We start from the raw sequence: 110,461 nt of genomic DNA on the forward strand, positions 1-110,461 counted from the left end.
TAGTCCATGGCTAGCAGCCATGCTAGCTAGTGCGACCTAGTCCTCAATTGGCTTGGCCAATCCGAGGCTAGGTCCGATGACTTGTCATTTAACTTATTTTCTCGTCTCGTCGATTCCTTGAAACGACTCGACACTCGGCGCTCGGCTTCGATGCTCTAAGCTCGAAATCCGACGTCTTAGTTCGTAATAACACTATTGACTCATTTAATCCTTCAAATTATTTCGTTGTTTCGGTTCGGTTACTCGATTGGGTGTGACCCGAAGGATTCGGTCAAGATTAAATTGTAATATTAATTATACATTGAAGCGGTCTCCAGCTAAGCATTCCGATCACTTGACCTTATTAAATAATTAGCTTTCTTATAATTTCGAACCCTCTATCGGAATAATACACTTGTTCGAAGGACACCATTCCTTTCAATCTCCCACTTGTCCTTTCGGACAAGTGTTCTATTAACGTATAGCCTATTTCCTATGTCACTTAATATCTCTTCATGAACTATAAGGTAAGATTCTTCGTCATCCTTATTACGTCTAAAAGTGTTTCTTGATTTCCGAGTTTGACTGTAACAGATGATTTCTAAAATCCATCTGAGCATGCCCATGCATTTTCACAGTCTCGCTCTTCAAGAGGCCTTGCAAACAACAAAGACATGTTCCCTATTGTTAATCGGGGGACATTCCCAGTCTTTTACTATTAGCTTCCCTAACTAAGAGGACCTAGCTGCCCGAGTGTTGCCGTTATAATCCCCTTGTACGGCAGACGTTTGACAAACATCAAAAACGGACTAGTACTCAAACAAGAGAACTTACAATACTTATGGTCGAGGAAAGAGGTTTCGATAGCTATAATGAGAAATATACTTATGATGATTGTTAAATCTCTTAAAGTATTCTCATAGGTTGATTCGGGTATAGTTCTAAACTAATGCCTGTGCAAATGATTTATGACAATCATGTCCTTATAGCAAAAGAAACGGTGCTATAATCATACTACACACTAATCTCAAGTGGTCATTATTCGTCCACCTTTCAAATGACCTTGATTAGGGATACTTTCGATATGATATTCAACATTCACTTAATAGGTGTTTCTTTATCCAAGACTTGTACGTCTTGATACCCTATTTATATCGTCAAATTGAATGGACTTATAATTTAATTCTAAACCACAATTAAATAGTTTTGTGGAACATTTAGAAAAATTTAATTCCACTATGAAACTTTTCAACGTTTCATCTTATGATAAATGGTTTTCCTAAAATATTTTAAGAGTAATACTCTTCAAAAAACATTAATAGAAATCACACCCATATTTAATATGCTTAATTTTTTTCATGCAATTGTGAATGTTGTCGTTCACTTATTGCATAGGCTTAGTTATGATTACTTTGCAAATCTTAGCATCTTCATTATCGAGCACTTTCATAATAAGATGATAAAATTTGAGTGTTATGGATTATATGTGATTTAGGATTTATTGTCCAAGTGATGGCTCCCACTCTTTTTCATGATTTGAGGTCTTCAACTTTACAACCTACAATCATCAACGTTCAACAACAAACTTTCTATTGAACAACTTTATTATTGCCTTTAAGGCAACAATATTCTCAACATATATTTCAGTAGACTTCCTGATGATGCTTTGCTTGGATTTCACTCCAAACAGCTCACAATGATTTGGGATACCCTAATCATTTGTGATCATGGAAATTTACATTAAATTTTGGCACATTTCATATGGAAGCTCGTCCATGTTACCATTCTCAAGCCACGACGCTTCTTAGCTCGTGCTTATAAATGGCTTCCTTGTTTAAGGATCTAATCCTTGCTAAGGTTGTGCTCGTAACATCAATTCTCAAAATTATATATTTGTTTCCATGCATAAAGGACTCATACTCTTTAGTTATCCAAGTACTTTGGTTGTTCTTGATTATAGTCTAATGATCCATTACTTAGATTTGAGTTGATTGGTACTTTATACTTCACATGCTCTAAGCATGTAATTTGTGTGATGATTCCATATCGTAGCATACATGATGGTATCAATTGCAGAATTATTCCCAATTTTATTCCATTCATGTGACCTTTTAGCTCATCTAGTTTCACCGATTCTTGCTAAACTGTTTGGTATGTGATACGGTTGAAAGTCTCTACTAGAGTCTTTCTTGTTTGACTTAGTATTTGCCTAGCTTATACTTAGTTCAAACATTTACTTAGTTTTATACATATGGGTCGAAAGCCTTTCCAAGTCCTTCATGTTTAACATGGTAAATTCCTTTACTCGTTTAAATATTTTATTAAGTCTATACAATAGATCTTAATTCCCAATATGTACTAAGTATCACCTTTTGCTTGGTCCATTGTCGAAATTACTTTCAAATCTAAGCATTTAGCATTTGATAGTCATTTCACAATAGAGTTCGTAAACTTCTTGTTGGACCTTACAAGATTGACTCTTGCTCCCACTAAACTTCTTATCCATAAGAATTTCTATGTTTCTCCATAAGCCAAACCTTTTATCAACTTTAATGAGAAAACACGTTCCAATTCCTACATGCAATGCTTCCCTTAATCCCAAAATGGATTTCTTGAGCTTGCTTTCAAATCTAGCATTGTTTAGATTTCCAAAACCCTTAAACTGTTTCCATAGTCTCTTCCAAAATCCTATTTTAGGAAGGCGGTTTTGGTATCTATTTTGCCATAATTTATATGCGTAATTTTTCTAGAATGATCACAAAAAGACTTAAGCATTCCGATTGGTGAATAGGTTTTTATTAAAATCAACGCCATGAATTAATTATATCATTTTCAACCAATCTAGCTATGTATGCATATACATTTCTATATTTGTTAGTTTTCTCCTTGAAAACTTATTTGCGATTGATGGGTCTTTACCCTTCATGCAAATTAATCAAGTTCCAAACATGATTATCAATCATCGAGTCTATTTCGGATTTTATGGTCCTTAACCATTATTCGGAATTTGGATTTGTTGCAGTTATCTTACAAGATATTATTCCCTTACCATCTAATAGTAAATAGTATGCTTGTAAGTCTTAGGTTTATTTCTAACTTAATAGAAATTTATAGGATTCAATCTAAGCTTTTGGTGAATTCTATACCTATACGGGGTAAATGCATCAAACACTAAGTTTCAAGGCGCTTTTAAAGCCCTTTGATTATGTTGATCTTACTCCAACACTTCTGTAGTTTTGTGAGTAATAAATTCTCTTTTAAGGCACATGTAAAGTCCTTTGAGTATTTTTTATCAATCATTCTCACTAATCCCTTTTAAAGTCTTCTTCTGAGATTCTCAATTCGAGTTTGTTGCTAATATCAATGGTCATCGAGTTCATTTTTCTCCCACTCGTCGTTTTGGAAATGTGATACTTTCTAGAAAGACACTACTTAGAGCAACAAATACTATGTTCTCAATTGGGTTGTGGAAGTAATGCCCATAGTCTCACTTGAATGCTTACAAAGAGACATGTATATTATCTTTGGATAAAATTTCATTGTGAAACAAACAGTTAGCTCCCACTTGAGCTATCTTAGCATTTATTGATCCACTGAGCTCCCACAGAGTCACTTAGCTCCCACTGAGTCGATGAACTCCCACTGAGGCTAAGAGCCTTAAACATATACTTGAAAAGACGTCAGAAACTATTTCCATCCATAAATGAATATGGCGTCCTTCCTCAGCTTCGACATTTTATTTAGTATAACATTAGTTATTTGTGCAAATCGTTAAGAACTTCATAGGAAGGGAAGTGATCCATCATCATTCTAGTCATTTCCAAATGGCATCGAGATCTCCGTGAAGACATACGATGTTCTTTGTGGAGCTATTTATGAAATTCCAATTTCATAACTTTGAGATGATCAAACTTGGATCAAGCAAACATCGCTCGATCTAATCTAGACGTTTTGATATCTTGCCAAGTCAATTCTATACTTCACTGAACTTTTGAGCTGTTCAAGGTCCAGTTTGTTCACATTTGATGAATATAGCCACATTCTTTTAAATTCTTGTGAGACGTCGAAGTAATGGAATCCTCTTTAGCTTTCGGAGTCAATTGTGTATACCAAGCACAATAACTCCTTTCTTTGTCGATTTCAACCAGTAAGACTTGTTTTTTTAGAACGGTTCCAAATCGATCAACTATCAAGAGTCTATCTAATAGAGCCTTGAGTACGTTCTTGTTGATGTGACATTGTAAAGATGTTCGAACACAAATCATGTCCATGACTTGAACTTTGTGAGTTTTCATGTTAGGGCAACGTTTGTTTATAATCAAGCATTCTTGACTCAGGGCTTAGACAACCATGCCATTCAAATAAAACCCGCAACTATTGTTCTTTTACTTTGAATGTGAGTCTTTCCGTGCGTAAACGAATTGTTGGCTGATTATGGAACATAATAACCATTATTCGTTCCAGCCTTAGCTTAAAAGGTCTTTAAACAAAACAAATGACCTTACAACTGATGTAGCACTACTTGCTTCATTCTAGCTTGTAAGTCAATAACTTAGCTTAACTTCAATGGTTGTGGTCACTTTTAAAGTGGAACACTATAACACCCTAGAAATTCCTTTCCTTTAAAATACCTGTTTTGCTCTTTTTAAAAACTCAAATGGGAAAATCTAAGATATTACCGCCACCGTGAAAACGGCTAAGACAACTATCAAAGACACATTGCGGAAGGCTATCTTTAAAAACATTTAAAACAATTCAACTTAAAAAGTCAACCAAACGAAAGTAAAGTCAAACCAAAGTAAAACGAAGTCAACCTACAACTTGGAACCATTGTAGGCCCTTTACAAAACCAAACCAACTTAATAACCTTTGCGTTAGTCTCACAAGCATAACATAATGAGATAATTAAAGCAATAAACACATCATAAACTTATGGAAAACTAGCATGATTCGCTCTTCACTCATGCCCATCATGGATATTCTTCATCACCTGAAAAACTTCTCTATACTTGTTTCCACTACTCTCCATTAAAAATGGGTCATCATAGGGGCAAGGTAAAGACAAGGCCAACAAACACACAAACACACAATCAGCAAAGCTGAGTACATAAGCGTAATTAAACACACTAACATGCTTTCACCTATCAACACATAACTTACCTCATTGCAACCTGTTTACAAGCACACAACATACAACAAGACTTCTCAACTAAGTAACTAAATGATTCATTTAGTGTTGAATACGCATCGAACGGGTTCCCCCCCAACCTACCCCAATAAAGGGGTATTAACACGGGAGCTAACCGTGCCAGTATAAAAGAACCACTTGTAAGTGGCGGAATTCCTACGCATAATAATAAAAGGAAAATACAGCGTCTTGTACTCCCAGTAGAAGTTATGGTTAAATATAAAACCCCATAACTCCCCCCATATGTTCATACTCAAGGTATATACATTCCAAGAGTTTTCGTGCGTAATCTCTTTCACTTTACGCTATTTACATTTTATTAAACTTGGTGATGACTCTCAAACCTTGACACGATCAAACATTATAATTATTCAAATAATTAAACATTCCAATTAGATTCTTGAATAATTAGTGACCACATAATATTTAATGTTAAACCCTTTTTAAATCTACCTCGGTGTTAAAGACACCTTAAACGCATAATGCGCCAAAATTCCTATCTCTTGGTGTTGGAAATACCTTAAGTGCACTAAGGCACCAAAATATAATTTATTTCTCGTGTACATAGACACTTAAATAGCCATTTTCTCATGCTTATAGCATCAATAAAAATTATATGAACTATAATAAAATTCCTTTTTAATATTCCAAACCAAATTAAACATTTAGTTTAATTAAACATGTTCTCTATCATGCCAATAATAAAAGTGTGGTTCATATACAACATGCCAAAATAATTATTCCCATTCAATAATTCATCACAAATAATTTATGCTTCATATTGCAATCACCAACATCAACCAAATAATAAATTCCAATCAAAATCTATCATGATACTATTTGGAATCAATTATTCAAAGTCTGGCATGTTCCTACATCCCCAAATAAATACCAAGTACGCGAACGTACCTTGAATACTATCTTAAAATCGACACGACTAAAAGAAATCACTCACTTGGAAGTCTCCTACAATCCAAAATTACAACATGGCATTAAAATCTTCTCCACACAAATTTCCAGCAATATATACTCTTATTAAATCACTCATAATTTAATTAAAATAAGCTAAAAATTAATTTAAAACCCCTTACTTTAATCCCAATTAATGGGTAGTCAAAATTTCCTTCAAAAACTTAATTTTTAGCTTACTAACAAAATTTCCAGCAATATTAATTCATTAAAACTTGCTGTAAATATTCTTTAAAATTCTCAAATTAAAGATTTAAACCACCCTAAATCATATTCCTTCAATAATCAATTATTTACAAATCTAGGGTTTCAAATTTGGGGCTTTTTAATTAAAATCAAAATCTGAAAATTAAGTTGCATCATACTTGTAATCAAACATCATAAAATCATCACAAAACCTGTAAATCATAATTAGATTGAAGAATCAAAGCAAAAGAATAAAAAATATAATATTTTTTTTGGGTTTGGTGCGCCAGACAGCAGCAATAACACCACAGCCAGTTGCTGCCGCCGGCGACTGCTGGTGGTGCGGCGGCCCGCCGGTGGTGTGGTGATGGCCGGCGGTGGTCCGTGAAAAAAAGGGAAGGGGAAAAGAAAGAAAAAGAAAAAGAAAATAAAGAAGAAGGGAGAGAAAATTTACCTTGGGTATTCTCCACTCTGGGCAAAGTTTAATTTATCCATGTGTTGAATATTTATACCCCTTTTCTCTAGAAACTCTCCTACTCTTAATTTCCCTTTCTATCCTTACTAATCCCTTTCCTAATAAAATTTAACTTTTATAAAATTTTCCTTTTATAAAACTTTCCTAAAATATTTCCAACTTACTAAAATAAATAATTACATGAAACTTTCCTTTTATAAAATATTTCCAAACTTATTTAAAATAAATAATTAAAATGCCATAAATAATTCATTTTGAATTATTTAAATACTTCATAAAATACTTATTTAAAATAAAATACGTATAAAAATATGGGGTATTACAAACACTCAAGCAGTGTCCGATACTTTGTGAAGATAATGAGTTGCAAAGTTTAACTACGCTAACATGAACTCTTTGGTAGAATTGGAATCTCATTCCTTTTCTTTGTTCTCTATTTCCTATATTTCTTATTATACATCATCTCATAACCTTTAAGAACCATTTCTGTAAGTGTTTTGACTTTTATACTTTGTTGGCATAATTAAGCATCTAATGTGCTGTAAAACAAAGTTCCATCTTTTCCTTTAATTCGTACTTGAATTACTACATCAATGAGTTGTACTCATTAGTGTATGAAGCGAAAAGATTTGTTGATTGTCAACTATTAACAATTTGAGTCTTCAACTCAATATTTCATTTTTATCAAAACTACCTAGTATTTTGAATACATGATGTCCAAGCGTCCTTTCGGACTTAGTCATAAAAGTCATTTATGCAAAGTTGTATTTTAGAAATTATTTTCCTTTCTTTGAGAATCATTCTAAAAAATATTTCCTTTTACCAATCATTGAAAACAATACAATTTAATTTAGAATTCTACAAATACAAGTGCAAAGTATAACTATTTATCAAGATAATAACATAATAAGTTTGAAATTTAAAAGCATACATGCAAACTTTTAATCCTATTAAGCGTCTTATCCACACATTAAAATTGTCCCTTTAGTCGAGAATACAACGATTCCAAGATCCCAAAAATCAGAAATTGATTAAGCATGCTTTGGCTTGTCTTAACACTTAATATTTTAAGGTAAGCAATCTAATTGCTAATAGCTCTAAGCTATTCTTGGTTCGATAAAGTGTCGCATCTAATGCTTTCATGACGTTTATCTCCATTGCCACGACATCTAAGGACTCCTTACTGATATTGTTGAGTTTAACCAAAATCAACTTGTATATCAATTACGTTCCTAGGGAGATAGTATGCCTAGTTTTGGCATAGCCCATCACTATTCACATTAATTCGATAAGTGTTATTTTGGAATGACAAATTTAACTCAATTTTATAGGGACTTAGGGTTTCTATGTTGGTTGATTTAAGTGAACATAATTAATCATCACAAGTGTATTAATGTGATAGAGGGTTCGGAATTATTAGAAAGCTAATTATTCAGTAAGGTCAAGTGATCAAAATGCCTAGCTGGAGGCCGCTTCCGATCAGTAATATTAATGCATAATTAATAATACAGCTTAATCTTGACTGAACCCTTCGGGTTACACCCAATCGAGTAACCGAACCGAAACGACAAATTAATCAGAAGGATTAAATGAGTTAATAGAGTTGACATGCTAAAGTCGTATCACCTAATCAAAAGTAATTCCTAAAACCACTAACTAAAATCAATAGATAAGGAAGTAGGGTCAAAACCACAGGAAAACAATGTTCCTTTATTCCTAAATAATTATTATAATCTAAATTATCAAGAAACAATTAAGAATTGTGGGAAATGTACTACGACAATAAATAAACTTAGGGAATAATCAATAATAAAAGGCCTAGGGTCATAGGTTCACCAATAATTAATATTCTGGGATAAAACATAACAATCAATTATCAATGCATAAATTAACCAGATTATAAAGGGCTTTCGCTACGTATTATTAACCTATCGGTATTAAATCATATCTCTTGAATCTTGACTTAACCATTTATATATATTAATTCCACTTATTGAAACTAGGCCTTAATATTAATTCTCATCTCTCAAATCTCGAATCAATATTGCGTAACTCATATAATTAAACCTACGCAAATCTAATTGCATAGCATTATAACAATCAATAGGAAATTAACCCAAAACATTAACAATCAACAATAATAAATCATCCCTTCATATTAATCATGGATCCTTTAGAACCCTAGAATAAACTACTTGCACATAATTAAAATTAAACTAATCAAAGTAATTAAATTAAACATAATAAAAACAATATAAAACTGCAATAACAATAATGAAACTAGAATGAAAACAATAACAAAGAAAAGCTAAGAATAACGAATAAAATAAAAGACTGCAAAATAAAAGCAAGGCAAAATATATAAACTTAACTAAAAATCTCACAAAAGCTGCAAAAGTAGTCTAAGAAAATAAAAGTAAGAACCTCTGTAAAAACTATAACAATGCTCAAACTAACTAATAATGAGGAAAGTAAATAAAACTAAAACTAAAGAAACACTGATCAAAATTCAAAAGTTCCCTAAAGAAATAAAGTCAACTAATAAATCATGAAATCCCACTAAAACAAATGAAAAGCTCTCCCTCAACCTGCGTGAATTTTGGGTATTTATAAACCCAACAATCCCTTTTCACAAAACCAACTTTAGCAAAATAACAAGAGTAAGGCCCAAGGAATTTAAGCCCATTCGTTTCTGCATTACGCATATTCTTAGGTGCACACTCATGCACCTAGAAATAGGTGTAACAACAGCATAATATGAACATTAGCTTTTCAGAAAGTGAACATTAGCTTTCTTCCCCTCTATTTTTCTCCTTTGTTTTTTATTTTCTCTCTCCTTTGTTTTTTTATTTTCTCCCTTTTTTACACTTTTTTGATTGAATTTGTTTCTTACAACATGAAAGTAGTTATTAAGTATGAATTTTTGTGTGAATTTCGATTTTGTGCTTTAATTTCGATTGATTAAGGTTTATATGAATCTTTGAATTCACAAATTATACTTTGTTTTTTCTCCTTCCTTCTTTAATTCCTTTTTCCTCTGTTTTTTTTTATTTTTCTCGTTTATTCGATTTAACGATTGAATCTGTTTCTTACAATATGGAATTGGTTGTTAATCTATTTTTTTGAATTCATATGAATTGATTTTTTTAGCTTCGATCAATTTCATCTGTTTATGAATTTCATCTGATTTTCTGCATTTTTTTTTATCAATGAACATAATCATGCAAACTATGAACATATGCATAGGTTCCCTTAAATGTGAACATTAGCTTTTCTGAAAGTGAACATAGGCATAAAACGTATGAACATATGCATTTCAGAAAGTAAACATAATAATTCAAAATATGAACGTAAGCATTGGTTTCCTTAAAGTGAATATAACCATTTAAAAGGTGAACATATGCGTAAAAAATATGAACATATGCATTTAAGAAAAAGAACATATGCATAAACAGACTTAATGAGAATATTTATGAACAACAAATATTTATTATGAATATTTACATTATGAACATATAAAATATTATTATGAATATAAGGCATTTAATTATGAACATTAAAAATTGAAGAAATAAAAAATAATATGATTATGAAACATATGCATCATAAGTAATAAAAATATGAACATATGCATTCAAAATATGAACTATGCATTGGTTCATTTTTGAATGCGTATGAACATAATTAAGCATTTCAGAAGGTGAACATATACATAAAAAATATGAACATATGGATTTAGAAAGTGAATATAAGCATTTCAGAAAGTTTACAAAAGGATTCAAAATATGAACATAAGAATTCAAAATATGAACATATGCATTTCGGAATGTGAACATAAGGTATCCGTTTGATTTCACTAATTTTTTTGACAATTCCAATAAAAAATTTCGAACAATATTCAAACAAAATTAAGTGATAATCATATAAATTCAAACAAAATTAAGTGAAATTTACATAAAATTGCCTTTTTTTAGGGAGGATCCTTTTGATTTTGCATTTCTTCTCTAATGTCCATTGATGTTTTTGCAGTTTTTTAGTGAGAGAAAATGAAATAGAGGAGAGAGAAAATGAAAAAGAGGAGAGAGAAAATCATATAGAAGAAGAAGATTTTTGAGTTTGGAAGTGGCATTACATTTATTGGGTGTGGGTGGGTGTATTGGGTGTGGGTGGTTGTATTGCAGTTTCCGTGTTTTTTAGTTTTAGGGCTTTTTTAATTGGGTTGTGTGTAATTGGGCTTCTGGGCTGCGTTGTTACACCTATCTAAGGGTGCACCTTAGACTAATTGTCTTCATTAATCGAGCCGGTCCACAAATCACGCTCAGCTCGTTGACTCAAATAGCGGAGCATTTCCTCCTCTTTGCTTGAAACTGCAAGTCGGGCCCCTTTCAACCTTTGGCCCAATTTTATCCTTGGTTGGTCCGTAATATTTATTCGGACTTCTCATTAATCGAGCCCATAATCACCAAACTAAATTCCTTTAACCCGGACTTGGGCTTCAAATATACGGTCATAAAATACGATTCGACTCCAATGTTTCATAGTGGCTCAATAAGCTCGGAAATTACCATAATTTTCCATATTCCTACAAAATAATATCAACTCTACAAAAACGCGAAAACGTATATTAGTAATAAGAATAGCTCCGCAGAGCTCAAATATGCACAAATATGACCGTGGGACGGAGAATATTATATATATAAAATAGACTCATCAAGAGTTATTATGAACTAGACGTTGGATTTGTAAAATGACAAGTCATCAGACCTAGCCTCGGATTAGCCGAGCAAATTGAGGACTAGGCCACACTAGCTAGCATGGCTACTAGCCATGGACTAGCCTCGGCAGCAGGCCCAGTAGCCACGCATGTGTGCTAGTCGGAGATGTTGGCTGAGCTAGCTAGCTAACAGTGAGTCCATGCGAGCTAACATCGCTAGCATCAGCTCGCAAGCATGGGAGAAGGCCAATGCTAGCAGCGCTAGCACCAGCCTGCAAGCACGCAAGCAGGCCTAGCAGCAGCCCGCTAGCTCGCGTGGGCTTGCGGCATGCTAGCAAGCCCAGCCGAAGGGCCAAGGATGCAACATGGCATGCCTTGAGGCCCAAGGCTTAGGGTAAGCCATGCACATGGGGTTTGTGGGTGTATGCTTGCTCTCCAAGGATGGGTTTGTGGTCCTTACCTACTCCCTCCCTCATGTTGACACTTGTCATTTGACTATTGCATAGCTAATATAATTTAATTTGGAATTAAATTAATTGCTTACTTTTCTCACTCTATCATTTCTCCCACATGGAAAGATGATTGAAGTGATTGGGAGCCTTTGCCTATAGATACCAACTTTAGGAGTTGGGATTATTCACTTTTTTTTTGGTAAGTAAGTGAGCTTTATTAATCAAAATCACTTATACACCCAAGTCCCTTTAGGGAGCAAACAAAAGGCAGAACAAATGCCTATCAGCCCAAAAGAGAAGCCAACTATACAAGCTTCTCTAAAAAAATCCCTATCAAAATCTTTAATATGCTTTGAACTAAGACCTAACAGCCTAGTTTTAATATCAAACTTTACAGTTTTTACAATAGTATGTATACAAGGGACTTTTAGATCCCAAAGTGCTGTATTTCTTGCCTTCCAAATCCAGTATATCACCGTTAACATGCTCATTCTAATGATTCCTTTTTGGAATTTAGTCTAAGATAGATGCTCTATCTCTCTACTTGCTACTTTCAAATTCTGTCAATTAGCCTTGAAGTTCAGATCAGAAGCCACTTCCTCCATAACTCTTTTACTGTAACTGCATTGAAAGAACAAATGAGCATGACTCTCTGCCTGATTACCACAGAGGAGGCAGTCAGGACTAGTGCTTGCCCCAAATTTGATCAATCTGTCTCTGGTTATTAATCTGCCATACACTGCAAGCCATGAAATGAACTGATGCTTGGGAATAGCCCACCTCTCCCAAACAAATCTGCTCCATCCATCTCTAGGCATAACAGGTCTCATAAGAGCATAGGTTTTACTTATCTTGTATTTCCCATGCCTAAAAGATCCATTATCATACACATTCATCAATGTCTGCTTCACCTCACAAATTTTCTTCCAGTACCAGCTAGTGTCAATTGTAGGCTGGTACTCCAACCAATTCCTGCCTTTTATATACACTGCATTAACCCACCTCACCTAGAGATTCTCTTTATTCTGTGCTGCTTCCCATACATGTTTTCCAAGAGCAGCCTTGTTCCATGTTTCAACATCTTTGACACCCAAACCCCCCTTCAACTTTCAGTTTATAGATATCCTTCCAAGCCATATAACCCGATTTATTCTGTAAACTACCATGCCAGAGAAAGTTTCTGCAAATTGCATTAATTTTTGTAAAAATAGCCTAAGGCAGAATCATGATCTGAGACCAATAAGTTTGGTTACTCATAAGAACGGAATTAACTAGAATGAGTCTAGCTGCAAAAGACAAATGTCTAAAACTCCACACCTTGATTCTGTCACTCATTTTCTCAATCAAATGATCACAATCAACATCAGAAAGTCTTTTAGAGCAAATTGGTACACCTAGGTATCTGAAAGGAAGCCTGGCTTTTTTAAAACCTGTCATATCTAGAATTTGCTCACTCACATCATTGCCAATTCCAGCACAATAAACAAATGTTTTCTTTGCATTAGCTTTTAAACCAGTAGCATTTGAGAAAGCTTTAAAACCCTTCATCATCAGTTTCACAGATTTAATGTCTCCTTTACAGCAGAGAATTAAATAATCTACAAAAAATAAATGAGTGAGGCCCACAGCTTTACATCTAGGATGAAATTGGAACCCAGTGTTAGTGCTGATAACCTTCAAAATTCTTGAAAGATATTCAACACACAGCATGGGATTATTCACTTGAGTTGAACTCAATAAGGCATCTCTCAATAGGTGAGAAAACCTTTAAGTTCTTAATACTCTAGTTTTTTCTTGGTCTAGCCCCGACTAAGCTTCGGGGTAGGGGCCGTTCGGGTCGGGTCTCGAGGGTGTGAGACGTTGGAGGCTTGTGCATTGGCGGGGCTCTAGCTTTCAAATTTGAGCTCTAAGAAAGAGCGAAGCACGCGTCAAGGGTATGATCGGTTTTTCCTCTTTTACTCTATGATCATCTTTTCCTCTTTTACTCTCTTGGTTAATTAATTATGTAGTTATTGTTAATTAATATGCATGTTAGTTACTTTAATTTGCGTGCGGATTTTGGAGGGTTTTGTTCCGCGTGATGTCGGACATCAAGAAATCCAACAGTGGTATCAGAGCCCGGTTCATTTAAGTATTGTTACTAATAATTAATTAAGGTGATTTAAATGGATTTAAATTTCTGATTTTGCTTTCTAATTAGATTATTAGAAGCTCATTTTAATTAGTTTTAATCTCTTATTTAAGCTAATTTTGGCTCAAGAACCCAGATTTTGACCCAAAACTAGTGAATTTTGGGTGAAATCGATGTTCTAAATCATTCTTTAGCCACATAGTAATTAAAAATGGCCTTCTAGAAGCCAAAATCCACCCAGAAAGTGGTTTTTCGAGGGGTTTTTCGTTTTTGACGAAAAATTTTAAATCTTTAAACCTTGATTAATTATGGCATATTAATGTTAGATTATGTGTATGGTTATATCGTTAATCTACTGCAATTATAAGCTCTTTTAAGCATAATTATAAAGTTATAATAGGTGCTTAATTTGGTTGGCTCATTTTTCACATAAACTTGCAATTTCACATTTTTGCAAAATAATTGCTCTGAGTGTGAATGTTTATGGTGAATTTGTTATTCTGAAGCTCCTAAAGTGTTAAAGATCTAATCTTTAATTATTTATTTTGTTGGATCTTTACTTTCTAGATTCCATGTTGAACTAATTTTTGATTTAATCATTTTCAAGTTGATTAAAGTCATAAAGCTAAGGTTCAAACTTGTGATTGAAAATTGATTAATCATCATATTGGAAGATGTAATTTTTCAAGTGTACACAAGTTAGTGTTGGAATTTTTTCATTGGATAATTGTGTTTATTTTTCCAACCCCTTTTAATTTTGTCAAATCTCATTATTAATTTACATTTGGTTAAATTGATTGTGAGAATATCCCTTCAATTTTGTAGCATCAAGTTGAACCAAAAAATAATTTAAATAATGGTTCTTGAATTAATTTGGTTTGTGCACTAAAATTGAATTTAATGAAGTTGGACTTGTTTTATTTTCATTTTGCTCAAATGTTGGTTCTAAAATAAATTTAGAATTAAATATATATGTCACACAAAAAAATCGGGACCAAAACCCGAAAGTACAAGCACGCAACGAGGCACAAAAGCCCCGAGCATGCCTTCGGCCAGCTTGGCTGCTTGCGCAGCCCGCATGTGGCTGCCGAAGGATGCTGGGCTGATGGTGTGTCGGGGTGATGCTGCTGGTGCGGATGTGTGTGTGAGCAAGGTGCGTGCTTGGTGCACAAGTGTGGTGTTGTTGCCAGGGCTGCGGCTTGCGGCTGCTAGGCAGCTCGAGCCTCGCACAACAGTAAGAGGTTGAGCGGGCAGTAGCCACACAAAGCGCCGAGGCCCAGTGCCTAGCAAAGCAAGCAAAGCCTCTTTGCTTGGTGCTAAGTACTCGAGCATGGTAGGGCTTTGTGTTTTACGATTTTGCCAAATTTAATTATTTATTTATTTGTTTAATTATTTTAATTAAAATGAGGCTGGGCCTCGATTTTTCCCGGCACTTGCAAAATTTATTTGGCAAAATTTGGGTTTACCGACTTAATTAATTGAATTAATTAAGTTGGATGCGGAATTTAGTAGGAGTTTCATTATTTACTTGAGCTATTTTATTGCGTTTAATCACATAATCGGTTAACTACTTTGACTAGTTTTAATTAGGCGCGTTTATTGGATTAACCACCTAAGTTAGTTATTACTTTGCGTGTTTTTTCATTATTACTTGTTTTACGTTGTAAAATGCATGGGCCATTCACATATAGTGAATGGAAGAATGGAATGAATATTCTATCACAGGTTTTATGGAAATGGCGACTAGTGGGGCCCAATTAGGAGAGTAAATATGGAGTGTGATTCGTTATGTATTTTTGTAAATCTAAATACGGTTTGCAAACCGTTGCATATTTTTGTAGCTTAATATTTAGATTAGTCCTAGTCTTAATTTCTAGTAGTTGCATAATTGATGGTGAGTCCTGAGACGGCGTTTCTAAGAAAACGAAGCCATGAAGTTGCAATGGAGACCCTTGAAGACTTGAAGACTCAAGGGGTCATGCTAGTTGTCAAATGCATCTTTTACTTATGTTTTCTATATATATAATTGTGCTTATATATGAATGAAGAATGATATGTTAGATGCATGTTTAGGATTTTGAATGTTATGATGATTAGTTAAGTTCACTTAAATCAACCAACATAGAAACCCTAGGTCCCTATAATATTGAGTCAAATTTGTCATTCCAAGATAACACTTACCGAACTAATGTGAATAGTGATGGGCTATGCCAAAGCAAGGCATACTAGGTATACATGTTGATTTTGGTTAAACTCAACGATATCAGTAAGAAGTCCTTAGATGTCGTGGCAATGCAGATAAGCGTCATGAAAGCATTAGATACGACGTCTAATCGAACCAAGAATAGCTTAGAACTATTAGCAATTAGATTGCTTACCTTAAAATATTAAGTGTTAAGACAAGCCATTATTATAAGCCATATGAAGCCATCAATTAACTTCCCTTTCTTACTTTGTTTCATAAACCTTGATATAGGTATGGCAACATTGCCGCTCCCATGCATATGAGTCGACTACGTCAAATTTTTCGATGAATTAGACGTAAAATATGCAACAATGTTGTCTAGATCCATCTGGAATGATTATGCAGTTCACAATCATGAGGAGGATGGCATTGATCCTTTAATCATGAGTCCTACCTTCATTAGTGCAAATAGTCTTCAGTTCGATCAGACTTAGTTTATGCTTTTTTTAGGTATATCAAGTACCTGACTAAGAGCCTCTAAGTTTAAATTTTGTTGCCAGGGTTAACTAGTTGGTCCTAAATGGAGAAACTAGTCAAATACTAAACATCTTCTAAGGGCACAAGTTCAAAGGTCAAATCGGTGCCTTTAACATCAGTTAATGACACCAATATGACCTTTAAACCGGTAGCACTTCCAGAGTCCTACTCACTTAGTCTCACATTAAAATTCTACACTTTGCAATCACTCAAATGAATTCTCAAATAATAATATTGAATATTGATTTTATTTGAATTCTCACACCCTAAAAACTAATTACCACACAATGAATGACTCTAATACAAGTATGGAAAATAATACACGAAACCCGAAACTAATATGACAAAACTTTACATACTCTTAAGTGCTCTTTGCTAGGTAGGTTTTCATGCATATATTCATACTTTCTTTGAACACTTAATCTCTTACTGATAGAATAGCTAATTAAGTCCAAAGTAGGCTTTTAAAAAAAAAAAGGATAAAGATCAAAACAAGCTATAGAATTAACTTTTAATCGTCTTTATCATTTTGATCAACACCAAGAAATCAAATTTCTTTTAGGAATTCTTCTAGTAAAAAACCGTGTTCAAAGATAAGAAAAAGAAAAGACAGTTATTCGTTTAAACAGACTTTAACTCTTAAAATAATAACTTTATCTTTTCAAAACCAATTAAAACTTTATCTTATTAAATCCACTGAAATACTCCTAGTTTAATTAATATCATGTTTCAAATAAGTTTCATACATTTACTAAGTTCTAACTCATTACATTCATCCTAAAGTTACAACTAACTCTAGAATTCATGTTAAGTCTCTGAAATGTCTTCAAGCTAACTTTTGTACCTGCACATTGTTGACTGGAACTTAGGGCACTATTCCACTCCTAGAGCCACAAATTAAACCAGATTCTATTGGAAATCTGTTATTAATAACTTGTCAACTACTTGTTAACATTGTTCCTCTCTAAAGCTTGCAGACTAAGCTTCTTCACTTGTTGTCATACTCCTGTTAGAGAGCTAGCAAAATCTCGTTGGAGATATTATTCTTCTAGGAACTCTTCTTCCATTTAACTTGCTTGAACTTATTCCTTTAGCTTGCCATGTTCTAAGCTCTTCCATAACACTTTGAGAGTTTACTAACCTACAGACATTATAACACTCAAAGTACGATTAGATGATATGAAGTTTCTTGTTATTACTAACTTATATTATCATAAAAAACACATAGGACATCATCTAGGCATGTAGTTTTAGAAGAGTACTACTTATGGTATCGTAGAGAATATTTCAAACATCAACTTTGAGCCCCACTGTGATCATGCTTTAAGCATGGTGGCGTCCAAAAGGAAAGAAGCTAGAGCAAAAGAGTCGCCAACAAGTTTTAGGAACTTGTAAACCGTCCACGGGTGTGAAGGTTACACCCCTTTCACGATCACAGAGATCGCTAACTCCATAGTGGCCTGAAACCATGACCAGATATTCGGGAATGATGGTACAAATCCAACCTAAAAGAGATTGGACTGGTCCTAAATGGGCCTCTACTTTATTCTTATCATATTCATGTGCGCTTTTCAATCAACATACAATCAATAAATTAATCCTAAGCATATCTAATTTACGTTGGTTGATTATTAATGCACAAATAAACCTATTATTGGTGATCATTTGAATTAAAATGCATTAAGCCTAAATCAAATTATTAATTATCTTATTAAGCATGATTTTAAGTACAAATTCCCTTTAAAACTGGAAGAAGAAGACGTGATCAAGCAATAACAATAATAATATGAATAATCAAGCAACGCACAATTAATGACGCAACAACAATCATCATCATCATCATCATAATAAATCCTCAAAGCATAATTTTAGCAAGATCATAGGCATGATACTAACATGATTAATAACAAATCCTAACATGTCACTAAACAATAAAGATAAAAGCTTTATCCCTAACATGATACTAGAAAGCAATTATAATCTAAGCATGATTTCTATGTCAAAAGAATAATTAAGAAGTAATCAAATTACTCACTTTGATGCCTCGTACCTCTTTGTATCAAAACAATACACACGTTAGTAACTTCAAGAAAGATTAAATCAAATGAATAAATCAAATAAGAATTGAAATATAGATTTGGGACCAAACCCTCAGAACTATCAACCTTTCACGCTGAGGTCTAAGGCAACTTCGAGCGTGGTTAGAAGTATTCGAGTCTCGTGAATGAGGAATGATGATGATCAAATCAAGAAAAATCAAAGAGATGTATGTTTGTTTAGGCTAAGCTTAGAAAATTAAGAGAGAGAAAGAAGGAATAAGCTTTAGCTTAGAGAGGGGGAAGAGATGATGATTGTTGGTTAATGAAAACGAAGGAAATCGTCCCCTATTTATAGAGAAAAACGACCGAAAAGATCAGAAAAGAGTCAAAATCCGACTCGAAATAAAACAGGTTTCATTGCGTTGCAATATAAATATTGCTACGGGCGATATTTTCATCGCTGTGCAATGATTTCATCGTTGCGCGATGCTTTTCTGAAGATAAGATTCGTACGGAATCCGACTTCCAATCAAATTGGGTTAGTTGAATAATGTCCGTACTTTTCTTTATTAAATAAGAATTAAATTCATTAAAAACGCTTGTCTTATTAGATATAAAATTCTTAATCATTATCTTTTCAAAAAATAGGATAATTAGAATCTTCTAGAAGATAATAATCAATCCTAATGCCTTTAGAACATAAAACAACCTTCTAGATATTTTTAAAAACTTAAGATAAATCCTAATGGTTTTAGTAATATAACTAGTTGTTGACCCGGGCGTTGCCCCGGGTCATTACATACATGTTTTATGTAATTAAAAAATAAATTAAGGGATATATATATATATATATATATATATATATATATATATATATATATATATATATATATATATATATATATATATATATATATATATATATATATATTAAGGAATCTAATAATTTTCTTTTAAAAAAAATAAATTATTGTTCATCCCTGATTCTCCCCAAATAAATACTTTTTTTCAAGATAAAACAAATAAATAATTTTGTAAATAATACACTAAACTCATCACTTCATTTTCCCCTTAAGTCTAAATACAGTTTAATATTTTTTATGGACACATAAATACAATTCAATATTTCAATGTACACAATGTAACTAATACTCACTTATTATGTAAATGCTCAATTCTTCTTCGGCACAAAAATTTAGTAGCCCCTCCCTTCATTGAGTTCATTCTAAAAATGTTAATAACTTCATCCTACTACAATTATAAAAAAATTATACTTGCTCATCATCATATACATGTTGAACAGTTGAAGTCACATTGTTTTGTCTTGTTTTTCCTTTTTTTTTTTTTTTTTTTTTTTTCAATAGTAAGCCACATTGTATCAGATTTGTGTTGAACCTATACAAGATAAAAACAACGAATTAATAAAAAAAAAAAAAAAAACAACTTAGGATTTAGATATCAATATGGATGATAATTATTTACCTTTTCATTCTTGTATTAGTTGTTTAGACCTTCCTTGGCTTTTTATTGATATCTATGTAGTCTTCCTCTCCTAACAACACCTACACAAAATACTGGAGTATGAAGTATATCAATTGCTCTAGATGATTCTCTCTAATAACGAAAGCTGATATTCGATCTATTCTAATTTTGAATATAGAGAGGCGTTAACGATAAATTTGACAGAAAATGGATGATTTATATAAAAAGGGTTATAATATTCTAAATTTCTAAGCATTTATTTGAGGGTAAAATCAAATAGTTGATTGAGGTTGATATTAGTGATGCCATTAATTAAGTTAAAACTACAAAACACCAAGAGTAAATAATTTGAAGGTGAAAAGTTTTTTTGAACATCAATTTGAGATTTTATTTTAGTCCCAACCGTTACAATCTTACAAACTTAATTATTATTATTATGTAAAATAATTAGCTACCCCACTTTGTTATCATGGAATATGGACAATGTCAGTTACTAAGGCAATTTACTAAGACCAATATGGAGTGTTCTTGTTCACAACTCCTACGTATCTTTAGCAATATGATTAATGATCTAGTAATGGCTTGATGGTTTATTGCTCATGAGGTTATTGCATTGCTATTGTCATCATATATTCATATAATGACATCTAATTGCTTATGTGAGGCCATTTCATATTGAAGAAAAGACGTGTGGCGCATAGTCATATTTAGAGAAAGGTGACACATGGCGATACCATGTCATCACTTTGAATTTTAATAATATTATAGATTAAGATTAATGGACCCTCCGCATATAAAGCTCGGTTTGGGCCCGGTTTAGTATTTTGGCCATAACTTCCTCGTCATAATTCGGATTTAGGCTTATAATATATCGTTGGAAAGCTCTTTTCAAGCCCCATCCAACCACATAATTATTGGATCCAGATTATGGACCAAACTAAATTGGATTGGATGTTTTTCATAAATAGGACATGAAATGAATTATTTCGGAAATACAAAATGAATTATTTTGAATTAAAACATTTTAGAAAAAGGATTAGAAAAAGAGAAATTCACGAGACTTTTCAAAATTTCACCTTACTCGATAATTAAAGACGTGAAAGGTGTTTATCACTGAATTCGGTTTTGGGGAGACAGAATCAAGTGTTTACAGGTATTTTGTTGATTACTTCTTCCATCCATCACCTCCTCAAAGTGTCTAACCCGTTAACAAAATTAATTATAGAAGGGTGTTGTTAAGGCCGGTCATCGGTCCAAGACCGAACTTAACCAAGCCGGATAAAAACTAAAAATTTCAAACTTATGACTCGGAGACTTGACTTGTTAACCGAGGATCGAAATTGAAATCGGAATGAAAAAGTTGATCCAAAACCCAGACCTTACCAATTTAGATTAATCAAGACCTGGACTAGTTTCTAGTAGATTAGAAGTACTTTTTACATGTTTTTAAAAATATTTTAATAATATGGAAAAAAAATTATAAATAATTGTTTAATTGTTAAATACGGGTCTGGGTCACACCCGTAACCAAGAGAGATAGTTCAATTCACAAGGCCAAAGGAAGTTCCATCCTAAAACCATATGGCCTTGTGAAGTGCGTGGACACTCTGTCTTGGTTGAGGGTGCGGCGTAGACCCGTATTTAACATGGGATAAGAGTCAGACTCACAATTTGGGACTTTTAATGGCTTGAGTAATGAGTAAACTGGGCCAAATTAAGTGGATCCATGTGAGGGGGAGTGAAAAAATGCACTCGAGCCCCATTAAACGTTACATGAGACAAAATTTAAGAGACATTATATGTGAGGGAGAGTGTTGAGAAGTATAAACTTCCCAAACAACACATGTAAGTGTCCCACATTGAGAAAAGAAGAGAGAGTTAAACACTTTATAAGGCTAAGGGGCTACTCCTCCTATTGTCGTATGGTTTTGAGGTGGAACCTCCTTAGTTGTATAAAGAGGACACTTGTGACTAGTGTGACTCAAGTCCGTTTATCATGGTATCAGAGCTCACGTTAGATTAAGTTGTAATCTAGGCCGATATTATGGACAACTCATACGTGAGGGGGAGTGTTGAGCCCATGAGCAAACCCACATATGAGTGAAAGTGTTGTCCCACATAAAAGTGAAAAGGAGTAATGGGATGTGTATCCCATATTAAAGAAAAGAGAAAATTGTATCCACTTTACAAGGCTAATACTCCCTTCATTGCCATATGGTTATGAGGTGGAGCCTCTTTGGTCATTTAAAGTGAATACTTGTGACGGGTGTAGCACAGACCCATTTATCATACTATCAGAGCCTGAGTTGGGTTGAGTTGTGATCTGGGCCAATATTATGGACAACTCACACGTGAGGGAAAGTGTTGAGCCCATGAGAAAACTCGTATGTGAGTGAAAGTTTTGTCCCACATTAAAAAAGTATAAAAGTGTTGGGAAGTGTATCTCACATTGAAGAAACAAGAAAGTTGTGTTCACTTTATAAGGCTAAGGGGCTACTCGCGTACTCCCCTCTAGGGGTATTTGCGGTGCGCTTTGGATCCTAAACCGCACCAAACCGCGCACCGCAAAATGCAGTTTGGTGCGGTGCGGTTTAACCATATTTTATTAAAATTATAATTATTCTTCTTAAAACAAAACTTTTATTTTATAATTATTAATATATAATTTAAATATTAAACTCTTTTTTTTAACCTTTAATTAACTAATAGTTAAATATTAGCTCATATATTTTAGTTCTTTTATGTATTTTTGATAAAAATATAGTATAAAAACCGCAATCCATATTTAAGTGCGGTTTGCGGTGTGGTTTGGTCTAAATATTTTTGGAAACCGCACCAAACCGCAAACCGCGATTTAGTCATTTTAAAAAACCGCACCATAATTTTCAAACCGTAAACCGCACCAAATTGCAAAATTGCGATTTGGTTTGCGGTTTGGTGCGGTCTATACCGTACTCTGTACAACCCTACTCCCCTCATTGCCATATGGTTTTGAGAGGAAACCTCCGTGGTCGTATAAAGTGGACATTCGTGGCGGGTGTGGCTAAGGCCCGTTTATCTTGGTGTAAGAGCCCAGCTGGGTTCTGTTGTGATCTGGAAAAGTATTATGGAGAACTCACATGTGAGGGGGAGTGTTGAGCCCATGAGCAAATCCACATGTGAGTAAAAGTATTGTCCTACATTAAAAGAGTATAAAAGTGTTAGGAAGTATATCCCACATTGAAGAAACAAGAAAGTTGTGTCCACTTGATAAGGCTAAGGGGCTATTGCCATACGATTTTGAGGTAGAACCTCTTTGGTCGTATAAAGTGGACATTCGTGACGGGTGTGGCCCAGACCCTTTCATCTTTAATATTTCTTTTTAAGTCTAATATGAAAAAGCTCTAAAGAAATATTAATTTATTAAGGAAAAAAGCAATGATTCTAGCTGAAAGGCTTAGCTTTATGTATATTTTAAGCAAAAAATCGACTGCTCCCTAGCTTAAGGGATCCAAGGTGGGAATTGGGGAGCAATGTCACTGCTCTAGTGGTGATCATTGGGCAGGTCAGGCCGGGCCGAAGCAAAAAAACCAGCCTAATTCTCGGACCGGACCGGGTCGGGCCAAGCTTTGTGCTGGATTTTTTGTGCCCAAACCCGCCCAAAATGATCGGTCCGTGCGGGCTTTTCGGGCCGGTCTAAAATACAACTAAAAATGCATAAAAACGCATTCCCAAACTCGCCCAAAAATATAAATTTGCTGGTAAAAAAATTCTGCCCAAAACCCGCCCAAAATCGAGCCGGGTCGAGCCGGACTAACTTTGATAACCTTTAGCTACACTGCTCTACAAGCTCAATCAAAACCCCACTAATCACGTAACATAAGAAAAAACTCGTTAATTAATATCAATGGCTAACTCACTACAAATCTATTGAATCATAAATCTTTAGAATTCTGGCCAAATTTGTATGTAAATATGTTAGAGATATGAGATAAAATCAATATCGAAAAATATATGTGAATATATGTTAAGATATTATTTAGTGAATCTATGTGTAGGGTTTTTGGTTATCATAGCTAGTATATTTTTAGTAGAAAGATTGTTTCGTATCTTATGATCGTAGGTTATTTTTTCTTTTTTTGAAGGAACTTATGATGGTAAGTTTGTATAAATACTCTACCTATTCTATGATCGTAGGTTTTTTTTGTATAAATACTTGGTATTTTTCAATCATTTTCTCACTTAGTTGTTCCTTTTTATGACTTAAAAAAAAACCAAGTAAGGCCCTATTCACTTCACCTTATTTTTGCTGAACTGAAATTTTTTTATTGAAATGAAATTATTTTTGCTAAACTTAAATTATTTTTACTGAACTGAAATTATTTTTACTAATTTCTATTATATTTATTCTTTAAGTTAACTGATTTTTACTGAACTTAAATTATTTTTTACTGAAATTAAATTATTTTTTCTAAACTGAACTTATTTTTACTGAACTGAAATTATTTTTACTGAACTGAAATTATTTTTACTGAATATTATTTTTTTAAGGTGAGGTGAATAGGGCCTAAATCTCTTAAATAACTATGGATCATTAATTCTCATAACTTGCTTATTACAAGTGAAGAGATCATTAACAAGCAATCATTTAAGAGAGAAAAAAATAGTGAATTATCGTATAACTAACTACATGAAAATGTAAGACAAAAATAATTTGAGTACTCGTAATTTAATTTGTGTATAGAAGCAGGACAAGACGTATCACATATCACAAAACCTAGATTCATAGAGCCAAAGATCTCATAAATATTGCTTCTGTCTTAATTGAGTACCGACATATATAGTGTAATAATTACTTGAAAAAAACATCAACCTCACACGTTAAAGTCGTTCAATTCATAACTCTTTGGTTTCTTGTATTTGATCTTTCGTTTGAGGACTCATTGCGATAATTTTCCAAAGTAAAGTTATAATCATTCGTTCCTTTTTGTTTGTTCCATTTAAATCCTTAAATAGAAAACAAAAACTTAACTATTCATAATTTTTTATAAATATGTTAAACTCATTTAGATGTATAATATAGTTTCAAAATTTAAAATATATTTCGTGTATAATTTTTACTAGTTCCTGGTTGAAGATATCATGCTCAAAATCTACATTGAAAGGTATAAAAAAAAATGTAAATGGAACAAAAAAAAAAAAAAAAAAAAAAAAAAAAGGAACGAAACCTAAGGACTAATTAGCTATGTCAAAAACTTAAGTTGAAAGTTAAAGCATAAAAACGGTATATATACTCTATTATCAACTCAAGTAGTTAGGGAATGTAAAGACATATATTGGGCCATATAATATAAATGTAGGACACATATATATGTGCAATGCCTTGATTTAGAGGGCGAAATAATAAGCATGCAATAGTTATATATTATGGTGACAAAACCTTAATATTTGTCTTTTGGTATTGTCATCATATGATTGTCTCTTGATGCTACTTGTTGACGAAATTATTGGTTTTAGGATTGCCATCTTGGATTTTACCACCATAAGAAATCAGTGAATCATTGATGAAATATATGAAAATTATCACTTCCTTTCGCCAGAGATTATTATTTATTATTATTATTCTTTCAGAATTTTGTTTTACATTGATTTAGTACGGATTACTGTTTTGAGTAAGTATAATTGATACATAACAAAGAAAAAAAATAATGATGAAATAACTTTTGTTCAAACGAAATTAGACTAGAAGAAATTTAAAGAAATGAATCAAATGATACATAGTGATATTAAACCAAAAAGAAAATTGAAATTTAAGAAGCAAAACCGAAAAAAACATTATTCAATTGTTTCCTTCTACTTTGCTAGATGCGCAAGATCATAGGTGCAATCCTATCCATGCATCTTTTGCTTACAAAAAAATCTCCTTCTCCTGTTTATATTTGTTTGAACAATTTATTATCTAGGTTTACATCTTAATGAGTTTGCGTGTAATGACCTAGTTATGCAACATAATTTGCTCCTTTTGTAAATGTCGTGACTTAACATAGGCAAACTCTTGAACCAGATTCTGAACGAGTGAATAGTCATTGATTATAATCACCTAATACGTATGAGATTCTAGGTGTCCCTCATAAGTAAATATGCCGATAACGACACTAGGCACAGGCCTCCAAAATATTAATAAGAAATAATTGACCTATATTAATGCGAAGATAACACAACCTAATTGATAAGCTATTTGGGCTTGACCAAGCATTCAAAACAAGCTTTAACGTGTCCAATTATCTACCCATCTAGTCTAGTACCCTCCAATCCTGCACCCTTGTGGCCGGACCCATGGTTCAAACCTCGACCATCGATCGAGTTAGACTAACCACTCTTATCCTCAGTCATTTTCTAAATATGTGAGAAAAAGATCGTTACATTGCTACTCAATTTGTGTCAGTATAATGAGAAGTGTACTACTTATAAATTGAATGAAATACATTCATGGGAGTCAAATAATTACATGGACGATAACAGTCGATCAGGGACCAGGCCAGGTCAAACGAGGAACCTTATTTTATACACAAAAGGCAAATGAAACCAAACAAAAATCAAATGACTTCATATTATAACAAGACATTATTTGTTGTACAATTCTCTGTACATAAAATGTGTTATGCAGGTTTGTATTTAAGTTGCTTAACTTTTAGCTGTATCTTTCTATCACAAAAGCTAAACATCTCCACTACCCATGTTTCTCTCCTCTATAAAAATTTTAAAAAAAAATTTAATTAAAAGTTAATAGCTTTTTTTTTATGATCAACCAAAAAACCATTTATGGAGAGACAAATTTTGGATAGGATTGTATGACACCACTAAGAAGAACCACCCTACTTAACAAAAAGAGTTTCCTTTTCCCAATATTTATAATTGTCCTTTTGATAAGAATAAATATATATTATTTTAAAAGGAATTATTGGTTTGTTTGTGAGCAATTTTGATCCAAAAAGGTTACTTATTTTATCAACATAGGAGTGTTTGTGTAACTTGTTCTCCATGAGGACCATGACTAGCAAAAACTATGTCGATTCTTTTGTTTATTGATTAAGGCACTAATATCATTACAATTAGATTCAATTGAAATATACTTAATCTGTTTTTTTTAAGTTGACATATTAAAAATGTCAAATTTGTCAATGTATAAATTTAACTATCAATATCTCTACTTTTGAATAAGTAAAACTTATTATTAAGAATAGAAAGTGTGTGAAAAACTGAACAATGTAAAATTAAAAATAGTTTAATTGAGAAAGAATGCGAGAAAGGATGTAATTATTGGTGGTGTTAAAAGAACAAGTCAGTATGTATCATAGTGTCTAATCGACAGGTATCTATTGTAAAGTTAGCTTGTGTATACTTTTCTGCTTGGTTATTAACTGCATAACATTTTAATAGTACAATATTCTAATACTCAACTTCAATAACATTTCGTGAAATATAATTAAATAAAAACATAGTCATATGAGCTCTTATTAAATTCAGTTCAATATCCATTTTCTTAAAATCTAACAAATTATTATAAATACATAATCAAAGATGTAAACGGCTAAATTTATACATTGACACATGTAAAAGCATTGTATGTGATGAAAAAAATGAAGTATCATTCAGGGATCTAGAGTAAAGGTAGCTAGGGTATATAATGTGCAACATATATATATGTTGGTGATGAGAGTTGTAGTATATATTTGTATTTATTTATATATTGTTTTCTAGGGAAAAGAGGGTTGGTCTCTCTCAATAATAATAATAATAGTAGAAGTAAGATTACGTTGATTTGATCCTTCAAATGGGTCATGCCATAAGGTAGAGGGGGCAATAAATCGTGAAAGTTTCGGAAATTAGGTATTTTGGAAAGCTACCCTTTATTTTGCTGCATGACAGCGATGCTAAAGTATGGCCTTACTACGAGCACAACCTCCTTTTCTTTTGGGCATTCTCTGCTTTCATTTGGATATTTTTCATCTGGCAAATTGCTACTGTTTGTTATCCCAAAGTGATCGAGGTCGTCCGATATTATGTTTATATATGTTGAACCATGCTAAGGGAGTGACGGACTCTACCTTGTAAATTCATTAAATAGAAACCGCTTGTGGATAATCAATAAGTATATCGTCTTCAATAATTTTATTCAACATTATGTTTGGATAAAGAGAAATGGAGGAAAGGAAGAGAAGATAAAAGAAAGGATGAATCATCCTTTGTTAGGATATTTAATGTAAGGAGTTCCCCTATAAATAAACCAAATCCCTCTTTTGTTGGAGAAATTCGGAAGAAAAATTAAAGGCCACCTTCTCTCATCCCTCACCTCCCTTTCCTTTCACTATTGTATTGTTATCCAAACATAGTGTAAAAGTGTAAAATTGTTTGTTAGATCAGATAGATAAGGTTCTCTTTAGGTCAGTTTGATACCACTCATTTTCAATTAATGAATAAATTAATCGGTTTGGGGTTTAGGTTGTCATTATTAGCCCGATTTAGAAAAGGCTTACAACATAGGCTCTGATGGCACATCAAATTTTTAGAGAAGATGAAATGCACTTGGGCAACCCAAATAAGGAAGACTAAAGTTCCGTCAATTTACAAGTACAAATGAGATTTTATAATAAAATCAATTGGTGATAATGAAAGTAATTTTTATACCTTTGAAAGATGGTGGTTTTTTCTCTTCTTTCTCTAGTGTGAGACAACTTACATGTGGAAACATGGAAAATAAATTATCTTCAACAAATTACTCTGATAGCGAAATTAATTAGCATTATTAATTTAGTTAGGGACCGAGAGGAGTTATCGTTAAACAAAATATCCTCAATGTTGTTTTTTAAAGAAACACCCACCCTACTCAATAAAGGCAATTTAGTTAAGGATCAAGAGAGTAATACATAGTTTATGAACTTGATAAAAGATGAATTTATATATGTACTAAGGCCATCAATATAGCAAGCTAAGCTAAGCTTAATCAAGGCCAAAAAGGAGCATTAAAAAAAACAGGACCATAGCAAATTACACTTCATGACTCACGAGTATAGCTTATTTCCAAGCTAAGCTTGACTTAGTAGAAAAAGGAGCAGCTTCCAACGGTTAGGGTTTCAACTATTCATTAGGGGCATTTTATTTGAAAAGGAGATTCCCTTATTCTATCTCAACTCCCAAAGTGTTTAGTCTAGCTACCCCACATTATATTGATCTATTAAGAATTCAATTTCAGTAATACCCAAATAAAGTAGATCCTCCATTTTTTAATACATGCAACACTTTTTTAGAATGAAAATGTCACAATATTTGCAACACATTATAATTGAAAAGTTATTTTAGGGAAAAGTTGTACTATTTTCCTTATTTAAAGCACATGTTCCACTAAATTATAATCCTAACAATCTCTCACCCAATTTTAAAGTGTATTAAATTATGTGAATCCCACTTTTCTTAAATACTGTGAAAAGGTGTACTATATTGCAACTATTAAAAAACGGAGGAAATATGATTGATGACGAGTACAAGATAACCATATACTCATGCATGTATGATATAATACAAGTGAGAAAATAATAATACATGGGTATGTGACAAAGACAAAGAATCAAAGATTATTAGATATTACTAGAACAATTTGTCTTAAGCTAGTGATTGAAATGAAAGCCAATGAATGTCGTCTTTGTCATTTACTATTGACCATTTCTGGTGTGAGATATTCCGTGCCAACAGTTGTAGTTGTGATTTGACAGGACTCGAAGTTTCAAGACCAATCTGCTTCATCCAACCCCTGATTAGTTTGTCACTGACATTTTCACTAATTTACTACGTATAACTTTTCCATCTCCGCCATGCAATACATGGAGTACACAATGTCCTCCCTCTTATTTTTTTACCCTTTTATCCCATGCAATTTGAGAATGTGTGTATTCTATTGTGGTAAAAGGAGACAAATCCATAATAAAACGGGTGAATAAATTTATCTTACTGAAGAGTATATAATCTTGATTGTTATCTAGTTTACCTTGCGTATTTACAATGGATATCAACAACCTAAAATAAATTACTACCAATACTAATATTATATTGCGAGTAAAGCTAAAAATCTTTATGTAAATAAAATAACTTGACAAAAAATAGATCGATTCACTCTTGAAAATCGTTATATACATTCAGATACAAGTTACATCAAAGGCTATTTTTCGTTCGTGTAGTATTTTTGCTGATTAAAATCTTAAAATGAGTGGAAAAAAAAAATCAAACAAGCAAATATTACCGTTGGTTACACCTTTCTACTTCCATGTGCACTCGTGACTCGAGTATATGTAAAAGATTCTACTCCACTTCCTTGTTCTCTCTCCTTCTTTCTTTCCCTCTTATGCTACTCATCCAAACAAAGTGTAAAAGATTATTGGATCTTGAAAAGGGTTGTTATCCAAACAAAGTGTAAAAGATTATTGGATCGTAAAAAGGGTTAAAGAGAAAATATATAATGGGACAATTTAAAAATGGTAGGGGTAGGGACAATTTAAAAATGGTAGGGGTAGTGGGTGATAATGAGTCACTAGTTGATGACTTGATGAAGTATGTGAAAGAACTAATTAATCCTTTCTTAGATTCTTACACAAACTTTGGCTAACTATCACTCTAGGCTAATAAACTACAACCACCATTAGCTAGCTTAGGCACCCTAATCACCAAAGATACTGTTGCCCGGCTAGTCGGCTAGCTTAGCTACCAGGCCTACCCATACGTACCGTCATCCTTAGCTTGACATGGCACAACTAACACTATTGTACTAACACCAACAAATCGGCCAGTCTTCACCGCCATCATCCTCGCGACCTCAGCCAGCGCACCATCACCATCACCCCCAGCTACTTCATGTATACCAACACCAATCTCACAGCCCAGGCAACAGCAACTAATATAAACAGAACGTCCGTACGAAAATATATACATTAAAGGATGTATGAAATAATTAAAGTTAAAAGAATTTACTACGAGTACGTATATAAACTCTTTAATTTTCATAACCAAAACAAATGTAATACGTAGTAGTTAACTTACTTTCACATTTTGACTTTTGTTCTGCTCTATATAAAATGCAGATCTTAAGAACCATTGCTTATTAGGTACCTTTCTCATACTTTAATCATGTCATGTGTGCCAATTCTTCAAAATCAGCGTTATTTTGGATTATTTTTCTGGTTTCATAAATATTAAGTGAATATCTTAGGTTTACAGGGTACCTATTTCTTCCATGGGTTGTAATGTCTCAGGTGAAAATGTATTAATTGTGATGTCTCAAGTGAGAAATTATTAATTGACGCATCCAAACTTGTTGGCCGATCGCAGGCTCAGGATCAAAGCTTATTCTTAGCTATGTGATTTAAATTTTTAAGGAAAGTGTGAAAGTACAGTTCTGTGATTTAGGTATTGTGTTTGATCGAGGTGTGTGGAATATAAACAACAAAATATAGATCATATATATATGCGATGAATAAGAGGGTAAAGAAGAGGAATAATGCATATATGTAGTCTAGTCAACATGTACTACTTAATGAGACAGAAAATATTATTTTAGAGGATAGAGATGTATAATAGGCTCGATCTTTTATAAGTTGAGTCACATCTTACTATCTTAGATTGAATGAACTTTTATTGGCGACTTTGTAACACTTCATTGTTTACATTGTGATTCTTTTAGGATAACCCTAAATTATTCAATTTACAAGTGGTAACACAAAAATTGTCACAAGCAACGATATATAGGCATGTCACACAAACACGAAACCGAAACATGATAAGTTAATTTAGGGGAATAATCTGATCTACCCAACAACTCAAGGGTTCATATGAATTTCCTTTAGTAAATTTTACTCAAAACATTTTGTGGATAGTCTCGATTGAATGAGAAGGTCTTTAATAATAATAGACCTCGTTATGTCCATCGCATGGCACTTCATTTGTAAATCCAAAATGCTAGTGGTTTTGTTATGAGAAATGACGAGCTAATCAATGGAGTCTATGTTACTTAGTGCAATGACCTTGAAAATGTTGCGTGCAATATACAATCAAGACAAGATTGTAATCATACTTGATGATTACCTTGAGAATGCTACCCACCTTTTTTTTTTGGTTGACGTGGTACGTACGTGGCAACCTTGTTCTTGTTAGAGCTGAGAATGCCTTGAAATCTAAATAAGTGATGCAACACGAGGACCTTGCCTACTTCAAATTTTTAAGAGAGTAATGTATAAATAAACTTATAAAACTTCTTAATTCAAACCTAACCTAATTTTGTAATCTATATTCCCGGATTGAGATCAATTAAACCATATTCTTGTTTGCTTGGGACGTAACTAACATATTATTCATGAACCACGTTTCTTTTTGTCCTAATTTTTAGAATTTTTTATAATCCTTTTTACATCTGTTACACCATTTTATTATGTTATTATCTCATGCTATGTCCGGTGGGCACTACACTAGGTCATCCCATTGTCAAGCCTAGGAGTAGGAGATAGTATTGACATTCAAAATTAAAAGTTAATCCTCATCAATAATCCTTTTAATCCTCATGTTTTTGTTACCGTACTAGGGGGAAGGGGTGGAGGTAATAAAGATGAGGAGTGAAAATGACAATTTTATAATCCATTGATTTTAGAACCAAAAGTAAAAGAAGTTAGTAAGGGATATTCACAACTTTATTATTTTTTTCACAATTTATTCATATTGTGTACCATACTACCATGCAATAATGAAATTATAATCATCCCAATCCTCTTCCATCTTCCCATTGTCTAATCCTCAAATTGTCATTACTACAAAAAATTCCTCATAATTTATATGGGAATTTCTTTATTACAATATCACCTTCTATACAATTATGGTGTAAATGAATTTAATATTCTCCAAGTTTAAAGACTTATCAAGGCTCGCAAAAGGAGCATATATGGAATATGGCTTGTATGTTATGAAATTTTTATCACTTCTTCTCCCAAAAGGCTATATATACTGAATATTTAGTTATTTTATTCTTTTTCTATTTATTTTTATAACATTTCATCTGGTGTAGATGATTATTTGAAAACCATCTCAAATATGATTACATGTTTTTATTTACCATCTTGTTTTAACCCTCCTTAAAAATAGATGACATGAAAAAAAAAAAGAACGAAAAGATAAATAGATATAATACAAATATATGATCAATAAATAACTTTTTGTAAAATAAGACTTGCTTTTTCACACAATTTGTCATTGATATGTCATGATTTAATTATTTTTTTTTTATCAAAAAATCACTTTTTAATTCACTTCTTTGTCAACTTTAAGGATTATTCATTCCTTTATTGAATAAATTCTCTAAATACTTTGAACTACATACACAATTGTGGCATTGTTAAGAAATAAATAACATATGCAATTAAGACATGATCTTGTGCATGGGGTAGGAATTTCTAATGGAGAATCTTCAAAATATTGGGTCAACATGCGTTGCCAAACTATTGTCGTTGATCTTCTCTTGAGACTTTTTAAGGCTAAACAAGCATTTCTTGTAAAAGTTTGCGTTCGTAATCTTAACCCGTCTCGTAAAAGCTTGGAGGACTGCAAGAACAAGAAAAGATCATTTATTTAATGTTTCGTCATCTTTTCCCTCAGCCTATATTGAATTAATTACGAAGTATTACAATATTAGTTCAAATTGCATTGTCAGAATCACTATTAGTTCTGGACGGTGACAATGTTTACTTAAATTGTTGCTAGCTAAGTTTGATCAAAATACTTCATGTCATGTTGAAGTAAAGATTTTACTAAATTTGAAGAAAGTTAAAACATTTCACTAAACAAATGTGAAAATTTGGAGAATGAAATCCATAATTACTACATTTATTAAAAATATTTTTTGATTAATGAAACAAACCCATAATTCCTAGAGGTTAGAAAGAAACACAGCACACAAGCATAATTATTTTTCCAATCAATAATAAAGTCTTAAAACATTTATTATCTATCCACTTTTTACATATTTGTAAATCTAAAGTCAGTTTATATTACCTTTAACATCCCATCCATACATATACATGCATACATAAAATATGTAAAAATTTGGCATCACCAAATTCAAATTCCAAATCATTATTGAACATAATTGCACCAACCAGTAACAAAATTAAAAAAAAAAAAAAAAAAAAAAAAAAAAGAAATTTTCTACTGGTAGCTGGCTTAAATTTTCTAAACCCCATCACCACATATTATATGAAATAATAGAAATATATGTAAATGAATTAAATCATGGTACACATATATTATTATGCCACATTAATGAAAAAAAAAACTACTAATACTAATAATAATTAATAATTAATAATACTAATTAGGACGGAACCTTTGCCTGCAGGTGTGGCAAGTGATCTCGCCCATGCAAGTAGTAGCCGTACCCCTAAGTCTTTCCGCCTTACAAACTTCTTCTCTAGCCTTATCCCACATGGCTCGAGCTCGAGCGAACTCGGAGTGAGCTAACTCAATCTCTCTCCGAGTTAACTCTCTAACTCGCTCAGCGTATGCCTTCTCAATGGCGGCCAGCCGTATTTGCTCGGCCGCCTGCCACTTGAGCGCCTCGATGCAGTCGAAATCGGCTGCCTCAGCTGGCTCTAGGCTTATTGAGAGTTTCAAGTCTAGGGAGGGCCCACTCTGGGCACTCCCATGACCATGATCATGATGGTGATGATCAATATCGTCATCACCACCGTTGTCGATAGAGTAAGGCGGCCGGTACAAAGGCGGCCGCGATCGATTACGGCGGTGATGGAACCAAGGGAGAGCACGTGAGGAGGATGAGGGAGCGGGATGAGGAGGTGGGGGTGGCAGAAGTTGGAGCTCTTTTTGATGATCCAACTCTTTTTCCATGTGGGGAGGGAAGAAGATTTTTATTTCTTCTTTTTACTTTTTTAAAAAGGACCAAGAAAAAGGAGGGAAGAAGGTTTTTATTTATTTTTGGTCTAGTTAATATTCCTAGTTAAGGGGGTGTTAGAAATGACCTCTATATATAAAAACTTTGGCAAAGCATGGTATATTAAATTACGTAAATACCCTTTTATTTGGTTGCCTCCTAACTACAATGATAGCTTAAGGTACTTGACCAACTCATCAAATAATGTAAGTGTAGGCAGGAATCTAGGAAAGTTCTCTTCCTCTAGTAGTACTATACGTACTCCTATGGATGAAACTTGTGGGTTAGGTTATTTTGGGTGTTTTGAATCATTTCTAATACATACTCATTAAGATGATAGATTCAATTTGAGGAAGTTTGGAATAGATCAAAAGAGTTATACGATTCCAAAATGAGTTATTGTTATATTACAATTACATTCAAATTTGATTGCTCGATTGAGTCATTAAAAAAAAATCTAGTGTTTAGCACTATACCTACAATTGAACATTATAATTTCTCAAAAATTCAAATTATTATGATAAGGAAAGAAAACTAGGGTGCTTAATTAGAACAACAACATTTATGTGCGTTTGACCACACCAACCGTCGAATAAGTCTTGACCGACCGAGTAATCCCTGACCAACTTAGTAATTCATGATCGAGTGAGTAACTTCTGACTGACTTAGTAATCCCTGACCGAGTGAGTAACCTCTACAGTACACTGCTAACAAAGTAACCCCCATAATGGTTGGACACATGGTGTGGCCAACCACATATAAAAGGAGCTAGTCTTGGTTAATATCCTATATTAATAACTTATGTTAATATCAACAATCCAAAAAAAAAAAAAAAAAAAAAATTGAAAAAGTTATTTTTTTCATCTTCTTCCTCCGAGCGCAAACAAAGTAGCACACCACCATCACCACACTTGCTTCTTTTTCACTCCATGAACGCCACCTACAACCCCCTTATTCCATGAATACCGGCCGGACGGCGGCTTCGCTGCCAAACTTAAAGAAAACCCTATGAAATAATACATAAATTAGGGGAATGCTAAACCCAAAATGGTAGGTATTTTTCGAGCGACGGTATTTGGGTTTTGACAATGGAGCAACTTTGGGGTTCGATTTGACGAAAATCGAGCTAGAAGAAAGAATTGTGGGTTTAATTGTTGATGAAATTGCTCCAACCTTGGGTTGAAGAAGGTAAAATTGTATCCTTTTAATTGGTTCGGCGGGAACTCATGATAAATGGTGGACTGGTGGTGGGTATATATGGTGGTGGTGGTTGTGGCGATGAACACTCATTCACCCTCTAAGGCAGAAGGTTGATCTGATGTTGGTGAATTTACAACAATATCCCTGAATAATTCATGAAAATGACATTTATAGCCTGAAATAAACAAGTTTTGTTAATATTGGATATTGACTTGTATTTTTTCCATATAAAAGTTTGTGTAATTAAATGAATTTATATTAGTGGGACAGTTATTGGATTACCTCTATCTGTATAGATCCACAAAAACAATATATTGAACAAAATTAAATGCAATAATCTGTATCTTGCAAATTTTAAGAATTTATTTACAAATGAACTAGTTATTGGTCCGGGCAATGCCCTGGTATGTTAGAAATTTATAAGTATGATCAAAATTAATTAACAAAGGTTAATGTTGAACAATATTTATAATTGAATGAAAAATATAATAATCTATATTAATTTTCATTAATATATATATATATATATATATATATATATATATATATATATATATATATATATATATATATATATATATATATATATATATATATATATGAGTTTTTCAAGTAAATTAAACATTATTATAGAGAATTCAAGTCATGTCAATGAAGAGTACTACAGTTCAATATGGTGAAAGAAGAAAGAAGGGTGATGACACATGGCGCGCATGTGGTACCAAATCATAAGGAAGGGTGACACATGACATTAGCATCTTGTTCCTTTAGTAAAAACCTAATAAAACCAAATCATAAGATTTATTTATGCCTTGTTGAAATTAATTTAAGCATATTTGTAGTATGAACGAACTTTATTAGTCTATGATTTATGTATTATACTTTTTTTTTTTTAACAACAGCAAAATCCTATATTAATTATAAACTAAAGTACTCATTAGAACATTAGGGGTAGAACCATATAACAACTTTCTATTCGGAAGCCATACAATTTCGATGGGATAAGACGTTTTTCTTTTAAATCCACTCATCCTGCAAAACAAAGAGTTAGTGAAAACAGAGGAAGTTAAACTTCTTAGAGAATGAGTTTTCCTTTTAGCCCTGGAATGACAAGAGGAAACCAATAACATCAAATTCTGAGAAGAGGAATTGTTGGGGCTTGCAGCAGACTTCAACAAGGAGCAGACTGGAGCAACTGGAAGCGGCATCGACGTACTTTCACATGATGACACTTGATCAATCATACCTATGGCCGAATCTTCTTGTGCCAAATTTGGAGTTGTTTCACACCTATCATGCCCTTTCACAGGGGGTGACTAATCTCTATTGGTGTAAAAACTTATTGAGCTTCAACACAATCCATCTTCTTTGGAGGATCAAGTACTCGGACGCTAATAAAATCCTTCTTAAAAGAGCAATAGTAGTGTAGTGTTCGTCCCTTAGAAATCACTCCATACATTGTTGGAGTGAGATGCAAATAAGAATCAATACGTTTTCGGTTACAAAACTGATAAATTGACCTTGTAAGATTTGGGTTTGTTGTTTCTGAAGTTGACTTCAGATCAGAATTGTTATCAATAATGTTGGGCCTTTGATCTTGATCGATAGGGTTAACTTTACCCTTCTTCGAATTCAAAGATTTTTCAGCAACATCCTTTTCCTTTTTGGTGGCATCTTTTACACCAATACACCTACGAACACAATAATCTCCACCGTACCACCATCTCTTTCCTTTCTTTTCCCTTTTTTCCCTAACTTCCTCTTTTCTTCTTCCTTCCCAATTTTAGCATAATCTCTAAACATTTCATCATCTCTTGTAACTGCAAGTGCCTCATTAACAAAATTCGGAGTCCAACCCAATAAAGAGGTTACCTCCTTGAGTTTTTGTTGAAACTCTCTGTTAGTGGGATCAATCCTAATTGCTTGTGAAAGATCTATATATGAAAGCTAAATCAGGTTTATTGAGCTCTAAAGCTGCCACCGCCCTTCTAAAGTAAGCTTTCACATTAGAAGTATCATAACACAAAACTGCAGAATACAACTGACCCACCTTGTCAAAGTTTTTCTCTTTGACATAACAAGCACCCAAGTTTAGATTAAGAGACATAGATAGGCTCGAAAAAACTGATTTATCTTCATCATTACAGACAGTAACAAAAGATAACATCTTGAGTTCAAGAGAGTATTTTGCAAGCGCTAATCCCATATTACTAATTTTGTAGAAAGAGTTACCCTCATCTTTCAAACCCCTAACAAAATCCAGAATACCCAAAAGATTCTCCAACTTCCCTAATAAAAGCTCTAGTTTATGAGAAGAGATATCATCCTCTTCAACATGAGCAATACACAAAACCCCCCTAAGTTCTTCAAAGTTATCCATAAAACTTTAAACAAAGACAAACTTAAAAACCAAATTAAACAACTAGGTACTAAGGACTGATAAACAAAGAGCACACATGCTTCTCCATAACTAAAACAACACATATATACTAGAAGATTCATCACGAAAATAGGCTAGCAGAAGAACGAAGGAAGACATAGACCTCACTGCATCTTCACCTACACCACTGAGAAACAGTAGTATTATAGCCGAAACGCTAATCCTTCAAGCTGGAAGGTTTACGAGTAAGACCAAAAAATTCCCCCAAATCAAAAACCAAACCCTAACCCTAACTTTTCTTCATATAAATTGGGATGTTTGGGATTGCTAGGAGAAACTGCGACCGTCAATTAGTCACGAGGCCGTCAAGAGATGCTTGTCGACGACCTTATTTGAGCACCTATACTACTCTGGCCGCCGCCGGCAGGGGAAGCTTGAAGTGGGATCTATTTTTAGAGAGAGGGGAAAACGTTTTCTTTAACTCGTATATGGTGTATGTAGCCTTTTTATTTATTATACAAGTTTGTCTATGAACTATTACGGTGTATAAGTCCAAAATTAAGCAGGAAAGGTAAGCCTTCTTTTTTAAACTACCGTTCATAATTATCATTTCAATGATGTTATATCTTGGTTGATATGAGTCAAGTAAAAATATTAATTATGAACAAGTTAGTAGACAAGAAAGAGGTTAATTGTGCAACAAGTTAGGTAAGGTAGTCGTTAGGAAATAAGGGTGTAATTGTGTTTAATTAATGCGGATGGAACAAGTCAATGAAATAATAAGAACAAAAGAAACAATAATAAAGATGAACAAAGAATACAACAATTTATGTGGTTTGGTCATATTAGACCTACATTCACGGGTGGGGGAATCTAGAGCTTTTTCACGATAATGGAGAAAGAACGAGAGAGTAATACACGGAGTATAAAATCTTAATGGATTTCAAATAAGGTGTGATATAATTGATCAACTAAATGGTCCTTTTATAACACAAGGAAAACCTAATAAAACCCTAATTATTTTCCAAGTATACCCAAATAGCTGTAAAGTAGAGATAACCGATTTTAGGAAATTTTCATATAAAATTAGATGCCTTCGGTCGAAGTCAAATCATTAAATGCACAAACCCTTATGCGCGCGGTCTGATCTGGTGAACTCGGGCATGCCAACAAGTAGTTCAAAATCTTCATACTACAAAGCTTCCTATGTTCGCCTTAGCTACCAGGGCAAACTCCGCCCCGTAGGGTGACCACAAACAAAAAAAATTCATAGTTAATGCCATATTCAAGGCACATTTAACAGTAGTAATTGTGCATGCAAGTAAAGCTTCCATGGGAATGATCCACGGGTAAGGATTAGGATTATATTCCCCGAAAAGGACATGGAGATGTCCACAAAGATGAATAATTAATGAGAAAGATTAAGGTTCCACCCCATAGTCATCAACAATGAGAGAGAAATATTCAATGTTGCCGATATATATTCAATACCGTTATTGATGTGAATATGATGAGTAAACAAGAATCTTCACTAGGGATCAATTGTGTCCATAAGAAGTTTTTAGTAAGGAGGGCTCTTCGAACTATGTGAGATAGTGAGACCATAAAGGATGAAGTTGTGGAGGATGGAGCAAATATAATTGCCTAAGAGATATTAATTTGAGGGACGCTAATAAGTATCCTTTTGTTAACCGAAGAGGTTGAGCTCAACAATTAAACTATGGGATATATCAAAACTTAAAAGGCCTAGGGTATAAAATCATGCACCAATAATTAATACTCTGAGATATAATATAACAAAAAAAAAATAGTCAATATTGAAATATCGATCAGATTAACAGGCTCTCGCAGTTGATTAATCATATAATATAGAACTAACATGCTCTCACAATTTATTAGATCCAGTTCTATCTATTATATTGAAAATAGCCTTAATATCAAAACTACATCTTCTCGATTCATAAAATCAATATTGTTATAATATTACAATAAAACTTGGCCTAATCTAATAATTGCGTAGAATTAAAACTATTAATAGTAAATTAATATGCAATATCAACAATAAAAAATAAAAAAAAAATCATCCCTTCATATAAATTTGGATCCCTAAAATCCTAGAATTACAGTACACTACTCACACATAATTAAATTTAAACTAACAAAAGCAATTGAATTAAACATATTTTTAAAGAAATAATAGGGTGAGAAATAATTCCAAACAAAATGAAATCTGAACTTGTAATCAAAAAATATTAAATTAAACAATAAGAGTAAAAAATGCTCTAAACTAAGAATCTCTCTAAAACAAAATTCAGGAAATTAATTAATGAAATCTTCAATAAAAGTACTAAAAGCCAAGTCTTCGAAAATAAAAAAAATCGTCAAAAATAATCCTTCAGAAAAGAACGCAACTGATCAAGCAAATGACCACCTGATCAAGCCCGCTTACAACATGTCCATTATCTCGCGCTTGCGCCCAATTGGGCAGATGGCCACCCGATCTGGCTAGCCTCTACTGAAATCTTTTACTCTTTCTTGTATCCGCCCGAGCAAAATTGCACCTAGCTGAGCTTGTGTATTACCCTGTATTTTTTAGAAGTATTTCCTAATTAATTATTTTTTATAAAAGGGTAATTTGGTAATTTAATTATTTATTTGAATTTTGGAGCCAAAATGATTTGAATTTTGGTTCCAAAACTATTTTCAAACACAATTAACATTTTGGATTAGAGATTAATTATCTACTTAATTATTTAATATAAATCAAAATACGTAAATTTTTGGATATTTTAATTAACCCTATTTCCTATTTAATTTAATGTGTTTGAAATTTCCCAAAACTAATTAGCTAGTATTTTCGGATTTTCTATAGAAAATCGAATTTTAAGTGGTTGATTAGGTTAGATTAAATAAGACATTTCTAATTATTTATTTTCTACAAAAACATAATTATTTACATAATTATTTCGGATTCCCTAAACTAACAAAAATTGATTTTGTTTAGCTTATAAAGTTTGAAAATATTAACAATATTATGCTCAATAATTTCATTCAATAAGGGTTAATTAAATATATTTTTTGTTGGATTTTTGTTAAATAAATATCATGCCTTAATTTCTATATTTTTCTAATTTTTTTCTACTTAAATCTAAATTATATTTGATACTAAATCTCCTATACTTATTTTCCGAGCAAACTTTTATTTCCTTAAATTATTTTCTTGATCATCTTACTTTTTAACACTTTTCATAATATATTTTCTACTTATTCTCCAAACAAGAGCTTGCCTTAATTTTATTTACCATCCATTTAATTATCTTAAATCTACACTTTTCATATTTCTTCCTTCATGAGTTTACCATAACTCTTGTAATCCTACAACTATAAATACCCCCTCCATACTCTCATATTCTTCACACCAAAACTCAGTTATCTTCTTCTCTCTTATTTTTCTTTTCCCTAAACTTTTTCCTACTTTTCTTCTCCTCTTTTCATACAAATATTATCTCGTGTATCTTTGAATCCAATTTTCAACTTTGGCGATGTTTCATGGGTGATTGCTCCTTTCAAAAAATTCTTGAGGTACGCTCACCCAATTTGTTACCCTCTATTTGCAGCTCTCCTAAACATAAATGCCGCAAAAAAAAAAAAAAAAAGTAAGTGAATGCAATCAATTGTTTTTTAGGCTCTCCTATAATGCTTGAGCTCCAACCAATTTAATACAAGAGATTTTAGGTGGACAACTCTCTCTCTCGTCCTTCACTTATATAATAAAGATTACAAAAAAGTTGTATACAAAATCTGCAATAATAATAATAGTTTCCTAACAAGGCAACTTAAACCTTAAACTGTAGAACGCGCCTACGCACAAGGAACAAAACCCCAAAACCAACATCTCTCTAAGCCCCTAGTTTTAAATACAAGTTTTTTTTGTCTCTATGTCTTCTAGGGGTCGCCAACAATCTGAGTAGGCGGCTTTCCTGCTCGATCTCCAGCGAACCTATCTCTGCCTATCTCCGGCCAGTTCGCGAAAGTTCTCAAGGCTACTTGTAGACATCTAAAAATGTCTCTCCTAAACCAAACCCAATGATGAACAACCTTTCACCGCCATTATTGGCCGGGTCGCAGTATTTAATCTTGGGAGTGCTTAGAACCCATATTTAGTTAAACATAGCCTGCAATCAGTCAACAAATTAGTCCACATATTTATCTAACACTACTAGAAAACATATTTATAAGCACAGTCCAACCCGTACTTCAACAAAGCCATTTTAAGTTCATTTCATTTTACTTATTAATTAAGCTCGATTAATAAATAATAAAGCCCTAAGCCTAAACAGGTCCAAAATTTTGAAAAGGCGCCTAAATATCACATACTTAGTAATTAAGAAATAGGTTTAGAATGAATTTGGATGCAAATCTGGAAAATAGATTATAGATTTGCCATTTCACAGCAGAGTTGCCGCGTCACGGCAAATTCCAGCGTGGTGTAGCAAATTTTTCGTGACGCGGCAATCTTCTACGTTCCCTTCGTGGCGCTTTTCACTTCTAGGGTTCCATGCTTTACCTTATTCATTTTCTCTTTTAATACGAGGCTGATTTCTTCAGTTTTGGGGCACCAACAATCATTAATTATCTTCTCTCTCTCTTGCTTTAGCCTAAACACTTGTCTCTCTATTCTATCACAATATTTCCCCTAAGCACTCCAAGCACACCATACTTGACCCGAAATTCTATACTTAAACCAAGGTGTAAAAGGTAGAATTGACTGAGGGTTTGAACCAAATCAACTCTAGTTTTTATTTAATTTAAACTCAATTTGATTTATATTTTTATTGAAGTTAATAACAATTTATTCATGATGTAGCAATTCAAAGAAACGCGGATTGTGAGTAATTAATTCACTTAATTACTCTTTTTATTATTCTTGTTGCTAGTATCATGATTAGGTTTATTATGATGTGATTTGACTAACGATATCATGGTTAAATTTCTTCTAATATTGATGTTTATTCTATTGTTTATTGTTGATCACCATATTGCATGTTAAAGGGAATATGTAATTGAATATAACGCTTAATAAGATAATTTGGACGACATGTTTAGGTTCCTTTTTAATCTTATTGTTTAATCAAGTGATAACAATATTATAGAATTATGTGTTGCAATAATATTCAACCAATTTAGCCTAATATTAATTTGGAGCAAATTGAATCTATTTTTGTTTGCCTTTGAGATCGTAGGAAATACTTTTCTCTATAAGAATCGAGTAGAGGCCAATACGGGCGAATGTGACTCCATGACTCACTTCGTACCATCATCCTCGATCTTCCTTTCGTGGTTCCGAACCATATAGAGTTAGTAATCTCATGGATTATGAATGGGGTATAACCTTCACGGGTCAATCGTTGTTGCCTATTGTTGTCCCTTATCGTGGTTGCCTTAAATAATCCGTGAACGGTTTACAAATTCCTTAAAAACTTGTTGGTGGCTCCCTACTTTCCTTGTCTCTAATCATCGTCCTTAATTGTATGTCAATTCCCACTTCTTATGAGTGCCAAGAATATTCACCACATGCTTAAGTAGGCACTTTTCAAACGACGCCTACTGTAGACACCTGATTGTGTCTCCCCAAAAACCAAACCCAGTGATGAATATCTTTCACGTCATGAAAATTGAACAAAGAGAAATGTGAAAGGGTCTCGTGAATTCTTCCGTTTTCTAAAATGTTTTAATAAAAATAATTCATTTCTGTTTTCAAAAATCATTCATTTCGTATCCTATTAGTATATTCCATAATCAGGGTCCAATAATTGTGTAGTTGGATATGGCTTGAAAAGATCTTTCCAATATATTATAAGCTCAATTTTGATGGATGATGAGGAAGTTATGGCCAAAATACTAAAATGGGCCCATACCGGATTTACCTACGACCCAATGATCATGTGGAGGGTCCAAAGGTTTACTCCCATTCCTAAACTAATTAGGATTAATTAGAAGCTTCTATAAGTTTCTAAGAGATCTTAATTATCCTTTTTGAATAGATAAGATTAAAGAATTTGAAATTGAATAAAACTTCTCTTTTTGAGAGTCCTTATTCTGTGCGAAATGAAATATGTTCAGATATTATTTTTGCACCTCATAATTTTTATCCAAATCATATATGGTTTGATATATCTTGAAATTATCTTTCCAATGATATATTATAATATTAATTCCGAGCTATAACAGAAAAGATATGAAAGAAATACGAAACTCTATCCAAAACTGACACCATTCCATTATTTAGGCCATATCTTTTATTCTACAAAATATTTTAATCTGATTCCAACGACATATTATATGCCTTATTTGGAGTTATTGATCAAAAGTTATAATAAAACAAAATCCGCAAAAAAACTATTTTTATCGCGCCGCGATACTTTTTATCTTGCCGCGTCAAAATGAATTTTAATCCGATTTGAATTCTAACTCTTTTCTAATCGTTTACGGTCGTTTTTCTCTATAAATAGGGTCTATTTCCTTCGTTTTAATCACCAACAATCATCAACAATTATCTTTCTATTCTATTCTCTCTCAAAGCTAGAAGCTTATTCTTTTTCCCTCTTTCTAAGCCTTCCTTTTTCAAAACAACATTCGTCCATCACGAGACTTAGACACACATAGCCAAGCTCGAAGTTGTCTTCGCCCTAGACGTGAAAGGTTGATAATTTTTTAGGGTTTGGTCCCAAATCCCTATTTCAATTATTTAAATTAATTGTTTGATTTAATATTTTCATTGAAGTTAATAACTTGTGTATTCTTTTGATAGAAAGAGATACGAGGCAACAAAGTGAGTAATTTCAATTGCTCTATTTCTTTAGAAAGCATGTTTAGATTATTTTAATTCCTAGTATTATGTTAGGATGTTATTTATTGCTTTCTAGTATCAGGTTTAGGTTGCTTCTTATTTTCTTCTATCATGTTAGTATCATGTTAAGGTTAAAGATTTGATTTTTAATGTTTAGTGACATGCTAGGATTTGTTATTAATAATGTTAGTATCATGCCTAGGATCTTGCTAATATTATTATCCTTTGATGAGAATATTATGATGATGATGATTTGTTGTGTTAATAATTTATATGTTGCTTGATATTATTATTTTTTTTTGCTTGATCACGCCCTCTCTTGCAGGCTTAAAGGGAATTTGTACTTGAAATCACGCTTAATAAGATAATTAATAATTTTATTTAGGCTAATATGATTTTAATTCAAGTGATCACCAATAATAGATTTGTTTGTGCATTAATTAATATTCAACCAACATAGATTAAACAAGTTTAGGATTAATATATTGATTGTATGTTAGTCAGAAAGCGCACATGAATATGAGAAAAATAAAGTAGATGCCTATTTTTAGGGCAGGTTCAATCTCTTTTAGATTGAATTTGTACCTTTATCCCCCAAATATCCAGTTATGGTTCCGGACCACTATGGAGTTAGCGATCTCATGGATCATGAAGGGGTGTAACCTTCACCCTGTGAATGGTTTACAAGTTCCTAAAACTTATTGGCGACTCTTTTGCTCTAACTTCCTTCCCTTTGGACGCCACCATGCTTAAGTGTATGATCACAGTGGGGCTCAAGTGTGGGATGTTTGAAATTATTCCCTACACCTGCAGTACTAGACGTAGCAACCTTGCATTCCTTGGCCGAGGTAGCATGACCCTAGTGACGGTTTTGATCGACGACTGATCCACTGTATCTTTCCCCCTCCCGCCGTTTGTGACCTACCGGCTCTTTGTGTGTGACACCAGTGACGCTTGGTCGAGCCTTGGTTGCTAAATCCCATCTCTACGCTCTTTCTTGCCCTTTAGAGTTTCCGTTAGTTTCCCAATTTTTAGTGGCGGACTCCGATCACCGCTCGACAGAAAGTTCATCCTCTTTAGCTTTTGTGGAGACAAGCTGTTTTAGTGTGGCTTTGCGATATTGTTTGGGTTTTTTCTCAACAAGTTTGAGTAAGATTTAGTAATCTTGTCATTTTTCCCAAGGGTTTTGGCCTCTCTATGACGATTTTTGTGGTTTTTTTTAAATCAAGATTTTGATTTCATACCGGTTTGGTCGTGAGATTTCTTTTGGTGAAGTATTTAGTCTAACCCCTTTTTTCATTTTAGAAGTTGTTAATTTCCAAAAGTTGAATAACGCCGTTACGCTCACTCATTTAAACGATGATTATGATGATAACATTGCCGACTTTTCTACTAATAATTGCCCTCGAAATATCCTAAATCAAGCTAAGACCTTGAAGGAGGAGGGCAATATCTTTTTCAAGAGAAGTTGTTCTTGCTGGGGCTAGTTACGACAGAAGGTTGAAATTATTGTGTTCTTTTATGGAACCTTGCCATATCCCTGGAGTTAAACCTTGAAACTCACGCCCTAAAAGTTTGTGATTATGAACAAACTAAGGAGATATGCTCGATTGTCATTCTGCTTGATGGAGATAATACTAAAGCTTTTTACAGAAGAGCTTTAGCCGAGATCAAGCTTAATAAACTTGAAGAGGCCCATGAAGACCTTGGCAAAGCAGCCAAGGCTGAGCCTAAATGTAATACCCTGTATTTTTAAGACGTATTTTCAAATTAATTAATTTATCAGTATTTTCTAAAAAGAGTATTTTAGTATTTTATTTTACTATTTGAATTTTGGAGCCAAAATAATATTTGAATTTTGGCGCCAACAACATTTTCAAAACTTAATTATTATTTGGATTTTGGATAAGATTAATTATCCATTTAAATATTTAATGAAAACAAAAAAAATATATTTATTTTAGGATATTTTAATAAATGTTAAAGTATATTTCTTACTTAATTATTTTGGACCGATTTTATAAAAGAATTTCCTAAAATAATTTAACTAATTATTTTTGGATTTTCTAGTGAAGGAAAATCAGATTCTGATTAAGTTAATTAAGAATTTCCTAATTATTTATTTTAATAAAAACCGAAAATATTACATAGGTAATTTCGGATTTTTCTAGCTAAATAAATCAGGTTTTGTTATTGTGTTTGGTCCAAAAATTCTAAGCAATAATTAGTTTGGAATTTTTAGCTAATCAATATAATTAATCAGATTTTGTTTAGATTTTATAAAATAATTATTTTACTTTAATTCCTATATTTTCCCATTCCAATATAGTTATATTTGATCATATATATTTTGATCTCAAATCTCTTATACTTATTTTCCAAGCAAGCTTTTATTTCCTTAAACTATTTTCATGATCATCATACTATTTAACACTTTTCATAATCTATTTTCTTAATTATTCTCCAAGCAAGCTCACTTGCCTTCTTTTATTTCATGACTAAACACTTACCTTATTTCTTTATTTCTTAATCACCCTAAACTAAACCTTCCTTAATTCTTAAACTCTCTTTTTCAAGTAATTCCTTAAACTACATTTATCATAATTCTTCCTACAAAATCTTACCTTAATTCTTACATGCTCAAGCCTATATATACCGCCCTTCATACCTCTCATATTCTTCACACCAAAACTCAATTCTCTTCTTCTCTCTTACTCTTCTTTTCCCTCAACCTTTTCCTACTTTTCTTCTCCTCTTTTCCAAAAGAAAATCAGCCCGTATACCTTTGAAGCCAATTTTCGGGCACTTCTGGTTAATTTTAAAGTTTTGATGTTTCACTATAAATTGTTCGGAGTTATATTGAAGGAGTTATGGCCTCTGCAAGTTCTGTCTATTCTTTACAACGCAAATTCAATTCTCTCTAATCCTATTCCTTTATTTTATTCATGGTTAGTTTTCTAAAATATAAATACTTATTTCAAAGCTAGAATTTTATATTAAAGTATTATTTTTTTAAAATAAGTTTTTAGTCCATGCACATTAGATTTGGGATATGTCTAAAGGTGTTGTGATAACCTTATAGTTATGTATGTTAATTGCAAGGTGTATTCGTGATTGAACTTTGAAAGTGCAAAGTGTTGATTGATATTCGAAATCAAGGCACGTTTAGGTGGCTAGATACCTTAGAAATTGATTGGATTGAATGAGCATGTTTTATATGATTTTTATGATGATTGAATTAAATTAAATTTAATTATGATTTATGAAATAAAAGCATGTCTAAATAATTGGTTTTAATAAATAAATTGAAGGATTGATTTTTATATCATGTTTTGAATAATTCAAATTATTTTAAAGAATTAATTTTTGAAAGCATGTTGAATTAAATAAAAGGGATTTTTGAATTGGTTGTTATAAAGATTGGAATTATTGAATTAAAAAGGATTTATTGAATTATTATTATTATTATTATTGTTATTATTATTGAATTATTGTTATTATTGTTATTATTATTGAATTATTGTTATTATTGTTATTATTAAAAAGGATTTATTGAATTATTATTATTATTATTATTGTTATTGTTATTGTTGTTGTTGTTGTTGTTGTTGTTATTATTATTATTATTATTATTATTATTATTATTATTATTATTATTATTATTATTATTATTATTGTTATTATCGTTGTTGTTATTATTATTATTATTATTATTATTATTATTATTATTATTATTATTATTATTATACAAAGCTTTACAAGCATGTTGATAGTAATCCCACTATGCGGATTTGGTTGATAAGACTTTGAAATTTGTATGACCGAGTCTTTCCTCGAGAATAGCCTTGTAGTATAAGGAGACTAGATTCGGGGGTGTGCACGCTTGGGTGAGGAATAAGATTTAAAAAGAGGAATTGGTTTTATTAATCATTTTATTGAATTATGGAATTATTGGAATTGGTTTTGAATAATGAGTTTGGTAATATTGGATTAATTATTGGAATTGGTTTTAAAAGCATGTTTGCAAATAATTGAGTTTACATTATCTTGTACTTATCGTACTTAGCATATTTTGCTAATCCGTATTTCCTATTTGTTTTTGTTTTGGTTCGCCCTGTTTACCTTAATGGTAAGCAGTGTTGACTATTTTCAGGTAGAGTCATGAATGAGCATATGGGAGTCTCGGGATTTGCTTCATCTAGTTTAGGAATGTTGGTTTTGTCCTTAATTTGAGTACTCATAACAATGTTACTATTTTTATAAGTATTAATAAAAGAAAATTGAGTTTCCACTGCAAGTTTTGTTATTGAGTTAAGTATTTTGAGTAGCCTTGCGTAATCACGCGACGGTAATTCGCCTAAATCTATCTCTATGGAATAATTATACGTATTATACTAGTAATTCCGTAGAGGGAGATTTGGGGGTGTTACCCTAACAACCAAGACATCCTTCGTGAGATGGAAATGGTGGAAGATCTAAGAAGCAAAGCTAGTGAGCTCAAGGGCAAGTGGGGAACTGAGGATTCCGACCCATTCCACGTCTTTTCCAACAAAAAGGGAAAGATCAACTAGCCTTTTGTCAATCTAGAACCTAACATGTTGCCTAGTAGTGATGCTCAGAGTGATGTTACGAACTTAACTACTATGGATGCTGCTAGTGAGATGAGGGTAGAGAGCCTTAAGGGGGAAAAGGATGCCACTAGCCCCCTTTAACATCCAAGATTCTAGACAGGCTAAGGACAAGCGATTTGGGAGAACCCATATCTTATTCAACAGAGTGAGAGTTAATCGGTCCCTTAAGATTTTTGATTTGTCATACTCGGATCTCAGTCAAGGGAATTCCTTGAGTTTCTTGAAAGGTTCTGCTATTTCATGGATGACTATATGAGTGAAAGAAAAGACCACCCATGATGGGTATCTTAAAGCTCACAAGGCTATGGACTCCAAAGTTCCTGTAACCTTGTTCATGCCCACTAAGATGGTAGGTCAGGAAAAGAGAAATTGCGTTAGGAAGAGCCAAAAGAAAAAGGTCAAGCGATGTCTGGATACCGCCATGATTAACCATGTTGTTGGGCAGCACCACTGCCATAGAGAAGTTAGATGATCATTTATCTACTTGTCTAACCTCTAGCAGCAATGAGGGTTCAAGTAACGAGGAGGAAGCTAAGTAAGGAACCTACGAGAGTTTTAACTACCATTTACAGTTGAAGTGGAATCTGTAGGTTTTAATGATGGAGACCCCATGAATTTTGAGCCCGACCAAGTGCAGTCCCATCCTCCATTCCTCCACTATCTACTTTCAAGTTTTCTACTTCGTCAAGGAAGTATGGAAGGCCTATCAGCTCAAGGGTAAAGAGCAAGAAAGGTAAAAGGTTTTACAAATTCTGTTTTTACAGGATCAAGAAATGAAAGGGATCAAGTGTGGAACAACTTATGGCTAGTACTGGGGATGATCTCCTTAACCCCCTTCTTTGTATTATCAAACAATCCACAATGTTTGTGCCCCAAATCCCCTTTTAGCACTTGTACTAGTATGGTTAAGAGAGTCAAGTTGGCTCAATATAGTGTCGAGTCAGTTGTGAACTAGCCTTCTTTTTGGACCGTTGTCAAAAAAAAAATAAAAAATAAAAATAAAAAATTCAATAATTATAAGATTCTATTAGATTGTATAAATGATTTTGGAATCAATTACAAAAATCTTATTAGCAATCATATGTTAATGTTAATCTGTATTTACTAGATCAAGTATGCAATCAAGTGAAGAATCAATGAATATATAATATACAGCTAAGTTTTATCCTAATAATCTACTTGATACAATGCAATAATGATATGAAATTGTTACACTTCATCAATTTATATGCATTGGAGGAAGAAATAATGCAAGGTATAAATGGCATATATAGATGAATTATTTTTACAACATTTTGAAGTAGTAGTTTTTGAAAGTAGAAATTTATTTTAAATAACTATATTATGAAGCTACTTTTGTATTGGGTCAAATAAAATTATTTAAAACTCCATCAAAAAATAAATTATTTTAAACTACTAATAGTTATTTAACTATTTGCTTTTCATGCAATAATAATTAATTGAGAGTTTTGATAATTGAAAGGCGAGTAATTAAGAAGTGGTTACGCAATGCATATAACTATATAAGTGTTACGTATTTGACCATCTAATAGAGTATTCATTAAGTAAATCATCGGTTTAACTAAGGCCCCGTTTGGTTTATTGTAAAACATTTTCAATAGAAAATTAGTTTTTATGGAAAACATATTTTCAAGGAAAAGCACAATTGCGAATTAGTTTTCCTTTGTTTGGTTGCATACAAGAAAAGTTCAAGAAAAATAAAAAAATAGAGTGGAAATGTAAGAATGAATAAGAGGGAAGTAAAAAAGAGGTAAGGAGGAGAAAGGAAAATGTGGCTTTCCTTGTTTTGTGAAGGAAAATGTTTTCCATCATTAAGGGTGAAATTTTCCACCCCAGGCCATAACAAACCAAACAAAGGAAAATGGGAAGAAAAAATCATTTTCCATGAAAACATTTTACATTAAACCAAACAAGGCCTAAATACAATGTAACAAATCAGTATCAAAGTAACAAATACATAGAAATGGTGAATTTTTAGACATAAATAGAAGAGTATTAAAAAATTATGATAGAGGAGCTGATTGGATAAAAAGTATCTACAAATTTATTTCATGAAAAACAAATATAACAAAATCAGTATATGATAACATAGACAGAAATGGAAGTATATATATCTTTGGACATTAATAGAAGAATATAAAAAAATTATATTAGAGGAGCTGATTGGATAATAAGTATCATGATTTACTTGTTACAAATTCATGCATTTTCATGCATGAAAAATAATAGGGTTGATGACTTTTGATACGTTTCCAATTCTAATTATTTCACTTAATCTCCATTGTTCTTTAAATACTTGACATAATACATTGTAAAAGTTACAGTTAATACCTTTCTCTTGAGTCTTGCTTAAGCTTGTCTCAATAATATTAATTCAAACCTCTTCCTTCAAGTATGAAGTTTCTATTTCTATTAATTGCATCGTATATTAGCTTTCAGAATTTTTGTTTCTTGTTAACTGGAGCTACAGAATGCCAAGATACATCAATAGCTTATACTATCACCGTTTCACAATCAGGTGGCGCAAATTTCACGACCCTTACAGATGCCTTTAACTCTATTCCTTCTGGCAATAATAAATGGATCAAAATATTGCTTAATCCCGGAACTTATAAGTAAGTCATGAAATGTATATACAGACATACAGTGTATATGCATATACTTGTTATAATACACTTTGTATATCTATTTTCTACGTACGCCCATTTTTAATTAGATACTTAACATGTAGATAGATGGATTGATTATTGATGTTATTTGTGTACATGTAGGGAGCAGATTATAGTTCAACAACATAAAGGAGGGTGTATAATTCTTGAAGGTAGCGATCGTACTTCAACAATAATAACCTATGATAATCATTCTTCAACACTAGATAGCATTACTCTTGCTTTGTACTTCGACAATTTTGTAGCTAGGAATGTCACCTTTAAGGTAATTCCTCTTTTTATTTTCATTTTATGATTATTATGCCGTATATACATAATTATTCAAGTATTATTTCCCAATAGTAAATTTTTTAGGCATAGTTAGACTTTCAACAAAATGATACAAATTTCCGTATTTTGTATTTTGTTACTATATTTATTTATTTAGTATTTGTAATTTCTTATAGGGATGGTAAGTCCCTCAACAATTTATTAGTCTCCCGTATCTTATATTTTGAGGCCTTACTTTTTATTTATTTATTATTCGTATTTCTTGCGGCTTATTTTATTACTACTAGATATGCACCAATGTGTGTTTCAATATTTCTAAAATATGTACACTAAGCATAAATATTTTATGTGGACACCTTATCTTGGCTTACACGTCATATCATAGATACTTCCTCTGTTTCTTAATATTTGTGACACTTTTCTAAAATGAAAATGTCACAATACTTGCAACATATTATAATTGAAAATTAAAGTTATTTTGAGGAAAAGTTGTACTATTTCCCTTATTTAAAGTACATGACCCACTAAATTATATTTTTAATAACCTCTCACCCTATTTTAAAATATACAAGTATTAAATCATGTGAACCCCACTTATCTAAAATATAGTTAAAAAAAAAAAAAAAAAAGAGGTGTGTGTTACACCTATTAAAAAACAACGGAGGAAGTATTTTATTGTATCTTTGTAAAAGAATATAATTACAGATTTATCCATTTGTAATTTTGTACTTCTTACTAATTAAAATCTAATTGATATGAACTTATTATGTTTTGTACATGGATAGATGAACTAATTCTCAAATGTACGGTAACTTTGTTCTAATAGAACTCTTTTAGTATTGGAGCACTATTAGATGATACGCAGCGAGCCTCAGCCGTTGCCCTCAGATCTTATGGTGACAAGCATGCATTTTATTCTTGTGGATTTGTGGATATCAAGATACACTGTGGGATGATCATGGTCGACATTATTTCAAGTCATGTTATATTGAAGGAGTTGTTGATTTTATATTTGGAAATGGTCAATCTGTATATGAGGTAAATTATAAATATACACAGTACTATTTACTTCATCCATTTATGTTTAAGTGCAACAATTCAACTTTTGCATTTTTATATATTAACTTTAACTTGATTTTTCACTACTAATATACAAAAATCACATGCTAGTGTGCAACATGTTATTGGATTAGTCAACATCTAAATTTTATGAACTTTTCTTAAACATTACAAGTATAGAATTATAGAATTATGGATATTGATTTTCAAAGTTATGATGCAGCAAATCTGTCGATCAAATTGTTGCATAAAAAAAAATTAGAGGATCGGAGGTAATATGTATAGTAGATATGTTTATAGGTGAGGATCAAGGAGTGGAAGGATGGTTAGTCCTTTCATCTCCACCAACCCCCCGAGTGACGGGGGTTCGATCCTCATCCCCCCTCTTGTGATAGGAGGACGTTTTCCTATATTTTACCGTTAAAAAAATATATATATAGGTTGTATATATACTTAACCAAACATGTTTGATAGAGATGGGGGAAATCACCTTGTGACATTGTGGTCGTAAGTTTGAACCTCACCATTTGCATATGCTTGGTCGTAACTCTGTACGTATGTTGCAGCAATGCACCATAAATGTCACGGGAGGAGGTTTCATTACTGCACAAAGTCGACTGTCGGCAAATGATACTAGTGGTTATGTGTTTAGAAATTGTGATATTTCGGGAACAGGGCATGCTGAGTTAGGACGAGCATATGATGCCTTTGCAAGAGTTATTTTCATCGACTCAAAATTCAGTAAAGTTGTTGATCCCGAGGGATGGTTCATTTGGCATCAAAGTGGACATGAGTAAGTTTTTATAATCAAATTCTTTAAATACATAACTCTTTTAGTTAAATGAACTAATGCGTATGCTTAAATTAAATAATGAGGCATGATCAGGTCTATATTATTGTTGTTGTTGCCGCTGTTGTTGTTTGGTCTTTTGAGCTAAAACAATTACAGAGTACTTATATTGAGTTCATGACCTAAAAACTGATCAATAAGCGTTGTGTTAAATGCAGAAACGATGTGACATTTGTAGAAGTTAATTGCACTGGTCCAGGAGCTGATACATCAAAACGTGTTCCATGGAAAAAGAAGTTAGATTCTTCTGCGATTAAGCAATATGATACGCAGACTTTTATCAACCAAGATGGGTGGATTGCTAAACAACCTTTATAATAATTGATCAATAATGATAAATATTATGATAAAAGATATGCATAGATTTGAGAATTATGATTTAACTAGTTTAAGTCCCGTGTAATGCACATGGTTGTTATTAAATTTTATAAACAGTTATTGTATTGAATTTTATTAAAAATATTATATTCATAATACTAATTCAAAAATAAATATAACTTTAGTTTTATACCTAGTTATAACAATGTAAAGATTAGGGACACTTAGACTTGATTTAAAAGAGAAAAAGGGAATATAAGGTTTTATTTAAAAAAAAAAAAAATAAATAAATAAAAAAAAAAAAAAAAAAAAAAAAAACTAGGAAAAATTGCTCACGATAATTCCACATTTGCCTCATCTGCCCAAAATAATCTTAGATATCAATCCGCTAAAAATGGTCCCAACCAGTTAGGTAACTTGTTATAACAAGTTTTGTGACACGTGTTGGCCAATAATTGGTCAAAAAAAAAATTTTAAAATAATTTTTTTTTTTAAAAAAAAAAGTTAAATATTTTTAAGAAAAAAAAATATTTAAAATCCACTAGCCCAAACCACCCTCACCTAACTCCCCTACCTACGACTCCGGCAACTAGACCCACTCTCTAGCCTCCCTTTTCAGAGAAACCACCCACAATAGCGACGATGTTGCGTGGCTGGGGTTCAAATCGGCGGTGTCTGGGGCTTAGGCGATGTCTAGGGCTTGTAATTGGTGGTGGCTGGGGCTGCAATTCGTCGGTGGTGGCTGGGGCTTCAATCCAGCGGTGGTGGCTAGGGCTTCAAATCAACAGGGGCTGGGGGAGGGGGTGGTTGGGGGTTGTTGGTCTTTTTTTGTTTTTCTAAATTCAATTTTTTTTTAAACATAAAATTTTAGACAAATCATGTGGAGACATGTATACTTTAAACCCAAAAATAAATTACCAATTTAACAAGTTACAGGTCACTTGGGACCATTTTCAGCGTATTGACATTAGAGGTCATATTATTAAAAAATAATCGAAAGATGGGATTATTTTGAGCGGATGAGGCGGTAAAGATCGGATTATTGTGGGCAATTTTCCCAAAAATCTAAGGATAGTACCTCGCGCGTGCTGCGTTATTATTGATACAACTTTTAAGAGTAGAAAATATAGTGTTTATATACCAATATATGTGTGTGTAAACAAAATGATTTTAATTTTTTTAAATCAAACATTATTGCAAAAGTAACAAAATTGGAAGAAAAAAAAATAATAGTATTATCAAAAACTAAAATAATTAATATAGAGCAGTATTGTATATAATATTTACCTAATATACGTTCATTTTTTTTACAAAAAAAAAAATACATGATATAAAATACTACATATATGGGATATTATTATTGTTAAGAATATTAATTGGAAGAAAGATATTTTGGGTTATTATAAAATAATTTCCTTAAAGAATCTGTGCAAAAAAAAAAAAAAAAAAAAAAAGGAAAGTAACATGGGCGGGAAATTTTTAACTAGGAGATGACATGTGTCATTCCTAGTATCGCATATAGTATATTGATGATAGAATCTTATAATTAATAATATTATGTATACAATAAAATCAATTACACTTAAAAATAAGCAACACGCTAAACACTAATCAAAATATTGCGTTAATCCTTTCTCAAAAAAATTAAAAAAAATTGCGTCATTCATAAGATTAATATCTTTAGTTAATCCGCATTTTATGTAATAAAATCTTATGATTGATAATATTATGTAATTACAGAATCACACATATATAAAATACACTAAAATATTAATTATTATATTAATTAAAGTAAAATTTATTTATTTTCTATACTTATATTTATATAAATAATAGTTAAATAAAGAAATAATAAAGTGGCGGAAAAATTTTTAATGACATTGTGACAAGTGTCATTTTAGGTTTGTTTTTAGTAAAAGTTAGTTGATTGCTTGATTGGCTAATGAAGTATCGGTCTACATTTAAAGTAATTCAAACAATTGAAAACTAATTAGGGGCGTTTGGTTCATCAAAGGGAAAGGAAAAGAATAGAATGTAATTCCCTTTAATTTAGAATATTGTTTGTTTTAAACAACAAAAGAAATCACAACCACCACAAAACCACCATACAACCACCACAAAACTACCAATTCATTTCTCCTTTCCCTCTTTCTCCGACCACCATGAAGATCTCAACCACCCAACCACCACACCGCAACCCAGCGCCGCCCCTTTCCCCACACTCGAGACCATAGCCGTCGAGAGAGCCCAACAATGGCTACACAATTAACTGAAGATACACATTTGACAAGGAAAACGCCACCATACCACCATACAATTAATTACTACCATCAACCGACTAAAGATGTGCGTAGAGGAGGAAGTCATGTCCAATGGCAAAGGGTATTTTGATGAACTGTCGGCCGGTCTTAGCCGTTGAAGATGGTGAAGGAGAGGAATTTCTAGGGTTTTTTGGGGAAAAGGGGAGGGGCGGAGAGGGATTACGGTGGGGTGGTTGGGTGGTTCAGTGTTAAGGAATCTAGCGCCTAGGGTTTAGGGAGTGGTGAAAGGGTCGATCGACCGTTTTACGGGGAGGGAGGAGGGTTTTTATGGTTTTTGTGTGGATGAGGGTAGGATTTCGGGGGAGAGGAGAGGCGACGAGAGGTGGTGGAGGGGCAACGAAGGGTGAGGGAAGGACGAAGGGTGCGGTGGTTGGTGGAGTAGGTAGGAGGATCGTGGTATGGTGGTGTGGTGGTGGCTAAGGAATAGGAATGGAAATACCTAGGGAGGGGTGGGGAATCAACTTGGAAGGATTTTGGGGAATGAAGAGGGTAAAGGGAATGGGAAAAAAAGCCTAACAAACAACAACAAAGTGAATAAAGGCAGTTGATTTCCATTCCCTTTGATGAATACCTCCAACCAAACGGTCCCTTAATGATGTCCAAGTTCCTTTATGTTTTGGCCTATGTTGCTATATAAGGGGCTTATATGTATTCTCATAGCCCGGGTTAGGGCATTTCTAATTTGTTTTCTCTTAAAATATTATAGTGCACTCGGATGCACCAATATGCGCATGGTGCACCTGAAAAGAATATTAGTCATATTATAAAGAACATGGACGAAAAAAAGAGCATACTAGTGTTTGAAAGTAACATACTAGTGTTTGAAAAAGAACATACTAGTGTTTGAACGAGAACATACCTGTGTTTGACAAAAGAACATGTTTGTGTTTGACAAAGAACACGACATTCATTACAATAAACCTTATCATACTTAGCTCGACCTGCTGGCCCGAACAAACCCAACTTGATTTTGTGCGGTCTTTGGGCAGATTTTTTCGGCCTGAAATCGGGTTGGGCCCGACCGGCCCAAAATTTTATTTTTTTTTTGGGCGTTTCGGGAATGTATTTTTATGCATTTTTAGTTGTTTTTTTTTTTTGCCCAGTCCGAAAATGGCCCGTAAAGCCTACACAGCCTGGCCATTTTGGGCATAAAAATTCAGCGTGAATTTTTTGTTGACCCTGTCCCAGCCCGAGAAGTGGGCTAATTTATAGGCCTTGCCCTGGCCTAAACCCGGAGCGGGCTGCCTAATGATCACCTCTAAATTACAAAGAATATAAAATCCTTACAAAAAGAACATGATAATACATTAAAGAACATGTTCTTTTTCATGGTTACTCAGGTGGTTGAATTTAACATTTTTTTATGTACATACATAAAAGAACATATTGTATAATGTAAAGAACATATAGTTCAAATTCAAAGAACATAATAATCAAATCAAAGAACATATTATGCTCGCGTTTTTGAAATATGTCTATAATATTCTTTTTTTTTACCCATGTTCTTTAAAATATGTCTAATGTTGTTCTTTTCGAGTGCACCAACCACGCATTGGTTTTATCTTCTATAAAGTATTCCTTCGTCTGGTTCTAGAACAATTTTTTCCAACAATAATGTAGTGAATTACGTATATAATTATTTTGCCAAGGTGAGCTTAACCTACTGAAATAGAGAACATTTCAACATCAAAGTTGAGGGTTGAATCTCCACTTCTTAAGCAAACTTTCAAGATTTCAAGAATGGTATTTCCTTACCAAGCCCTTTATCTTATCAAAAAAATTGGTAAAAATAATCGCAATTTTTGTCCGTTCACTCAAAATAATCCCAACTTTGGATTATTTTTAAATAATTTGAACTTTTGGGGTCATTCAATCAAAATGGTTCCAAATGGTCCCAAGTGACCGATAACCTAAAAAAGAGGTAATTCTTTTGGTTTTAAGTGACGTGTCACCATTAGGGATGGCAGGTGGGTATTAAAATGCGAGTACCGCACCGCACTCGCCCCACTTAGAGCGGGTATGGGTCCTACTTTGGCGGGTAAGTAGGCGAGTATGGGTACAAAAGTCATACCCACCCTGGGTAGCCCGTAGGTGGTGGATTTGATGCCATATCTGCCTATTACCTGTCTACCCGCCCAGTTACCCACCTACCCGCCTAGTTACCTGCATACCCGCCCAATTACTCGCCTACCCACCCAGTTACCAGCCAACTTATTACTACTTTTATTTTTTTAATCACAAATCGATTGCTACCTTGTATAATATTCTATTAAATTATGTATTACATCAATTTAGATATGGCAAAACGATATATTTATAGAAAATTTATAAAACATTGTTGTTAGGCTGGCGGGTAAAAAGTGGGTAAAAGCGGGTGGTGGATATCCACATGGGTGGTGGATTTAGGTTTTTACCCGCTTAGGCGGGTGTGGGTATTTTACCGGCCACGGGTAGCGGGGAGGTGGTGGGTATAAAAAAATATGGCGGGTGCGGGTATGGGGGAGGGGGTACCCGCACCCGCACCACCCGATTGCCATCCCTAGTCACCACATGATAGGTTGAAATATTTTAAAAAAAAATCAGCCCCACCACACACAACCCTAGCCATAACCTACAATTCTGGCAGTTCTCCTAGCACAGTCAAGTCCTCTCACCCCCACCCAACTCCGTACCCAGATCTCCCTCCCCACGCCGTCGGTGATGCTCCTTTACCCCTACCCTTGATCATCCCTAAATCTCCACCGCAAAACCCCCTTCCCCACCCCGATATCTCATTAAAGACCTATGCTAGGGGTTTATACAGTGGGGGAAGGTCGAGAAGCGGTTTTTTTTTTAGATTTCAGGATGTTTGGCGGTGGTGGTTTTTTTGATGGTTTAGGAGAGAAGGGCATCGCCGGCGTTGGGAGGGAGATTTGGGTGCAGCGAGGGTGGCGGGATGGATGAAGAGAGGGTGGTGGGATGGATGAAGAGAGGGTGGTCGATGGTCAGGATAGAGCTATTTTTTTTATTTTTAATTTTTTTTTTTATATTATTGTCGTAAGTTTTTTTTAAGTGTTTTTTTAACCAATCACGTGGTGACATGTATCACCTAAACCTATTATAACAGGTTAAGTGACTGGTTGGGAAAATTTTGAGCGAATGACCCTAAAAGTTCGAATTATATAAAATAAGGAAAAATTGTCAAAAATAATACAAACTTTGAGCGGTCTGCCAAAAACAAGTCAATCTTTTATTTATTTCTAAATAATATAAATTTTGGGGAGTATCCGCCATAAATAGGTTTTTTTTTCACCGGGAACCTAAATTACCGGTTAACATTTGTTATATTTTTGATAAATTATTTAACTAATTCCTAATTAAAGTTTTAATTATAGTTTAACTCAAAAACATAAATCATAATTAATTAACAATTAAATTCTTAAAATATTTTAATAAAAAAACACCCGTCCCTCCCTCATCAGTCACCGCCGGCCACCTCATGTTCCCCACCAACAGCTCCCCTCCCCAAACTCTCGGTAGCGCCACCTCGTCGGTCCGCCGACCATTCTTACCTCCGTCGACGTCACCCTCCACCATCACCGAAACCCCATTACCCCCCTCAAACCACTAACGAAATCTAAACTTTGGAGTAATGGTGATTGAAGCTTCCTCGGAGTTAGGGTTTTCACTCGCTGGAGTATCGACGATTGGTTACGTGATTTCATAGGAGGAAATCATCATCGTCGCCGAAGAAATCATCATCATCGTGGCGTTTCTGATTTGAGTTCGGGCAGCATGACGCGGTGACTCGCACGGCTGATTATTACGTGGTGGGTAGGAGTCGGGGAAGGGAGATGGAGCGGTAAGGAGGTCGGGGTTGGTGTCGCCGGCGTAGGGGAAGGGGCAGGGTTGCCGTCAGGGGGTCGCCGGATGTTGGCAGGGAGGAGAAGGGGTGGTTGGTAAAGGAGGGTTTTTTAAAAAAAAAATAAAAATATTAATATCATAATAAAAATAAATATTACAGACATTAAATAAAATTAAAAAAAAATTAAAGTGTCAAACCAATAGAATAACGACATGTGTCCCATAAACCTAATAATCAAGTCACCCATCGATTATAACCTGTTTATAGCGGATATTCCCCAAAGTTTGTGTTATTTTAAAATAAATAAAAGATTGACTTGTTTTTGGCATACCGTTCAAAGTTAATACTACCTCCGATTCGTATTATATGCAACTTTGGAATTTTTTGTGTCTCACAAATAATACATCAAAGTTGCATATAATACGAACTGGAGGTAGTATTATTTTTGACAATTTTTGCTAAAAATAATCCAAAATTCTGATTATTTTGAGAGAACGGACGAAAGTCGAGATTATTTTTTACCAATTTTTCTTATTTTATATTATCGGTTTTTATATATTTGGAGCTCTCCCTTGTCCATACATGAACGCTATGTGAGAAAAAAGCTCTCAAAGTGATAGAAATGGAGAAAAAATTTTTGTTTTAGCATTGAGTTAGAAAATCGATCACTTCCAATAAATTATAGTTTCCCTTTTCCTTAATATAAATGATATAAAGAGAGAAAAGAAAGTTTGGTATTTTCTTGGGCAACTAACACATGATTGGATGAAAATAGGAACAAAAACCATCTTAACAAAATAGTGTCTTCATCTCTCATCCATAAAGATTGTCAGACGACTAATGTGATAAAAAAAAGACAATATCAAAAATAAAGAAACATCTTGATTTTGATAATCATGATTTCCAAACTCTCAAGGTATTTTATGATCAGTCATACCCAAAAAGAAATTTAGATAAAATTAAAGTTCTAAAAAAGTTTTTTTCGTCTTTGCTGTACATTACACTTTGGAGGTGGACATCATCCAAAAAGAACTATTCCATTCATCTGCCAAACAATTGGTACAACTATTAATATCCCTTTCATTAATTAATGCAAATTAGAGATTATCCAAGTACATAATTGCCAATAGAAAATAATTCCTCTATCGCTAAATAAAAAGTTTTTATATTTTGACTATTTTTGTGAGACGATCACCGTTCAAACAGAATGAAATTTAGGAGCTGAAAGAATTATTTTACCCTCTGTTTCTAATTAATTAAGTTCATCACTGTGACTTCATGTGCTATATATGTATTAACTTTAACTTATTCTTTTATGAACTTATTCTTTTACGAATATATAAAGTTAAATGTTATTTAATAATATGTTGTTTAATCTATCATAATATATAATTTCATAATATCAATTTTGTTTTTTAATAATTTTGATTTAATTTGTCAACAATCAAAGTTGTTGTGTAGGTGAACAAGGCCGGTTAAAATGATGGAACTTACGATGTCTCTGTTTGGTACATCTAATCTTGTATGAAAGTTTTTATTTTAATTTATTAAATCTAGCTAATACTATTTTATTTAAATTATCTAAAATTGTTTTGATTTTGTTTGAACTTATTTTATTAGAAATATTTATCTGAACTTATTATTATATCTGAGCAGAAGCGCAGGAGTAATTAAAAAATCAACGACCAAAAATGAAAAATTTCCGTGGTGGGACCCATTGATCAACGGCTGATATGATTTGATGAAAACACAATGTTTGGTATGGTAGTAATCTGAGTCTATGAATGTACATCCCACATGCAAAGGTGACCCAGGAAAATAAGAAAATGGCTTTTTGTATTGAGAGGGCCGACAAACTTAAGGCCCACCATAAAGCGAATCCATCCTTTAAAAGGCCCAAACATTCCTAACTCACGTGCGAATGTAATTATTACACCACTCCTCCTTTTTTTTTTTTTTTTTTTTTTTTTTTTTGACGGACCACTCCTCCTTAAACCTTAGCTAATCAACAACATCAATTTTACATTATGGTTTTGGTCGTCGACCATTCAAATGAGCCCCTTTAAGGTGAGTAACGATATTACGTACCTATGTTTAGATTTAGAAATTATTATTATTTTAAAAGTGTAATCTCTATATCATATGCACCGTTTGAACTTTTGATGTTGAAATAGCTTGGGGTGTACATAAATGGATCAAACCAAAATTTACTAAGGTAAATTTGAATCGAGGGTTGGGTTTGAGATGAGGCAATAAGATAAAGTTTATTTGGACTCGTTGGTGAGATAGGTCTTAACTCAAGAGGGGCGAAGAGGGTTAGGGCAAATGTGGGATGAAATTAGATAACTGATTAAGGAGTGTTATGGATCAGCTAAATTTAAATGATCTAACGATAATTTAAATAGCTAGTTATGAATTATAATCAGTCTACTATACCATTAAATAATTAACCCGTAAGGCTCTGAGTGATTAAAATGTTCAACGTAGCATAAACTTTGATTATTAGTGCGTGGCTCAGCTAAAGCCTTGATAAGGAATACTCTATAGGATAGCTGCCCTATTGATCACAAATAGAATGCAGTGTTATGTACTCATGACTATTTCATTTTCATTTTCTTATTCCAACTCTTCATAATTCTGCGATGAAAATGACTTGGTGAATCAATCGAGAAAATTATTACATGATCGAATTTGCTAGATATCATTTTATGGATATTGGATTAGATATGACTCCAAAGAAAGAAAAGAGCAGACAAGAAATTTAGGACCAAACAAAAAATGGAAGTATTGGAACTAATATGGGAGGGAGTGAAAGACCAATATGGAATGTTCCTAAGTACTTATTGTGGAACGGAGAAAGTAGTTTGATTAATGGACAAAAAATTCAATAATTTAGGTGTACTATTTGCAAATTAGAACCATAAAGAAGTGGTCTTCGTTCCCATGATATGATCTTTCTTATTCACTCTTTTATTTATTTTTTGTATAGTTAATTCAACTTGAGCTATATGTTACAATGACATTCGGATCTTCAATTATAAACTATAATGGTTACTAATCCTCACTGGGAACACTAGATGAATACGGTAAACAAGAACTGGTCTAATTGTTATCTTTAAATTCATCATTTGCATATGACTAGAATGACCAGGTGACCTCCTGAAGTATTATTACTTTTCATCTCTTTGCATCTTTCACTTCATCACATTAGTATTGTATGACATGTATCTTAATGTGATTTTATGCCAACAAGTACATAAAATTTGTTAAACTCTTAATGAATAGATATAAACTAAGATATGAGATCAAACTCTACCTACATCTTTATAGCTTTTATATATACGCACTCGCACGCAGATGTAAAATAAACCTATTCTTTGAATTGCCAATCTAACTATAACGATTGAACAAAATAGAGATATAATAAAAGAAATGAAGGACTTATAATAGCCCCTAGAAATAGGAAAGGGACCCTGGAATAAGTTGTTAGGATGCATTTATCTGTAAGATACTCCCTATAATGCACATCTTCTATTACAAAAAAAAGAAACTTTTTGGGAAAGAAAAGAGTTGTTAGTGGCTACAAATGAGCTGTTCAAGGATATACAAACCCCTTTAAGGGGCACGTGATGAGCTTCTTTCTATTCCCATAATATGACCCATTTGATCAAGTTTTAAACTTTTAATTAATTGAAGGTCAATATCCAAAAAGTTGATTTTATTATTTTATATATATATATATATATATATATATATATATATATATATATATATATATATATATATATATATATATATATAACATTAATTGTTAATATTTATTAATTTATTTAATGGGGTCCTCAATCCCTATAAAAATTTGTTTATCAACCCTTTGTTTTTAGTTTTTGGGGAAGAGATAATAAAGATTGATTCTGTTGTATCACTTTGTCATCATCATACTAACTCAACTAATAAACATTAAGAAGTGTGATGAGTTTAAATGAGTATGAATAACAAGACTCATGCATGGAGACTACTGTAGATATGTCAGAACTTTGTAAAAGAGGCATTAGCTAGTTAGCCTTGTTAAGTAATAAGGCCAATTCTTTTGTATAAAAAAAAGTGTTTAGGACGGTCACTATCTAGTAAGCTAAGTCGTGTTATGCCAATAATGCGTAGAAGAGTATGGAGAGGAATAGTAGTGGTAACTCCTCTCATTTTTCCAACTCAGGGAAACAAAGATAGTCTGACCTATAAATCTCAGGTAATCAACAAAAGGATTTGCTTTAGATTTCATCATCTTGAGATTAGGACAATACCAACGGGTATTATTAGATTTCTAAAATTATGCAAACAAATTGCCTTAAAAGTTCTCCAAATGAATAAAAAGTTAGTTTTTTAGAGACTTATTTTGAATTGTTGTCTCTACTCTACACTGTTTCACCAAGAGATCGATATCGATCATGAAACAATCTAACAAATGTTTTTTTGCGTAATATCATTATCACACTAGGGGCAATCTAATATCCAAGGTGGGGTAGTGGGATGGTTGGGTAGAAAAAAACTATATATTTCTTATCTAATCAAACGCTTAATTATCTAAAAGAATAAATAATTATATTCTATTATACAAAAAATAAATAAATAAATAAATAAAATAAAAAAATAAAAAAGGAATGTACAAAGTTTGTGCGAATAGATCTAATTTTCAAATAAACTAACTTCGAATTGGTCTAATTTTCAAATTGGAAATATAACTTTTTTTGTGCGAATTATCATATATAATGTATGGACTATATATATACATATACGTCTAGCTAGATATCAACTAATTTAATTTATATATTTAAGAACTAATTATTCAATCTAATTAAGAATCAACATAACATCCTTTATCATGGCTTCCTAAATAACAATTCGAAATATATACACATATAAAGTGTGTTTGGGAAAATAATTAGACATCAATGAACAAGCTAGTTTTATAGTTATAGGTGAGATTATTAAAGTACAATTAGAAAGGTTTAATATATCATTTACTACGTATAAAGTACTACTCCCTCCGTCCCCAAATGATAGTCCCTTATGGGCAAAAATCACGGGAATTAAGAAACTTAAATAAAGTAGTAAAATTACATTGAATAGATAAATTTACATTGGCATGTAAAATAGTAGATAGAGAAAGTAATAAAAGTACATTGAAAAACAAAATTTATATGGAAAAGTTAAATTTGCACAAATATTGTTGCAATTGGAGGGAATTTTGATAAAAAAATTGATATTAAAGATACTTGAAAAAAGCAAATGGGACTATCAATTAGGGACTAAAAATAGGCCATAAGGGACTATCATTTAGAGACGGAGGGAATACTATATGAATATGATACACGTATGTCAGATAACAAGAACAAGCTTAATAAGCATAATAATGGTTTTCAAGTTAATTAATTATTCAGTACTATAAAGGTTACGTTCACCATTATATGTTCTTAAGTACAAACAAAATGAAATTATAATTACAAAGAAATCGATTACATGCACGTGAGAATCATCATTTTATACGAATGCCAAGATCTCTACGTGATTTTTTTGGATCACTATTTAGTGGTTGTTACTCTTTTTACTATTCATCATACTACACTATATTACTATAACAGCAATAATAGTGATCAAGTTCAGCTGACATCAATTCCAAATTAATTATATATAATTACATAAGTAAAGTTTTTGAGATTCGAGTACATGATGAAGTTATTATGTCGCATGCATGCCGAAGTAAACTTTGGAAGCATGAATTGTTTTTATACTTTAATAAAATGTTATGTTACTAAGTTATTATTCGGTGAAATGTAGATCGTTATTCTTCATATATGGCTTTCATTTAGGATTTATTTGTTTTGATGGAAAATCTTTTTTTAATGAAAGTATTTTTTTAAATGAGAAACAATATCGTGAAAGGTTTTTCCTTAGCTTGGTTTGATTATAAGAAAATTTATACAGAAAATAGAGAAATAAAATGGAGGGGAAGGGTTGAAGAGAAAAAAACAGAGAAGTAATAAAGGAGTAATGAAGAAAATGTGTCATGCAGTACCTTTTCAATAAAAGAAAATGATAGAATACGAAAGAATGTTTTTACTTTTCGACAAAACAAACAAAGGAATCGAAGAAATTCATTTTAAAAAATTATTTTCTACCCAATTAAAACCAATAAAATTGAGCCTTAAAATTTATGGTTTTCATTCTTAGAAAGCACATTGGTTAGTTCATATGTTATTTCTCTCCTCCCTCAAACCTTTACCCTATTCTCTCTATTAATCTATCTCGTATCTCAATTTTTTTGGGTATTTATCAAAACAAAGCTAGGTGTAGGGGTCGAGTTCCAACACTAGATGCAATGCGTGACACATGTGACACATTGTGTGCAGTGGTGATTAGGGTAGTAATTAATTGTAATCAAATAAGACTAATTTAAGGGATTAAGTAGGGAGTCTTTTTAACAAGCTTTAGAAAGTTGTAATTAAAGTAAAAGATTCACCGCTTTAAAGATCCATTAGACTGATCAATCACATTTGTTTTTAAAATTTCAGGATAGGGATTGATATACGAACTTTTGAACCATAAGTTAGTGTTTGCTTGAATTATCCCCTATTTGATTCTAGTATTGACGTGTAGAAATTAAGATTTTTTAATAGCATGCATATAGAAATTGTTATATAGATATGACTCGTAATCAAGCAACATCATGCTCGCATCATATGCATGATGACAAAATGGAACGCAGAAATCGGAGCAGTAGCGAAACAAAAGTCAATACTACCCAGGCCACGCAGCAATAGGAGCTGCGTGCACGATCGTACAGCACCAGGGTCTTGCACACACAAAGGGGTTAGCTTGCACATGCATGCAAGTTAAGTTCTTCGCACGTGATTTATTATTTGCGGGGATTGCGACTTTACAGTGTGTTTAAGGCTATCCAACGGCAAGGGAATTTAAAGGGAGTATTTTTATGTATAAAAAGTTGTATAATGAGGGGTAAGGGCGTAATTATACGTAATGTATATTCTAACTCTAGATTACTACTCTCTCCATTTTTAAATACTTGATTCACTTTTTATCTTAAGCCGTTTTTAAATACTTGCTATATTTCCTTATTTGGAAAGCTTTTACAATACTTAATTTATTTTTCTCACCTAGTGGACCTTGAAGGATTTATGTCTTTGTCAAGTGCAATTACTAGACATATAATGGATCAAATTATGGAGATGAATAAGTTCGTTCTTTTGGGGTGTTATTATCGGTTGCCAGACGTGATAAATAATCTTTGGACTAGTCAAATAGTTCAAAACCCAATAGAATGGATCCTATAAGGTCACACAAAAGGGTGATGGATTGAACAAAAGAAAGAAGCTCATTATTGGGCCTCATGGAGTGGCCGGCCATCTGGGATTAAAGGGAGAGTATTGTGAGCTTGGTTTGGACTCTAATTATACATATGATGTATAAATAGAGGCCTTGCCTAGGGTTTGATTGAACACATTTGAGCAGTCAATTGAGAATAGACTTGCTAACAACCAAACCCTAGCCACACACAATCTCTCTCATTACTCTCTTCCTCTCGTCCGTACAACCGTACGGCCCCCCTAGTGCAAGGTGGCGCACGGTGGTGGTGTGGTGGTGTTTGTGGTCGGTTTCCTCCTCCTTCTCCGTAAAAGGTGGTTCGAAGTATTCGTGCCCAACTACCTAGCAGTAGTGGAGGTTCAATCCTATCCCGTGGACTAAGTAGAGGAGCAACGCTTGGGGCTCTATTATCTCCCCAATTGACAGTCAATCGCTTGTACAAATCACGCGTCAAAGAGGGAGAATAATCTAATTATGGTCCAATCTTTATTTTAAATGGAGATTTAAAGGTTTGGGATTGTTTAAATGTGATTTAAATTGCTCAATTATTCATAGCAAAATCCGAATTACACTCTAAGCCCTAATTATTTTTCGAAAATTTTGTAGTGTTGTGAACCCTAATTTTTCTAATTTTAATGTATTATTTTAATATAATTTAATCATCTGATTTAATTATTCATGCATAAAATGTTGTGTGTGATTAATTAATTCATGTAAAAGGGTTTTATGTGAATTAAGGATTAAATTGTATAAAAGCCCCAAATTAATTGAAATAGAGATTTTGGATTAATTTTAATTAGACATAAAAGTGTTTATGTTTAATTAATTGAACACCAAATTAATTTTTTGCAAAGGTTGTGAAATTAATTTAATTAAAAAAAAAACAAGAATTAAGTGGGAGCAGCCACGGCTGGGTGGCAAAGCCACCTGCTGGTGGGCTACGGTGGTTGCTCCGATGGTCAGGTGGGGAGAAGGGCAATAGGGATGGCGAAGCTAGGGGAGGGGCAGTACAAAGCTGTTGTTCGGGCTAGTTGCGTGTCTGGCTGGGCAGAGTGCTCAGTCACAGACTAACAGCTTAGGTGTTTTTGGGGCACGATGGTGGCTAGACGATGCAAGTGTTGCATGTCCTAGCTGCTGCCCTACTAGCTGCATGGTTGGGCTAGTGGCCTGGCTGAGCGGCTGGGCTTGTGGCCTTGTTGCACAAGCTGCTACTGTTGAGGCTAGGTTTAGGCTTGGCCGTGGTGGTTGGGCTATGAGCCTGGCCGCGGCAACGGTAGTGACCTGGTTGGGCAGCAAGCTCAGTCATGGTTTGCCCCTATTTTTCCAAAAAAAAATATTTAATTTATTTATTTTAATTTTAGATAAAATATGATTTTAACAAAGATTATTTTAAAAGATTATTTCAAACTATATGATATTTTCAAATCTTAAACTTCGTTTTAATCTTTGAAAATATTTAAGGATAATTGAGCAAATTCCAAAAGATAAAGATTGACTTGGTAATGTGATTATCCATAATTAGTTAGGTAATTGATTTAAATTTTGTGATTGGCTAGTAATCAGGATGAAATCTCCTAATTTTGTTAGGATAATCTTTGAGGATAAATATGATTTATCTTTTAAGATTAAAATAAGATTTATTCTATCTCATGCCTGATTTAAAATATATGATATTTTATTTGGTCATGAATAATACTCCCTCCGTCCCCTTTTGATAGTCACTTATGCCATTTTTGGTGACCCAAAATGTTAGTCACATTTGCTTTTTTCAAGTACCATTAATATTATTTTTTTACCAAAATTCTCTCCCATTTGCAAAAATATTTGTGCAAATTTAACTTTACCATGTACTTTAATTACTTTCTCTCTCTAATTTTTTGCATACCCAATGTAAATTTACTTTTTCAATGTACTTTTGCTACTTCTTATTTATGTTTATTAATTTCCGTTATTTTCTACCAAAAGTGACTATCAAAAGGGGACGGAGGGAGTATATGATATTATCTAATTGCAATAATTAAAAATATGAGATATTAAGGTTTTGTGTTTCTTTAATTATGAACATTTGATGTTGTAATTTAGAAAAGCATGATGAGTGATTTATTTTCTGGCAATTTTTTTATAATATATGATATTATGTTGCTATATAATGACTAGTATGGCCCAGTAGATTACTAAATACGATCTGCGCATCATGATGTATTTTTGTAATCTAAAGTACGGTCTACGTACCGATAAAGTATTTTTGTAAATTTATTTTATTTTATTTAAGTAGTAAATATAATAGAGTAGAATTACAGGTTGCAGTTAATCCAAGAAGCCCATGAAGTGAAGACCCTAAGGAGTGAGGTGGATGAGATCCATGAAAGTTCAAGTGGGAGCATTTAGTTTATTAGTTTTCTTAGGATTAGGGGCCATGCTATGTCTTATTTATGCATTCAGTATATTATGCATGTTAGATTTTATTGATGTTTTGTGCTGATGCCGCTAGAGTTCACGAAATAATCACAACATAATGAATCTAGGTCCCGATAATATTGAGGTTACTTTTCCAATTATAACCCAACAAGCCTTTGATATTTAATGATAGGTCATGTCAAAGCTGGGTGTCATTTCATATCTTAGGTGACTTGGGTAAATTAAGTTTTACAATTTTAATTAGTTATACTCAACAAGGATACCTAAAGAGTTTAGAACCTTGAAGCAAAGGGTAATAATTAAACATGTGATGGTTAATTATTCAACCAAGAGTTATAAGATTTGTAATCAGTAAATAGTTTACCCACCTTGAAAATGTAATGGTTGATGGTGGCCAAAGTCCGGTCAATTATTGCACAAATAAAGGATCTTGGAATCACTTAATTCAAATAGTGATCATTTAAATTGAATAAAGTGTTTTAAAGTAACCTATTTAATTCGTTTATGGTACTATAAATTTTATAAAACATAATTGAATTTTGCATAAGTGATATTTCGTTCTAATTTTATTATTATATATAATCTCTTCGATTGAAAATAAAGTTGAGAAACGTTCTCAAAAGTTTAAAAAAAATCCATAAACCTATATTCCAATTTTGCTAATATGGTTATAAAAGGAAAGTTTTAGAAACCCATGTCATATGTCTAAAGTTGGTTTACTTTAATTCAAAACGTTTGAGTAAAATGTCAACACCATCTTCATTTTGAAAAGTGTTTCAAAGGTTATAATGAGAGGGGAGGTACAGACCCTCTAAAAAGTCAAGCATAGAAGTCCAATAAAATCTCTTATCTTCAATATGATTATGATTGAATATAAGAAAGTGATTGGAAATCTCTATGATCAAAAGTTGATCAAATGACATTATTCTTCATCCATTTCATATGGAGTTAATTAGTTTATTAAACTCTAATATGAATAATAATTGAATAGACTTGGAAAAATCATGAAATGTGCTTAAAGTAGTTAAGCAAAGTATCATTTTGAACCGAAGAGAAATGTTCTAAGGGGCTTAAATGGGAAGGGTTTAAGAATATATGAGGATTGCATTAAGAAGTTATAGGCCAAGAAATGCAAACAAGTTGTTACTTCTCAAAACTAGAACTACTTGCATGCTAAAAGTTGTTATGAATAACAAATGTTTCCAATTAAATGGACCAATTCCAATTGATTAGAAACAACCTCATAATAGTTAGAAGGTAAAAGAATGGAAATGTTCCAATTTAAAAAGTATATTATAGAAATTGATTTAGCATATTACTACTTCTTGGACATATGATGTCATGTTTAGTTCTCTCTCATTGAGAATGTGATTAAACTAAAGGAAGAAGTATGGCTAAGGGAGAAAATCTACAAGTTTAGATGCAAATTTGCTACTTCACAAATAGATTCTACAAGTTTAATTTAGAAGAAAAAGTTGCAACTTTACAAGTAGAAGCGTGTTTTTCACCTTACTTAGTAATGGCTAGAATTAAATAAATGTTATTTATTCTTGCCATTATCAAAACATACAAAATTCAATATTTTAATGACTAACCATTGAAGATTCAAAAACATGGAGTAAATGTTATTCTATGCTTTATTGAGTCACGATGTGTTTTGAATAGCTAAATAGGTTTAAAAACTCTATATGTTCGATATAGATAAACCACTTCTATATATATAAATTGTCTTTAAAATGTCAAATAATTCGAATGAAGAATGAATATTGCATGTGGAAGATCCAAAGGGATGGACTTTCAATATCGTTAGATTATGAATCCATTGATAGATGCAAATATTATTCTAATTTGAAAATTTTGATAACGTCACCATTTAGAGAAATGATGATGCGAACTCGAGGTCGAATACATATCGATGTAAGAAAACCTAAGGTTCAGAAATTGGAGACGGACAATGAAACTTCATTTGTGATATGATCACATGTGCTTAAATTAGCTAAAGTGTGAAAATTTTGAAAAGTTCAAAATTCAGTATGAAGTTCAGAACCAACTTGATAAGATACTAAATGCATTACAATATGATTGTGATGGTGAAAGTTTGAGTCAAGACATTTACTTAGCAATATATATTCAATTTATTGCGATACGATCGTGACAATGAGAATTTAAGCCAAAACCTTGATAGACATCCAAGAGTTGTAAAATCGTTTTACAACAAACTCTGATAGAAAACCTTATGAAATGTTTAAAAGGGAGCTATCAATCTATATGAGATACATTTTGATAATGGATGAAAATACCCTATATTCCAACCATTATTCAGGGGAATACTTTAAAATGAGCTACAAAACTAAACAAAATATACATACGTTAAATCAAAATGTAGCAAAGGCTTCATATGTGATATGGATAAGAAAAGTTCTTATATAGTCTTTCTACAAAGCAAGGAATGAAAGTCGTATTAAATCGTTTAATGCACGATCAATTCCTATACAGAGCATAGAGTACTACTACACAAGTCTTACTTAGCACAAGTCATACTTGCTCAAGTAGATGCCCTTCTAGAAAAGATGTCATTTCCAAAAGGTCAAGTGGGAGTAGTATAAATCTCGAAAGAGTTTGAGAAAAGTAACAAACAAATATGGTTTAAATCATGGTTGGTTCACCCTATGATAGGTGTGCCTCTTCAAGAAGGCAAGTGGGAGTATAACAATCTCGAAAAGTTTGAGAGCCTTGAAAGAGTTCAAGAAAAGTTAATTTGAAAATCTTATAGAAATTCGAGAAGTAATGGAATAAAAGCAACAATATGAGCATGATTCCCCTCGTATTATAAATGGCAACGCATGGTCTCATTAAGTGTAATGGGAATAATAACCATGTGATGGAGGTAGTACATTCCAAGTGCACATCCTCTATTGTCGTTTCTCATTGAAAACTAAACAAAGTTGTTGTATAAGTTTCAATTGTTGCACCAAAAACCAACTATGATGACTAGCATGTGTAAAACTTAGCCAAAGAAATATGATTTCATATTGACTAAGAGTTCTATAATATTTATTTTGGAACATTATGATTATGCAAGTGAGAAAGATGATTTGACAGGTTATAACTCCAAGTGGTTAAAAACCATGGAAATCTTAAATAGATTCTAAGTCTGTAAGAAAGTGTATGACACTTGATTAATTTGCCAAATTGGGTGAGACTCATTATAAGCAAAACATACAAGAAAGAAAAATGTTTTCTAACCAAAGCAAAGACTTTTTAAAGGATTAAACTAATTCATAGTATGACTACGACTATAATGAAACTTTCACATTAGTCATGTTGCCAAGATCTATTAAAGATATTTTAGTGAATTCTACCTTATGAGATTTGGTAGACGGATTTCAAAACGCTTTCTTGAAATGTTTCATGAAAGAAGATTTGTATATGATACAATCAGAAAATCCAATAATCCTAAGAATGTATAAAAGATCCTTTAATGGATTGAAGTTAGCATCATGGAGTTAATGTTCTTAATTTTTGTGAGTTAATCAAAATTGTTTGATGTTCTCATAAAATGAAGATGTTATGTATACAAGATGTTTAGTGGGAGCTATAAAGTCTTCTTGGTCTAGTACAAAGATAAATTATTCATTGCTTGAAGGGTCAAGTGATGGCTAATGCATTTTTTATGAAAAACATTGAAGAGGAAGATGAGTATAGTTGGGATTCAAGATCTATAAAGATAGGTTTGGAAGGATGTTTGAGTTTGGTTAAGAACGAAGCTTATATTGATAAGATTCTTATGAGATTCAGCATTATATTGAAAAGAGTTTCAATCCCATATAACATGGCACATTTCTTAAAGGTTCAATGCTTTGAGAAAGGTTGATGAAATTAAGGTTTTGAGTGATACTCATTATGCAGTTTGCAAAGGATGCATCATACATGTCACGGACTATACTCGTCTATTTGATTCACGTGTTTTAAAGAACAAGTGATGATTGATTTCAATCAAAATCCAATGTAACATTGGAATACAATTAGAAATTTCTAATTCCTAGTAAAAGGATGAAGGAAAGTTCTTAGTGTATGGAGATAAATATTATTATTAAAATTTAGAGTTTGAAAAATTTATATTTATGAGAATGTCTCATGAATTATACTTACTAAACCCCTTCCATAACCAAGGTATGAGAGTCATACTAAGGTTCTTGGATTAAAACAAGTTATGTAATTTAAGTTGTGTATGTTTTGAGAAAAACATATTACCACATAAGTAATACATCAACTTGCAGAATTATGTTTATCAATAGAAACAAAGTTTCAAACTTATTTAATTATGGTTTTCGATATTAAATAAAATGTCCAAAATAATTATGAATTGATGGGCTCATCAGGTTGATGACATGATGAATGAAACCCCACAGGTAAACTAAATTCATACATTATTTAAGTTCTTAGTTCGAAATCATTAAATTAGACATTAATGATTTCAATAAATGGACTGGCATGTAAGATTTATTGGATAGCGCAGTTTCATGGGCTATAGGGGCATAGTGATGCTCGGTCAATCACGTGGATATGCATAAATGATGCATGATCGAACTATTAACCTACTTTGATGTTCAAGTATAGAACTTCCGGATATATTAGTGGATTCCTTTGACATGAGTGGAACACTGATTTTATTCAATGATTGATTTAACTTTGGTACATTCAAACTTCTTCCCGAAGCTGGAGATTATAAAGGATGTTTCCTTGTTACTTCAAGAATTGAGTGGGAGCTTTGGTTGCCACAAGATTGGATTAAGTGTACCTATTTAATTAAGAATGTGCCATGGCGCCTTGAAGAGGGAGAATTCAGAGAATGCGTGGTGGATTAGGTGTAGGAGTAAGATGAGGAAAATCTTATAGGGATGCACTACTACAAAATTGACAAAGAGATCCGTTGTAATATGCTTATGAGACCGTCTTCAGTCTTCAAACGGGTCTCTATCTCAGGGGTCTCTTTGATAAAGAGACCCGTTAATTAGGGGGGTTTGTTAAGTAAAACAAAAAGACCCATTGTTAGTGATAGAGGGTCTGTTATGTACGTTTTGAAATTAATTTTTTAAATATCAATAACAGGTCTCTTTGCTCTCTATTTTTGTAAAAAAACTATTTTTTTTTTTTTTTTTTTTGCTTGATGTGCTTTGCATTCGAATTTTGAAATTTTTGTTTCCGATCTTTATACAAACTGGCGAAAAAATCATACTATTGGAAGTATATTGTAGTTACACTTCAAGAGCACTGTAATAATAATGGGCTAAATTAAAATTGATGTGGTAAAAAAAAATCAACCTACATGAATTCCCAGCAAAATAAACAAAAATAATATTGATGTTACTAAAATTTACAATTACAACAATAAGGCTCAAGTACTCCATTCTCTCTCTTTGTTTGAGAATTTTGTGAGATGAAGTTAAGGAAATCTGAAAAAAAAAAAAAATACAGAATAATGAATCAATATATATAAAAACCCTACCAAAAAAATCTTATTTGAAAATAAGTTCAATAAATAAAAAACAAAGAAAATAAGAGATGCACAAAAAATTATTGAAAGAAAGCATAGCTTAGCAAGCAACAATATTAATGCATGTATATTCGTTCATCTCAATTTACATCTAACCAAAGAAATTATATGACAGCAAAACATCGACAATAACAATGGAAAACTAATAGAAGTTATTATTCGGCGACGATGACAAAGACCATCAACAAAATTTATCTCTGAAATAAAGTAGGCAGAATAATTTTTCAATGCCTTGAAGATCTAATAGTATAAATTATTCCATAAACAATAATACCTCACCAAGTAAAAAAATCATGAAATGAAACCCATAGTACTGAAAAATTGAAGGTATTTACACAATTCAAACCAATTGGTGTCACTAGTATCTATATTGCTTCCTATGGCCGTGAGCAATTTTTTCTCACAATACATCTCCATCTCTGATCCAAGTGACTTGGGCGATTTTCTGAAACTTGAGAAAATTGATAGGAGAAAGAGCAAGCATTTTAAAGGAAGAGAAATAAATCGTCTAGGAGTGCCCAATTTTTTACCATTTCAGCGTTTACATAGTTTTAATTCAAGGGGAGAAGCTAAAGAAGAGGAAGTGATGGCGGCGGAATGGTTTCAAAGAGAGGATGAGGTTTTTAATTTGGAGTTAGGGTTTGGATTGACTTGAGTAAATAGCAGGTGAAGCAAACCATAAAATATTACAATAAAAAAAAAGTATTGTACGAAACCAAAAAGGAGTATTATTGCAATCAAGAATAAAGGTAAGAGACCCCGTTAGGTTGACATTGGGTCTTATCTCTTTGTTTTTTTTTCCTTGTCTACATAAGAGACCCGTCATACTAAATATTGGATCTCTTATATCAAATAGACCCGTTAGTCAAATAACGGGTCTTTAATTGGGGATCTCTTTTTCAAGTTTTGTAGTAGTGATGGTTGCTAATAATCGCTAAGCTTGCGAGGTGGTGGATTCGCTATCTCTGATTCAGGTTCTGAAGAAACTTCCGAATCGCTGGAATCAGATGGGGGTTCCAAAGGTGTATTACCCTTGGAAGTAGCTCGTATCTATCTGGAAAAAATTCTTCTGTATATGAAAAGATCATTCGATTTCAAGATCAAATGGAATGTAACCTGATCTAGATTCCCTAGGCATAAACACAAAACTAAACAAACAAATATGAGAAATTTGTCCCAAAGAACTTGCGTTCTCTGAGACGGGAGAAAATAATTTAGACTACAAAAACAATTAGAAATAAAAATAAAACCATTTTTCCGGCAACAACGTCAAATTTTGACAGGCTAAAGTCGTCTAATTTCTAAGTCCTCTAACTAAAGCAGATAGGGAAGTAGGGTCGAATGCACAGGGAAACAAGTCTTTCTATTCCTAATTAATTAAAATAATCTAATTTATTAAGTAACTAAATTATAGGTATGACGAATTAAACTAAGGAGAATTAAAGTAGGATGAAATCAATAAATAAAAGCCTAGGGTATATGTTCACCAATAAACAATATTACAGGGTATAACATGATAATCAATCACCAATGCATTGATTAATCAGATCATAAAGGGCTTTCGCTACGTATTACAATCACATAATTAATCTACCGGTATTAAATCGCATCTCTCGAATCTTGACTTAACCATTTATAAATTAACCTGCCTATTGAAACTAAGCTTAAACATCAATTCTCATCTCTCGAATCTCAAATCAATATTGCATAACTCATACAATTAAATCAGACCTAATCTAATTGTATAGCATTAAATCAATCAATAGGAAATTAATCAAGCATTGATAATCAACAATAATAAATTACCCCTTCATATTATTTATGGATCCCCATAACCCTAGAAAATAATCTACTCACCCATATTAAAATCTAAACTAAACAAAGCAATTAAACAAGACATGATGAATCAAAGCAATTAAAAGCTGGAAATAAAAAGGGAAGAAATTGTTACCAAAATTAACGGAAATAATGAATTGCATAAATCAAGAGTTGTAGAGAGAGAAACAAGAGAGAAATCTAAGCTTAAAACTAAGTATGAGAATTCTGGCTAATGAAAGAGATAATTGTATCAAAACTAAACAAAACGTATTTATACAAAGCTTAAATATCCTAATTAGAAAATAAGTAAAAAAAACCGCCGAAAAATCTCTTAAAAACACGCGCCCGGTCGGGCAGAGCTTCGCTCGGCTCCGCCTGATTGGGCCCGCCTTTTTGCTGAGGGATGCCTTGCTCGGGCCTGGTCGGGCGTGCCTTCGGGCGAAGAACGCCTTCTTCTTCTTCTGCCTCACCCGGCCGAGCGCGCCTTCGGGCGAGCCATCACCTGGTCGGGCAAAGCTTCTTAGACAAGGGTGGACTTTCGACTTGGGCTATTTCTTGGCCCAAGTCCATATTTCCTCTTCGGGGCTTGATCACTCGGTCCATTGCCTCGGTTTCTTCTATGCCGAGCCCTTAATCACCGGTTTGATTACTCTAACTAGCCTTGGGCTATGAAAGATGATCGTGCTTCTCTAATGCTCGTAGTGGCAGAAAATCCTCAAAACCTACAATTTCCTATAAAACAATACCAAAACTACGAAACACTAGAAAACACATATTAGTAATAAAAGTGGCTCTAAAGAGCCAAAAATACTCCTAATCATGACCAAGGGACGGGGGTAAATCACTAGATAAAATAGACATATCAATCACGCGTCAAAGGTATGTATTATGTGATTTTTTATGTATTATGCTTGTAGATCCTGTTTAGGTGCGAAAGAATATGATTCGTGAAATTCCGCATTAAAGTACCTAAAACCCTATAGACCCACCATAAATCATATTTTATTAGTTTTATATTCTCGCTCCTCCAATTCTTTAAACTACATTTGCTTTTAATAATTTATTATTCCACCTACCCCACTACCTTCATATTTTATTACTTTCTCCAATTTCTCTTAAAACTCCATGCATAGAGAAATGGAGAAAATAGTACCATTGGAGGATCAAATAGTACCATTAAATATTCAGTGGTACTATGTATGTATGTAGTGGTACTATACATGCATTCAGTGCTAAAAATTACGTGCATATATAGGATCACTAAATAACAAGTGATATTATATAACCTTTCAGTGATACAATTAAAAATGGTCTCACTCACCTTTCTCTCTTTTCCATGTGATTTTTAATATTTTAGTATTTGTTATGCATTTGCAAATGCATAACAATATTGCATTAGTACTTCCTCTCCAACGACCTACAACTTGATATTGAGTTTTGCTAGAGTAGTTTGTGTGGCTGAACCTAATATTATAAGCAAATTTGTGCTCCGGATTTGGTATGAAGAACCTCTTGGCGATCTATTACGCAAAGCTAACACGACTTAGTGGTTTCTGGGATGAAGAAGTTAGGATTAGGATTTCTTGCTTGGGGTGATTTTTGTGGGCTTTTAATTGAGGAACTCTGTCGTTAGATATTGATTTAATAAGGGGTAAGTCTTCGGTGATGATTCAATATATCAAAGGTTAGCCTTATTGTCGTTTTTTAGGTTAAATACGGAGGGAGTATCAAAATTAGCTCAAACTCGAACTTATTAAAACTCAGCTTGAATTGCATTGTTTGCAGCCCAATGCCCCTAGCCCAAACCCTATATCCATTTCACATGAAATTCTTCCACCAAACAACAATGATAAACATTTCCCGCTCCTTTTTCCTTCACCATTACAGTTCCCGCCAACTCTCTCTCTCTCTCTCTCTCTTCTCTCTCTTTCTCTGTGAGTTGGTGAAACCATGAATTCAAGAGATGTTACCTTGATTTCATCAGCTACTGTGATCGGCGCTATCGCATCCGCCATTGTTATACGCTTCTTCTTCAACAACCCTAAGCAACATCGCCGTCAATCCTCCTCCAAATCTCCTAATTCAAATGCTGAACTTTCTTCTCATTCTCCTTTCGATCCTTCCAAGCGCCTAGGGTTTGTTCTATCTCTGCATCGCTTTCAATTTCAACATATTTCTGAATAAATTTGTTGTGTTTCATTAGTATTGATGTTAATATTATAATGAGATTAGTATAGTTTTATTGATAATTTATCTGATAATTTGTGGTTTGATTAGGTATATATCTTGGGATGACTATTTTATGGCCATTGCTTTTCTCTCTGCTCAGCGCTCCAAAGATCCTAATCGTCAGGTCTAATCTCTCTCTACTTATTATTTTTTTTTAATCTGAATAATATTCGAAGATTTTGCATGATTTGAGTTGTTAAGAATTTTTTCTTGAATTGCTGAATATATAAAAATGCTGTGAGTGTTAATTTTGAATAATAATTTGAAATCGTTTAGAAATGCCAAGGCTGATTAATTGGTTGTTAGTTATGTTATTTTGTCGAATAATCTAGGTTCATTGGCTTAATTTTTGAAGAAAAGACTGATGAATTTGTTATGCTTGAGTAATGATTTGAATTCGATTAAAATTGTTTGGACCAACTAATTTGTTATGTTTGAGTAATGATTTCAATTCGCTTTAAAATTTTATGGTTGACTGATAAGTTATGCTTGAGTAATGACTAATTGGTTGCTAGCAATGTATAATGCTGATTTTTTAAGTTAAGGTTCACGAAGCTAATAGTGAAAGTTCAAATTTGTTGCTATAGGTTGGTGCTTGCTTGGTCAGCCAGAATGGTGTAATACTTGGTATGATTCCTTGCAAATAATCGCGTTTGGATTAAAAGCAAAACAATGGATTTTGCTGTTATTTAAATTTAGTATTTGTAACTCATAAGCTTACATGTAATATGCTATTTAGTCAGGCATTGGCTATAATGGGTTTCCGCGAGGCTGTTCTGATGACAAGCTTCCATGGGCAAAGGTTAGTCTCTTGATTTGAAGCTTGGTTCGAAAAATTATATAATCTTTGTAACGAATCTTTCTTTTCATTACAGAAGTCGAAAAATGAAGATCCTTTGGAGACTAAGTATCCGTGAGTGATGTTTTCTCTCAAACTGTTACATCTCATTTTTACCATTTCCATCATTGTTTTCCCTTTATTGGGGATTTAGTGTATGTGGTTGTCTCTTTTCCTGAAATATCCCTTTTCAGGTATGTTTGTCACGCTGAAGTGAATGCAATTCTCAACACAAACCATGCATCTGCTGCAGGACAGGTAGCTAAACTAGCCTTTCACCATCTTGAAATTTAGTTGAAACCTGTCTAGTTACTAGCAGCAAAATGTATCCAAGTTTTCGTTTCCAACCTGAATGTATGTCATTGCCAACAAGTGCAGCTGATTTGTTTCATTTTATCTCTGCAGAAACTATATGTTACAATGTTCCCATGCAATGAATGTGCAAAGATAATTATTCAGGTAGCTCTGATGATCCCACTTTTGGTTTTCAACTTTGAAATGTATTAGTTCTTACATGTATCGTATGAGTATGACCTTATTTATTTGCAAGTCTAAAACATTGTATATCCATTCTGTTGTCCTCAAACCAATTTTTTCACAATTGAAGCAAATGCAAACTTGAGCTATAAAAGGTCAAAAGGTTATTGGCAGTGATGGAAAAAAACAAAAACAGCAGGCTTTAAGAAAAAAAAATATGATATAAAAAGCATGTAGACTTTAATCTTTGCCTTGCTTAATATCCATGCTTTGCATTATATCATATGATCTGTTCAGATGTCCTTGTTTGATCACTGATTGTGTCAAAATTTTGAAATCTGTGCTTCTTAGCTTAAAGATAATATTATCCATGTCACAATCTGGATTACTTTTTAGTTCAGGCACTCCCTACTAAAGCTTTCTCCATTTCTTACTATATTTGTTTACTTTCTACAGTCAGGAGTTTCTGAAATCATCTACTTTGTGGAGAAGAGGCTTCCAAATTCTGACAAATGTTACATCGCTTCTCACAAACTACTATCAATGTCTGGAGTAAAGGCAAGCTTCCCATTCCACTTGAAATGCATAGTTTGTGAATGTTGTTAACATTTTAAGACTATTTTCTACCCTGTCTTTTTTGGTTTCAGTAGAAGCAATCTTACTTTTTCTAAAAATTGAACTAGGTTACAATAACAATGCAAAACAAGCTTAGGGTTTGGGGAGATATAGATCTATGTAGTAATCTATCCTTACACTAAATATGAGATAAGATTCTTAACATGATATTATATAAATCTTATATAATAGGAGACTAAGATCCCCTTAAATAGCAGAACTAACTCGACGTATGTTGTGGTTAACTAGAAAACATTCTTAGAATTTTCATAAGAAGTCTGTTTGGCCTTGAAATCCCCTGATCAAACTAATAAGTGGCTACTGGCCTACTGGGGATCATAATCATTCGGGATTTTTGTTGATATTTGCAAACTTGTGAACGTGCACTTTATACTTGTATCCACTAGAAAGATTGCACCTGAGAGTTAGAAATAGGTTTATATTAAGTTGTGATCGAGTTTCTAACTGGTTTCTAATGCAGGTCAGGAAACATCAACCACAAATGGACCAGATCAGCATAAAATTTGAAGAGCCCTAAGGAGTTGCTTGATGTTGTTGCTGCATTTGTAGCCTGTTTGTTTATTAAGTAGTGTTTCAGTGTTATAAACTTACAAATTGAGGGTTATTTGTGGACTATTTCTATCAAATTTTACTTCTACCTGGACTCTATGTTTAGGGTTATTTGTGGGAATTTATTTATTTTTATTTTTTATACATACAAGTATCAACTGTGCAATAGAAGCAAATTCAGTCGTATTTGGCTGTCATGCTGTCATTCATCGTTTTCAGGCATTCACTAGAGCAGTATCAGAACAAATTTCACACTCAAAGCCCTTCTTAACCTTGCTATGACTTTGAATACGCATTAAATTTATCAAGCATCAAGATGACTTGCACCAACCATTTATCACTATGACTTTGGATACGTATTTAATTTATCAAGCATCAAGATGACTTGCACCAACCATTTATCACTGATAAAGGTAACTTAAACAATAGCCCCCATTTTGGACATAAAGTCTGTTAAACAAGGCACATGCAAAACCATGTACAATTACAGCTCTAGATAAATCATCAAAATTGTGCTCATAATCTTTGTACAAAACAGTATAAAGCAGCTTTTTTTGCAACGATTGTATACAACTCAATTCCAAAAAGTGCTCAACTTCCCATCTGTTTAATTCTAACATCCTTTTCTGTAAGCAAAAAATATCTCAAGAATAACCCTATCCATTAAGGGCCTCAAGCTGTCTACGCAGCTCTTCAAGGTCGTCAGTTGAGTCTGCACCTTGTGCATCTTGCTCCAATGGGGGTGCATGTTTGTATTCGTCTGCAGCAGGGAGCTCATGTACAAGACCCTCAGGAAGAGCATCTGAAAGTAATAACATATTAGAAAATGGGAGTATAAGTGCGTGGAATGCACTGATTGCTGTCAATACGAGTGTTCAAAAAGAAAAACCACCAAAATTACATCCTTAAATGTATAATAGACCCTCAGGAAGAGCATCTGAAAGTAGAAACATATTAGAAAATGGGAGTATACGTGCATGGAATGCACTGATTGCTGTCAATACGAGTGTTCAAAAAGAAAAACCACCAAAATTACATCCTTTAATGTATAATAGTTTATTTGACCATAATTACCTGTACTTCGAGTTACCGAATCTTCTAGCTCAGTATCATCAGCAACACTGAAAAAAACATAAAATAAGTAAATGTATAAATAAATGTTTTTCAAACACTGGCATAAGTGGACGCTGATTAGTATATTGCAGTCAAGCTGGCTGATTAGTATATTGAAGTCAAGCTAGAACTCAAGACTATCTCAAGCAACAAAAAAAAAAAAAAAAAATAAAAAAAAATAAAAACAAACAAACAATCCCAATCAGTAGACTGCACCAAAGAAGCCATTACAGTGCTTTCATGTAATGCCATTGTAGAAGTACCTGATATTCCATTCATTATCAGCATGGAGTGGAATTTCCTCAGCAACTGATGCTTCTGCCTCCAACTTGGCTTTGGCTGCAGCATCTCTTGAAGGTTTTGCCAACATGTATTCTTTCTGCATACGGAAAACAAATTAGTCCCTGAATACCTTGTTCTTGTAGTGCAGAATAATTTCAACTCTGATCTTGTACCTGTCTCTCTAGGCAAGCGGTATTTGGACATTGTGTGTTTGGTTTCATTTCCATAGTTGGGAAGTAGTCTTTCAAAGCATTGTAACCCTAAAATCAAGGAGCAAAAGAGATATTGAGGTTACATGAGAAAATTAGATTCCTTCTGATAACATAAAGTGGATCAAGTAATGTATACAAAAAAAAAAGAGTGAGAGAGAGAAAAGGGAAGTTTATTAAGATCTAGAATACCATCAGTATTGAACAGGACTATAAGTATAATGAGGTGTCAATGAAAACCTAGGAAATTCAAACATAGTCTAGTTATTGAAGCATTCAAAACAAACAAGTAACATCGAGAAACAGAGGACAACAGACCGTATGCTGGAAGTTTAGTGAGATTTACCAAGTATCGTGAAACTTGTCCAAATTGCAGAAGATATTTGAGTGTATTTTGAACAAGAAGTCCAGCAACAACCCCCTACAAGAACAAGTGAACAGAAACATAGAGAGCAAATCAATACAAAAGACTGTTGATTGCTACTATATCATTTAAGAGGTTGATGTGAGAACACACAATCCTTAATTTGTACCACCAATCTGGATTTTAAAAATGTACTCAATCAAAAAGACAGCCACTGCGCACAGCTTATATAGTATCAATGGCGCAGAGCATGATGTAGAACTAGGAGATCAAAGAAGCATAGAATGGTATTCAAACAGTATATCTTAGGAAAGATTACTAAAAATAATACAACCTTTGGCCAATTCTTTTTTAATAATACAACCTTTTGATTATTTTGTAATAATACAACCTTTAGGGGGTGTTCATTTTAAACAAGATAAAATCGAATTTTCGGTGAGTTTTGGTTGTATTATTTTAGCAATTTTTCCTATATCTTATATATACTTTAAAATAGTACAGAAACATAATTAACTACCATTGTAGTTGGGAGAGAAGCTGCACAGACGCCTTCACGCTTCAGTGTACGCTCATCAACTCCTGATGCCACAACCTGCAAGGTACCCATAATCTAGCTTATTTACCTTCATGTTCAAAGACTAATGTTATTTTATCATCACAAACTATGAATACTATTAGTTGCAAATTGGATTGTGCATGCCTGATGGCATAAGTCAATAAGTCACTGAGCCTACCAGGGGGGGAACACATGCAAAGCAAGCTGTTTCTCCTGGAATTAATAATTGTATATGACCAGATACAGCATCCTCAGAAACACCTGCACAGAATCTTCATAAGACATTCCCGACATTTATATAAAACTATGACGCATATTTTTCATCACCATGTACACAATATTAAAAAAAAAAAAAAAAAAAAAAAACTAATTTGCTTTTATAACCAAAACATTCCAGAATGCATTATTTTTTACATGTATCAAAGGATTGCCAATTCACAATAGTCGCCCTTTGGTAGTGTCTCTTCCATGATCACTCTTGCATTTCTCCATATCTTATAAGTTATAACTGAAACTAAGAGGACAATTATGCTAATCTGAATTCATAAAGCAAAAGATAGTGGAAGATCTAATAATATGCCTCTGTAAATGATGATCAAATAACACCATTACTTGGTTAGTTCTTCCTTTTATTTCTAAGCTTTCGTCTATCATACTCACTAGTGGCATCTAAATTGTTTCCCTTTGTAGGTCAGCAATGCATAATAATTTATACAACTTCTTCACTAGGTTTACCGTTTACGGCCTCATTTAAAGGGTTAAAATAATAATGGATTCAGTTGAATGGATGGTTGACTTAAAATATACCCAAATACTCTTATTTCTTACATTTCATTAATATCTGTGGACAATATCACACGAACTATCTAACATGTTATCTGTCATCACACTAATCAGATTGTATTGAAACTATCCTTCTATTCAGTTGTGATCTCTCCCATATGCTGGTTCTGGTAATCTAACCACTATCATACCTTATGTCAGGTAAGAAACAATTCATAATGTTCCAGAAGTGCTAACACTTCGAATGAAAGGAAAAAAAAAAAAAAAAAACCAGTATAACATCCCAGAAACAAAGTGGCAAATAATTCCCTTTTGGCCAAGAATCTAGGTTTTATTTATTTTTATAAATGTGCATGACCAAGAGTATTCATATGAACAGTTGAATGATTATTTTTAAATGGCATTAGCATCATCCTCAATAAGCAACACCATACATCTTTCCCCAAATTCCAGCTTAAAAACAGGAACTTAAAAGAACCACACTCTTTTCTTCAAATAAAACACAATTTTGCAAACACCAAGCATAAACACCAAAAAAAAGAGAAGGAAAAACAGACGCCATAATATTAAATCCTATTTGACTCAGCAGAGCTGGTGAAGTCCTAGTAAACAAGAAAAAATCAACTTCGAATTCAGTATTAGATAATATATAGTTAACCATTGTGATAATTTTCACAGGATGATTGAAATCAGCATATGTTAAGCTTCACCCAACCATTGTGATGAATTTGTCGCTCCCAAATGGTTAGTGTTCTTTAATTCTTCCTTTGTTGAGTTGTTCAGCAAAAATCATAATGATATATGATCAAAGATGCTTATGGGAGCGTGTTATTGGCCATTTTTCAAATCTTGCAGTCCTGTCTCTAGCTTATAAATTTTATTGTTCTTTTACAAACAACTGAAGGGTGCTCTAATAAGTGAAAAACAATAGGGAGAAGAAAGGGAAAATATATATTAATCTTAAACAAAATCTATCAGTAAAGAAGAAAGCTTTATATAACAGGCACAAAAAGCATTAACAACTACGGATCAACAGACCATGCAAGAGGTAGGACTTAATAAATCGTGACGCACCTAGTCAACAAAACTGATTCAAGGAATGACTTAACAGAGGTAACACAAATTAATTTACAAAGAATGATTTAACAAGCACAATGATCATGTTGCTCACCAGACTCCATCCATGTCTGATTCAATTCATTGCATGCCTACAAAACAAAAGTACATTCAAGTCAGGATTTCATATTAAAGTTGAACGCATTGAATGCAGGATCCCTGTCATCCAACATCAAGCAGCTTAATAAAAATGGAGTTCATGATGATGACAAAGGCAACCTGATTTACGACCATCCTTGCTTCATAATTGTCTACACAACTCAAAACAAGATCCACCCCACATCCTTCTTTATCTGAGCGAAATATTTTCTTTTTCAAACTAGACAAGAAAGTTTCAAATCCATCCACTGTTGTAATGTTCATTGTATAGCTCTGAAAACAAAGAAGGATATATTAGCTGAGACTTCAAACAAAGTAAAAAGAAAAAATATCAACTAACAAATTGAGTTTTGACACAGTTAAATGAGCATCACTTGCCATCTGTAAATCATATTTCGAATTTAGAACTAATGTGCTTATAGTTGAAAGAATGGTCATGCAGAAATGATGTAATCTTTGGTAGTCTTGGTACGAGATTCTGAAAGTTGACAAAGACTTGAGATAGGTTCTAGAGGCTGCTTTAAAGAGACAATGACAACTCTAAAGACAAAAGCCTCAACAAGTATATTCGTGATTAAAATGATACAATTCCAAAGTTTGAAAATTAATCTATCAAGGTAGGGAAACCTGAGCAACAATAAGTTTTCTTTAAAGTTGTAGCTTCCAAGAAAATCATTTTTCATGCTCTTTATCAAGTCAAAAGGGAAAAGTTGTAATATAGAAGGATAGAAAAAGATTTTTTTTTTAAAAAAAAAATGTAATATAGGCCTTTACATGAAGCAGTAACCACTTCCACAGATACTGGTAAAACCTAAAAGCACAATTAGGAGAACATTTCTGCTTTTTATTAGTCCCAACAGCACAAAGTCTCAAGTTCTTGGCGTCGTCATGATAAGCTTGATAAATAATTCGCTAAACCTCGTAATTTCGCAAGATCAAAAATATTTTGAACATCACTCAATCAGGAAATTTCCACCCAGAGAACAGGAAGAAAAAGTACAGTTTAACAGTTTGGTAAACATCTTAAACACACTTGCCTCAAGTACAACATCAGGATTTATATCAGATAGAGTTTGGACAGCAGCATCAGTCTTTGTCATACCAACCTGTTAACATACAATACAACGCACAGCATGAGGAAAAAGGGTTGCAACAAAGAATTTTGGTACATGGAGCCAAAACAATGTAAGCTCTTCTAAAACAATAACTATAGAGAAATTAAAAAGATATGAGTACACCTGCTCAGGACGGAAAAAAAGCCTATTCATATTAGCCAATTCAACGGTATCATAATCATAAAGCAAAAGTCGACCTATGCCACATCTGGTGAGCATCTCAGCTGCAACACTTCCAACTCCACCTATACCCTGAATTGATGATGCCAAACCATAGAAAAACATTCAATATTTACCTTGTACTAAATAAAATACGGTTAGTAGTTCGAAAGAGGTTGTAGAATCAGAAGAAATCAAACAATTAAACCTCAAGAAATTGAATGGAAAGAATCAAACACTTACAACAACTGCAACAGAGAAATCCCGTATTCTTTCATAATTAGAGACGATGCCCATTCTCTGAAGTGCCATTAATCGACTGTAAGGATTACTATCTATAACCTCTGCACTCATATCCTGTTGCAAGCACATCTACCAATCAATAAGTCACTAATAGTCTGATACAGTGTTAAAGTAATGCTGCAATTAAGATTAACAAACAGAAGGTGACCTTGACTTTGGAACGCCGAACTGGTGCAGACTCAGCAAGAGAAGCAAGATGCTCTACACGAATTCGCAACTGCAAATCAGGAAAATTGGAAAAGGAAAATGAAAGATGTGACAAAAGCAGTTAGCAATGTTGTCTCTTGGCATCATAGCAACTGGGTATAATGAATCACTTCATAATTATAATTGAGTATTAGATAGTCTATGTCCTCCCAAAAACAAATTCTACATGGAACCCTTGTACTTTTGTTAATTCTATTTGGTAGATAAAAAGGAAAATCAATGGGATAATACAATTTAATCTCATAGCTAAGGAGTTGTAGAACACAAGAATATAAATTATTAAATGGAAAAAAAAAAAAAAAAAAAAAAGATTTATGACTTACAACATCACTCACCTGAGTCCTCCCCCCCTCCTCCACAGAGAAATTTTTGCGTTGTCAGTTTTCCTTCCCAAACGAGGAAGTAACCCTTCTATATGTAGCACTCAAATCACTCACTTCTCTCACACTTCCTTTTACTTCACTAATGAAGATGATAAGCTTTAACACATTGGATTGTCACTTGGACTTATCTGATTTAGCTAGTATAGAGCATCTCATACATCCAAGACTAAAAGCTTTTTATCAACTCCCCCTATATGGCAATTAAAATGAAAAGACCATGACAGTTTCATTGTATAAAAATTCTTCTTCTTTAATAGCCTAGACAAAAGGGAAATGTGACATATAAAAGAAGAGTGCACCATTAATAAGAATAGTTGACTAATTTTAGGAGAAATGACATACAGAGGGAAAATTCTTGGGATAAATGAAATATTTGGGGCATTTTTTCCCTTCCAAAAAGCACAATAAACAAAACACGGATATAAAGAACTCCCGCATCATCCAACCAAGAGTTATACTGTGGAATAGAACACAATCTTATTAAATGGGGAAAAAAAGGAGATAACATATAGAATATCACAAGAAAGAAAAAAAAAAATTATTAGCAAGCATAAAGGCAATGCCAATACACCCCTTCAAAAATGTCATTTAAAATCGAACATCTCCTATCCATTCCCCTTCCCACCTTCAACAATTGAAGGACATCGGAGTAATTGTACTCAACATTGAATATATAGAAAGCCAAAACATTCCTTCCAAACAACAATTGCATCACTTATCATACTGGCCCCTCTCCCACTGATTATCCCATTAATTTTCCCACCTTCAACAAACAAAGGCGGCATAAAACTAATGATACACCATTGTAAAAATAACTAGCACAATCCTTACCCTTAAAAAAAAAAAAAAATAGCACCTTACTTCACTTGTTCACTACTACAGAGTTTGATTGGGCCTCGAGAAAGCATTTTTGATGATGAATTTCAGCCAAGGTACTTCTTATTCACTTTCCATAATTTACAACAGCAACCCAATTAAGTAGTAATAGCTCTAATTAGATCATGCAACGGCAATTGCATGTAATTATCAATTAAAAATAATTATGAAAAAAAATAATAATAACAGCAGCTTAACATAATTTAACATTTCTCATTTTATAAACTGCAATTCTTAGTAGAGATCAATCAAAGAGCAGCAATATGATTCAACACTGATAAAACCTAAGATCGGCAAAATCCGAGTAAACACATTACAAAATTAAGGTCGAAAATGCAAAATTCGTCAAAATATAGAATCAAACAACAATTGAATCGATAATGCAGTGTCCAGATTACAAAAATCGGGTGAAATAATTAATGAATTCAATAAAATTGAAGAAAAAATAAAAGAGATATTGAAGAAGAAATTAACCTGATCCATTGAGTTTTGGAGAGATGAATCAGAAGAAGATCGTTTGAGATTATCGAGATCGTTGAGAATCGCCTTTAGCTCTGCTTCCATGATGCTGTGATTGTTAAACTTTCCGACACCTTTTGTTTTTTGGGACGCCGGAAGTTGTAATGAAGAATTAGTGAATTGTTATTCCTCGATCCCATTTTATATGGTAAACGCTCCGATTTTAACTTTTATTGACAAAGATGCCCTTTATGCAAGTTGTAATATTTAAAAAGGACTTTGTTCCCTTCAAGCACATTTTACATAATAACGGTCCCCTCAAAGTAGTACACCGTGAATCCTGAGCCTGCCACATTAGTCCCCACGACCTTCAAACCAAATCGGTCCCCACAACCACCTTAAATTGTTTTTTTTTTTTAAAAAAGTAATCATCAAGTTTTTTCCGACTGGTCTTGGATGATGGACAATTGGAACATTCGTACGCCGGAGAATGCGTCGGAACATTCTGTAAGTTTTTTTTTATTTTCTGATAATGGGACATCCGCCCAAAATTTCTGGATGTCCCATGGTGGATCCGCATGAAATTTCCGGATCCACCATGGAACATCCGGAAATTTTGGGCGGATCTATACTTCCGCCTAAAATTTCCGGATGTTCCATGGTGGATCGGAAATTTCAGGCGGATCCACCATGGGACATCCGGAAATTTTGGGCGGATGTCCCATTATTCAGTTTTTTTTTTTTTTTTTTAAGTTAATTATTTTTTTTTTAATTGTTGTTGTGATTTAGTTTTTGATAATTTGAGTAATTAGTAATAATGTTATTATTGTTTTGTAATTGTTGTTGTTATTAGTAGTAATATTATTATTATTAGTAGTAGTAGTAATTTTATTTTTTGAAACCTTATTATTATTATTATTATTATTATTATTATTATTATTATTATTATTATTATTATTATTATTATTATTATTATATTAATTAGTAATTATGTTAGGGTATTACTGTTTTGTTATTTATATTATTAATATTGTTATTGTTGTTGGTGGTGTTAATGATTATTGTTGTTGCTATTATGATTGTTGTTATTAGTATTAGTTATTAATTTTAATAATATTATTAGTTGTAATATTGTTTTATAAATATTATTAGTTGTAATATTGTTTAAGTTAATTATTTTTTTTAATTGTTGTTGTGATTTAGTTTTTGATAATTTGAGTAATTAGTAATAATGTTATTATTATTTTGTAATTGTTGTTATTATTAGTAGTAATATTATTATTATTATTATTAGTAGTAGTAATTTTATTTTTTGAAACCTTATTATTATTATTATTATTAATTAGTAATTATGTTAGGGTATTAATTGTTTTGTTATTTATATTATTAAAATTGATATTGTTGTTGGTGGTGTTTATGATTATTGTTGTTGCTATTATGATTGTTGTTATTAGTATTAGTTATAAATGTTAATAATATTATTAGTTGTAATATTGTTTTATAAATATTATTATTAATATTATAAAAAAGAACATAATGACATAAACTGTTGTTTTGTTTAATTTGTATAGGATATGGAATCTGAAGAAGGCGGTGACGGTGTGAATTATAGTGGGAATTTCGTCACATATACGTTATTTCCAACGTTTGAGGATGCAGTTACATGGGCGGATGCTGTTTCCATACATCTGGGATTTATTTTGGTGAAATCGTCTTATAACAAAACCAGAGATGGTCGGGCGTATCGATATTTGAGATGTGATCGGTCACGGAGGAGCAAGCCGAGAGATTTGGAGAACGCGATACGGAAGGACACAAAAACCAAAGCTAATGGTTGTCCTTTCTACATCAAGATATATTATGAAGTCAGCACTAATAGTTGGAAGATCCGTGCGAAAAATGATCACACCGGGACACATAACCACCCTATGATTGTGTATGAAGAGGGTCATCGTAAAGTGAGCGGATTGAGCCCGGGTGCAAAACAGGTTGTGCGTGACATGACAAAGTCCAAGGTTGCGCCCCGTAACATCATGGCAACTATTGCAGAGCAATTTTCTGATGATCATCCAAACATCAGGTACATTTACAACTGTCGGAATGACTTCAGGATGGAGATGTCCGAAGCAAGAGGAGTTGTTCAGCAATTTCTTCATTTGTCAAGAGAGAGTAAGTACATTTACTGGGTCATGTCCGATGATCTCGACGTCTTGCAACATGCACTTATGGTGCACCCGATCACGGTCAACATACTCCGCACATACCCACACGTCATAGGGATGGATTCTACTTACAAGACCAATCGATATGACATGTCGTTCTTTGAGATAGTAGGTGTGACACCGACAAACCAGAATTTTCTAGTTGGTTATGTTTTCATGCGCAACGAGTGCACGGCTAGCTATCGGTGGGTGTTGCAGAGATTAAGGGAATTGATTGGGTTTGATAAAGAGCCATCGGTATTTTGGTCAGACCGTGAACTTGGGCTATGTGCGACTTTGAGAGAAGTGTTTCCAGGGACGTCGCATTTACTCTGTCGATGGCACATTAACAAAGATGTGGAGGCTAGGGTGACGAAGATGTTCAAAAACAAGAAGATTGGTGCCAGTTTTAAAAATGGCAAATGGAAACGTATTATGGATGCATCAACTGAGGTGGAGTATGATCATGCTCTGGCTACCATGAAAGCAAGGTGGGCAAGTTTTCCGGCAGTGATTGAGTACGTTAAAGGAACATGGCTGTGTCATAAAACCAAATTTGTGACATATTGGAAGAACCAAATTCTTCACTTTGGTAACACCACCTACTGTAGAGTTGAGAGCCGACATTCAGCAGTGAAAACGTGGTTTGAATCATCTACAGGTTAGTTGTTTTACTATATTAGTTGTTGTCTTTATTTCGTAACTGTAATTATAATAAATAATAGCAAAATGTTTTTACTAATTGGAATCAATGGCAGGTTCTTTGGATACCGTATGGGCCCGAGTCTATTGTCATATCGGTAATCGAATTATTGAAATTCATAATAGTTTGGAGGCATCAAGGTCTAAAATTAGGGAGATGTACAGACAATTGCCACTGTCACGTATAAATGGCAAAGTGTCTCAACATTGCTTGAAAGTACTTCATGCGGAGACCAAAAGGATGCAGGATTTGAGTTACCAAGTTTATGAGCGTTGTGGATGTGCTATGCGTGTGACTCATGGTGTACCGTGTGCCTGCCAGATACATGATTCGCTAGTTGCACAGACAGGCTTGTATAGCAGCCAAATTCATTCTTTCTAGAAGACTTTGGTTATTGGTGATGGTGTTAACATTCCAGAATTGGTTAACGATTCGACCGAGGAGGCTGCACATTTTCGTTCCTTGGTTGATGAAGTCATGGAAAGTGATCCTGATGTACGTCGAAATTTATCGCGCATCATTGAAGAGGAGTTGCACCCGGAACATACACAACTTGAAGAACCACATGTGAACCTCAACGTTCGTGGTCGATGGAGGAACAATGACACCAAGAGTGATCGAAGTTATTTCGAGCATGTGAACCGTCAATACAGTCAACGTGGTCGTGACCAAGAAACAGGTAATATTAAAAGTCTAGTGATTTTAAAAATTATATGTATTTCATCTTGTAGCTTTACTAATAATTAATCTTTGTAATTATGTGCAGCAGATCCGTGTGACATTAGTCAGTGCAAGTATTTGAACCAGCTTCCAGGCCTGATGTTGCCGTACATTACGTCTTGGAAGGATGTCATTGGTGATGGGAACTGTGGCTTTCGTTGTGCCGCCGACTTCTTCTTTGGTGATCAGGCACTATGGTTTGACGCTCGGGAAACAATAGCGAACGAGATCACCGGTCATCCTGATTTGTACGAACGGATGTACGGGCTTGGACGACTATGGATGAACATAGAGCGTATGCGATGGGATGGTGGGGCTGTTAGGGAGCGACATTGGATGGTAACTATTCAAGATTTATTTCCTATTGCTAAGTGATTCAACGCAAGGGTGATTTGTCTCGGGGTAGGCCTAGTACCAACTTGCTACTACCCATGCATCACAGTGTTACTGTTGAGGGCACGAAACGGGGTCCTGTCATCGAGTCGGGAGTTCGTGATTGCTACAGTTGGTGGATCACATTTCATCCGTCTTGACCTTGTACCTGGTTCACCTCTCCCGCCGATCGTTAGTTGGTGGACTGAGCACCACGAGGCTAGTGTTAATGGATGGGATCAACAATATGAAGCTAGAAGGAACACGTGGGATGCATTAGTTAGATAGTATGTGCAACAAAAACTAAGAAATATACACTGTCCAGTTCTTATAGTACATGACTAATAAAAAAGAAATATAAAGCAATTCAAACAAGTTCACATAAAAACCACTAACACGACCAAAAAAGCAATCTATAGTCCCATTTTTTACTTCCAATCAAATACAAGCTGCTCCGTCATTGTCCTAGTCTCACTAGACATGTGAGGATACTCAACAAGTGCTCTTTGGTGAATCTCCATGGATCGACTCATCCACTGCAAATCACACAATAACATATTATATAAACAACAATTATTATAAGTCATTCTAAATAGTAAAATAAACACAAAAACTTACATAATTAGTGTTAGTCCGCTCTGGTAGATTGCTTTGTAACTGATGGACCTGAAGATACCCGAGGGTGAGAAAACCTGTACATCCACTACATGTAACCAGGCGTAACAGAAGGAGCTCCAGCACTAAGTCTGGTGAAGGCACCTAAAATTAAACTCTGAGATACCCCAGGGACAAACCTCCTCCACATCACATCTGTCATCTCGGTCGGGAAGTCTACCAGGTACATCTTCAAGTTAGTCGGCCTCTTGGCCTTCTCCGATGTCACGTGGAATGCCTTGCACGAAACCAAGCTGTCGAACCACTCTATCAGGCATGTACGACTCTATGATGTTACGGTACTGGATGCAGCCAATGAATAAAGTGGGGGGCACTCCAAGTCCAGGATCAACTCCGTACGGTAGCCAGTTTACCTCACGGTCAGTCTATGCATCAATTCTAGTATGAAAAGATATCAGGCGCTCTAAGTTCTTGCTAAGACATCCCGCTCCAACATCCCTAGCAGACGCACGAGGGATATTAAGGTGCCTCGTCAAGGTACCCTGCTGAGGCCGAAAGCACGTAAAGTACTCGTAAATCCACGCTTGCAGAAGCGTGAGACAACCCGCGATCGAATAAGCACCTTTCCGTGATGCCGTGCCCAATTGCCTAAACAAGTAAGCCAGTGCAGTTGTGCCCTAAGCGTACTCGTTAATAGGGACATCCATATAACATAGCTCGTGGAGGAAGGAAGGATGCGTACGGTTACCACTCTTGTCTATAAACAGTGAACCTCCAAGCACTAACCACAAGTACGCAGTATATTGAGCACTAAACTGCCTCTCAACCTCCAATGTCGACTCAAAAATCTTATCAGTCAACACCCCAATACCCTGCCAAATTGTCTTTGCGCCGTAAATCTCAGACAAATCATCCGGAGTCATATCCATGGTAATCGAGCACGCGTCCCGTAAGTAGTCCGTGCTAGGTGTAGTGGTGACCATCTTTCCATGTACACGTAGCCCCAGAATGTTGTACACATCGTGCAACATGATCGTGATCTCCCCAAATGGCATATGAAAAGTGTTTGTATCTGGCTGCCATCTCTTAAAGCAGAAATCAAAGGCCAATCAAGTTTTTTAAACATCAGCCCGAGCAAGTGAGACAACCAACTACCATCAATCAACTGGAGATTCTTCATTGATTGACGACCTCGCCACGTAACCAAGTCAGAACACAGCTTTGACCTACTCAAACACTGCAAAACACCTCGCTCCTGCTCGATCCATATATATCGTGCCACGTGACCACCAAAACTAGGGATAATAGTCCCATCCTCAGGACCACCCGGCATCGGCTCCTGCACTAACCATGCCTCTGCATAGCTGGTAGTAGGCTGACGCGATCCACCACCAACAAATCTCCCATACTGACCCCTATATACCATATGATAATCTTGGGGGGGGGGGCTCGATTCTTCATCTCGGTCACCAGCATGACTAGCCGAGACTTCCTCCTCGTCAGATGTAGGTACTCCACCTGGCGAATACATGGGCCGACTACTTCCTGACTGTTGGTCTCCCGACCAACCACTAGTAGACCCGTATTGCTGCTCGGGCTGAAACGGTGCTGAACGAGATGATTGTCTCCTAACAAACGCATTCAAACGTCGTGATACTGCATGTCGAGCACCAGAACCCTCGATCTACATACAATAAGTACAAAATCCAATTTCAGTAATAATTACAAAAAATAATACTTGTTTAAAGTTGGACTACAAAAAATACTATTCAAATTAATTAATTTCATACCAACACACCATTCACAACAACAACAACAACAACAACAACAACAACAATAATAATAATAATAATAATAAAAATCATACTCACAAAAATACTCATACCAACCACAAATTTTAAAATATAATCATAATCATAATAATCACAATAGAAAAAACAATAATCATAATCACAAAAATAAACTAACAATAATATACTACTACTAATAATAATAATAAGAATAATAAGGTTTCAACAAAAAAAAAAGAATAATAATATAAATAATCATAATAAAAATCATAAAAATAACAATAATAATAATAATAATAATAATAATAACAATAATCATAATAAAAATCATAAAAATAACAATAATAATAATAATAATAATAATAATAACAATAATCATAATAAAAATCATAAAAAAATCACAATAGCAAAATCAATAATCATAATCACAAATATAAACTAACAACAACATACTACTACTAATAATAATAAGAATAATAAGGTTTCAACAAAAAAAAAAGAATAATAATATAAATAATCATAATAAAAATCATAAAAATAACAACAATCATAATAATATTATTACTAAATATAACAATAACATTACAAATAATGTACTAATAACATAATAATCACAATAACAACAACAACAATCATAATCACAACAACAACAATAATCATAATACAAAAATCATGCTAACAATAACATACTACTACTACTACTACTACTACTAATAATAATAACAATAATCATAATAAAAATCATAAAAATAACAATAATAATAATACACTACTAAAAATTAAGGTTTTTGCGACCGCCTCTTACGGTCGCAGAAAATAGCAAAAACGGTCGCAATTTATAATTGCGACCGTCAACGGTCGTAAAGGGATGGTCGTTATTTACTTGGTCGCAAAAAAAAATTATTACGACTGTTTGACGGTCGCAAATTTATTGCGACCGTTTTTATTAATTTCAACGACCGCAACGGAAATGGTCGTAAATATAAACAATTGCGACCGGTAAAAGAAGCGGTCGCAATTTTGGAAATTAGCGACCGCTTTTGGCCGTCGCTAAAAGTTAAAAAAAAAACAAAAAAAAAAGAAAATTCGCCCCATCCCTGCTCTTCACAACCACCCCCCCCACCGCTTCTTACACCCAAGCCAACTCCACCCACTGCCCCTTCCCAGCCAACCACCTTTACCCACCACACTGCACACCTCGAAAACACCACCCAATCACCTCGAAAATCCCAACCAACCACCACGAAAACCCCAACCAGCCACCACAAAAACCCCAGCCACCACATATATAAAGTAACGAAAAATTCAAACATAAAAATCAAACTAAATTAACCAAATTGAAATTAACGAAAATGAAACCCAAAAATAACAAAAACCAAACAAACCAGCAAAAATCAACCCAAAACACAGATAAAATCAAACCCAAAAAAAAAACCAAAAAATCCAAACAAAAATTCAAACGAAAATAAAAAAAAAAACAGACAAAATTCGAATGAATAAAACATGGTAATTCGAATTAATAAAAGTAATAAACCACAAAATCGAAAATAAAACAATTATCAAACCAAAATCAACAAAAAAATCAAACCGAAATAAAATTAACAATAATCAACCCAAAATTCGAAACGAAAATCAAACATACTTAGTAATATTAACAAAAATCAAACTAAAAAAATCGCCCAAAAATTCAACCCAATAATTATGCCCAAAAAAAATAAACCCACAACAATTAAACCAACAAATTCGAACAAAAAATCCAACAAAAACGAAATAAAACCATCATAAATCAAAAACAAACATAAATTAAACCCACCTTTATCAATATTTTTTCCTCTAATGGTTCATATGGTCGAATTCGACCACCAAAACTCCAGATCTGGAATTTTTATGGTCGAATTTGACCATTAACACCATAATTCGTTTGTTGCTCGTTGAATAAGGATTCTTTATTGCCTAGATGGAGGGAGGAGCAGAAGAGAATAAAGGAAAGAGATCGGGGAGAAGAGGAAAGAGAAGGGGAAATAGGTCGGGGAAAGAAGAAGAGGAAAGAGAGAGAGGGAAAGAGGAGAGAGGCGTGAGAAGAGAGAGAAATGAAAATGAGAGGAGCGGCTGTTACTTGTTAGGGTGTCTTTGATTTTATACTACCTTTTTTTTTAAAAAAAAAAAAAAATCTTTTGCGACCGGTATTGGTGGTCGTAATTTTGCGACCGAATCTCAAACGGTCGCAATTCTAGCTTTTTGCGACCGCTACTAACGGTCGCAACGACATTTATTTTATTTTGAATTATTTTTGACATGTATTTTATTTTTGATAATTATTTAAATACCTTTGCGACCGTTTTATAACCCAAAAACGGTCGCAAATCTGCGACCGCTTTAAAAACGGTCACAAATTTCATATTTTGCGACCGTTTTCATGCCGGTCGTAGAAAAACGGTCGCAAATTGGCCGAATTTTAGTAGTGATAATAATAATAATAATAATAATAATAATAATAATAATAATAATAATAATAATAATAATAATAATAATAATAATAAAACGACGAGGCCCTCAGACCCACGGATGTGTTACTTTATTCATGGGATCGTGGTCGCGATGTATGTGTTGATTTGACAGGGTCTTCTCCTTTGACACAGTCAGGGCTATCTGACTTCATTCCTGGGCGGGTTGTGGCTGATGCAGCTCATCGGAAGCGGGTTAAGTATGAAGCTCGATGTCAGGCGATTGGATATGGTTTCATTCCCTTCTCCTTTTCTTCGCTTGGGGAATTAGAGAAAGAGGCTGTTACGTTACTGAAGCGGATTCAAAGGTTCTCGACGACGCAAGACATTCGGGCTCGTGCTGCAGCTCATATCTTCACTAGGGTAGGATTTGCAATAGCTAGAGGAGTGGGGGCCCAGATTGTATCTCGGCTTCCCACTAATTTATTGTAGGTTGTATGACTTTTGTTTTTGAGATAATAATAATAATAATAATAACAATAATAATAATAATAATAAGATTTATTCACGAAAGAAAAAAAAATCGAAAATTGGGACTTCCGCCCAGAATTTCCGGAACTCCCTTGGAGGATCCGCCTGAAATTTCTGGATCCTCCAAGGTTTTTCCGGAAATTTCAAGCGGATTTTGACTTTCGCCCAGAAATTCCAAAAGATCCTTGGAGGATCTGAAAATTTCAGGCGGATCCTCCAAGGGAGTTCCGGAATTTCTGGGCGGAAGTCAAGACTTCTATTTTTTTTAAAGCTTTTACCTGTTCGTCGCTGCCGCCTAACCCACGACCACCGTAAGTCACCCTAATTCGCCTCGGATCAGCCATCCTTTTGCCTTGTTCTTCAAGTGGTGGTTGAAGGTGGTTGTTTTTTGTTTTTTGTTTTTTTTTTTTTTCAGATTTTTTTATAAAAATTTCAGATTTAAATTTTTAGAGAGATAAAATGAGAGTGAAATATGTGACTCGTTGAGTACAAACTCCGTAATTATATGCTAGGGGTATAAAAGGAAATTCCTTATAAAAACGGGAGCGTTAGTATGTAATTTGCGAGCGACGTTTAACAACACCCAAGAATTATCTCAGTCGGGTTAATATGTTGACTCAAGTCTAATTTTTGCTAACGACCTTGTTTTATTTTGTTAATGTGGATTTATGGAAAAACGTGTTCATCGAGATGATATCGATTGTGTTTAAAAAAAAAAGGTTATGCCTATTGGAGAAAGATGGATGATTACTCTCTTCGTTTGATTTTAAGTGTTGGAGCTAGGGGTGAGAGTAATAGGATACTCTGTAAAAATCTGAGAATCCGGAGCTGGAACCTGTTGCACCGGATTCTTAAAAATAGAACCCAAAATCGTAATTGTTCAACAGATTCCTAAAAATAGAACCCAAAATCGTAACTGTTCAACAGGTTCCTAAAAATTGGGAATCGGTTCCGGAACAGAGTATCCTATCTTTCAAAGTAAGCTTAATAGTTACTTGATTGTCTAAAATATTTAACACAAAATTACAAATACTTATATTGGTACCATTAATTAAACCTTTAAGAGTAAAATGAAAAATGAATAAGATGAGGAAGAGAGGTAGGTGACGGCTTTTATACAATTTTGATATAGGGCTTTTATATTTGGGCTTAAATGATAAGTTTCGATTTTAGGTACCCTATACTAACAGGGTACGCTACAGGTTTCGGGTCCAAAATTTTATTACCCGGAACAGGAACCTGATCTACAGGTTCCAATTCTAGAACCTGCGGTTACGAGCAGGTTCCGGTTCCAGTCAAGGTACCTAAAATTTTTGCTCACCCCTAGTTAGAGCATAGGTTTTTTTTTTTTTTTTTTTTTTTTTTTTTTTTTTTTTTTTTTTTTTTTTTTTTGGGAGAGATTAGAGCATAAATTATATAGAAAAAGGAAACTCTCTAAAAAAAAATATAGAAAAAGGAAACGAAATAGGAAATGGTGAGCTCAAACACGCAAATTTTCAAAAGTAGGAAATTCAAGGAAATAAATAATACTCTGTATAAGTATAATTATTCACTTCAAAGAAACAATATTACAATTGTATTAAGGCAAGAAAGAGATAAAGAGTTAGAACAAAAGATATTATAATTTTTTATTTTTTTTGGTGTTTAGAGAGCCACAAGGGCGGGAATGAGAATCGATCCCAAGATCTTCTAGAATCGGGAGGAAAGCTTTAACCACTTGAGCTATCCCTCACTCTCAAAACATATTATAATCACTACAACATAAACGACCAAATGCAATGGTCTTAAGCAATGGTTAAAGAGTGGTGCAACGACCTAAGCTAATACAACAGTTATTGCAACGGTTATAGATAATACAACCGTTTGTAGCAACGGTCTTGGCTAATGCTACGGTTTTTTGCAAGGGTTTAAAAATTAGCCATTGCAGTAGGTCTTTACTCGTTGCATTATATGATGGTAAGAGTTGATAAAATAAAATAGGAGTATAAATTTTTTTGGAGTTGCGTGCTATACCCCGGTCTTTTTGTGCGCTCTTTTTTCCCCAAAATTTCAAAACCCTTATTTATTTCTTTTAGCCTCAAATTCTTAAGTCTCTAGTACAGTACTTCCCATTTACTAAACTTCAGCTATTTTCTAGAGAATTCCCATTACCAAACTCTCTTCAAAACAGTACAGAACGAAGTCGACATTGGTGCTCCGGCATCCATTTAGAGATTAATTATCTGGTAATTTCAAACTCTCTTTGTACTGTGCTTCTAATTAAGTATATAGGTTCAATTTTTCTTTAACATTATACTTTGTTTGCAATTTTGCATGCTCAATTGACCTAGAATTTTCAATTGATTGAAGTTCTTGTTAATTAAAATTATCTAAATCTTCAACCTTTTGTTCTTTTTACTTATTAAACAATCTTGTTGTTTTATATTACTTAATTATTGAGGAGAAGAACATCTGACCCAAATTATAGTAGATTACGAGTCTATAAATTAGGGAATTATAGTCAAAGTAGCCTCTAACTTGAGGATTTGGTAAAGATACAAGAGGTGGAGTTTGTATATTAGCAAAAATGATGGTGAGCTTGTTTTTTTTAGTATTGAAGATTTGCATAGGCTTCAATACTTGAGAATTTTCAAGTTGAGCTTTTTAGTTCTTATTGTTATTATTTTCTGTGCTTTTATTTTTATATTTTTTTGATTTATGACCTCAATAGTTGAGAATTGTCAAGTTGTTGTTGTTATATATATATATATATATATATATATATATATATATATATATATATATATATATGTATATATATATATATATATATATATATATGTATATATATATGCATGTTTCTACTCTTAATCAATTCTTAATGTTTGAAACTGGGAGTAATTAAATCCATGTACTCTGACCTTGACCAGGTTGTGCTCTACATAAATAGTATCTTATCTATTACTCATTTGAACAAATTGATGTTGTACTATTTTGCAAGTTTCTTTGGGAATTTGAGACTTATTTTCTTTTAGCAAAATGCTTTCCTCACAAATTATTAAGTTTGGTGTGCATTAAAGAGTCTCTCTGTATTTGAAATTATCAAGGACGAGAAATTTCACTCATTCAAGGTGAATTATTATTTGAATTATCAATTACTTTTGTTTATATTTTTTTTAATTATGGTGTCCAAGTCATGTCTTCTATTTTATTTTTATTGCCTCCCTATTATTGTTCCTTTTAAAACAGTTTAGACAAGACTTTAAACTCTGGTAGTATACGAGTGCCCAACAAATTACCATGAGCTGGTTTTTTTTCTATTGATTTGTGTGGAAGGGGAATTGGATAATGAAAATTACGATGAGTGTTTATTGATTCTATATATTAATTTGACAATTTTTTTATACAAATTGTATGCATATTGAATTTATGTTTTCTATTGACTTTATCAGGAATAGAGCAGTACGTCAGTTTTGGTATTTGCAGCACTACAGTCCCTGAGTTGGCCAAGGTAACTATCTGATAGTTTTGTACTTTTGGGTTTAATCCATTGAGTAATAGTATGGAGTATAGAATATAGTTTATCTTGTGATTTGTATCATGTTTAGGATATGAAATTGGGTTATGCATATATCTTTGTCACTTTATTGTAAATATATTGCATGTTAATATTGGATCCTCTTATACTAGTCTTGGTTAGCAACCTTATTTTTTTTATCACTGGTAATTCATTCTCGGAATCATTTATGCAATATTACTTTTATTTTTAAACATGTGAGTATTATTATTGTTTCATACTATGTATTGATTCTAGCATGAAGGTTTGGGTTGTGGTGGAATTAGATGCATAATTATGTATTTAATTAAATAGTTGACTTTGGATTTTTTAAATTACGCATTAGTATTTGAACCAACTCTTAGTTCTTACTTGTTGTTTGACATATACTTTTATAATCATAGTGTGACTTCCTCTTATTGTTTCATGTATTGCATTATTGTACATATATGATTGTTTCTGGTGGTTGTTCTTCCTCACTTGTTTTTTTATTTATATTATATTTAATATATATTTATGCGAATAAAAAAATGATAAGCAAATAACCGTTAGTAGGGTGAATTTTGTATTTATATTTTTGTAATTGGCTATATATAATAATAGAATATATATTTTTTCTTTCTTGCCTTTTAACTAAAGTAATGGATAAAGTAAATAGAAAGTGGTGGACAGATGAAGTGATGAATATGAAAATGGAGTTGATAAGTATATAGAAAAGACTTTTGCATCCAGCTCACAAGGAGATCAAATTTGTTGTCCATGTAAAATTTGTCACTATCGTTATTGGCATAATAGGAATGTTATTAAAGAGCATATGATTTGCAACGGTTTTGTCCCTAGATCTTACATATTGTTAGATGTAAGGGAGGACATCGAAAGAAAAGATGTAGTAGTTGATTCTGATGTACCCCAATACATGAATGATGTGAATGATGACATAGAAGGTATGTTAAGTGATACCTTCAGAGAGGGGTCAAATGAAGATGCAAAGAAGTTTTTTAAACTTATTGAAGAAGGGCAACAAGAATTGTATCCAGGTTGTAAGAAAATGACAAAACTTGCCTTTACAATTCGACTATTAATTTTCAAGTGTGATTATAAGGTTAGCAATGTTGTAGTTGGTGCTTTATTAGAGTTTCTTAAGGATATATTGCCTGTTGATGCAAAGCTACCTTCTTTTAATGATGCAAAAAATACTTTAAAAGTTTTGGGCTTGGATTATGAGAAGATAGATGCATGCCCTAATGATTGCATGTTGTATTGGGAGGAAAATAAAAATGCAACGAGTTGCCATGTTTGTAAGACTTCAAGATGGAAATCAAATGATGAGGATCAGGTAAATGAAAAGGCCCATAAAATACCTGCCAAAATTCTAAGATATTTTCCCATCTAGAAAAGGTTGCAAAGGCTATTTATGTGCCAAGAGACTGCAAGGTACATGACATGGCATGCAAATGGATGTGAAACTAATGGGCTTTTACAACATCGTGCTGATGATCAAGCATGGAAGGACTTTGATAAGTTGTATCCAAAGTTTGCTGAAGATCCACATAATGTTGGGCTATGTATGGCTACTGATGGATTTAACCCATTTCACATGATGAGCATCGTACATAGTACCTGGCGAGTTATCTTGGTAAATTATAACTTACCTCCATGGTTGGTTACAAATCATGAGTTTTAAATGTTAACACTACTTATTCCTGGCCCTTCATCCCCGGGCAATGATATTGATATCTATCTACAACCGCTAATAAAAGATCTAAAAGAGCTATGGGAGGTTCGGCTGGAAACATATGATGCTTCAAATGATAAGAGGTTTATGATGCATGCAGCTTTACTGTCTACAATCATTGATTTTCCAGCTTATGCAATGCTGTCTGGTCGGAGCACAAAGGGGAAAAGGGCTTGTCCTTGCCGCCATTATGATACAAAATCGCAATGGTTGGACCACAACCGTAAATTTTGCTATTGGCATCATTGTATATTTTTGGATTCAACCCACCCTTGGCGCCATGATAAGAGCATTTTTGGAGAAATTGAGGATAGAACTGAACCTTTTAGATTGAAAGGTACTGAAATTGAAGATTTACTACAAGATTTTTCCAATGACTTTGGAAAGATGAACAAAAAAAAAGCACGATGATGATGTTCCGTGGAGAAAGTTGTCGATTTTGTTTAGCCTTCCTTATTGGAAGCATTGTACAAATCGACACAATCTTGACGTGATGCACATAGAAAAAAATATATTCGATAATATCATTGGAACATTGTTAGATATATCTAAGAAACCAAGGACAATGTGTGTGCTCGTCGTGATCTGAAAGTTCTTAAAATTTTGCCAGAACTACGGCCTATTGAAATAGATGACCTTCGTGAAGAAATCCCAAGGTCACGCTTCTGAATGACATTGGAAAAGAAGCGCTTGTTTTGCCGAACCATAAAAAATGCAAAGTTGCCTCAAGGGTATGCTTCGAATATTGCTCGTTGTGTGCAAGTTAATGAGGGGAAGATAACAGGATATAAGAGCCATGATGCTCATTTTTGTATGCATTGCTTGCTTCCAATTGCAATAAAGGCAACTTTACCTAAGGAAGTTGCAACTCCACTGGTTAGACTTTGTCAGTTTTTTAAAGGCATATGGGGTAAAACCATTGACCCTAAAGACCTTGACAATCTTCATTCTCAGATAGTTGAATCACTTTGTCAATTAGAAATGATTTTTCCACCTGCTTTTTTCACTGTAATGGTCCATTTACCAGTTCATTTGGTGGAAGAAATTAGGCTTGGAGGTCCCGTTTGTAATCGATGCATGTATGCAATTGAGAGGTTTCTTCATGAGTTGAAGGATAATGTTCGGAACAAATCTTGCCCCGAGGGTTCAATGGCAGAAGCATATTGGGCTAAGGAGTGTCTTCGATTTTGTGCTAGATACATAAATCGATCAAACACTCCTTCAACTAGTGGTAAGTCAAAAACCGCGCAACCATTCCTTCCTAATATTGGTCGACCGACTAGGGGAAAGGAAAGCCCACAAAGAAGAATCAATATGGATTTATGATTGATCACATTACATGGGACCAAGCCCATCAATATGTGTTATTCAATTGTGATTACTAGGAAGTTGAGAGATACATCAGGTAAAATTATTCATAAAAAAATCTCAATATCATATTTACATATATATATAGGTGCAATCTACATCGTATCATAAATTACAATACTAAGATGTGTGTAGTTTTATCACTATTTCAGTGAACACATGACAACTTTAAGCTCCCATAGGAAACGAAAATGGGATACTGCTCATAGTCATAGTAAGGAGTTTATGGCTTGGTTTAAGGAGAAAGTTGCATGCATGATTCAGCAAGGTGCTGTAGTACCAGACCATTTGAAATGGTTATCAAAAGGTCCTTCTTATGTGGCAAAAAGGTTCACTGGGTACTTTGTGAATGGATTTCACTTTCACATTATGAAGCGTGATGCAAATTCAATATCACAAAACCACAGAGTAACTTTAAACGCTCTAACACCTAGCTTTTCTAGTAGCAAAGATCAAAATCCTATAATGGGAAGTGTTGCTTATTATGGTTCAATAGAAGATATCATTGAGCTATCATACTATGGCCAATTTAGCATTGTCTTATTTAAATGTGTGTGGTTTTACCAGGAAATGAATGATGAATTTATTTTGGTTAACAAGAATAGAACTATTGGTGGAGGAGAACCATTTATTTTAGCATCTCAAGCACGACAAGTTTTCTATGTGGAAGACTTAACCAAGAATGGCTGGTTTTATGTTGTTCACAACCTTCCTACATGGTAGGATGTTATATGTCATGCTTTTTTTTTTTTAATTATTATATATAATGTTGATTGATACATTAAAAAACTTTCTCAGTTGTTTCCTTTTCTTATAGAGTGCTCTTTTTTTTTTTCTCTTGTAACATACAAGTTTAAATATTTTTTTAATAAGATAAATGTTTTTCATGTGTAGATGAAGTGATAACGGATTATGAAAGGCAAAGACTAGAGCAGCTGAAGTGTAACGCGGACATCATGGCAGCTTCTGGAAAAGGAACTTTGGCATCACAAATTTATGATAAATCTCGAGCCTTTTCATATGCCCTTAATGCTATCAGCACATGGGACGACAATAATTTGTTTTCAGATGATGATAATGATGATGAGTACATACCTGAATATGAGGGTAATTAGGATGAAATTGACTATGGTACTATAACAAACAAGTGTAAGGTTAGTCTCATAAATACATGTATGCAGATGATTTTTGAAATCACCCCCCCCCATTTTTTTTAGTTATGTAACATTGTAATTCTGTCACAAACTTCCTTAGTTTGAGTTATCCATATAAATTATAAAAAACGTATTTTTACAGGCTGTTGTGAGTGGGAAATTTTGTGGAGGGTCAACAGAAGGCATATCACCGATTTCACATTTGCCACATGTCACGGATATTGCTACCAAAAAGGCTGCTCGCAAGGTATGTATGTGTCATATTCAGTCTTATTCAGTCGCCTTCATATTCTAATATTTTCTTATGTGCAATTAATCTTAGGGCTCTTCAAACAAGTCAGGCTCAATGGCTGCATTTGTTCAAAACACCACAAAACATTGTGTGGAAAACCATACCGAGCTACCTCCAGTCAATTCAATAGGCAAGTTTCAACAAAGAGATCACCAAAATGGAAACAACCCATAGCTCTCCAGTCACAAAAGAAACATCAGCAAAAGACTTTTTGTCGTCCTGGATCATTGACTGCCTTTCGTGAGCTAAGAAAAAAGCAATCAGAGAATATGATTCAAGACAATGAAACAAACAGTACTTCCAACCTTGAAGTGGCATATGAATGCCAGTTGATCTCTAGTAGTGCAAATGACATTGTAAATGAACAACCTGTAGATGATGGCAACATTGTAATGGAAGATATAACTGAAGCGACAGACGAGGTCTCTCGATTGAGAACTAAAAGCCCACAAGAAGGTACAACACTTTTTTTCGATTGTGGAAAGTTTTTTGTCATTTGATTAATCTCTTTGTTACAACATTGTATTAACTTACAACTTTTTCCTTCATAGTTCCTGCAAAAAAGAAGCATCGAGGTCCAACAAAATTGGTTAAGGTTCATGCTCGTACTAGGGAGGAACGCCCTTACCTTATCTTGAATATGTATGGGCAACCAGCCGGACCTACTGATGAAGTAGTCGATGAATTTACTCAATTTTTGGGAACTGTTGCTAGAAATTCTGAACTAGCCCCACTTAATTATGTTGAATGGCCAAGCCTTCACACACATAACAAAATACGGGATTATGTCTAGGTTTGTCAATCGATAAAGTATTTAATTCTTATCCTTTAATTTTTTTTTTGAGGTCATTTTCTTATCCTTTAATTAATTATTATTAGTTTGTACAAGTGTATATATATATATATATATATATATATATATATATATATATATATATATATATATATATATATATATATATATATATATATATGCTTTTTCTGTGTAGGAGAAATATTTGGTTCCTGAAGAAGGAAGAAAATGGGTAATGGAAACTGTCAATTTTGCTTGTTGTATGCACAAGTGCAGGACAAAAAAGAAGCATTTTTATGCATTTGATACTGATGAACAAAGAATGATAGAATGTCCAAAGACAATGCCAAAAACTCATTTTGAAGATCTGTTGAAGTATTGCCATTTGACAACAACTGAGGTATTTAGTGTTTAACATATCTATTTTAGAACCAAGAAAAGTTACACATTTTTGTGTGTTTCGAATAAAAAATTCTAGATGCATTATATACATTAAGTTATTTTTTTTATAGGAAGAAATTCAGAACAACAAAAAGAATCGTCAAAAGGCAGAAGACATCCATACTATGGGTCCAA

At 33.3% G+C, this 110,461-nt stretch overlaps 5 protein-coding genes across 5 annotated transcripts; 2 read left to right on the top strand and 3 right to left on the bottom strand.

Annotated features, from left to right (window-relative positions):
• Positions 1–12,526: 12,526 nt before the first annotated feature.
• LOC145566362 (uncharacterized) lies at positions 12,527–13,673 on the bottom strand. The gene is made up of 2 exons (XM_081625805.1): positions 13,394–13,673; positions 12,527–12,951 (listed from the first exon to the last, which is right to left on the bottom strand). The coding sequence occupies exons 1-2, from the start codon at positions 13,671–13,673 to the stop codon at positions 12,527–12,529; spliced, it is 705 nt and encodes a 234-aa protein (XP_081481931.1).
• Positions 13,674–33,775: 20,102 nt separating this feature from the next.
• On the bottom strand, positions 33,776–35,317 carry LOC145568648 (uncharacterized). The gene is made up of 2 exons (XM_081628080.1): positions 34,730–35,317; positions 33,776–33,948 (listed from the first exon to the last, which is right to left on the bottom strand). Exons 1-2 carry the CDS (start codon positions 35,248–35,250, stop codon positions 33,921–33,923), a joined length of 549 nt encoding a protein of 182 aa, XP_081484206.1. The 5' UTR covers positions 35,251–35,317; the 3' UTR covers positions 33,776–33,920.
• Positions 35,318–50,318: 15,001 nt separating this feature from the next.
• Positions 50,319–55,541, top strand: LOC145566363 (putative pectinesterase 66). Its single transcript, XM_081625806.1, has 8 exons — positions 50,319–50,390; positions 50,623–50,761; positions 50,945–51,071; positions 52,808–52,990; positions 53,147–53,309; positions 54,141–54,335; positions 54,940–55,166; positions 55,382–55,541. Exons 1-8 carry the CDS (start codon positions 50,319–50,321, stop codon positions 55,539–55,541), a joined length of 1,266 nt encoding a protein of 421 aa, XP_081481932.1.
• A 25,245-nt stretch (positions 55,542–80,786) lies between these two features.
• Positions 80,787–83,576, top strand: LOC145566364 (uncharacterized). Its single transcript, XM_081625807.1, has 9 exons — positions 80,787–81,014; positions 81,157–81,232; positions 81,696–81,735; positions 81,852–81,910; positions 81,984–82,021; positions 82,141–82,204; positions 82,352–82,405; positions 82,880–82,981; positions 83,520–83,576. The coding sequence occupies exons 1-9, from the start codon at positions 80,830–80,832 to the stop codon at positions 83,574–83,576; spliced, it is 675 nt and encodes a 224-aa protein (XP_081481933.1). The 5' UTR covers positions 80,787–80,829.
• A 391-nt stretch (positions 83,577–83,967) lies between these two features.
• LOC145568649 (ubiquitin-like modifier-activating enzyme 5) lies at positions 83,968–91,788 on the bottom strand. The gene is made up of 14 exons (XM_081628081.1): positions 91,648–91,788; positions 89,856–89,924; positions 89,648–89,761; positions 89,369–89,497; positions 89,168–89,236; positions 88,251–88,403; positions 88,087–88,123; positions 86,311–86,393; positions 86,094–86,168; positions 85,559–85,633; positions 85,177–85,263; positions 84,985–85,100; positions 84,683–84,729; positions 83,968–84,410 (listed from the first exon to the last, which is right to left on the bottom strand). Exons 1-14 carry the CDS (start codon positions 91,735–91,737, stop codon positions 84,265–84,267), a joined length of 1,290 nt encoding a protein of 429 aa, XP_081484207.1. The 5' UTR covers positions 91,738–91,788; the 3' UTR covers positions 83,968–84,264.
• Between the last annotated feature and the right edge of the window lie 18,673 nt (positions 91,789–110,461).

Source organism: Chenopodium album, chromosome 11 (genome assembly GCF_948465745.1).
Source record: "Chenopodium album chromosome 11, dcCheAlbu1.1, whole genome shotgun sequence".
Lineage (NCBI taxonomy): Eukaryota > Viridiplantae > Streptophyta > Magnoliopsida > Caryophyllales > Amaranthaceae > Chenopodium > Chenopodium album.

Bases quoted from the DNA above. Each gene is read 5' to 3' on its own strand.
- LOC145566362 (XM_081625805.1), bottom strand. From the start codon at position 13,673: ATGCTGTGTGTTGAATATCTTTCAAGAATTTTGAAGGTTATCAGCACT. The intron at 12,952-13,393 runs GTTTTAAAAAAG...GGGTTAATGCAG, and splicing joins GCAAATTCTAGATATGACAG to TGTATATAAAAGGCAGGAAT.
- LOC145568648 (XM_081628080.1), bottom strand. From the start codon at position 35,250: ATGGAAAAAGAGTTGGATCATCAAAAAGAGCTCCAACTTCTGCCACCC. The intron at 33,949-34,729 runs GTTCCGTCCTAA...TTGTTCTTGCAG, and splicing joins TGCCACACCTGCAGGCAAAG to TCCTCCAAGCTTTTACGAGA.
- LOC145566363 (XM_081625806.1), top strand. From the start codon at position 50,319: ATGTTGCCTAGTAGTGATGCTCAGAGTGATGTTACGAACTTAACTACT. The intron at 52,991-53,146 runs GTAAGTCATGAA...GTGTACATGTAG, and splicing joins CTTAATCCCGGAACTTATAA to GGAGCAGATTATAGTTCAAC. The intron at 54,336-54,939 runs GTCAATCTGTAT...CGTATGTTGCAG, and splicing joins TGATTTTATATTTGGAAATG to CAATGCACCATAAATGTCAC.
- LOC145566364 (XM_081625807.1), top strand. From the start codon at position 80,830: ATGAATTCAAGAGATGTTACCTTGATTTCATCAGCTACTGTGATCGGC. The intron at 81,233-81,695 runs GTCTAATCTCTC...TTGTTGCTATAG, and splicing joins CCAAAGATCCTAATCGTCAG to GTTGGTGCTTGCTTGGTCAG. The intron at 82,982-83,519 runs GCAAGCTTCCCA...TTTCTAATGCAG, and splicing joins TATCAATGTCTGGAGTAAAG to GTCAGGAAACATCAACCACA.
- LOC145568649 (XM_081628081.1), bottom strand. From the start codon at position 91,737: ATGGAAGCAGAGCTAAAGGCGATTCTCAACGATCTCGATAATCTCAAA. The intron at 86,394-88,086 runs GTGAGCAACATG...GATTCTGTGCAG, and splicing joins TCAGACATGGATGGAGTCTG to GTGTTTCTGAGGATGCTGTA. The intron at 85,264-85,558 runs GTAAATCTCACT...CCTTGATTTTAG, and splicing joins GACAAGTTTCACGATACTTG to GGTTACAATGCTTTGAAAGA.